Source organism: Pristiophorus japonicus, chromosome 15 (genome assembly GCF_044704955.1).
Source record: "Pristiophorus japonicus isolate sPriJap1 chromosome 15, sPriJap1.hap1, whole genome shotgun sequence".
Taxonomy (NCBI): Eukaryota; Metazoa; Chordata; class Chondrichthyes; family Pristiophoridae; genus Pristiophorus; species Pristiophorus japonicus.
This window is the reverse complement of record NC_091991.1, coordinates 181,208,864-181,351,775: the sequence shown is the minus strand read 5'-3', so window position 1 is coordinate 181,351,775 and position 142,912 is coordinate 181,208,864. Positions and strand designations below refer to the sequence as shown.

Below are 142,912 nucleotides of genomic sequence, written 5' to 3'. Positions count from 1 at the left end.
CCAAAGAGAAAGACATTCACATTGTGCGAGGTGCCTGCTTCAGTCTCATCCAAACACAACTATACACCAAACTGGACTCAGTCACAACATCCTCCTTACCATGCAAGAGCACCAACTAGCTAGGAAATATCCTGCAGCTCTTCCAACTACAGGAGCTCCACATCTCAGAAATGAACAGGGTTTCAGGTCTGTCAGAATAAGGAGCAGGAAAACAGAAAGTGGGCGAGAAAGTGGCCATGGCAACTGCTGCCCGAGAAGCAGTGGAACTCAGAATTGTAAAGTGCTGTGTGACATTTGGGCGTGAATGGAACAGCTAGAGGAGAACACCTGCACAAAGAGAGGAGTGAAAAAGCAAGTTTGATAGCACACAATGTACAGCTTACAATTTACATGATCCCATCTGCCTCAAGTCACTACACATAATGGAGACATCACGCTCCCGCTCTTCCCAACTCGATCCAAAACACACCAGATATTTCAAAATAAAGTGTTTTAATACAAAAACCGAGCTTTACAAAAGAGAGTGAATTTATTTACACAAACTTTGTCGGGCCCCCAAAAACGGAAAGAATTGGTCCAGCCTCGCCGGTGGGGCAGACACAGGTCAATCGGTCAGTCAGTCGCGCCGGTTTTCATGCTGCGGGTTTGGTGTGTGCCTCCACGGCTTTGGTGGTGAGCAGCTTCTCCACCATGGTGCGTGCGTAGCGTACACGGCTCGCCAGCTCCTTGCAGCAGCCATGCTCCTCAATCATGCTCAGCTTGAACGTGTGGAACTCCCGCTTCTCGTCGATGTAGGACACCGCGTTCATCAGCGGACACAGGATGATCTTAGTGTGGTCCTGGAATAGGGGAAAAAGATTCCTTTTACTTCTCCCCAAAAATGGCTTGGCACCAAACAAGTAAAGAAGCGGCGATTGCGAGGGCTGTTTACCTGGAAGAAGTTGATCTGGACGGTGCCGTTGCTGAGGTGCAAGACGATGGCACTGCGCGTCCTGAACCAGACCCGCAGGAACGGGAGCCTCGCCAACTCATCGCCTTCCCGGGGAGTGATGTTTGCCCCCGCCTTCAACAAGTGCTCGCTCATGTAGTTGCGGAAGTATTTCAACAGGGTTGCCTGCAGGGAGACAGATTCCATTAAAACAGTACTCTCCTTTCCCCTCCAATTCCTCCCAGTCACCGACTGTTGGGGGGTGGATATTGCCACAAAATTCGGGTCAGCTATTCCCGCCCCCCCCTCCAATACCGTGGCAACAAGACTGCGAGCCAGACAGCATTCAATTGTACTGGGAATCACAGCCAAGCCCAATCCTTTCCTCGCCCATGGCCCAGAGACCCACAATTCCAACAGGAACCAGTGAGTCAGTAACCCTGGCTGGTGCTGCAGACCCTTAACCTGTGTAATGTGATCAGTCGCAATAGTCCCAGATCTGTTGCTAACAGATTGCTGTTTCCCCTAATACAGGTCAACATACTGTTGGGCCCAGTTTCATATCTTCATACATTCCCTTGGAGAACAGTGTAGTGGTGAACAGATTCGCGAGCTGAACAACAGTCTTGACAGGCCCATGAACACTCTGTGGCCGATGGGGGTTCTGACTCAGGTGGATTTGATCCCACTAGTCCAAAGGCTTGCTCCCAGTTACTGTTTGGAGTAACAATGCCGTCTCCCAACGGGACCAAGGCTACACTTGGGCTAACCTCAACAATTGATTCAATGCCATGGCCAACAGCACAGATCGAACCCAAGTACTGTTGAATGGATACTCAGTCCCAGCAATTCCTGTGGAACTTACCTTTTTGCTTAGGCTGGGAGGGTAATTTCGGAAGTTCAGGTAAGTCTCCGTCATATTGCGCTCGATGTACTGAAGACTCTCCCCGTCGTTGTACATGATTAAACGAGTGGAGTCATTGAAGAGGACACCAACACTGTTGTCACACAACTGATAACCTGGAGGGGGATTTACAATGTTAGTGCACTGCCAGGGGACACAGTGCAATCTTGTACAGTTCCCCAATACACCCGCTGCTGCCAGACTTCCATGGGGGAAATTACTGGTCAGATATCAAATTGGCTTAAAAAAAGGCCCGGAAATTCTGGCCTCCCGGGTCCGTATGGAGTGTACAGACCCGGGAAGGCAATGCAAAAGCCGGTTTTCCCTATCGGTCAAGTTCTGGCTTCACAGATCGCATGCATCTCGGCAGCAAGGACATTGGCATGGGCAAGATTGTGGTATTTGTCCATCTCTTGCACCTGGTAAAGCCTACTTGTACCAGCATAGTTTTAAAACCAAGTTTAAAACCACATTTTTCTGTTAAAAACCCTGTCCACTAAGGCAAGTTTATTCTAAGCCCAATTAAAAAAAAAATTACAAAAAAATATTTTTCCAATTTTAACACATTTATTAACTAAGTTACCTGATTTTTTTTTTGGTGTTGGAGGTTGGGAGGGGGCGGGGGTTTCTCATTGAGAACTACTCATGGAGTTCCCATCATGAATGAGAATACTTTACCTTGATTGGCTGTCCAGTGCCACATGACTCCAGCCTCTCCCTGCACATCTGCAAGACGTGAACACGCTCCGATGCGCGAGGAGAGGAGGCTCCGACCAGGATCGCTGGAGGGTGAAGCACCAAAAAGGTAGGTGCCCATCTTTACTATTTTCTGGCAAGCGCCCGCGGGAAGCCCAGCACCAGGATTTCAGGCCCAGAGAGAATGTTAACGGTGTTCCTGAGCCGGTGTGAGAACAGATCCAAGTCTCCACTCAGGTTAGTGACCCTCCTGCTCCTGGATGGAGTCAGGTGAGCAAAGCCTGCTCAGAAGCAGAACCCACCACTTCTCCCACCAGGGGAGTTTTGCCCCCGGCACTTCCTGAATAGGCCTGAGCAAACACCAGGGTCCTGTTCAGGCAAGTTAGTCCCCTCCCAATTCCCCACAGACACCACCAGTTAAACTGGTCCACTGAACAGTCATGTTGGACCAAGATCCCTGGAAAGCCAATCCAGACATGAGGCTCCATCAGGAACCAAGAACTAGGGGGCATAGTATAAGAATAAGAGGAGGAATTTCTTCTCCCAGAGGGTCGTAAATCTGTGGAGGCTGGGTCATTGAATATATTTAGGGCGGAGATACAGATTTTTGAACGATAGGGGAGTCTGAGGGTTACGGGGAGCAGGCAGGGAAGTGGAGCTGAGCCCAAGATCAGATCAGCCATGATCTTATTAAATGGCGGAGCAGGCTCGAGGGGCCGAATGGCCAACTCCTGCTCCTATTTCTTATGTTCTTATGACGACAGATCAAGGAGACCAGGTGACCAACACGGCACAAGGTACATGGTACTAGTGCTCCAATAATCAGCCTACAGGTTGGGCACGAGTAGCTATATTCCGACAGTCCCAGCGGATTATGTTATCTGAAGACTAATACTCACCCAAGCCATATTTATCAGAATAGTCCACCCACTTGCTGACCCAGAAGATCGGTATACAGGCCGGGTCTTCAGCCTCCTCTGCCAGGAGAGAGGGGAAAACATTAGTACACATTCTGCTTCAGTAACCTGACTACTGGAGGAGAGAAACAGAAAGGACACAGACAGGCCCACCTAGCAGGAAGTTATTCCACATTTACCAAGCAGCAGTTTGCTTACTTTTGCAGCAAGACACAAACATTCAGTGGGATGTTTAAAGTGCAATTATACACCCCGGAGGGGCCGTGTGATTGGTTGACGTGATCGAGGTAATTTGCTAAACTGAGACAGGAATTTTACAATAGCACAGAAGGTTAACAGACCAACCATCACCTGATTAGCTGGACGGCCAACACCCTGCCCCATCCCATCGCCATTAAGTGGTACATCAGTATGCAGAGCACTGTCCCTCCTCCAGCACCCCAGGTCAACCCAGCCCAAATTGTATTAAGGAAAAAAAAAACCATCAGAAGCCACTACTTTTAGAATTCAGTTTCTGTACCTTGTCTGATGACGGCTTTTTCAGCTGGTCTTGCTGCTACCACGCTGTTTAACTGCTGCAACAAGTCGGAGAGGTAGAAATTGTTGCACTCTCCTACTTCCCTGTGGAAAACAGTGATTAGTTCAGTCGCAAAATGTCACAACACAATTAGGAGCAGGCGTAGGTCACACAGCCCCTCGTGCCTGCTCCGCCATTCAATAAGATAGCAGCTGATCTTCAACCTCAACTCCACATCACATCCCTTCCCTTCTTCCCCCCCCCCCCCAAAAAAAAAAACCACACTCAGCCTTGAATATACCCAACGATTCAGCCTTCTGGGGTAGAGAATTCCAAAGATTCACAACCCTTGGAGTGAAGACATTGCTACTCATTTCAGTCTTAAATGGCTGACCCTTATCCTGAGACTATGCCCCCCTAGTCCTAAACTCTCAAACCAGGGGAAATAACCAGTCAATCCCACTCAATCTTATGGATCAGATATGATCTTATTAAATGGCAGAACAGGCTCAAGAGGCCAAATGGCCGATTCCTGCTCCTATTTCTTATGTTCCAATGAGATCACCTCTCATTCTTCTAAACTCGAGAATATCGGCCCAATCAACACAATCTCAGGACAACCCTCCCATTAACTTGTACAGTAATCAGGCCTTAATCACCCAGATAGCTATGCACCATAGTTGCTATCTAATCCGTTAAAGTTTGAGAGCGCGAGAGCGAGATGTCAACATATAAATACAAGTATTCCCAGGCTCAGTCAGAAGCATTTTATAGATTTAGAGACAGCTGTAACCTACTCGAGTCCCAGAAATTTATAGGTCAGTGTTACAACTGGATAGTCTCAAGAAGCACCATCTAATATTCCTTCTTCCAGCCAACATTTGAGCAGTCTACCCAGGACACGAGTGATAAAGGACTAAGCACATTTATACAGACTGCACAGCAGGGAGAGGCCAAACCAACTGGACTTTCCAACACTCCGATCAATAAAATACAGGTCTTTAAGACAGTTGGAGACCTCAATGCACATTAGCATCATCTTAGCACAGAACCCCACCGCCTCCCAGATTCCATCCTTAGTCTCCACTCACTCAGTAGACCACAGCTGGATAGGGGGCACTATATGTGGCCTCCACATCCCTGGTTTAGAGAAGGGAAAGATCTGGAAAGCAAAACCCAACTGGAAGTTCACAAGGATTGAGCTCCACTCCCCAGAGAGACAAACAACCAGACATACTCAGTCAAGGGTTACCTATAGTCAGACACAGAGGTATTGGGAGGGTTCCACATATGGGACCACATCCAAGAGGCAAAAAACCCCCCAAGAATTGCAATAGCTGAGGCCCCTCCCCAAACAAAGTCAATAGGCTTCTTTTGATCAGCAGGGAACAAACTACCCAATGCAAGACCCCATTTCTAATGACACCAGCAGGAAGGGAGTATTTACCTGGTCACTCCATCGTCTTCAGACTTGCCCGCTTTCTCACCAGCTGGAACATCTATTGGGTTAACGGGAGAGATCAATCAATCGTTCAGAAACAAGACAGACAGTAATTACAGAATTTCAAACCATGAGGGAGCGTGAATTACCCATGGACTGTCTTGATCAGATTGGAACCACAGCATTGGGAAAAGAGCAAACTCCCTTAGACCAGAGGCGACAAACTTACAACACTAGATCCAAAAAGGTCGAGTGATTGGCAGATAACTCATGGACCTTGTGACACTTTCAAACCTCATTCTTTAAGAGCACAGTGGAGTCGTGTATGTGGTCAGTGTGCTGTTCACAGCTTGGGTTGTGGGACATGGACCCTGGCACCTTTAATGCAGCGTTGGAGTATTCCTCAATACACACAAACCTCAGAACACTCAGTAACACACCCCGCCTCTCCAATGCAACCACCTATAATCAGACAGGTCACTAGAGCCACTGTAAAGTGTCAGTGTGTAAAGTTCTGACTGAACAGCCAACAGTACAATTACAGATCCCTTTCTTCCAAACTCGTGTCTGGAGCAAGACTTCTTGTGCAACACTGGTGGTGGGGCAATTGGGATCAAGAGTTTCACACATGTGTGGTACCAATACACCAAGCGATCATTCGGACTAGGAGGGACGATGCTGTTAAGTGGCCAGTTTAGAAGTGGATTTTCTTGATCCTAGATTGTGCAACTACAGTGTGGGTGAGCACCCAGTGAACACAATGCCAGAGGAGTGAAGGGCCATCCCATTGCTGGCCAGTGTACGGTACCTTTGTTGAGTTCAGTGAGCGGCCGCCTCATACTGGAGTCAATCCCACCAGGAGCCAGGGAAAACCTGGGAGCCATAGTCAAGCAGGTGGTGGGCAGCCGGACAGGCAGGTAGCCAGACGTGAAGAATTCATCATTCAGCAGCTCATGGATGCTGGGCCGAGCGCTCGGATCCGATTGGAGCATCTTCTGGATCAGGCTGGCAGCCACATGGTTAACGTACTGGAAGAGGTGTTAGAGCAGTTAATGGAATGGGGAGAAAGGTTTACAGTACAAAAACAGGCCATTCGGCCCATCTGGTCTATGCTCCACCCTACCAGCATAACCTATTCCCTTATCCCTGCTGAACCCATTCAGCTTCCCCTTAAATGCATCTCTGCTACTTGCCTCACCTACGCCTGCGGTAGTGAGTTCCACATTCTGACCACTGAGTAAAGAAGTTTTCCACATTACAACAGTGACTACACTCCAAAAGTACTTCATTGGCTGTGTTACGCTGCGAGACGCCTGGTGGTTGTGAAAGGCGCTATATAAATGCAAGTCCTTGTTTTTGAATTCCTCATTGGATGTATTAGTGTCTATCCTGTATTCATGGCCCCTGGTTTTGGTCTCCCCCACAAGTGGAAACATCTCCATCTATCTTAATCAAACCCCTTCATAGTTTTTAAATGGCCTCGATCAGGTCACCTCTCAGCCTTCTCCTTTCTAGAGGAAGAGAGACCCAGTCTGCTCAGCCTTTCCTGATCATTGTACCCGCAGCGTTTGGATAGCATCCTGCTAAGACTGCACGTCAGCATTACAACAAGGCAATAAAAAATTATCCCCCAGTAAGACAGTCTGAAGGACACAGACCCCCCAAAGCCACTGACTACTGAAGTTTGCCCCAAATCCATGTCACACAGTAATAGAGGATTTCAACCCACCCAGAGCCAAGTGCTTACCTTGGGAATACTATATTCATTCTTCTTTATCCTCAGGTACGTCTCCTTCAGGCAGGAAGTTTCAAAGGGAGGTCTCCCCACCAGTAGTGTGTACCTGCGAGAGGGGGGGGGGGTAAAACAGTGTCAGTATATGCAATTAAAAGCCCGACTGAAATCCCTACCAAAAGCAGAGGATGGAATACTCACATAATGCAGCCTAGAGACCAGACATCAACCTCAAAACTGTGCCCTTTCTTGCCAATTACTTCAGGGGCAATGTAGTTGGGTGTCCCACACAGCGTCTTCTTGCGCTCTCCTTCATACTGAACTGTCGTGGCCAGGCCAAAGTCACCTTCAAAACCATCCACGCCACAGGTCAGTGATTATTCTCAGGTCATGTGGTACAGCCAATACAGATCCCCCCCCCCCCCCACAATAACAAGACCAAAGAGGGAAAGGCTGCATGTAGAAAGCAAGTGGGTCATTGGGGAGGTGTCCCCCAGAGTTTGCTCGGCTACGTGGGTTGGGGGTGGGGGGTGTGCCATAGGGTGAAGAATGTGGGGAATAATGGCACCGTGCAAGGGTTGGGCAGGTTATGGTCAGTTGCTTTGCCGGTGGGAATGGCCTCCATCCGAGGGGCTGGCAAGTACATGAGGACCACGACTACCACGAGGTGTCCACTCAACCCAATACCCTCATCTGAACAGAGGCCAGAATTCACTTTGCATACAGTAGTCTGCCTGCCGGAGGCTCGAACTGCAGCGATAGGTTTGTGACGGCCAGGCTAACCATTATGATGGATGGCAGTACAGAAGCACTACAATCATGTCATTGGCATGGTACTGCAAGGCAGCAGGCATGTCAGAATGGTCATTAGACCCCCAAAGCCTAATTGACCACACCCAACATGCCAACCACATATGCAGACACTTGAACCTACAGCTGGGGTGGCGAGTGCCTTCATGGGGCGAGATCAGCAGAAAGTCAGGTGCAGTGCTGCACCATGCCACCACCTAACATCAATTTTCTATCCAGCAGTTGCCCCTTACAGCCACAGCAAATTGATTGAAATGCACTCACATTTTGCCACACCCGCTGTGACATTCCCCTTTAGTTACCCCAACCACCACCAGGTTCTCCTCATGAATGGGCCGATGAATGGTGATACAGCTGGGCTAATCCAGGGAAACCCAACCCCGCCCAGAATGCGTAACCCGGCGAGATTAGCACCAGCTCAAACTTTTAGCACTCAAGAAATGACTAGCACCAGTTTTTTTTTTTTTTTTTTTTTTAAACTTGTATTTCTACAGTGCCTTTCATAAATTCAGTACGTCCCAAAATGCTTCAGAGCCAATGAAGTACTTTCTGAAGTGTGGTCACTGTTGTAATGTGGGAAACATGGCAGACAGTTTGCTCACAGCAAGCTACCGCATTTGGTCTTATCTGTTTGTGATGTTGGTTGAGGGATACCTATTGGCCAGGACATAGAATATAGGTGGAGTAGGCCATTCGGCCCTTCCAGCCTGCACCACCATTCAATATCATGGCTGATCATGCAATTTCAGTACGCCATTCCTGCTTTCTCTCCATACCCATTGATCCCTTTAGCAGCAAGGGCCACATCTAACTCCCTTTTGAATATATCTAACGAACTGGCCCCAACAACTTTGTGGTCGAGAATTCCACAGGTTCACAACTCTCTGGGTGAAGAAGTTTCTCCTCATCTCGGTCCTAAATGGCTTACCCCTTATCCTTAGACTGTGACCCCTGGTTCGGGACTTCCCCATCGGGAACATTCTTTCTGCATCTAACTTGTCCAGTCCAGTCAGAATTTTATATGTTTCTATGAGATCACCTCTCATTCTTCTAAATTCCAGTGAATATAAGCCCAGTCGATCCAGTCTTTCTTCATATGTCAGTCCTGTCATCCCAGGAATCAGTCTGGTGAACCTTCGCTGCACTCCCTCAATAGCAAGAATGTCCTTCCTCAGATTAGGAGACCAAAACTGAACACAATATTACAGGTGAGGCCTCACCAAGGCCCTATACAACTGCAGTAAGACCTCCCTGCTCCTATATGCAAATCCTCTTGCTATTAAGGCCAACATGCCATTTGCCGCCTGCTGTACCTGCATGCCAACTTTCAATGACTGATGTACCATGACACCCAGGTCTCGTTACACCTCCCCTTTTCCTAATCTGCCACCATTCACATAATATTCTGCCTTCCTGTTTTTGCCACCAAAGTTGATAACCTCACATTTATCTACATTATACTGCATCTGCCATGCATTTGCCCACTCACCTAACTTGTCCAAGTCACCCTGCAACCTCTTAGCATCCTCCTCACAGCTCACACCGCCACCCAGCTTAGTGTCATCTGCAAACTTGGAGATATTACACTCAATTCCTTCATCCAAATCACTAATGTATATTGTAAATAGCTGGGGTCCCAGCACTGAACCCTGCAATACCCCACTAGTCACTGCCTGCCATTCTGAAAAGGACCCGTTTATTCCCACTCTGCTTCCTGTCCACCAACCAGTTCTCTATCCACATCAATATATTACCCCCAATACCATGTGCTTTAATTGGCAAACTGGGGAGAACTCCCCTGCTCTTCAGTATAGCAAAATTAGCCCCAAACTCTACTGTTCCACTTCCCTCGTCAGTGTGATGTATGAGAAGGTATCCCATTTGGCAAAGTGGGTCAGTTAGCTACAGGACCGGCCATATAGTATCGACACGCAGAGAAGACACTAAAATGCTTTACCTATCTTCACTTCCATATCGTCATTGAGGAAGAGATTGCCCAGCTTGAGATCTCGGTGGATAACCTGGTTGTTGTGCAGATACTGGGTGCCTAGGATGATTTGCCTCAGGTAATACCTGGCCTCGGGCTCAGTGACCGCCTTCCGCCTCTTGTGCAATTCTAACAAAGACTGAACACAGACATTTCATTATTAACAAAGAGAGATGGTTAATGTTTCAACAACTCATACAACAGGTTAACATAATAAAACACCTCACGGTGCTTCACAAGAGTGACATCAGAAAACAAAATCTGACACCGAGCCGTCATGGGATACAAGCGGAGGTGACCAAAAGCTGGGTCAAAGAGGGAGGTTTTAAGTAGCGTCTTAAGGAGAGAGGTTTGAAAGGGAGGGAGTTCCAGAGCTTGGGGCACGGCCACCGATTGTAAATCAGGGATGCTCAAGAGGGCAGAATTAGAGGAGCGCAGACATCTCGGGGGGTGTTGCGGGGCTGGAGGAGATTACAGAGATAGGGAGGGGCGAGGCCATGGAGGGACTTGAAGTGCAGGCTTGTGTAAGAGCCAATGTAGGGCAGCAGCGCGCCCAGGGGCGATGGTGAAGTGGACTTGGTGCGAGTCAGGACTCGGACAGACCAGTCTCGGATGAGTTTAATTTCATGGAGGCCAGCCAGGAGCGCATTTAAAATAAACTAAAAAGGAGAAGAATAATTAGCGACAACACGTGTAGAGCCGCCCAGCCCACAAGGGCCCGGAGCCTGGCGGTGCAACCGGCAGCAAGTGTCCAGCGCTGGGCCGGGAGAGGGGGTGAGGATGGGGGGGGGGGGGGGGGAGGGGAGAGGATGGGGGGGGGGGGGGAAGGATAGGGGGGGGGGGGGGAAAAGAGGATGGGCCGGGGGGGGGGGGAGTAGAGGATGGGCCGGGGGGGGGGGGGGGTGAAGAGGATGGGCCGGGGGGGGGGGGGGGTGAGAGGATGGGCCGGGGGGGGGGGGGGGGGTGAGAGGATGGGCCGGGGGGAGGGGGTGAAAGGATGGGCCGGGGGGAGGGGGTGAAAGGATGGGCCGGGGGGGGGGGGGTGAAAGGATGGGCCGGGGGGGGGGGGGTGAAAGGATGGGCCGGGGGGGGGGGGGGTGAAAGGATGGGCCGGGGGGGGGGGGGTGAAAGGATGGGCCGGGGGGGGGGGGGTGAAGAAGATGGGCCGGGGGGGGGGGGGGGGCCAGCCGCTCTGTCAGTTGCTGTCCCGGAGGCCCCGCCCTCCTCCCGCCCGGGAACCAACCCGCTCCCAGCGGCCGGATTTTTAAATATCAACTCCCTTTAAACAGGCCGCCAATGGCGGGGCTCGGACCCCGGGCGGGGGGGGCCGGACAGACCCGAGCCCGGGGCTCTCAGGCCCGGCTCTGCCCTGTGTCCGGAGCCGGGTAACCCGCTACACCCGGTGCCCAGCTCAAAGGCCTTTGTTCCGCCGCCTGTCCCCGGGGCGGGCCCATCCCTCGCTCCCTCCCCGGGCCCGCTCACCCGCCGCCGGCACAGCTCCAGCACCACATAGACAAAGTCCTCGTCCTCGAAGAAGCCGTGGAAAGCCACCACGTTGTGGTGGCTGAGGCTCTTGTGGATGGAGATCTCCATGGACATCTTCTCCCGCTGGTGCGGCTTCAGCAGCAGGGTCTTGGACACCATCTTCCCGGCGAACACCTCCGCGCTCTCCGTGTCCGTGATCTCGTAGCACTTGGCGAAGCCGCCCTTGCCCAGGAAGCGGCCCCGCTGGTAGCGCCGGCCCGTCTTGGGGTGCACCAGGATGTCGGGGATGTCCTTGGGAGCGGGGGGGCCGGCCGGCGGGGCCTTGGCCGCCGCTTTCCCGGACACGGCGCTCATTGCCCGGTCGCTGAGAGGGGAGGCGGGGGGCGGGGTGAAACAAGCGCGGGGTTGGCGGGCCTGTAATTCCCGGGCGGCTGCAGCCTCGGGCTCGGGTGGTGCTCGGGCCGGGAGGCTGAGAGTTTGGGAGCGGGGGCGGCTCGGCACAGCGGCAGGACCCGGAGGCAAAGTGAGCGGCGCGTCCGTCCCTTGCACCGACTCGCGGGCTCTGATTCAAATCCCAGCGCCGGCCGTTAGCCAGCCCGGCGCCGCCTCCCATTGGCTGAGCTCATTTAAATACATTCCCGGCCGCCGCCTCCCATTGGCTGAGCTCATTTAAATACATTCCTGGCCGCCGCCTCCCATTGGCTGAGCTCATTTAAATACATTCCCGGCCGCCGCCTCCCATTGGCTGAGCTCATTTAAATACATTCCCGGCCGCCGCCTCCCATTGGCTGAGCTCATTTAAATACAGCCCAGCCACCGCCTCCCATTGGCTGAGCTCATTTAAATACATTCCTGGCCGCCGCCTCCCATTGGCTGAGCTCATTTAAATACATTCCCGGCCGCCGCCTCCCATTGGCTGAGCTCATTTAAATACAGCCCAGCCACCGCCTCCCATTGGCTGAGCTCATTTAAATACATTCCCGGCCGCCGCCTCCCATTGGCCGACTGGCGGAGCGAGCGGTTTAAATGCTCCCGGGCGGCTACGTAGCGACGGCGTGTGATTGACAGCTCAGCCGACAAATCAGAGCGCTACCCAACCTCTGCCTGGCATTTCCCGGGCAACGGAGGACAAGAAAACTGAGGGGTTTGCATAAAAAGGAAGAACTTGCATTTATATAGCGCCTTTCACCAATTATTCCCGTGCCCATGGTTTTCGGTTCCCGCCACAAACTCCATCCCTCTCCCCAACTCCTGCCTGAGGCTGGTGTTATATTTGACCCTGAAATGAGTTTCCGGCCACATATCCACGGCGTAACTAAAACCGCCTATTACCACCTCCGTCACATCGCCCGTCTCCGCCCCGCGCCTCAGCTCTTCCGCTGCTGAAGCCCTCGTCCATGCCTTTGTTACCTCCAGACTTGACTATTCCAACGCACTCCTGGCTGGCCTCCCACATTCTGCCCGGTGGAAACTAGATCCTAAACCCACTGCTCCCGTGTCCTAACTCGCACCGAGTCCCACTCACCCATCACCTCTGTGCTCGCTGCCCCGTGTCCTAACTCGCACCAAGTCCCGCTCACCCATCACCCCTGTGACCCGTGTCCTAACTCGCATCCATCACCCCCTGTGCTCACTGCCCCGTGTCCTAACTCGCACCGAGTCCCACTCACCCATCACCCCCTGGGCTCGCTGCCCCGTGTCCTAACTCGCACCGAGTCCCACTCACCCATCACCCCCTGTGCTCGCTGCCCCGTGTCCTAACTCGCACCGAGTCCCACTCACCCATCACCCCCTGTGCTCACTGCCCCGTGTCCTAACTCGCACCGAGTCCCACTCACCCATCACCCTCTGTGCTCGCTGCCCCGTGTCCGAACTCGCACCGAGTCCCACTCACCCATCAGCCCCTGGGCTCGCAGCCCCATGTCCTAACTCGCACCGAGTCCCACTCACCCATCCCCCCTGTGCTCGCTTCCCTACATTGGCTTCCGGTTAAGCAACGCCTCGATTTCAAAATTCTCATCCTTGTTTTCAAATCCCTCCATGGCCTCACCCCTCTCTATCTCTGTAATCTCCTCCAGCCCCACAACCCCCCAAGACTTCTGCGCTCCTCTAATTCTGGCCTCTTGAGCATCCCTGATTATAATCGCTCCACCATTAGTGGCTGTGCCTTCTGTTGTCTCGATCCCAAGCTAGATCCTTGGGGGACACCAGAGGTAACGATGTGGGGGTGGGAAGAGAAGCCGTTGCAGGTGATTCTCTGCCTACGATTTAGATAAGAATGGAAGACAGTAAGGATATTAGTCAACGTGTACCTATCAGAGACCTTGTACTGAGAAACTACAACCTGCCCATATCCTAACATGGATCTATCCTTGGCCCCCTCCTATTTCGCATCTACATGCTGCCCCTCGGCAACATCATCCGAACAGTTTCCAAATCTAACTGGCCAATCCCAGTTTACTGCTGCAGCCACAGGTGTAGAGTTTGAATAGAAACGGCGGGTGATTATTGCGGCAATCTCACTGAAAGTGATAAAGGAGCTGACTGACTGCTTGTCCTTTGCAGTGGGGGTAAGAGAAAGACTGGAGGAAACTCGTCAGCATCTGTGTACACACGCCAGTCTGTGTATTATCCTGTGTAACACAATCTGGCCCATTTGTTATCCTGTTTTATTAAATTTTGAATGAATGTGAATGCATCACCATTTTCTACCCTTCTCATATTTAAGGGTATAAGAGTAAAGGGGCCCAAAATTTCCCTCCGCCTGAAACGGGGTGGTCTGATTGCAGTGGTAATAAGATCGAAATTGCCCTTTTTTGTGTTATAAATGGAATAGGGTCTTAATTGCTGGTGGCAATGGCTGTTTTCAATGGTGTAGCTGCGGTGTCGTGTTTGTACTGAGAAATTGCCCTCATCCATTTCATGCAAACCATCATGCTCACCATGCACCTACTCCCTGGCCTTCGGAAAGGGCAGGTTTTGCAGCTGTGTCTTCAGTTCGTCTTGACCTTTCTTTGCACAGGATAGCTGCTGCCCTGGAAGCTCAGAATGCTCTCATGCACTCTGGACAACGGGGCACAGAGCCTCTGACTGCTTTCGTCTCTGATGGCTTCCGGAGTGTGGCTGCTGTCATGCAGTGTCAGCTGGAGGCTACGCGAGATCTGACTTCTGCCGTTGCGGCTGGGTCCGGGGGCCTAAGGGTTCCACTCCCCCCCCATCGACCTGTGGTCCAGCAGCTTGGTGGGGGAGATGGGGTGCTACCCCGGGCTCCTCAGACCAGGCTACTGATGTTGCCTCTCTGGTTCACAGCAGCCCTGAGCCGAGACCTGCCAGTGCGTAATTGCTGCCAAGCATGGCTTTCCCCCAGCCACTTCCGACTGAAGGCGCACAGGAGGATGTGGCCCAGTCTTCAGCCGGCCCTTCCAGGGCCAGAGCTGGTCGGGGCATCCAAAAAGGACATCTGCAGCTTCCTCTACAAACACATAACTGCCTTCCCAAAGCCATGAGGCAGACAAAGGAGAGACACTGCGGCGTACTGTAAGGATAGATTTGCATAAGAGGGGTAAGAAGGAGTTGGACAAGGGTGATAATGGATATTGTAAGTGTTTTTGAGACCCATTGTTTGGGTTGTAATTGATATATATGCAGACGATAGATATACTCTCTGTGTAGTCACTATATAGTTGCATAAGATGGAGACTTGTTTACCTGATGTACTATCAATAAGGTTTACACTGTGTATATACTATGCTGGCACCACTAGAGGGTGCAACTGGTGGAGGCCGGGGTTTCCTGCCCTGGTGGCAGGGGCTGTATAAAAGGGGAGCCACCATGTGGCTTGCTTACTCTGGCGTTACGAGTAAATGACCAAGGTCACTACAGTTTGAGTACAACACATTGCCGCGTGGAGTCATTCATAAATACACAACAGACATAATAGTAATAAATCTTTTTGTGTTTGAAATTTGTGATCAGATCTGTCATGACAGTGTGTGGGAATGATATGTGGGCCATGGAAATAGCTAAATGCAGGCTTAAGTGGAATCTCAGGCTGCGCAGGCACTGATCATCACTCATATCAGTGTATGCAAATTTTTGGTGGTAGACCCTTCGGTGATATGGCCTCTTGCCCCCACTTCTGTGTGGCTGTCTTGCTATGTGAGGTGGCTCACTGGCTCGCCCATTAGCTGCTGGAGGGGATTGGTGAATCTGACTTTCCTCCTTGGGGGAGGCCCTTTCTGAGCGGCTTTGTATGCCAGCTCTCTTGCTTGCCCTCTGTGGCCATCTCCCTGGCCCTCTCCATCATGCACCGCCATGATGCCTGCGGCCCTTGCCCGCTGCCTCGGCATCCTTTGCCCTGGCGCCGCCTTCCCTCCATACCTCGGTGGCACGCACAATGCACGGAGGCGTGCCCCTATCTTGAGACCCTCCACAAGTGCCGCCTCCTCCAAGTGGCCTACCGCTGGAAGACACCTCCAGCACTCGGCAAGCAGTGCGCACTGAAGCCTTGCAACGCGAGTCTAACAACGTCAAAAAGTCGCTGGCACGAAATTCTGTGAAATCAACAAGCCTTTAAGATGTAACGCCAGAGAAAAAAGCAACTCTTGGGACCGCCGAGCGGCCTTTCAAGGGGAATCTCGCTTCCTTCCTGGGACCTCGGCGATGCGTGGAGTGATGACGTACTGAATGCTGTCAATCACCGCCGTGGAACTGGGGGGGCGGGGGAAGTGCGGAGATGCCGACCGCTGCAAGACCATGTCAGGGGAATAGCAATATTGGTGGCCATTTGACGGGAGCTCGGCGGCCACTGCACTCCGCAGTATGGCCGCCGATTTGAGGTGTTAATGGGCCTTAGCAAGAGGGGCAATTTCAGCCCCAAGACGTCTTACTGTAATTATACAGGGCCCTGGTGAGACCACACCTGGAGTATTGTGGACAGTTCTGGTCTCCTTACCCAAGGAAGGATATACTTGTCATAGAGGGAGTGCAACGAAGGTTCACCAGACTGATTCCTGGGATGGGGGGATTGTCCTTTGAGGAGAGATTGAGCAGACTAGGCCGATATTCTCTACAGTTTAGAAGAATGAGAGGTGATCTCATTGAAACATGCAAAATTCTTACAGGGATTGATAGGGTAGATGCAGGGAGAGTGTTTCCCCCGGGCTGGGGAGCTAGAACCAGGGGTCACAGTCTCAGAATAAGGGGTCGACCATTTAGGACTGAGATGAGGAGAAATTTCTTCACAGAGGGTGGTGTATCTTTGGAATTCTCTACCTCAGAGGGCTATGGAGGCTCAGTCGTTGAGTATATTCAAAGCAAAGATCGATAGATTTTTGGATATTAAGGGAAAGGATATGGGGATCGGGCGGGAAAGTGGATTTGAGGTAGAAGATCAGCCATGATCTTATAAAATGGCAAGGACGGCCTGAGAGGTCAAATGGCCTGCTCCTGCTCCTATTTCTTATGTTCTTACGTTAAGCCTTCATTGAGTTGGTCTCACTCCATCACCTGCTTTGTTCCTCTGTTGGTAACAGGGGTCATGTCCAGAGGGACTGGAGTGCATTATTACCCCCGGCAACCAAATTTTAATTTGATTTTATATGTTTTAAAGTTTAATTTGTTTTAACTGCCGGGTTTTAGTGTCCCCCTCCCCTTTTATAGGGGGCACTTGTAAAATGTATGATTTTAACGCCCAAAAAAACCCCACAAAAAACAAAAACAAAAAAAAAAAGGAAAAAAGGGCCTTGAAAAATGTTTGGAGTGTCCCCCAGATTGGAGGGCATTTGACTTAACTGTTTTATTTTTATCCAACCAAAAGAGTTGTGGAGCTATTGGAGGCGTGGCCTGCTCATTTGCAGCAGAGAGCAGTGAGAGAAGGGGCTCTCTGCTTTTGCTCCTACCTGAGGCCTTGTCAACCCTGTGTGAACACCCCAGGAAGAGGAGGAAGGGGCCTACTACTTCACACCATCCTGAGGGAGAGGAGGAGAGCAGAAAATAACATCAACAGAGATCATGTTAAATGGTGGGTGGGTGTTGCCAGTGTTTCGATCCCTCGTAATCTTTACCATGACCTCCTCGTCCACCCCTTCCTAATTCTGCTCCTCTCCCTCCCTCCCTCCTCTCTCTCTCTCCCTCCCTCCCCTCCTCTCCTCTCCAGCTCTATTCAATTTGCGGATTTCCAGTTGTGCGATTGGCAGTGAGATTGCACCGGTTCAAACAGAGATTCTGATACTAACACAAGTGCATGCTCGGTGCTTTCTGTGCTAAATTACATCTTAGGAAATACCGGTGACAAGGTCCGAGACGGATAGACATTCAGCAAACACCAGCGACTCGGAGCTGACAGAATGCGTGATGACATTGAGCGGTGATCCTGCAGCGGGTGGAGCCATCAGCCTCTGCTGCTGCTTCATGTTGTGTGGGCAGGGAGATTGCTCACACTCCCCCTACCACAGAAGAGATGCCACATTAACTGGTGTTATGACTGCACGGCTCACTTGCAACATTTGGCCTTTAAAAAAATTCCCAGTCTCCGTGGTCTCCCCTCGCAGTGTTGGTTAGGGCACCAGACTTGGCCAGGTGACAGACCCCAGATCTGCATCGGCAATGCACCCATTTCAGACCCGACCTCGAAATCGGACGGTGCCTGAGCACAGCATGTCTGTTTTATGCGAGTGTGAGTGAGAGCATGTGATCGTTTGTGACTGTGTGCATGAGTGACTGTGTGTGTGTGTGTGTGTGTGTGATTGCGAGTATAAGAGTGTTGGAAAATGTAAGGTCATACACTTTGGCAGAAAAAAATCAAAGAGCAAGTTATTATTTAAATGGAGAAAAATTGCAAAGTGCTGCAGACAGCAGGACCTGGGGGTACTTGTGCATGAAACACAAAAGGATAGTATGCAGGTATAGCAAGTGATCAGGAAGGCCAATGGTATCTTGGCCTTTATTGCAAAGGGGATGGAGTATAAAAGCAGAGAAGTCTTGCTACAGTTATACAGGGTATTGGTGAGGGCAAAACTGTGTGCAGTTTTGGTTTCTATATTTACGAAAGGATATACTTGCTTTGGAGGCAGTTCAGAGAAGGTTCACTAGGTTGATTCCGGAGATGAGGAGGTTGATTTATGAGGAAAGGTTGAGTAGGTTGGGCCTCTACTCATTGGAATTCAGTAGAATAAGAGGTGATCGTATCAAAATGTATAAGATTATGAGTGGGCTTGACAAGGTGGATGCAGAGAGGATGTTTCCACTGATGGGGGAGACTAGAACTAGAGGGCATGATCTTAGAATAAGGGGCCGCCGAGTTAAAACTGAGATGAAGGAGAATTTATTCTCTTAGAGGGTTGTGGATCTGTGGAATCCGCTGCCTCAGAGAGCTGTGGAAGCTGGGACATTGAATAAATTTAAGACAGAAATAGAGAGTTTCTTAAACGATAAGGGGATAAGGGGTTATGGGGAGCGGGCGGGGAAGTGGAGCTGAGTCCATGATCGGCTCAGCCATAATCTTACTGATTGGCGGAGCAGGCTCGAGGGGCCGGATGGCCTACTCCTGCTCCTATTTCTTATATTCGAAGGTGATTTCATCTGTGATCTGATGTACCCAGAAATACACACATACCCAAACACAGCAACTCGTAGTTACACTGTGCCTTTAACATAAAGAAACAACATTTGACACGAGCTACATAAGGAAATATTAGGACAGGGTTTGCTAAAAGAGTTAGGTTTTAAGGAGCATTGTAAAGGAGGAGAGGTGGAGAGAGGGAATTCCAGAGCTTAGGGCCCAGGCAGCTGAAGGCACAGCCACCAATGACAGGGGGAGGGGCGGGTGGAGAGACGCACACACATTCACAAACACACCCGCACTCTTCGACAGTTGCACAAAACACGCTGACTGTTTTACAGTCACCCGATTTTCTTTGACTTCCACTGGCTTCAGGTGGGAGAGCGATTCTCTGTCGCCGAAGACCAACTTCACCCCCAGGACTGCCTCCGAGTCAGGAATCAAGAGTGGTGCTTTCGTACATACTGAGTGTGGGGGAGGGTATTTGGTACACACCGAGGGTCAGGCAGGGTATTTGGTGCTTACCAGGGGTGGGGGTGAGATCTTGGGGTGTACTGAGGGTGGGGCAGGGTATTTGGGGTGTACCAAGGGTCAGACAGGGTATTTGGGGTATACTGACGGTGGGGGAGGATATTCCGGGTGTACCGGGGGTGGGGGAGGGTATTTGCAATGTACCGTGGGTGGGGGAGTGCATTTGGGGTGTACCAAGGGTGGGGGAGTATATTTGCAGTGTACTGAGGGTGGGAGAGGGGGAGGGGAAGGGGGAAAGGGGGGCAGGGTATGGTTGTGCAAGCTCAACTTCAGTTCCTTTCCTGATCAACATCTCTCATGAACTCTGGTTCAGTTGTTATCCTAACCTATCTCTGACTGTGCCACCAGCCCCTGATAGGGACATTTTCCAACATACCACACACCACACCCAGATACACCCCCAGCGCAAGCTAACACACGAAGAGATACAGCAGCTTTCTAACAGCGACGTGTTTAAGTTAGAGCCTCATGGAGAGATCGGTTCATCTGTGACAGCAACGTCCTGTCAACCAGCAAACGGTTTGGGTAATAGTGGAGGAAACAATTCTTCAGCAAATCACTGAAGTTTCAGTCCGATAAAGGATGGTGCAACCTGAACCAGGAGAGAAAGGTGCATCACTACAAACACCAGCTCCCAGCAGACACATGACTGGTCTTACTGTCAAGAATCAATGTTAATATGTAGTTTCCATCCAATTGCAAATTGAGTTTACAAGCCTGTGTCAACCCACTTATCAGAATGGAGGGGTCTGTTGCTCGGTGCTTTACGAGAATCACCGCCCCCACGCAGTCTCCACAAGCTCTCCCCCAGCTAGCCATTCTTAACATGCGAGCTCGGACATCAAGTGTCAGCGGGGTATTCAACCCTGGAAGCCATCACAACTTGAGCCTGACCTCAAACACATACATCGCCAACAGGGGTCATGGGATGGTGAGGAGCAGGGGTTGTGAAAAAACCCGAGTCCAGGAGCTGTGACAGCCATTGAAGTGCCCTCACTGAGAACGAGGATAGTTCTCGTTCACAGTCTGTAGCACAGGCGAGCTGATGGGATTGATTCAGGCCAACAAAACACATGTTTATTGCCAAGGTCTGTAAAGGGCAGAATCGCACAGACTGTTACCCAGCATCTAGTCTGACAAGCACAGCTTCACAAGTGTCAGTCATGGGGAGCGCTCTCGCGCCGATTCAGAAGGTTGTGGATTGGAGGCCCACCTCAGTAACTTGAGCCGCTGACACTCCAGTGCAGTACTGAGGGAGTGCGGCACTGTCTGAGGTGCCATCTTTCGGATGAGATGGTAAACTGGGCAATGTTAACTGTCCCGTGGCACTATTTGAAGAAAAGCAGAGGTGCCCTGGCCAGCACAAGCAAGTAATAACCAGTCTGTCACCATATTGCTCTAGTTACCTACATAACAGTGACTGCACTCAAAAGCAAAGCAACTAATTGTAAGGGTGTTTGAGCGCTCATTATCCAACACTCCGCATTCCTCCAACGATGGTCGTTTGCTCATCCCGCAATTTCTTTACTCCACGATTGGTGGCCGTGCCTTCAACTGTCTCGGCCCAAGCTCCTGAAATCCCTGAACCTCTCCACCCAAGACTCGCCGTGAAGCCGACCTCTTTGACCAAGCTTTTGGTCACCTGTCCTAATGGCTCCTCCTTTGGCTCGGTGTCCATTTTGGTCCGATACGCTCCCGTGAAGCACCTTGGGACGTTCTACTGCATTAAGGTGCTATATAAATTGTTGCATCATTAATGACACAAAATCAGACCTGCTCATTCCCCTCATTCTTTGGGTGGGTGCGATGTAATTCGGCCCTGGGCTGCCCGTTCACTCAGGGAGGTGCAAGGCTACACGAGCCGGCCCAGAGGCTGTGGGCTGGGTCAGTGGCCAGACACTGGGCTTCATCCAGCCCAGACCGAGGAGGCCCTCAGTACAAAACAACCAACCATGGCACAAGTTGAAAATCTCCCTCCAGGAGCCGTCATGACAGCTGGTGTCAGAAATTCCTCTGGCAGTCAGCGAGTTATTGAGGCTGGGCAGAGCAGCTGTTGGGACACAAGAGCAGTCAAGGATGGAGAAAGGCCATTCAAACCTGGTCCTTCTAGTCCACCAACTCTCTCAACTGAGCACCCAGATACATTTTAAAAGTTTAAAATGGAAGCACAAAAATATTGGAAAGCAAAATTGTGAAAAGGCAGGGTAATGGGATAATGGATAGCTCTTTCAGAGAGCTGGTACAGACACGATGGGCTGAATGGCCTCCTGTGTTACAAAATTGAGAGATTCTAAGGTTTGCTCCTATGTCTACCCTTTTTCAGCCTCTGTTATAGACTAGATTCTGCAGGGAACACCCTCCCCTCCCCGTGCTTTATAAACTCCTCAGTGGCTGATAGCATTTTTCATTTATATTTGAAAAAGAGAATTTACAATGGACAAAAAACAGAGGTAACCATAAACATTTATTACATTTACACACAAAACTTTCTAATGCTGCTTTAATGGATGTGACTAATACAGCAGGTCCTAACTGTGCTCTGGTGTCCCCCAGTTCCCCTTGGAGTGTCCCAGCCAGGGTGCACTGCAGAGGGAACCCGGGCAAATTAAATCAGTTAAATTTGTGACCCCTGGTCCTCCCGAAGTTGTACGAGGCCAGATCCAGGTTAGATGTCAGGAAGTGGTTCTTTTCCCAGAGAATAGTGGGTCTCTGGAACAGGCTGCCGTCTCGTATGGTGGATGGTGATCCGCTGAATTCCTTCAAGCGAGAGCTGGACTGGTTTCTGGCTGGGGCGGAGATCACCATTTACAGAAGGTAGGTACTGCGGGGAATTCAGGGCTGGAGTGATTTCCTGGACTAGTTTCGATCACCTAGATGGGTCAGAGAGGAATCTCTCAGATTTTTGTCTCCAAATTGGCCTGGGTTTTTAAATCTAGTTTCCCGCCGATCACATGGTTTCAGGTGGGATGGAGAGTGTGTATATGATGATACACAAGATACCGCAATTGTGGGGGACAGACTCGATGGACCAGAGGGTCTTTACTTGTCCATATGTAAAACTGACACAGGAAAATAAGGTACGGAATCCGGTTGCCCTTCTAGAGAGCGATAGAGGCAGAATAGACAGTGCATGCAAGGTGGCGACATCATCATTATAGCTGGTCCCTCAAACGAGGATGACTTGCTTCCACGAGAGTTCACAGATGTTTCAATGAAGGACCCGATGTTCCAGTCCTGAACTCCAGTTGATGGGATGGAAGATGCCTGTGCGTGGATTTTTTTAACGTGTGGTGACCGTTGCATACCAGCGACCACAAGGCGACAGTACTGAATGCGAACTGTGCATCATGGCTAGGACTGGGCACAATACACACACACACATATGAAGCAATATCGACGGCAATTAGATCTGGCTTGTCCCTGCTACTGCTGCACCAATGATGAGTCACCGAGCGTTACACTGCAGGCTCTCGCCTCCCATTACCCACATGCTTAGGCCCAGATTGCAAACGAGTTATAACTGAAGTACCGAGAGGAAGGGAGGGCCATCCTAAAGAGGGAGAGAAAAAGGTGGGGGGGGGGGGGGAAATAGATTTGATGGACAATCTCAAGGTCAGTCCTGCTGTCCAAAGTCACGCTCAATTGTTCCAAGCAGAGAGATGAAACCCCCCCACCGAGTTATGGCACAGCTGGATGTCTCCCACAGGGACAATGTACCCGAGAGGCATTGACCAGTCCCAGCGAGTGAGGCAGATGTCGACCCCGGAGGTGGGAAGCACCAGGTGTGGGCCCCCTACCCGCGCAGTACCCAGAGAGCCTTCCCAACGCCCATCAGCCACAGGGAACCCAAGAACAACCAATGACCAGAGAGCTCCCAGCGCCCAACTCGCACCCCACTTGCTTGTCTCGGGCCTCCTAAATCTGGACTCTAATCCTTCTAACCGAGAACATTCAAGTCTACATAACTATGCAAGAACTTAACTGCAGGTATCTACAAGTTGGGTTTGATTTGTTACATAGCATGCACCCTTTAAAGACTGGAAATGTTCTCTCTGCCAATTAATAAAACAAACTAAAAATTCTGTGCTTGCTGCCCCCATGAAGCCAATTCCCTTTCAATCACACCATTTCATCAGGCAACATGCCTTACTGGAAGAGTTGGTCTTAAGTGAAATAATGCTGTCACATAAACTGGATAGTTAGTTACCTAAGAATCACCATTGGTTTGGTGGAAGGGTTGGTCCCTCATTATTAACCCACCTGCCTCCACCACCACCTACATTAGATCTCAGCGACATCCAGGAAACAGCCAAAGCGCTGAAACAATGCTGCACATCTTGATGCCCCCTCAGGATCCTGCCCCCTAGAGAGCTGTATCCTGCATTGCATCAGTGGGGATCCCCACTGGTGTTGATTAGTTAAGGAGATCAGACAATCAAGAACTGTGCAAATAGCAGGCAGTCTGAAGGGCATTTTACACAAACATCAAGTCCAGTAATGGGTGCATTCTTTTTACGAGAGAAAGCATACAATCTTTATACTCGGCTGCAATTGAAGCCATTCTCTAATTTAGAAGTGGGTTAATGCCGGTTAGAGTGTGCAGGAAGCTCGGTGATTTCACATTTCACCACAAATAATGTCTAGTATAAATACAGTATGTTCCCGGGCTCTGGGTTTTCTTTAGTGTTGAGCAGAGCCAGTTTACCATTTACAATTGGTGAAGTGAAGACTATCCACCCACACAGAGAGTCGGTCCGAGTGTGGAGAAGCAGCGAGTCTTCACCAGACCAAGGGCGAAGGCAGCGATCATTTCCCTACACTAGAGCTACCCCATCGCTTGGGAGCCCAGGCCTTCTGTACGTCCAGTCATTTGCTTTCAGTCCCCCATTGAAGTGGATTCTGCAACAAGAGAAAAAATAATTAAATACAGAATGACGGATGCCGAGGAGGAGTGGGTTCGAGGCGGAGATCTAATCGAGGAGTTCAGATTGTTTACACTGCCATGTTTTTATGCTGTAAATGATATGCATGTAAACACTTGTTCAATCAAAATCAGGAGTGGAGTGTGTGGGGGGGTTAATTGTAGGGTGTGAACACTGTGTGCTTGTGGGAGGCTGGGTATGAGAGCACCAGTTCAGTGCAGGGACGTGCATTTATAGAGCATTTTATCAGAACCATCCCCAAGCACTTCGCAGTGAATTACTAAGCACCAGTCAAAGTTATTTGCTAAATACTGCAGCTACTTTAGACACAGCATGATCGCGGGGTCACGGGATGGATAACCAGTTAATGTGCTGTTGGAGATTCTAGTTGAGGGAAGAGTGTTGGTCAGGACACCAAGAACTCCGCACACTTTTACAAATAGTGCCATGGGATAGGAGATCTTCAATATCCATTGAACAGAAAGACGGCCTTGGTTTAGTATCTAACCTGAGACGGCGTCCAAGAGCATAAGAACATAAGAATTAGGAGCAAGAGTCGGCCATTCGGCCCTGTGTGCTTGCCCCCCATTCAATAAGATCACGGCTGATCTTTGACCTCAACTCCACCTTCCCGCCCGATCCCCACATCCCTCGATTCCCCTGGGAGTCCGAAAATGTATCGATCTCAGCCTTGAATATACTCAACAACTGAGCATCCACAGCCCTCTGGGATGGAATCATAGAATGGTTACAGTACAGAAGGCGGCCATTTGGCCCATCGAGCCTGTGCCGGCTCTCTGCAAGAGCACTACAGCCAATTTTGGATCCATGCTGCCACTGTACCTTTTATTCTATAGGTTTCAACTTTGCCAGCAAGCCTATTGTGTGGCACTTTATCAAAGGTCTTTTGGAAGACCGTGTATCCCACATCAACCCTATGCCCTCATCAACACTCTGTTACCTCATCAAAAAACACGATTTGCCTTTAACAAATCCATGCTGGTTTTCCTTAATTAATCTACCCCTATCCAAGTTTCTAAAAGCTTCCCCACTACCGAGGTTAAACTGACCGGCCTGTAGTTGCTGGGTTTATCTTTACACCCTTTTTTGAACAAGCGGGTAACATTTACAACTCTCCAGTCCTCTGGCACCAGCCCCGGATCGAAGGAGGATTGGAAGATTGGAAGATTATGGCCAGTAACTCTGTGATTTAAGATCATAAGAAATAGGAGTCGTCGGCCATTCTGCCCCTCGAGCCTGCTCCGCCATTCAATAAAATCATGGCTGATCATTCACCTCAGTACCCCTTTCCTGCACTGTCCCCATATCCCTTGATTCCCTGAAAAATCTATTGATCTCTGTCTTGAATATACACAAAGACTGAGCCTTCACAGCCCTCTGGGGCAGAGAATTCCACAGGTTCACCACCCTCTGAGTAAAGAAGTTTCTCCTCATCTCAGTCCTAAATGGCTGACCCCTTATCCCGAGACTGTGACCCCTGGTTCTGGACGCCCCAGCCAAAGGAAACATCCTCCCTGCATCTACCCTGTCAAGCCCTGTAAGAATTTTGTATGTTTCAATGAGATCACCTCTCATTCTTCTAAACTCTAGAGAATACGGATTAACATCTCAACTTCCTTCCATATCCCAGGATCCCATCCGGTCCAGGTGATCTATCTGCTTTAAGTACAATCAACCTTTCTAGTATCTCCTCTCTACCAATTTTATCCCATCCAATAACTCCACTACCTCCTCCTTTACTTTGTCTAAGGCAGCATCTTCTTCCTTGGTGAAGACAGATGCAAAGTGATCATTTAATACCTCAATCGCCCTCTGTCTCCATGCGTAGGTCTCCTTTTTGGTCCATAATTGGCCCCAGCCCTCCTCTTACTACCAGTTTACTATTTATATGCCTATAGAATATTTTTGAATTCCCTTTTATGTTAGCTAGAGAATTCAAAAGATAACCTTCTGAGTGAAGAAATTCCTCATTTCAGTCTTAAATGGCCGACCCCTTATCCGGAGACTGTGCCCCCTGGTTCTCGATTCCCCAGCCGGGGAAAACAACCTCTCAGCATCTACCCTGTCAATCCCCTTAAGAATCTTGTATGTTTCAAAGAGATCTCCTCTCTTTCGTCTTTCGCTTGACAGTGTAACGCTTCCTCAGCACTGAACCGCCAGTCCCAGACTTGTGCTCAAGTCTGAGTGCCTTCTGAGCCAGTGGAGACAGTGTTACCGACACAGTAACCCGCACGCCTGCTAAATCTGGCCACTTCACGATCCAGGGGAGAGCTATTCCCAGATTGTTTTGAGGCAATTAGAGGAGACGAGAACAGATCAACACCTTCCAAAAGAGAAAGATTAAAAAATGTAGCATTTCTGCAGGAGCTGGAAGAGAGGCCGGCAAATCAGGAGGACACTGAAAGCTGCTGGATTCAGCCAGCACACCACAACACCGGGGAGCTGAAGGCATAACCAGCCACTCCTCGAATCTACCCCCGAGGCCGAGGCCACAGAGGGGGCTGAAGAAAAACAAGAGGAGCTTAAATACTGAACTCTGGTGTCGCACTCATTGTACACCCAGATGTCCCACCGAGAGCCGGAGCTTCACGAACACAGGTCCCCTCCTCGCCATTCCCCTACTCTCCACTCCCGTCCCCTGCCCTCACCATTCCCCTCCCCTCGACGTACCTGTACTCGGGAGGAAATGCCCGTCTCATATCTGAGACAGTGGCAGGAACTTTTGGTAGTAGCTCTTTGTGACGTCCATCATGAGCTCCTGCGTGCATTCTGGGAGTTCGCCAGCAAACAGGCCTGTCAGAAAATGCAACAAAACCATTTAAAGCAGGACCCTCGCGCCTTGGCCCACAATGGCCCGCGAGGAGTGGGAAAGAACTTCCATTTACATAGCGCCTTTTACATCCTCAAAACGTGCCAAAGTGCTTTACAGGCACTTTCTGAAATGTCGTCACTGTTGTAATGTGGGAAACGCGGCAGCCAATTTGCTCACAGCAAGCTCCCACACACAGCAATGTGATAATGACCGGATAATCCTGTTTTAGTGATGTTGATTGAGGGATAAATATTGATCCATGGCACCGGGGATAACTCCCCTGGCTCTTCTTCCAATAGTGCCATGGGATCTTTTACATCGATCTGAGAGAGCAGACGGGGCCTCGGTTTAACATCTCATCTGAAAGATAGCACCTCTGACAGTGCAGCAGTCCCTCAATACTGCGCTGGGAGTGTCAGCCTGGATTTTGTGCTCAGGTCTGCGGAGTGGGACTTGAACCCACAACCTACTGACTCAGATGCGAGTGAGAGTGCTGCCCACTGAGCCACTCCTGATGCCTTGAAGGGATGAGGACAATGCGCAACCTGGGGGCAACACATGTGGTTTATACCCACGAGTGAGGTGGCAAATAATTCAAAGCAAGTGGGAACCATCAAGGTGAAGGATGTGGTTGCAGATACCCAGTGTCAGCATCAAGCATTCCCAGGTCAGGGACAGAGTGGCTAAAAGCAGCGTAAAGCACTCTCTCCACTAGATCGTTTGAGAAGGGTGGGGTGTGGGGGCATTTCCTCGTACGATGGGTCCCAATATTAATATCCCCCCTTCAAAGTACAGCAGAGAAATGATAGTGGTTGAAGATTCTGGAAACCATTACATTCAGCTGCGGGTATTTAAGTATCTAATGTTGCACAGCACCGAGTCTGCCAGGAGTGCGAAAGTGTCTGCAACTATGCTTCATTTTCTCCCGGTGTCCGCCTCCTCTACTCATGCCACACTCTTACACAAAGCTGTGCAGCAGCAAGGCAGCATTGCCCAAACAATTGGTACAATCACACGACTTTACCCAGCCCATTAACTGCAGGACACACGGCTGCCTCCCTTCCCTCCCACCCCCACGGAGGCTGACCGCTGCTGCCCCTGGTGATCGGGCGCAGTCCTGGCTATCACACATGATGTGATGCTCGTGTTTCGGCGCGCTCACCTGGGCAGCCGGAGAAGACGGTGAAAGGAGGGACCACAGTTTCCGGTGGGAGGACCGTGTTGTCCAGAATTTTGCAGCAATCTTTCAGAACACATCTGCGACCCTACCGAGAGATAAACGGAAGAACATAAGAAATAGGAGTTGGCCATTCGGCCCCTTGAGCCTGGTCCGCCATTCAATAAGATCATGGCTAATCCTCTACCTCAACACTTTCCCCCCGTATTCCTTGATTCCCTTAATATACAAAAACCTATCGATCTGTGTCTTGGGGTAAAGGATTACAATGATTCACCACCCATTAGAGACAACACACTCGCGCCCTCCCAGAGAACACAACAAACTGCAACATATAACCGGGTATGGAGACAAATAGAGAAGCACGCTAGGAAAACTCCACATGCTGCAGCCGTACAACAGTAAAAGAAATACCAGAAAGCACTCTGAAAATCAACAGGACAATTGAGGCAAAAACTATTATTCATTCCCAGGATGTGGGCATCGCTGGCAAGGCCGGCATTTATTGCTCATCCCTAATTGCCCCTCGAGGAGGTGGTTGGCCGCCTTCTTGAATCGCTGCAGTCCGTGTGGTGAAGGTGCTCCCACAGTGCTGTTAGGGAGGGAGTTCCAGGATTGTGACCCAGCGACGATGAAGGAACGGCCGATATATTTCCAAGTCAGGATGGTGTGTGACTTGGAGGTGATGTTCCCATGCGCCTGCTGCCCTTGTCCTTCTAGGCGGTAGAGGTCGCGGGTTTGGGAGGTGCTGCCGAAGAAGCCTTGGCGAGTTGCTGCAGTGCATCTTGTAGATGGTACACACTGCAGCCACGGTGGAGGGAATGAATGTTGAAGGTGGAGGATGGGGTGCTGATCAAGCGGCTGCTTTTTCCTGGATGGTGTTGAGCTGCAAGTGTTGTTGGAGCTGCACTCATCCAGGCAAGTGGGGAGTATTCCATCATACTCCTGACTGCTGCGCATTGCAGATCGCTGTTACACTCCAAGCAAGGCAGGATTAAGAGAAGTCCAAACACGCAAATAGATCCCCAATCCCAGGTTCAATAAAAAAGACTTGCATTTATATAGCGCATTTCTCCACCTCAGGATGTCCCAGAGCGCTTTACAGCCAATAAAGCACTTTACCAACATCCTTTGTGGTAATCATAAGATGCCAGCAAGTCACTTAAACACCTTCTCCAAAGCTGCCTGAACAAAACGAGCACCGAAATCTAGTTCTGTTCAGGTGGGCTCACTGAAAGGGAAAAGAAACGAGGGATGAATAGGGGCCCTGACCCACGGTTTAAATCTGTTATCTGTTGGTCAATTGTTGGGCTACCAGTGTCGGGGATGGGAGATTTTGCCACCCAGCGACACCATAAAACACTCCCAGGACAGATGCAGAGTAAAGCTGTCACTACTCTGTTCCACTGGGAAGGGGGGAGTGAGGAAAAAACAAAAAGCGTGCATGAGCACAAGACACACACATCCTCATGAAGCTGGGTCAGAAGGGTTTAAGGACTCTATTCTAACTGATTACACCAGGCAGCCCAATGACATCCATTCCTTCTGTACCCGAGCTGCCTTTCCCATCTCTCGTCAAGCCCAAGAACGTTACCCAGAGACAGATCAGCAAACAAACCATTTTCAGCCTGATATCAGAATGGCAGATGGTACAAGGACTAGAGGTCACAGATTTAAGGTTTTTGGCAAAAGATACAGGGGGGGGGGAATGTGACCCGGAACTTGCTGCCAACGAGGGTGGTGGAAGCGGAGACGATCGATGATTTAAAAAGGAAATTGGATAGGCACTTGAGGGAAATAAACTTGTAGGGCCACGGGGATAGAGCGGGGAATGGGACTGACTGGATCTCTCTAGAGAGAGCCGACGTGGACTCGATGGGCCCAATGGCCTTTTTCTGTGCCATAATGACTATGACTCCAAGACCATTTTATCCATAGTTCAGTGAGCCCATGAGCCACTTATAGTCACATTAACATGGTTCTAATTACCCCAGTGGAATTGCGATGCAGGGCTGCCCCTGGGTTTGAGCAATCAAGCTGTAGACACCAGTTAAGTGTCAGCATTGGCTCAGTGAGTAGCTCTCTTGCCTTAATTATAAGGTTGTGGGTTCAAACCCCACCCAGAGATTTGAGCACAAAATCCAGGCCGACACTCCAGTGCGGTGCTGCATTATCGGAGAGGCTGTCTTTCAGATGAGATGTTAAACCTGTTGTGTATCTGTAAAGCATGCACTCCCATGTTCCGCCACCAGGGAGCTCATCCCCTGAAGTCCCAAGGGATCCCAGCATCCCTTGGGAGCACTGTATATAAGCCGGCCCCTAAGGCCTGTTTCTCATTCTGGAGTGTCTTAAAGACTGAGGTCACTGTTACTTTAACCTCCCTGTGTGCAGCCTCACCTGTGTTAGGAACACAATAACTGGCGACGGGAATACGAATCCAACGCAAAGATGCAGCAAACTGTGGGCATCCTGGAGAAGTTCTCGGAGAGTGAGGACTGGGAAACCTATGTTGAACGGCTAGACCAGTACTTCGTAGCCAACGAGCTGGACGGAGAAGGAAGCGCTGCAAAAAGGAGAGTGGTCCTCCTCACAGTCTGCGGGGCACCGACCTACAGCCACATGAAGAATCTTCTGGCTCCGGTGAAACCCACAGATAAGTCATATGAGGAGCTGTGTACACTGGTTCGGGAGCATCTTAACCCGAGGGAGAGCATGCTGATGGCGAGGTATCGGTTCTACACATGCCAGCGATCTGAAGGTCAGGAAGTGGCGAGCTACGTCGCCGAGCTAAGGCGACTTGCAGGACAATGCGAGTTTGATGGCTACCTGGAGCAAATGCTCAGAGACTTTTTTGTACCGAGCATTGGCCACGAGACCATCCTACGAAAACTTTTGACTGTAGAGACACTGACCCTCAGTAAGGCCATTGCGATAGCACAGGCGTTTATGTCCACCAGTGATAACACCAAACAAATCTCCCAGCACACAAGTGCTAGCAATGTTCATAAATTAACTGGAACTGTGTTTGCGAGCAGAAATGTACAGGGCAGAACCCACACGTCTGCAAGTGCCAGCAGGCCTCAGGTGACCCAGATGACTCAGAGTCCACAACAAAGGATGAATGCAAGGCAATTCACACCTTGTTGGCGTTGTGGAGGCTTCTATTCAGCCTATTCATGCCGCTTCAAAAGGGTATGTTTGCAAGAGCTGTGGAACAATGGGGCACCTCCAACGAGCTTGCAAACGAGCTGCAAGCTCTGCAAAACCTGCTAACCACCACGTGGCAGAGGAAGATCGGTCCATGCTGGATCAAAGCAATTTCGAGCCTGAGAGAGGAGGCAGATGCTGAAGTACACGGGCTGCACACTTATGACGAAATGTCCACCTATAATGCTAAATGTAAAATTGAATGGCTCACCTGTAACCATGGAACTGGACACTGGCGCTAGCCAATCCATCATGAGTAAAAAGATGTTTGAGAGATTGTGGTGCAACAAGGCTTTCAGACCAGCCCTGAGCCTCATCCCCACGAAACTGAGAACGTACACCAAAAAGCTCATCACTGTCCTGGGCAGCGCCATGGTCAAGGTCACCTACGAGGGCACGGTGCACGAACTGCCACTCTGGATTGTCCCGGACAATGGCCCCCACACTGCTTAGAAGGAGCTGGCTGGGCAAAATCCGTTGGAACAGGGATGACATCCGAGCACTATCACATGTCGTTGAGGCCTCATGTACCCAGGTTCTTAACAAATTTCCTTCCGTTTTTGAGCCAGGCATTGGAAACTTTTCCAGGCCGAAGGTGCGGATCCACTTGGTCCCAGAGGCACGACCCACTCACCACAAGGCGCAAGCGGTACCTCACATGATGAGGGAGAGAGTGAAAATCGAGCTGGACAGGCTGCAACGCGAGGGCATCATCTCCCCAGTGGAATTCATCGAGTGCGCCAGCCCGATTGTTCCAGTATTCAAAAGTGATGGCACAATCAGGATTTGCGGCGATTATAAAGTAACTATTAATAATTTCTCGCTACAGGATCAATACCCACTACCTAAGGCAGACGACCTATTTGCGACGCTGGCAGGAGGCAAGACGTTCACCAAGCTCGACCTGACTTCGGCCTACATGACGCAGGAGCTGGAGAAGTCTTCGAAAGGCCTCACCTGCAGCAACATGCACAAGGGACTGTTCATCTGCAACAGATGCCCGTTTGGAATTCAGTCGGCTGCAGCGATCTTCCAGAGAAACATGGAGAGCCTACTCAAGTCGGTCCACACACTGTGGTCTTTTAGGACGACATATTGGTCACAGGTCGGGACACCGCCGAGCACCTACAAAACCTGAAGGAGGTCCTCCAGCGACTGGATCGCATTGGGCTGCGGCTGAAGAGGTCAAAACGCAACTTCATGACAACAGAAGTGGAGTTTTTGGGGAGAAAGATCGCGGCAGACAGCATTCGGCCCACAGACGCCAGGACTGAGGCTATCAGGAACGCGCCTAGGCCACAGAACGTCACAGAGCTGCAGTCGTTCCTGGGACTCCTCAACTATTTTGGTAACTTCCTACCAGGGTTAAGCACCCTTTTAGAGCCCCTACATGTGTTATTGCGCAAAGGTGAGAACTGGGTATGGGAAAAAAACAAGTAATTGCTTTTGAGAAAGTCAAAAATATTTTATTCTCCAACAAGCTGCTTGTATTGTATAACCCGTGTAAAAGACTTGTGCTAGCATGTGACGCGTCGTCGTACGGAGTTGGGTGTGCATTACAACAAGCTAACGTTGTGGGGAAGTTGCAACCTGTCGCCTATGCTTCCAGGAGCTTGTCTAAGGTCGAGAGGGCCTACAGCATGATTGAGAAAGAGGCATTAATGTGTGTGTTCGGGGTAAAGAAAATGCATCAGTATCTGTTTGGCCTCAAATTTGAGCTGGAAACTGATAACAAGCCCTTCACATCCCTGTTCGCTGAAAACAAGGGGATAAATACTAATGCCTCAGCACACACACAAAGATGGGCACTTGCGCTATCAGTGTATAACAATTCCATCCGCCACAGGCCAGGCACCTAGAACTGTGCGGATGCTCTCAGTCGGCTACCATTGCCCACCACAGGGATGGAAATGGCGCAGCCTGCAAACTTGTTGATGGTCATGGAAGCATTTGAAAATGATAAATCACCTGTCACGGCCCGCCAGATTAGGACTTGGACCAGCCAAGATTCTCTGCTGTCCCTAGTAAAAAACTATGTACTGCATTGGAGCTGGGCCTGTATCCCCATTGAAATGCAAGAGCCAATCAAGCCGTTCCAGCTGCGAAAGGACGAGCTGTCCATTTAGGCAGACTGCCTGTTGTGGGGTAACCGCGTAGTGCTACCAAAAAAGGGCAGGGAAACGTTCATCTCGGATCTCCACAGCACACACCTGGGTATAGTAATGATGAAAGCGATAGCCAGATCCCACGTGTGGTGGCCTGGTATTGACTCTGACTTGGAGTCCTGTGTACAGCAATGCAGCGTGTGTGCTCAGTTGAGCAACGCGCCTAGAGAGGTACCACTAAATTTGTGGTCCTAGCCCTCCAGACCATGGTCGAGGATCCATGTCGACTATGCGGGCCCATTTCTCGGTAAAATGTTCCTGGTGGTGGTGGATGCTTTTTCAAAATGGATTGAATGTGAAATAATGTCGGGAAGCACTGCCACCGCCACCATTGAAAGCCTGAGGGCCATGTTTGCCACTCACGGCCTGCCTGACATACTGGTCAGTGACAACGGGCCATGTTTCACCAGTGCCAAATTTAAAGAATTCATGACCCGCAATGGGATCAAACATGTCATCTCGGCCCCGTTTAAACCAGCCTCCAATGGGCAGGCAGTACAAACCATCAAAGAGAGCTTTAAGGCTCACTCCAAACCTACCTGTCCCGAGTACTGCTCAGCTACTGCACGAGACCCCACTCGCTCACAGGGGTGCCCCCAGCTGAGCTACTCATGAAAAGGATACTTAAAACCAGACTCTCGCTGGTTCACCCCAACCTGCATGATCTGGTAGAGAGCAGGCAGCAGCAACAAAATGTAAACGATGGTCGCGCCACTGTGTCACGGGAAACTGATCTGAATGACCCTGTGAATGTGCTAAACTACGGACATGGTCCCAAATGGATCGCAGGCATGGTGATAGCTAAAGAAGGGAATAGGGTGTTTGTAGTCAAACTAGACAGACAATGGACAAATTTGCAGAAAGCACCTGGACCAAACGAGGCTGCGGTTCACAGACTGCCCTGAACAACCCACAGCAGACACCACCTTTTTCGAGCCCACAACACACACCCAAAGGATCAACGACACCACGCCGGACCAGGAAATTGAACCCATCACGCCCAGCAGCCCTGCAGGGCCAACACCACGCCAGCCCAGCGAGGGCACAGCCAACACACCAGAACAGACATTTGTACCGAGGCGGTCCACCAGGGAAAGAAAGGCTCCCGACCGCCTCACCTTGTAAATAGTTTTCACTTTGACTTTGGGGCAGGGGGTGGGAGTGATGTTGTGTATCTGTAAAGCATGCACTCCCATATTCCGCCACCAGGGAGCACATCCCCTGAATTCCCAAGGAATCCCAGCATCCTTTGGGAGCACTGTATATAAGTCGGCCCCCAAGGCCTGTTCCTCACTCTGGAGTGTCTTATTAAAGACTGAGGTCACTCTTACTTTAACCTCCCTGTGTGCAGCCTCACCTGTGTTAGGAACACAATAAAACCATTATCTGCTCTCTCGGGTGGACGTAAAAGATCCCACGGCACTATTTCGAAGAAGTTCACGGGATTTCTCCCCGGTGTCCTGGGGCCAATATTTATCCTTCAATCAACATCACTAAAACAGATTATCGGATCATTATCACATTGCTGTTTGTGGGAGCTTGCTGTGCACAAATTGGCTGCTAAGTTTCCTACATTACAACGGTGACTACACTCCAAAAGTACTTCATTGGTTGTAAAGGGCTTTGGTAAGTCATGAGGTTGTGAAAGGTGCTATAGAAATGAAAAGTCTTTCTTTCCTGGATAAAGTGGATAGTTTCTAACAGAACTGGTGGCCTAAAGGCGAGCTCGAGCTTTGAATTCACCTGCTGTGACAAAAGGTTGATTTCCAGACAATGCAACAGAAGCAGCACAGGACAAGAACATGCAACTGCATCCCTCACCGTGAACTCCTTCCTTGCAAGTATCGAGCTCCTCCCTCATTCCCTACCGTGTCCCTCCGACTATATACATGTCCCTCCCGCACAACCTTCTGCGTACAATCCTCAACACAACTGCGCAGGTCCAACACTCAGATGGTCTAACTCCCACCTGCAAGCTCCTACCTCGCACAGGCTCCTATATTATAAGCTAGACAAGAGAAGGGTGCAGCACAGATACAGACTGCACGCTGTATGACAGTGTACTTACAATAACACAGTTCTTCCCTATGTGAACATAGGATCCAATCTGTGCAGCGTTTACCACGCAGTCTTCCTCGATGAACACATGGTCACCAATGTGCAGTGGGAAGAAGGCAACTCTGTCGGATAAAGGAAAGGGCTCGATTCAATTATTGATCAATCGGAAGTAAACCAACAGATTATTTAGCCCAGATCCCCTCCCATGCACCGGCTCACTAACAGTCACACAATAGCACTGCCACAGATAACAGCCTTCTGTCCCCCCACCCCAGAACAGCAAACTACTGCAAGCAGATAGGCTCTCTGCACCCTCAGTGCTGAAACCAAGGCTCATCAGCGCAGCCTCTCCGATTTCAAGTCATTCTTGCTCAGGTCAGAACCGTGGAACTCCTCACCACCATCAAGAAGGTGAACTCATTTTGTGTGGGGGGGGGCAGGGGTGGGAGGAGAGAGCGTAATGGTCCAATGTGACAAATTGCCCTTTCACAAGTTAATTAGAAGGCGGATTGCATTAAGACAGCCCTGGCCCATCGATCCTACTCCAAGAAGTCCCTCTATGCGGAGATGTTGAGTGGAATCAGGCTCTTATCCAGGTACAATCTGACAAGCTGACTCTCTCCCAACCTCCAGCGGAAGGTCGCAGGTCGAGCGGTGCACGCACAGTTGGCTCACCTCAACCAGGGCAGGTCGGAGCGACAAAGAGGTGCCGCATCCCTACACCAACTGGGGAGAAAAAAAACAATCGGCAAAGGTTTCCCGCATCTGACCATTAGCCAAAGACTCTTGCTGGAGAGGTGTTTCTCCCCTCCTCGCCCCCATCTCCCGCAGACAGTCTGCCAACACTCTCAGTCTGGGCTGGCACCGAGAAAATCCACAGGCTGCTGCTCCTCATGGAGGGGAATGCAGGGAACAACAATTTATAATACAAGAAGTTGCCAAGTAGGGCGCATAAACTTAACATTTTAATATATGTATTGGTCCAGATAGATTTATCACCACATTGGAGGGAGCGATTTTCATGTATTGAAGCCATTTGGGTAGAATCACAAACATATCGTGCGCTCTGTACGGAGTTCCGCAGGCGATTGCAGAAATCCTGCCTTCATCATGTGCCTCAAACACCTCAAAGTGATTCACGTGGAATGATTTACTTGTGCTGTGCAGTGACATACAGGAAAGATGTGATTGCACTAGAGAGATTTACGAGGATGTTGCCAGGACTGGAGAATTTTAGCTATGAGGAAAGATTGGAGATGCTGGGTCTGTTTTCTTTGGAACAGAGGAGGCTGAGGGGAGACCTGATTGAGGTGTATAACATTATGAGGGGCCTAGATAGAGTGGATAGGAAGGACCTATTTCTCTTAGCAGAGAGGTAAATAACCAGGAGGCATAGATTTAAAGTATTTGGTTAAAGGATTAGAGGGGAGTTGAGGAGAACTATTTTCACTCAGAGGGTGGTGGAACTCACTGCCTGAAAGGGTGGTAGAGGCAGAAACCCTTTAAGAACACACACACACACGCAAGACTGAGTGCGCACATCAAATCGAGATGAAATTCCCCTCGGGTTCAGGTGCAAACTTATCATTTCAGTTGCTCGCAACTCATGCAGGCAAGAGATAATTGAAAGGGGAAGTAGTGGCTAACTATATTACTTGAAAGCACCGTTTCCCCCTCTCAATTTATTCAGTAAACTATTATGGAATAATAGCTGTAAGGAATCGTAATTTTTTAAATTACCACTGAACTCTGCTACCACCTTATGGCAGAGCGCACATTTACAAGTGATATCACAGGAGTTTAATCGCCGTGTTTGTATAATATATAAACCTTCTTAGTGCCAGTTAATATAACCGCAGGGTTTGTATCATAATATATAAATGGTCCCGTTATAAAACTCAGATTATTCTGATATATAAACCTTCCTATTTCCATCTCAGTGAAATCTCTTGCATGACCAATAAACTTGCCTAGTACCCGTTAGTGGGATTTCTGACTCTGTATGATGTACAAACCTTTCCCAGCCAGTCAGTGTGAATTCCAGATCTATAGGATATATAAAAACAAGCATCACACCCCACAACAGGTAATGAATGTAGGGATTATGTAGAATTATTGCTTACTGCAGTGGTGTCGATGGCCATTATAGGTTCCAGAGGGCTGTGGATGCTCAGTCGTTGAGTATATTCAAGACAGAGAGCGATAGATTTTTGGATACCAAGGGATATGGGGATCAGGCGGGAAGGTGGAGTTGAGGTCGAAGATCAGCCGTGATCTTACTGAATGGCGGAGCAGGTTCGAAGGGCCGAAGGGACTCCTCCTACTCCTTACGGTATTAGAAGCACAGCCACTGTTCAGCCCTAGCAGCAGAGGTCAATCTGAAACCTGTGCGAAACAGATAGATCATGCAACACTATCTCGGATAAAAAGACCACCTTCTGGAAGACAAGAGGGAAGGCAGACAAAGCGAGCTCTCGATCCAGGATACATGAACCCTTCCCAGTGCCATGTTACTGTAACCTCTGGGTTTGTACAATACAGGAGCCTCACCCTTTGCTGAATTTCTTGAAAGGTGGGCGGATGACACTCCGGCTCTTGATGACACAGTGACGTCCGACCCTCACATTCGCCAGGTCGCCGCGGATGATACAGTCGTTCATAACAATGGTCTGATTTAAAAAATAAAATCGTCACAACATATCCTCCGTATGCAGTCTCTACACAGGATAAGGTGCGAAACCTCTTGTTAAAGCGGCACTTTTGTCAATCCATTTACTGCGCAACAGCTTTGAATGAAACACCCCAGGAATGAGAGACAGCTAGACGTTAGTACAAACTATTCCAGGGCATTCCCAGGTTCTCGGTCGGTAAGTGCACTGCGAGGTGTGGTCCTGAGCCACAAAGACCAGAGGGGCCCAGATCTGTGCTGTGATCGATGGCAGCAGTCAGGGTGCTAGAAGTGAAGTCAACACTCCTGAGTGTGGGTGTGGGGGGGGGAAATGCAGCCAGAATCCCCGTCTGCTCTCCAATCAATACTACTGGGAGGATGTCTGCCTCTGTGTATGGCGGTGACGGCACAGCGTCCGGCACATAAAGAATGGCCCCTTGTGTGAGGTAGTGCCTGGGGAATTATACCCCAGTATCAGGTGGGGCCTTCAGGAGGAGGCCGGGCAGCACAGGTCATTGCAACTCCTATCTCTGACACCATCTCTGATAATGGACTCCCTATAGCCCTGAAACACTAGCTCATTGCCTATGGCTTCTTTGTCCAAAAGATATAAAAAGGAGACAAACGCACAATTTGCATTTGTATAGCACCTTGAACATAGGCGCTTCCTGAGTGTTTAGACAAAATTTGACACTGTGCCACATAAAGAGAAATTAGGAGAGATGACCAAAAGCTTGATCAAAGAGGTAGGTTTTAAGGAGTGTCTTAAAGCAGGAAAGAGAGGTAGAGAGCAACGTCCCCTTCAATTTTCTTTGGTTGCGTGGGCCCTTCAAAGTTCCGCGCATGTGCGTTTTTTCCGATTTAAAAGTCGGTGAGCTGGCTGTGCAGGAACTGCAGAGCGCCACGCAGCTTAACATAGAAACAAGGTGCAGGAGTAGGCCATTCGGCCCTTCGAACCTGTACCGCCATTCAATAAAATCATGGCTGATCATTCAACCTCACTACCCCTTTCCTGCTTTCTCTCCATACCCCTTGATCCCTTTGGCCGCACGGGCCATATCTAACTCCTTTTTGAATATATCTAACGAACTGGCCTCAACAACTTTCTGCTCTAGAGAATTCCACAGCTTAACCACTCTGAGTGAAGACGTTTCTCCTCATCTCGGTCCTAAATGGCTTACCCCTTATTCTTAGACTGTGACCCCTGTTCTAGAACTCCCCAGCAACGGGAACATTCTTCCTGCCTCTGACCTGTCCAATCCCGTCAGAATTTTATGTTTCTATGAGATCCCCTCTCATTCTTCTAAACTCCAGTGGATACAAGCCCAGTTGATCCAGTCTCTCCTCATATGTCAGTCCGCTATCCCAGGAATCAATCTGGTGAACCTTCGCTGTACTCCCTCAATAGCAAGAATGTCCTTCCTCAGATTAGGAGACCAAAACTGAACACAATATTCCAGGTGTGGCCTCACCAAGGCCCTGTACAACTGCAGTAAGACCTCCCTGCTCCTCTAGCTATGAAGGCCAACATGCCATTTGCCTTCTTCACCGCCTGCTGTACCTGCATGCCAAACTTCAAGGACTGATGTACCATGACACCCAGGTCTCGTTGCACCTCCTCTTTTCCTAAATCGGTCATCATTCAGATAATATTCTGCCTTCATGTTTTTGCCCCCAAAATGGATAACCTCACATTTATCCACATTATACTGCCTCTGCCATGCATTTTCCCACTCACCTAACCTGTCCAAGTCACCCTGCAGTCTCTTAGCATCCTCCTCACAGCTCACACCGCTGATGTATATTGTAAATAGCTGGGGTCCCAGCACTGAGCCCTGCGGCACCCCACTAGTCACTGCCTGCCATTCTGAAAAGGACCCGTTTATTCCGACTCTCTGCTTCCTGTCTGCCAACCAGTTCTCCATCCACGTCAATACATTACCTCCAATATCATGTGCTTTAATTTTGCACACTAATCTCTTGTGTGGGACCTTGTCAAAAGCCTTTTGAAAGTCCAAATATACGACATCCACTGGTTCTCCTTTGTAACTAGTAGAGTGAACAAGGGAGAACCAGTGGGTGTGGTATATTTGGACTTTCAAAAGGCTTCTGAAAGTCTAAATACACCACATCCATTGGCTCCCCCTTGTCCACTCTACTAGTTACATCCTCAAAAAATTCTAGAAGATTTGTCATGCATGATTTCCCTTTCATAAATCCATGCTGACTTGGACTGATCCTGTCACTGCTTTTCAAAAGCGGGCACTGGTGGAGAGGCAAAGAAGTTTAGGGAGGGAATTCTGGAGCTTAGAGCCCAAACAGCTGAAGGCACGGCCACCAATGGTGGAGCGATTTAAATGGGGGATGTGCAAGAGGCCAGAATTGGAAGAACACAGAGATCTCAGAGGGTTGTGGGGCTGGGGGATGTTACAGACATAGGGAGGGGCGAGGGCCATGGAGGGATTTGAAAACAAGGATGGGAATTTTAAAAACAAGGATGGGAATTTTAAAATCGAGGCATTGCCAGACCAGAAGCCAAGGTAGGTCAGCGAGCACAGGGGTGATGGGCGAGCGGGACTTGATGGGAGTTAGTTGTGGGAAGTCGAGTTTTGGATGCGGCCCAAATGCAGCGTTTGAAGGGGTTCTGGACGTACCCACATCAGTTCCACTTACCTTCCCATTGAGAACTATGTTCTGGCTCCCACAAAGTACCGACTGCCGGCTCACCTTGTTACCAGAGGCCTGCAGACAGAAACCATTACCTCAGATTAGCTCACAGGAAAATAGGAGGAATTAAAAAACAAAGTCAGTAGAAAATAGTTTTAACTTAGTGTCATTGTGTTACTTCAGGAAACTTGAATACACCAAATTGTGTTGTACCCTGGGAACTGAGTGGGGATACCAATCACACAATGGCCTTTCACCTGGGTTCAAAACTACCCCAGAAAGCTCCTCTACCTGAAGTCTGAAATGGCCCATTGTGAACAGAGTCTGGGTGGTCTCAATCCAGTTCCTGATGGATGTGGGCCCACAGCACTCAAGGGGGGGGGGGGGAAACATGGCACACTGGTGCAATGGAGGGGAATGCTCTTCTGAGATTGGGGCAATGTGAGGGATCTTTGCCCTGCATTTTTGAGCGATACTTGACTTGAAAATGCACTAGTTGAATAGAGGAGGATATTCATTAGTTGGTAGAGTACATTACCCTGCCCAACCCATTCTCCCCGCAGTGTATTACCCAGTAAAGAATGAACTTGCGTTAATATAGCACCTTTCATGGCCTCAGGGCATCCCAAAGTGCTTCAGATCCAAAGTGCACACAGCAAGCTCCCACAACAGAAATATGATAATGGACAGATGTTGATTGAGGGATAAATATTAGCCTTCAAAATAGTGCCATGGGAACTGTTACATCTACCTGAGAGAGCAGAAGGGGCTTCGGTTTAGCGTCTCATCCGAAAGACAGCCCCTCCGACAGTGCGGCACTCCCTCAGTACTGCCCCTCCGACAGTGCGGTGCACCCTCAGTACTGCCCCTCCAACAGTGCGGCACTCCCTCAGTACTGCCCCTCCGACAGTGCCGCACTCCCTCAGTACTGCCTCTCCGACAGTGCCGCACTCCCTCAGTACTGCCCCTCCCACAGTGCGGCACTCCCTCAGTACTGTCCCTCCCACAGTGCGGCACTCCCTCAGTACTGCCCCTCCGACAGTGCGGCGCTCCCTCAGTACTGCCCCTCCGACAGTGCCGCACTCCCTCAGTACTGCCTCTCCGACAGTGCCGCACTCCCTCAGTACTGCCCCTCCCACAGTGCGGCACTCCCTCAGTACTGTCCCTCCGACAGTGCCGCACTCCCTCAGTACTGTCCCTCCGACAGTGCCGCACTCCCTCAGTACTTCCTCTCCGACAGTGCGGCACTCCCTCAGTACTGCCCCTCCGACACTCCCTCAGTACCTCCCCTCCGACAGTACGGCACTCCCTCAGTACTGCCCCTCCGACACTCCCTCAGTACTGCCCCCCCGACAGTGCGGCGCTCCCTCAGTACAGCACTGGGAGCGTCAGCCTGGATTTTTGTGCTCGAGTCTCTGGAGTGAGGACCTGAACCCACGACCTCCTGACCCAGAGAGGGAGAGGTGCTGCCCCCTGAGCCTTTGGACAGGCCCTGGGCACCGCCCCGTGTCTGGTTTGGAGGGAGGCCGCTCCAGTGAACCCGGGCCCAGGCTCAGCTCTCGCTGTGTTTCGCTGCTGCCGCCCCCCGGTTACCCCAGAGCAGAGCAGAGCAGAGCGGGACGGGACGGGACGGGACGGGACAGCCCAGCCCACCCTGCCCCCCTCACCGTCTCGATGTACTCGGCCTTGTTGTATAGGATCTCGCACAGCTCCATCGCGCCTCCTCGCTCGGTTGTCGGGGCGACCGCTCCCCTGCTGACCTCCCACCCGGAAACATAGCACGCACTTCCGGCACAGAACCCAGAAAGATCTTAACAAAAACAAAACGCCCCGCGGTGTTCCCTTTCCTCGTCCCTCCGGCCCAGAGATTGAAAAATATAAATCTCAAAATTAATTAAAATGTGTACGAGGGGGAACTCTAATGATTGACGTGTCGGTTGACCAATGGCGTGGCGCGGTCCCGCCCACCCGCCGTTCCTCCAATGGGCTGAGGGAGGGGCCGGGGGCGGCGGTGAGCGACGGTTCTGATTGGTCGGAATTGGCGGGGCGATTGCCGGCCGCTTACTCAGGCGGCCTCGCGGTTCAGGCTTTGGCCTGGGCCTGGTGTGAGGCGCTGGTGGCCTGGCCGCCTCTTCCTCGGCTCTCGATGGAGGACAGTGCGAGAAAGCACCTGAGCTGGCAGGCGAGGGAGCAGGTAAAGCAGAGCCGACACTGGCCGCTCTCACCACAAACCACACGGGCTCAGTTCATTCCTTCTTTATTTCATCCACAGCTCAAAGAAAGGTTGGCCCTGCTGAAGAAAGAATATGCAAAGACAGTGTATAAATTACAGGTAAATGTCCCCTTGTACCACACAACGTCTCATCCAAAACACGGCCCCTCCGACAGTGCGGCGCTATCTCAAAACTGCCCCTCCGACAGTGCGGCGCTCCCTCAGCACTGACCCTCCGACAGTGCGGCGCTCCCTCAGCACTGCCCCTCCGACAGTGCGGCACTCCCTCAGCACTGCCCCTCCGACAGTGCGGCACTCCCTCAGCACTGCCCCTCCGACAGTGCGGCACTCCCTCAGTGCTGCCCCTCCGACAGTGCGGCACTCCCTCAGCACTGCCCCTCCGACAGTGCGGCACTCCCTCAGTTGTGCCCCTCCGACAGTGCAGCACTCCCTCAGTGCTGCCCCTCCGACAGTGCGGCGCTCCCTCAGTACTGCCCCTCCGACAGTGCGGCGCTATCTCAAAACTGCCCCTCCGACAGTGCGGCACTCCCTCAGTACTGCCCCTCCGACAGTGCGGCGCTCCCTCAGTACTGCCCCTCCGACAGTGCGGCACTCCCTCAGTACTGCCCCTCTGACAGTGCATCGCTCCCTCAGTACCGCCCCTCCGACAGTGCGGCGCTCCCTCAGTACCGCCCCTCCGACAGTGCGGCACTCCCTCAGTACCGCCCCTCCGACAGTGCGGCACTCCCTCAGTACCGCCCCTCCGACAGTGCGGCGCTCCCTCAGTACTGCCCCTCCGACAGTGCGGCGCTATCTCAAAACTGCCCCTCCGACAGTGCGGCACTCCCTCAGTACTGCCCCTCCGACAGTGCGGCGCTCCCTCAGTACTGCCCCTCCGACAGTGCGGCGCTCCCTCAGTACTGCCCCTCCGACAGTGCGGCGCTCCCTCAGTACTGCCCCTCCGACAGTGCGGCACTCCCTCAGTACTGCCCCTCTGACAGTGCATCGCTCCCTCAGTACAGCCCCTCCGACAGTGCGGCACTCCCTCACTACTGCCCCTCCGACAGTGCGGCACTCCCTCAGTACTGCCCCTCTGACAGTGCATCGCTCCCTCAGTACAGCCCCTCCGACAGTGCGGGGCTCCCTCAGTACTGCCCCTCCGACAGTGCGGCGCTCCTTCAGTACTGCCCCTCCGACAGTGCGGCACTCCCTCAGTACTGCCCCTCCGACAGTGCGGCGCTCCCTCAGTACCGCCCCTCCGACAGTGCGGCACTCCCTCAGTACTGCCCCTCCGACAGTGCATCGCTCCCTCAGTACAGCCCCTCCGACAGTGCGGGGCTCCCTCAGTACTGCCCCTCCGACAGTGCGGCGCTCCTTCAGTACTGCCCCTCCGACAGTGCGGCACTCCCTCAGTACTGCCCCTCCGACAGTGCGGCACTCCCTCAGTACTGCCCCTCCGACAGTGCATCGCTCCCTCAGTACCGCACTGGAGTGTCAGCCTGGATTTTTTTGCTCAAGTCTCTGGAGTGGGTCTTGAACCCACGACATCCTGACTCAGGCTAGGGTGCTGCCCACTGAGCCACAGCTGACACTGATGTTGAATTGGAAGGGCCTTGTTCTTTTTTCATCTAGCAATTCCTATGTTATCTATGTAATCGCCCAAACCCTATAATCTCGTTCTCAGTGCTCCGCCTATTCTGACATTTGAACATCCCCGATTTTAAATGCTCCATCATTGATGGCCGGACCTTGAGGCTCTAGAATTCCCTCCCTAAACCTCTCTGCCTCTCTTTCCTCCTTTAAGACACTCCGTAAAACCCACCTCTTCTTACCAAGATTTTGGTCATCTGCCTTAATATATCTCCTTGTGTGGCTGGGTGTAAATTTTTTTTATAACACTCCTGTGAAGCGCGTTGGGACGTTATATTACATTATAAGTGCTATATAAATATAAGTTGTTGGCAGAGAAGCAAGTGTTCTTTGTTAAAAAAAAAATTTATAAAAAAAGAAAGATTTATATTTCTATAGCAACATTCACAACCTCAGGATGTTCCAAAGTGTGTTACAGCCAATGAAGGGGCTTGACAAGGTAGATATAGAGAGGATCGTTCCACTCATGGGGGAAACTAAAACTAGGGGACATAGTCTCAGAATAAGGGACCGCCGATTTAAAACTGAGATGAGGAAGAATTCCTTCTCTGAGGGTTGTAAATCTATGGAATTCTCTGCCCCAGAGAGCTGTGGAGGCTGGGTCATTGAATATATTTAAGGTGGAGATAGAGACAGATTTTTGAGCAATCAGGGAGTAAAGGGTTAAGTGGAGCTGAATCCATGATCAGATCGGCCATGATCTTATTGAATGGCGGAGCGGGCTCAAGGGACCAAATGGCCTACTCCTGCTCCTGTTTCTTATGTACTTTATAATCATAATAGTGGTGATAGAAACCTGAAATAAAAATCGGAGGTGAAAATGCACAGCAGTTCAGTCAGCATTGGCATGGGCTGAGAGCTTAATGTTTCGGGTGTGTGTCCTTCCTTCTGACTGGTCCTACTCCTGTCATTTGGAGTGCAGTCACTGATTATAGGCAGGCATGGCAGCCAATTTGTGCACAGCAAGGTCGCACAAACAACGTGAGATGACTAAGTAGATAATCTGTTTTTGATGTTGGCTGGGGGAGGAATGTTTGCCAGCACAGAAGAGCTCCCCTACTCCTCTTCCATAGTGCCATGGGACCTTTTACGTCCACCCGTACAGACAGACGGGGCCTCGGTTTAATGACCCGTTGAAAAGATGGCACTTCAATGGGACAGCACTCCCTCAGTACTGCACTGAAGTATCAGCCTAGATTATACCTGCTATATATTTCTAACATTTTCTGCGATCTTTACTATTTTGGTGGTGAAATGCTTTTCTGTCAGGGTGGATGGGGAAGAGAAATCCATCCGCTGTGATGTGTTGATATTTGATTAGTATGTACTGTTCTGTATGTTAATGTATGTAATGTAACACTAGACCACTGAATGTACCTTCACACTGTATACACCATACCTGTACCACCAGAGGATGCTACTGGTGGAGACCTAAGGGTCACCTGTACACTGCAGGTAACCAAGTATAAAAGGGAGCTCACCTCTTGGTGTCCAAACTCAAGGAGCTGCAATAAACGGACTAAGGTCACTACAGTTCAAGTACTATACCCTTACCTCGTGGAGTCATTATTAGAGTGCTTGCATATACTATATATACCACTTCAGACAGTGTGACACACTCGGACATGGGTCAGGAATTCTATTGAGTTATTCTGTGTGGTTTTAGCTGGTCAAGCTCTAGCTGTATCCCTGTGCATACAGGAAGACGTTGATTGTTTTACCAAACTGCGCTTAAATATCAGCTTAGCTCGATTGATATGACACTTGCTTCTGAGTCAGAACTTGACTATAGGACTTGAACCCATAATTGAGGCTTATCTCACTGAATTTATGTTCGCTAGTGTGGTATTTATCTCTTATTTTCTGCCACTAGCGTGCACAGAAAGCTGAGCGGGTGCGGAATCATGTTAAAAAAACCATCGAACATCAGAACCAGCTGCTGGAAGAGCAGAGCATGACCCAACTGACAGCTGGTAGGTTTTCAGAAAAACGATTTCAACTTTAGCATGGATTGTGTCTTTTAGTTGACTTCTTCTCGATCACAGCGGTCTCAGTGAAGAACTTTTCTCATCATGGTGATGAGCTTTCTCATCGGGAGTGGAAACTGTAAAGGCACGTGTTACTGAGCTACCTGTGCACTCCGGGCAAGTGACAATGGGGAGTTGACCTGTTCCTCCACAGACCCCAGTGTGGTTCTGCAATCGGCACTGGCGTATGCATGAGGCGCCTTCGCTTGCCATCTCTGCCTTTAACTGGCCTCCATGCTGATTAGGAACAGGGGGAAGTCATACAGCCCCTTGATGATACAAAGATGGGTGGGAAAACAAATTGTGAGAAAACATAGAAAATAGGTGCAGGAGTAGGCCATTCGGCCCTTCGAGCCTGCACCACCATTCAATATGATCATGGCTGATCATGCAACTTCAGTGCGCCATTCCTGCTTTTTCTCCATACCCCTTGATCCCTTTAGCCGTAAGGGCCACATCTAATTCCCTTTTGAATGTATCTAACGAACTGGCCTCAACAACAATCTGCAAAGGGATAAAGACAAGCTAAGTGAGTGGGCAAAAATTTGACAGATGGAGTATAATGTGGGAAAATGTGAGGTTATCCACTTTGGCAGAAAAAATAGAAAAGCAAATTATAATTTAAATGGAGAAAAATTGCAAAGTGCTGCAATACAGAGGGACCTGGGGGTCCTTGTGTATGAAACACAAATAGTATGCAAGTACAGCAGGTGATCAGGAAGGCAAATGGAATGTTGGCCTTTATTTCAAGGGGGATAGAGTATAAAAGCGGAGAAGTCCTGCTACAACTGAGGCCACACCTGGAGTACTGCATACAGTTTTGGTCTCTGTATTTAAGGAAGGATATACTTGCATTGGAGGCTGTTCAGAGAAGGTCCACTAGGTTGATTCCGGAGGTGAGTGGGTTGACTTATGAAGACAGGTTGAGTAGGTTGGGCCTATACACATTGGAGTTCAGAAGAATGAGAAGTGATCTTATCGAAACATAAAATAATGAGGGGGCTCGACAAGGTGGATGCAGAGAGGATATTTTCACTCGTAGGGGAAACTAAAACTAGGGGACATAGTCTCAGAATAAGGGCCACCCATTTAAAACTGAAACGAGAGAAATTTCTTCTCTGAGGGTTGTAAATCTGGAATTCTCTACCCCAGAGAGCTGTGGAGGCTGGGTCATTGAATATATTTAAGGCGGAGATGGACAGATTTTTGAGTGATAAGGGAATAATGGGTTATGGGGGGCGGGCAGAGAAGTGGAGCTGAGACCATGATCAGATCAGCCGTAATCTTATTAAATGGCGGAGCAGGGGGCCAAATGGCCTACTCCTGCTCCTATTTCTTATGTTGAGCCTGTTCCATCTCCCAGCTAATTTACATTTGCTACACGAATGTTTTCAATCAATAAATACTTTTTAAGGCCACTTCCCCTTTATATTCAGATTATGTATCTGTCTCTGCTTCTTTCGCTTTCTCCTCTCCTGAGGTAAAGAAATTCGGGGCATAATGTGTGTTTCTTGAATCTCCTTTTTAAGAAGGTGAGACCTCACTAAGTTTGGATACACATCAGTCAAGCTTTTCACATCAGAGAAGCCAAGTCCCGGCAGAAGAAAGAAAGGTGAAAAAATCAGCGGTGACCTTTAATCTTGAGCCGGAAATCCTAGACGTCATCACAAAAGTGGCTTTGACCAGCACATGTGAAAGTGCTGAAGACCCTTCAGCAGAACCCTCTGCATCCCCAGCTGTGGAAACGGGCCCCGTCACACAGACAGACCGTCGAGTTCAGAGTCGTCTGAAACTGAAGAAAAAGAGGTTGTGTGAAGTACTGAGAAATGGGGTGTGTGAAACAGCCAGTGAGGTGAATGAATCTCTGGCTGGTGATGGAGAGCCCTGCGCTCGAGAAATAGGAGAACTGGATGCAGCAGTTAATGAAGAGAATGCAGCATCTTCCGTCTTTAGCAGGGACAGCAACGTCTCTGAGTCACTCGGTCAAGATGTAAAGAGGAATTTATGGCACAAAGCGTCCGATGGTTTAACTCGAGATGAAGAAGGCTTTGCGTTATTAAAGAGTGGCGCAGAGGCAGTGGAAGGTGATTGTGTGACAGCGCCCGTGGGCAGAGCTGTGAATGACGCTGCATGCTGCAGTCCCGGGGACAAGTCTTCAGCAGTGTCTGTGTGCGAAAATGAAGCTTTCATTTCAAGGGACCCAGAGGTGCTGACCGAAGGTACCTGGCCGCAGCAAGCAAAGCCAAACTGCTCCGAGGAACACACCGAGAGCAGCCTTAGAAGTGAGGCGGCAGCGTTGGAACCAGGTCAGCCACAGACGGGTACTGCTGCACGCGAAGTTTCAGAAGATAACCCGCTGAACTCTTGTACCCTTGTTGAGGGACTTATCTTCCCTGTTGAGTACTACGTGCGGACAACGCGCCGCATGACCAGCTGCCAACGACAGGTGGATCTGGACGCAGTGATTTACAGCCAATTGGGAAAGTCCAGAAATGGCGGCAGGGGAAAGTCAAGGAAGTCCACATCTAGCCAAAGCAGTCCTGTAACCGGCTCCCCCAAGGCTGAGGCCGAGGTCAGCAACACGTTACTGCTGTTTAACAGTCAGGAGGATGATGTCGCAGCCTCCTCACAGCGCGATTCACAGGACCCCAGGAATGTTGCTGTTGATTCTCAGAGTATTAAATCAAACCGAGGGAACGGTAGAAAAAGAGGCAGAGGATCGATAAAATCCCAGCTCACTGACGCTGAGGTGTTTAAAGATCAAGAGCTTGCAGAGAGGACTTTGAACGGCCACAGAATTCCTGATGATGTTCAACCTGCTGACACTTCCAATGTTCGGAGTGAGAAAGCGGGCGAGGAGAATGAGAGTAACATTTGTCAGCCAATGCCCAACACTAATGAATTGTGTGGAAATAATGTAAATAACTCGAATGCTCATGAATTTTCAAGCATTACCAACTTTAATATCAAGCGTTCCAACCCATCTCAGAATAAACTTAAACACATTGTGGAACCACTACAGAACTCTAACAAAAGCCAGACCAATGATGTGTTAGTAAGGCCTTTCAAAGAGGACACGAATGATCTGTCATCAGCACAACGGGAGTCTGTATCGAGTGTGCCGGAGCATCACTTGGGCTTAAACGGTGATGCTGACGGCCAGGAAATGGTCCCAGAGACTCAGCAAGATCCCTTTCTAGACATCTCATTGAGGAAGAGTGGTACAAGTCCGCTGTTTCCATTGTGGATTGACTCAGACAGAGAGGACACTCGGTCGCAGGTCTCTCAGCCCAGGAGGAGGGTGAGGCTCTCGAAAGGTGAGCACTGAGTATTGTTGGATTTTAATAGATTTGACTGGATCATGACTCATGATTGATTAATTCTGAGTGCTAACATAACTGTTACGGGTGGGTAAAGCACATTTGTTTTTATTTAGGATAAGGAAAGAAAAAAAACTTGCATTTTGACTGCGCCTTTCATAACCTCAGGATGCCCCAAAGCCCTTCACGGCCAATGGAAGTAATTTTTGAAGCTAAGTCACTGTTGTAATGTACGGGGCTGGGGAGTAAGATCAGAAAGAATGCAATGATCTACAATTGAGCAGCTTCATGGTGTCATTTGAGGAGTTAAACCCGTGCATTATTGTCATTTAATTACTTCCCCAAGTACTTGCCCCTTAAGTAAAGGTTGATTTTTTTTTTTGTGGTTTTACCTTCAATAAATAAGCAATAAGACAGTTTTTAAAATAAAAATCAGAAATGCCCTTCTTTAACGAACCAACGCAATAACGAAGAGAAAAGTTTGTTTCTGGTTTTTACAGAGATTGGGAGGGAAATCTAAGTGATTAGAGACTGGAGACATCCACTGTTGTGTAATTCATCTCGGCATAAGCATTGATCCCGTTGCTCTGGAGCAAGTCTATTGTAAATGGATCCTGACTCCCTCATTCACTGTGCACCATGAATGGGCATGTGTTCCATGAGCACCCCTGTAAGTGTCAGAAGAGCCGAGGGCCCAGAGGCAGCACGGGCCAGCCCACACTGCGATATGTGTGCGCACTAGGTCCATGCAGCAGAGCTGATCTCCAGTTAGTCTTGGTTAATCCTTGCCAGTGGACCAAGACCTAGCTCTGTCGAACCCGTGTGGTGGCTGGTGTGCAACGGTCACCACACGTTAAAAAAATCCACACACAGGCATCTTCCACCCTTCAACATGTAGTTCGGGATCTGGATATTAGGTCCTTCATTGAAGCACCTGTGAACTCGTCCCTTTTTAGCGTGGAAGCAAGTTATCCTCGATACGAGGGACTGCCTATGATGATGATGTAAGTGTCATTAAATATAAACTTGGGATGTAGTGCTTACCTCTAAGCTGTATATTTACTTTGCCCATTTAATGATTGCCTAATTTCTCCTGCGCCTGTGAAAGGTACATTATGGATAAACTGTGATACAGCTGTGGGGCAGGCATGATGGACCAGCTGGTCTTTTCCTGCCCGTCAATTTTGGGGTTGCTGCTGTAATGGGATTTGTGTATTCCCAATAGGTAACGGCTATCGTAGAACACGTGCTGGCTCCCGGAAGTTCACTGCGGGACTTGAAGACGGGGCACTAACGTGCTCAGAACCATTGCTCCCTGTTAAGAAGCCTGTTGTCAAAAGGCTGTTTTACAGCTTGGAGGTCTGCGATTTTGACCTCCCTGACGAGGAATACGGTCTACTTAAAGAGAAGCTAAGAGCCGAGGCATTGAGGAAATCACTCCTTCCGTCCCAGCACGATGTGGCTGACTGCACTGTGGAAACTCGGGTGGAGACTGACAATTGGAATACAGGGCACTGTGAAAATCCACATTCACAGGACATCAAACAAGCTACAGAAAACCTTGAGGAGCCCCACCCACAAAGTAAGATGGCTCAGTCATTCCTAAAGGAAGAGATCTTAATGTTCTAATCAAAATACATTGGTTATTTACAAGCCCAATATTTAGCTTTGTCTCGGAGTGCCGAGTAAGATGTCCTTAAACTAATTTACTTAGACAGAGGTAGGGCACACATAGTACAGGTTTATCGTCATGCTGTTGGGAAAGTTTAACCGGGCCAGATATGTATAAACTACCCACGCAGTACAACCGTTTGTGCACATTAAATACAAACTGTATGCATCTACGGCCTGTAATAGTGGTTAGGACGTTCTGTGCTGTGTGTGCAGGTGAGTCTGCAGCTCTCGGTAACTTGGGTCGCACCTCTGATATTGGCAGACAACGCAAGACTCCTTAAAGTTGGACTGAAACAGTCTCCAGTACTTGAGAGAGAGTAAATTTGAAGTTAACATTTAGTCTGATTCGACCCCATCTGGTAACTGCCTTCAGTTGTGGGCACCACACCATCGGAAGGATATATTGTCGTTGGAGGTGCTGCAGCGCTGATTCCCCAGCATGATATCAGAACTAAAAGGGTTATGAAGACAGGTTGTTATCGACTAGGCTTTTGTTCCTTCAAATATAGAAGATTAAGGGGTGATATAATCGAAGTGCTGGAGAAGATTAAAGGAGTTGATAGGGTAGATAGCGAAAAACTATCTCCACTGGTGGGAGGAACCAGAACAATGGGGCATAACCTTCAAATTAGAGCCAGACCATTCAGGTGTGATGTCAGGAAACACTTCTTCACACAAAGGATAGTGGGAATCTGGAACTCTCTCACCCCCCTCCCTCCCTGTCCCCTGCCCCGCCACACCATCCCAAAAAAAGCTGTTGAGGCTGAGGGTCAATTGAACTTTTCAAAACTTGGCTTAATAGATTTTTGTTAGGCAAGGGTATTCAGGGATATGGCACCAAGGTGGGAAGGTGGAGTTACAGTACAGATCAGCTGTGATCTAATTGAATAGCTCAAGGGGCTGAATGGCCTTCGCCTGTGTCTGGGATTTTACTGAATGATACGCAGCTTTGATTTTGTAATAAAGCAATTTTAAAATGTATGACAGCAGGTTGATCAACATCTGAGAAAGAAAGAGGAGGGGCGGGGGGGGTTCTGTTTCAAATGAGAGGCGGGTAGCAAGCAAAAGTATCATTTGCACACACATGCTGCACGTAGTATTACGGCAGATGAGGTAGGTTTTAAGGAGCAACTTAAAGGAGGAGAGCGAGGTGGAGAGGTTTAAGGAGGGAGTTCCAGAGCTTCAGGCCTAGGCAGCTGAAGGCACGGCCACCAATGGTGGAGCGATTAAAATCAGGGATGCGCAAAAGGCCAAAATTGGAGGGTTAAGCTCAGTAGTGGATTATTAGCATTATGTTTTTAGTGGTACCTAGAATATTAGGGATGGGCAATAAATGTTGGCCTGGAGGTTGAAGTCCTGGAAACAGCCTTTTGCCAGCAATGTCCAAACCCTGTGAATGAATAATAAACAAAATTGCACACTAGTCAGTCATTTTGAGGCTCAATAACAGTGAAAGCCTGAACCTTGTAATGGACCTAAAATGCACCCGTTCTTCCCCCAGAAAGTTCCGACTGCGAGGAATTGAGCAGGGCCCCAGAAGAGCCAGCGGCAGATGATGTCCTTTGCCCTTGCGGTCAGGAAATGCCAAAAACTACATCTGGCCATAAACTATCTTCCAGCTTTCTGCTGTCAACACCTTCCTGTACTGTGCAGGCAGGGAGCATCCACCAGCAGGACCGAGGCGCAGGTAGCCCTGCGCTCCCTTCACTTGGCTTCACGCCTGCATCCGGTTCTCCAGGACTTTCCCAAAGCACTCGTGGAAACCAGAATTCATCACCAACTGCCGCATTGTCACCTGTGTGTAAAGATGTTCGGAATATCGATGGGAAGTGTGGGCAACGGTTACAGACACCTGCTGAAGGAGTGGTGCCGCCTGATTTAAATCTGTCCAGTCCAGCAATAAGAGAAGGCACTCTGTGTGTTTCGTCTGCGAGGGAACATCTCGATAAGAAGGAGGAGAGACCTGCGCAGCACTTCCACGGCAATTGTGAGACTACGTTCAGTCAGCCAGAGGTGCTAAATGAAGAGCGTGCTGTGGGATTTTCTGAAGAGGATGTAATTGAAGAGGTAAGATTTTCCATGGCACATGCTGGTTACTGTGGTGATGAGGTTCGTTGTCACAGTGTTAGGGTGCAGGGTAATGCCCACCGAGTCCTGATCTTGAGTGCGCCGATGAGGAAGAGGTGTAAAGCAGAGGTCAAAGGCTCTCGCACAGGGGAATAGGTTATGTGGCGGCCTACTCTGCTGAGCCAGCCTGCTGTAACTTGCCTCCCCTCTGGTGAAAAGTGTGTGACTGAGGAGTGCAGAATTGAAAAGAGGACAGTTCTTTTTGGACTTCTCTGATAACGCTCCTAAACAGAAGTGCAGTTATTATATCAGTAATACAGTATGTGTTAAATCCGCCATCTCTGCTAGCTTTTCTCTTGCCTCCCTTCCCTGTTTTCAGTGATACCCTGAATGCATTAGCTGGAGACATCATTAACTGTGTGTGCTTATCTACCAACTTGCCAGTTTTTACTTTTGGTCCATTTTGAAACAGATGGGGGAGAGCACTGACTTTGTACACATGACTAGAATCCATCAATTGTACAGAGGTTGTCCATTACGTTTTTGATTTCAAAGTCTTTTAACTAACTTTGTGTAGGGATATTTTTTACAGAAGAAGGATGATGCCTTGACTCCTGATCTTCCTACCAGCCAGTTCGAGCAGACATTGCAGCTAACCTCCAAGATACAGGTTAGTAAATACTGAGCAGTGTCAGAATTAAAAAGGTAACGTTTCCTCTGCAAAGGGACTGAGATACCAACGTTATAAAAACTGATTTTAAAAACTGGGTCAGTGGTTCAGAATAATGACCAGCTCTGCACTTTGCCCCTGGGAATGAAGCTGGGAACTGGGTATGGTTGCCCCAAATCCCAGGAAATCCGCCATCACAAGAGTAGGAGGAACAATTGTTTTCTTTGAAATAGGAATTGTGAACATTTGCTCCCACAAAGGGGAAAATGTCTACGTGTTCTAGTCAAGATTCCGCTGTAGGTATCGGGGACGGTTTTGAATGTACGCTGCCAGCGTGGAGCCTTGTGATTTCACAATCTGCACGGCTTGTGGCAGAGGCTCCCCAATGAGAAAATCGGTCCTATAGAGCATCATTGTTGTGAGGCAGACTTGCTCACAACTGCAGGCAGTTCAGAGAAGGTTCACACGGTTGATGCCTGAACTGAATGGGGTTGACTTATGAAGAAAGATTGAGCAGGTTGGGCCTATACTCATTGGAGTTTAGAAGAATGAGAGGTGATCTTATTGAAAACATACAAGATTCTGAAGGGGTTCGACAAGGTAGATACAGAGAGGATGTTTCCCCTCGTGGGGGAATCTAGAACTAGGGGGCATAGTTTCAGAATAAGGGGTCGCCCAATTAAAACTGAGATGAGGAGGAATTGCTTCTCAGGGTTGTGAATCTATGGAATTCTCTGCCCCAGAGAGCTGTGGAGACTGGGTCATTGAATATATTTAAGGTGGAGTTAGACAGATTTTGAACTATAGGTGAGTCAGGGGTTATGGGGAGCGGGCAGGGAAGTGGAGTTGAGACTAGGATCAGATCAGCCATGATCTTATTGAATGGCGGAGCAGGCTCGAGGCGCCAAATGGCCAACTCCTGCTCCTATTTCTTATGTTCTTATGTTGCTCTGTAATAGCAATGGCTCATCAATGTATTAATATTTAAGAAGACTAAATGGTTTTATCGCTTGCATTTGTAGAATCCGTCCACTTCCTGCCTTACTGACTTGTGCACAGTATTCTGGGTAGTGAAAGAGGCCAGAATGTTATGTATTGCCTGCGCCTGTGAAACAGCAGTGTTTCTGTGGGCCCCACAGCAGCTCAACCAGTGGACTAATATCCACACGTGGGCCTTCGATAAGGTAAGGACGCCTGTGCTTTTCTCGATGCTGCGAATTAGCTTAATTCTGATCTGACTGTCTAGTATTCAGTGCTAAATGATTCACTTTTGACTCAAATGCTTCAAATTCTGACAGAATTGTGGATGCCTTGTTGAAATTATAAAGTTTAAATCCTTAACAGCCTGTTTTGTAATATCTACACCACCTACATAACACCAGCTTAATGAGGGTCTTCCACATACAATGGAGTCTTTGGAAAAAGTTGGAACAGTGTGTTTAATAATAAACTGTATTGGTGCTACAAGTTGGAATACAATACTATGGCATCTTTTGCCTCTTGGTTCTCCTCCCCTCATTCCCAAAAGCTCCTTCTTTGAGGTTTTGCTTTGTACACCCAGCTTCCTCTTCCTCTGGGTTCGGAGGATCCTTAACTCCATCTTCCTACAGCCTGGCCCCTCAGGATTATTATACATTGTACACCTGGATTAAAAAAGACGGTAATATTGAAAGGACGATCTGCTCTGGATCCCTGAAATATCACTGGGTGACTAACAGATATGACATTTACTGTCTGTCGAATACCTTTTAAACATTGTTTGGTGTGTTTAAAGCAAACGTAATTGTTTTAGTTTGGTATTCAACCCCCGCTTTAACTTGCATTTCATGTTCACCAGACTACTGGCGATTATAGCAGGGCAGGCCAGTAATTGTGCCCCTAGCCTGAACCAGTGCGACTGATTCATCTGCCAGAGGGCGTGTAAAAGCAGGTCAGAGATCTGTTACCTCCACTTCTGACCTCCTCCCCCACCTGTCTTTGTCTGTAGGGAGGTTGTTGGGGCTTCTTCTGGACACCTTCCTACTGTGACGAGGCTGCGATGAGAAACGCGTCTGAGTGTATCATAAGAAATAGGAGCAGGAGTCGGCCATTTGGCCCCTCGAGCCTGCTACGCCATTCAATAAGATCATGGCTGATCTGATCATGGACACAGCTCCATTTCCCCGCCCGCTCCCCATAACCCTTTACTCCCTTATTGCTCAAAGATCTGTCTATCTCCGCCTTAAATATATTCAATGACCCAGCCTCCACAGCTCTCTGGGGCAGAGAATTCCACAGATTTAAAACCCTCAGAGAGAAGCAATTCCTCCTCATCCCAATTTTAAATGGGCGACCCCTCATTCTGAAACTATGCACCCTAGTTCTAGAATCCCCCACGAAGGGAACCATCCTCTCTGCATCCTTACCTTGTCGAGACCCCTCATTATCTTCTAAGTATCTGGAATCGCAAATCAAATAGATACCTCTGCGTTGTCCCAATCTGGGTTTCGCATCACAAGTCACTGAGGCCGCACATGCCAGCCAGCATCTTATCCAATTGGGTATCTTCGCAGACCGGTTAGCAACAGTTTAATTTTAGTTGTGTATACAGCTGGTATATTGGGCTTTGGAATCGAAGCTGAGCAGGAAGTGGACTGAATATTCGCGATTGTTGTGACCAGTGCTGAGGTACAGGTGCCTTCTGAAGTTGTTACCTGATTTTGGTGTTGATTTGCTCTCCACTCCCCAACCCTTGCAGGTTCCCATAATCGAACTCATCCCCATTCCCGATGCTGTGAACATCCTGTGCGTAGCCTTTGGAAACCTGGAAATCAGGGAAGTGAAGTAAGGCAGCAAAGCGCTTTGACCAAACCATTGAAATACTGCAGAACTGATTGATTACTCGCTCACACGGATCCGCGCTAAATTTACATTTGTGGACCAACCGTTACATCCTGACTGACGTTTCTCCAATCGGGTATTTGTGGTAATTATATTTTCGCAGACCTAGTGTTCTCGCCAAAATAATCAGTTCTGCAGTATATTGTTACATTTACCAACCAAACTGTTGAAATTGACATGCCCCCACAGTTCTGGGCATGTGGTGACATGGAGTGACGGGTTTGCACACTGCTGGGCCGAGCTGTGAGCACAGAGCAGAGGCCAGGTGCTTTCCTGACATAATGCGTGGAGAAAGCATTAGGAGCGCCTTCCCCGGCCCACTTAGACACTCCTTTGGCAACTGGTTTCGGACGGGCACAGGCAAAGGCCTGCAGCGACGCTGGGTTGTCGGTACCGAGTCGCGTGGTGACACTGGGGGGAAATTATTGTCTAAAGAAAAACTATATTTGAGTACTGAAGAGAGCACATTGGCACAGGATGTTGCCGCTCTTTCTGCATTAGTACTTGGGTTACTTCCCAGTCTTTCTCGGCCATGCCATTCGAGGAGGCACTGGGTGGAGACCAGTCGGTTCCCCACTTGGACTGATCGCGCACAACTCTCGGCAGTGGTTACAGAGCAGAATTAGCAGAAGTGCAGAAACAGAATGCCTGCGCGTTCTCTGTCTGTGTGGGACTATTGAGTGTGACTTCATGAGGGCAGGTGAGACTTTATTTTTAAGTAAAGCTAAAAGAGTATGTCATAGTAGGGGTGATTCATGTTAAAGTGTGTAAATAATCAGACAGCCTTTTAAAGGGGGGGGGGGGGGGTTAACCGGAATTTTTTAAGCATATGCAACTATACCCTTTAATAAAGTGTGGCTTCACTTTAGTTAAAGTACAGTATCCAGGCACTGTAAAGAGCTTTACTCTGTATCTAACCCCGTGCTGTACCTGCCCTGGGAGTGTTTGATGGGACAGTGTAGAGGGAGCTTTACTCTGTATCTAACCCAGTGCTGTACCTGCCCTGGGAGTGTTTGATGGGACAGTGTAGAGGGAGCTTTACTCTGTATCTAACCCCGTGCTGTACCTGCCCTGGGAGTGTTTGATGGGACAGTGTAGAGGGAGCTTTACTCTGTATCTAACCTGTGCTGTACCTGCCCTGGGAGTGTTTGATGGGACAGTGTAGAGGGAGCTTTACTCTGTATCTAGCCTGTACTACACCTGAATGCTGAAACAAAGTGCTTAAAAATTATGAACTGTTCCATTCCCAGCACTGACACTCTACCCTTTGAGTGCAGATTCATCAAACTCTTTTTTATATAAAAGAAAATAAATCCATTATTTTTACCCAGAGTGCTACTGCAACCCTAACAATGCGTCCGAGAAACGCAGTACAGCAAATGGTACTGCAGCTCAGCTCATGGCTATGTTGAAGACAGACAGCACCTTTTTCTTGAAAAATGGCTGATTGATTTCTCTGCTGTTCCTGTTTGTTTTCAGAGTGTTGCACTCCACAGAGAGAGGCTGCTTGGAACACACTCTGCTGCAGACAGGAGATATAAACGCAGTGCTGGGGCTGCCTGGAAGGAGGCTGGTCTGCTCTTGTGGCACACTCCAGAGTCAACGCATAGAACTGAACACCCTCTCCAAAGAAGGAAGGTCAGAATCTGATCTGTGTATTTGTTCTTGGCGTGTTTCAGCTGAGCATGCTAGCTGTTGTGCGTTTGATGTTTGTTTGAACAATTAACTAAATGCAACATACAAGGGTTTAGAGGGTTCAAGAGCAATAGACAAAACAAGAAAAAGACTTGTATTTATATAGCGCCTTTCATGACCAAAGCGCTTTACAGCCAAAGAAGTATTTTTTGAAGTGTAGTCACTATTGTAATGTAGGAAATACGGCAGCCAATATGCACACAGCAAGCTCCCACAAACAGCAATGTGATAATGACCAGATAATCCGTTTTTGTGATGTTGATTGAGGGATAAATATTGGCCAGGACACTGGGGAGAACACCCCTGCTCTATGTCAAATAATGCCATGGGATCTTTTACATCCACCTTAGAGCAGACGGGGCCTCGGTTTAACATCTCATCTGAAATACTGCCCCTCCGACAGTGCAGCACTCCCTCAGTACTGCCCCTCTGACAGCGTGGCACTCCCTCAGTACTGACCCTCCAACCCAGATGTGATGGTGGATATTGAAGTAGTGCCACCATAGTGCAGTCAAGCAAGCTCCGGAAGACCATGGTTTCCCCACGACTCGTCACATTCACCACTTGCAACTTGGGTAGGTTCCTCATTTCCTAATCCTGACATTGGTAAAGGTCCGTGAAGAGATCCCTCCTCAGCCCTCAAACAGGAACGTGATGCCTTGACGGAGCAGGGAAAGGCCCGAGGGGAGGAGAGGAAATATTTTCTGTAGAGTTAATTGCAGTGTTGTGACTGACTGTCTGTCTGAATTCTCGTGGTTAGGAGTGAGCGATGCATGCAGCTGGTGCCACCCAATGAGATGGTTCTGGCTTTCAGTGAAGTCGAAGGGGAGGTGGAAGCTTTGATTGGATCAACTATAATGAGCAACATCGTCATCTGGTGAGTGCACAACTCCCTCTAAGTGGACGAGAGTATCGGGTGTACTGGTATTTTCTGATTCATTCCTTGACTTGTAAGAAATCATGAATTATAAAAGAAATAATGATTTCATAAAAGAAATAAGTATTCTAGCACAACAACTAGGGTGTAAGTTAATGACCCAGGAGAATGCCGGCCACATCAGCGGGTGATGTGCCTGAGGACGTTTTACTACGTTAAAGGCGCTATATAAATACAGGTTGTTGTTGTTCTAGGACCGGTATTTTGTTCCCTTTTACGGGTTGTATGTCTACTATCGCTATCCTGATTGCGTGCTGTATCTGATTATATTTAAAACTGTCGCTCCTTAATAAAACGCATTATGACTCCCAAGACCATTTGGGTAATGTATGTGTGACCTGTGATGTAAATTTTACAGACTATTCACCCTGTGTCTGAACAAGTCCTGTCATCCTCGCCTGACTGTTTGATATGATTCCAGCTCGTGCAGTGAGGCTGAAATTAGTAATATAAATATCTTGCAGTAATAAACTGCTCAAACATCACAAGTAACCTTACTAACCCTAAAATGTTAAAATACATAACTGGGGCACAATTCATAAGAACATAAGAAATAGGAGCAGGAGTAGGCCATAAGGCCCCTCGAGCCTGCTCCGCCATTCAATAAGATCATGGCTGATCTGATCATGGACTTAGCTCCACTTCCCTGTCCACTCCTTTATTCCCTTAAGAAACTGTCTATCTCTGTCTTAAATTTATTCAATGTCCCAGCTTCCACAGCTCTCTGAGGCAGCAAATTCCACAGATTTACAACCCTCAGAGAAGAAATTCCTCCTCATCTCAGTTTTAAATGGGCGGCCCCTTATTCTACTATGTCCCCTAGCTTTAGTTTCCCCGATGAGTGGAAATATCCTCTCTGCATCCACCTTGGCGAGCCCCTCATTATCTTGTACGTTTCGATAAGATCACCTCTCGTTCTTCTGAACTCCAATGAGTATAGGCCCAACCTACTCAACCTATCTTCATAAGTCAATCCCCTCATCTCCGGAATCAACCTAGTGAACCTTCTCTGAACAGCCTCCAATGCAAGTATATCCTTCCTTAAATATGGAGACCAAAACTGTACTCAGTACTCCAGGTGTGGCCTCACCAATATCCTGTACAGTTGTAGCAGGACTTCTCTGTCTTTATACTCTATCCCCCTGTTCCACCATTCAATGAGATCACGGCAAATTTAGAAAGACTGGGTTTTCATTGGGATTATATTTTTAACGCCGATATGATGGGCACTCGCCTCGAATGTTGTGACACTAGACATTTGTAGATCACGCTACCCAAGCCTTCCTTAAATCCTGTATGTATCTTCTGCCTTGTATACCAATTAACTCATCAAGGATTAATAGCAAATACTTCATAGAAACACAGAAATTTACAGCACAGAAGGAGGCCATTCGGCCCATCGTGCCCGCACTGGTCAACCAAGAGCTATCCAGCCTAGTCCCACTTTCCAGCTCTCGGTCCATAGCCCTGCAGGTTACAGCACTTAAAATGTACATCCAGGTACTTTTTTAATGTGGTGAGGGTTTCTGCCTCCACCACCCTTTCAGGCAGTGAGTTCCAGACCCCACCAACCCTACCTGTATGAGCTGCTCTGCCTAAAGTTGACTGTCTAAAATATTAAAATAAAAATGTCAGTTTTCTTCAGTGTAATCTATTGTTTAATCAGACTTTTAAAACGTATGAGTAAGTTGGCGTGTAACAAGGGGGAATGGTGTCAGCTTGGATCAGTTAATAGCCCGCTCACCAACGTGTTCCTTCTAAGCTGCGTGGCTTTGCAGCAGTCTGCCTGTCCCGTGCAGCCTGGAACCTGTGAAATTTAGAGCATGTGCAAAGCTTGGAATGGGCCACACTGTCCGTTAAAGGGGCCACGCAACCCCCCCAAAAAATTAGGGGCATCTTTACCTCTCGCCTATCGGCACGAAGGTTGTGGGGTCAAAACTCTATCCAGGACATCAGCTGACTCTCCAGTGCAGCACTTGGAGAATGCCACCTTGTGGCAGGTGCTGTCCTTGACTACTACAGATGGTTCAGATTAAAGTATCCCATTGAAGAAGAGCAAGGAGTTCTCCAAATGTCTAGGCCAATATTCCTCCCTCATCCAGCACCACTTAAAAACAGATTAATCAGCCTTTAATCTCACTGTTGTTAATGGGGTCTTGCTGTGTAGAAAATGGTTTCCGCATTTACCAACAGAGCGACAGTATACTTCAAAGGAATAAAAAGTATGTGAAGCAGTTTGGGGCATTCCTGACATAGGTGATAAATCACTATGTAAAAGTACTTTGTAAACTACTAAAGGCTTTTTAATCCCAGACTCACCACAGCCTGACTCTCTTCCATTCAACTCCGCTCCCTGTTTTCTGTCTGCATCGCCACCTTGTTTTAGTGATCCGTCATGTAATATTATTCAATGGGTGTTGGTCAGGTAGCGGAGAGGAGAGAAACTTGTCAAGATTGATTTTTGTGTGTTTACCTCTTAGGAACTTAAAGACTGGGCAGCTCCTGAAGAGGATCCATTTAAGTGAAAGCTACCCTGGCAGTGTCTGCCAGAAGGCCTATTCAGAGTCTGTAAGGAGCAGTACTTTTATCTTTATAACTACAGAAGGTGGTGATATTTCAAAGACCACTGGTTTGTGATGTTTCTGCTTCAGGGAGAGGAGAGGGCATTGGCAACAGATTAACGGGATCGGAGTTGTACAGCATTGTGGATTTAATGACCTCGAAGACCATGGAGTAAATGAAATGCAATACAGGCGCTCGATGAGAGGGAGTGCCGCGTGAGGGGGAGACCCAGTGTTCCTGCATTGTCCCCTCTCCTCTGGGACCTATGCTTTGATTCCAGTTCAGACTGATGGAAGGGAAATTGTGTTTGGTTGTAAGGGTATGAACTAAAGTGAACCGATTCCCAGCTGGTGCAAGTCCACAGCACAAAACTGGCATCATGTGGCATGTAAATGTGAACTTCAAAGAGGTCACAGAATGGCTAATGTTGGAAACAGTAAGACTGGTGCAATAGAGAGCAGCTTGTCTAACTTTAGGAGTGAGCTTTACTCTACATTTAATTCATGCAGCCCTAACCTGGGAGCAAGAAGCACAGATGTTTCATCTGAAGCCCCGATGATTTGAGAACAAAAGAATACCACAAAAAAACGGTTTTGAAATGCACCTGTATAACCCTGGACGACCTACATTTATTTAATTTTTTTTGTTATCGTTCATGGGATTTGGCTGTCGTTGGCAAAGCCAGCATTTATTGCCCATCACGGACATTCCTATTTTAACGTTTATTGCCCATCACTCACTTTGTTTGCAATGCCAACAAATGAGAACCCTACAACAGTGACCACACTCCAAAAGTACTTTATTGGCTGTAAAGCACTTTTGAGACGTTCAGTGGTCGTGAAAGGCGCTATATAAATGCAAGTCTTTTCATTCTACGAAGGCTGGAACAGCTGACTGTCCAACCACTCGATTTAAGTGACTTTCAATAGAAATTGCACATGCTGGAGATATACAACAGGATTGTCTGCATCAGTGAGGAGAAACAAAAAAGATGGGTCAATGTTTTGCCTGAAGGATCGATACCTGAAACATTACCCTGTCTTTTATTCTCCCTAGTGTGCAGGTGCTGACAGTCCTGCTGTATGTTCTTAGTGTTTGCAGTTTGGTTCTATCTCTGCAGTTGCATTTCTGTCCCAGTTATGATCAAGACCACCAGTTTGCGAATTTCACAGAAAAATGGACAGAACAGCAGAATGCAATCTGCAAAGCAGCGGTAAAATCCCATAACCCCTTATAGTAAAACAGAACGTAACTTGCCGTGAAGTTGCGGCTCTGACAATAAATCAACAGAATTGTGATCCCAGCCTCCAAAGCAGCAGCAGCAAAAAAAACAGTCTGTGAAATGAAAATGGACTGTGCCCCTTTAGAAGTGAATATTTTTAATCATAATTGTTTTATTTTTGTATTTTAGGGCATATTGTTCGTTCTCCTCAGTCACCGGTACGTTGGTGCCTGTGAAGGATCTGTCGGAGGGCGGCTCTGTGTTTTGAGAATGGTTGGTGTTAATCCCATGAATGGTAAAAGTAGACCTGTCATGTCGTACACGCTTCCTCTGGGATGCAGTGGAAGGTAAGGTGCATTCCGTATTGCATGTACATCAGTGCCGGCCATTAGAAAGATGCTCTGTGTGTTACTGGGTTATACAGACTGGAAGGTCTGGTTCCATCCTCTGTCTGCAAGTTAACTGATCTCAATCAGACTGTTGGTTTGGGACTCAACCCGAAACACACACACATTGATCCAACTCTTTCTGAAAAGGTTTCTCCAAGTGCCTTCCCTCCTGTTCAGTCAGCAGTTAACCAACTATGCCTTGACCACGTGCAAGGAAGCTAACTCCCATCAATTGCATGGATTAGAGTTGTATAAAGTGAGAGGTTAGCTATACCACCGATGTGGATCAGAAGTGAAGTAGAGGGAGAATGTGGTTCTGTGTCAGAAATTGGGCATCAACCTGGGCTTCCATTGTGCAGTCAGCTCTTTTTACACCCCAGCCATCGCTGCTGCTGCTGCTGCCACCACCTCTCCCCCTCCCCCTTCCCCTCCCCCTTCCCACCTCCCCCTTCCCCCCCTCCCCCTCTTTCCCCCCCCCCCCCATCCCTTCCCTCTCCCCCTCCCTCTCCTCCCCTCCCTCCCTCTCCCCCTCATTTTACTTTCCATTGAAGCTGAAGGAAATTAAAATCGGGGGGGGGCTGTTAAACAAACACCTGATCCAATCCTGTCAGATTCCCGGTGGGCGTGTTAGATTAAAATGACTGCCCCCACCCAAGTGTTTCCTTTTTGTGCCAAGCTCTCTCAAAGTTGAGGGAACATGTTTGAGTGTTTGGCTGTTTTATTTACTTAGCTCAATAACTGCAGTCGTGGAAAAAATAATTGTTTTTCCCTTTTTTTTTCCTTCAAATGAATTTATTTTTTAAGCAGGTACGTTGACGGAGGTGTGAAAGGCCACTCCATCGCAGCAGTTGTAACCCCTGGAATCCTGGTGCTTTGGGATGTACTGTCTGGCCACATCTCTACCATGCTACAGCACGAGCCCAATGCACACTGGTCACTTTTCCACTGGGCAGAGGCCAGCTGCTGCCTCCTGGCCAGAAAGAACGATGGGGCTGTGTATGTCTACAAATGTGCGGGAGCTAGAACAGCAGAAATATAACCTGATTGCTGCACCATGATTCATGCAAGAGCAGCAACTTTGCCATTACTTTATTTATTTGAAACCGGTTTACCTCAGTCGCGTGAAAAGCACTAAATATATTTGAAGGACGAAAGCACTTCAACGTGAAGAAGGTGACTTATGTTTCTTGTGCACAATGTAAAGGTTTTCCACAATGTTTGGATTGATGTATTGATCTGTTGTCCAGTGTCTCTTAATGCTGTAAGGGTGTGCCAGGTATTAAAATCAGTACTGGGCTATTTCGGTAAAAAGTTCCACCGGTACTTTAACTCTTCTGATTTAAGTGTGTAATATAGAAAATCCCCCTTTTTATATGTGCAGGTGGAGTATGCAAATGCCACAATTCCCTTTCCCAATGTACTGTGCAGGATGACCTGGGGTGAGCACTGTGACCTTTCTGTGTTGTGCTTTTACACTTCCTTGTGAAAAGTGAGCAGGAATTTTTCTTGGGGATAAATTTTCCTTTGTTCACTGTTGATGGAAACAGTTCCTGAGAATATAAAGTGGCAGCATCTGAGAGTTATATTTACACTGATGTTTTCATTGACAGTATAGCTAACTTGGGATTTACTTTTATATAAATGTCTGGCTTCTTTCTTTTTCCTTATTAGCTGAGATTAAGGGAGGTCAAACTATATCCCATCACTCTTGCTCCGACCATAGGGATGAGAGAGGACCACAGTGTCACAACCATATTTTATTTATTAAGATAGGCCTGTCAGTCTGTCCTGTACACACACAACCAACAATTCAGATACAAAATAGCAGAGACTGACTGATAAGCTATGGTGCAACACTGCACAGTAACATTTGTATTCTGAGTTACGCAATGCGGGATAGTGGGCTGAGGTCTGGAGCTGCTGCTCCTGTGCCAGGCAGCAAATAACTACTTGATTTTGACCCATGTCAGTTCTCTCACCCGACCACACAGCAGTTCACAAAGATGCCCTCCCCCCATGGGAACACCCTCTTTCAGTCATGTTGCTGTCCACTGTCTCGTGTCTTTGATCAAGGCAAAGCTTTGTAATTACAGTATCACTGAAGGGAACCCCATTCAATATCGTCCCAAGGAATGGTGTGTAGAGTGGCTGAAAGACACCCTTACTGCCTCTCAGTACTGGGAAACCAACCGGCCAAAGAGTTGCCACCAGGCATGACTTAGCAAGGAAACATCGGCATGTCGAGGTGGCAAATCCTCCAGCCAACCTGGTCAAATGTGGACTGGAGGGATGGTCAGTGTGGACGTGGTAACAGCAGACATGGAAACATTGCATGCAAGAATGTGAGCAGATACTTTTCCACAGTGATGAAGACCTGCTAACCTAATAGAATAGATACAGAGGATACTGACGAGAATGGCTACTGGAGCAAGTTGGCAATATGCTGTGACTGATCAAGGAGTTTTCTTGGTATTTGGATGTGTTGGCAGTTTTACTGGAGTCTGCAGCTGTGGACACTGTTTTATGACTGGAGGATGCAGGTTGTAATTCCCTACTTGGTACCTTCAAGGGGATGGAGGGACACCAACTTTCGGTCAGGCACTAAACCATTGAGAAAGAGATTAAAGGAAGAGTCACTTCTGGGACCATTCCCGGCCGCTGGGTACAGGGTGCGAGCTATGTCAGCCATGGCTTAGTGGGTAGCACTCTCATCTGTGAGTCAGAAAGACTTACATTTATATAGAGCCTTGTCCGACCACCGGAGGCCTCAAAGCGCTTTACAGCCAATTAAGTACTTTTGGAGTGTAGTCACTGTTATAATGTGGGAAACACGGCAGCCAATTTGCGCACAGCAAGCTCCCACAAACAGCAATGTGATAATGACCAGATAATCTGTTTTTTGATATGTTAATTGAGGGAATAAATATTGGCCCCAGGACACCGGGGATAATTCCCCTTCTCTTCGAAATAGTGCCATGGGATCTTTTATCTTGCAGATGGATCCTTGCCTTAACGTCTCATGTGAAAGACAGCACCACCGACAGTCAGGTTGTAGGTTCAAATCCCACTCCAGAGACTCAAAGCACAAAAATCTAGACTGACACTCCAGGGCAGTGCTGAGGGAGCGCTGCACTGTTAGAGGTGCCGTCTTTTGGACGAGATGTTAAATCGAGCCCCCATCTGCTCTCAGGTGGATGTTAAAGATCCCATGGCACTATTTCGAAGAAGAGCAGGGGAGTTCTCCCCGGTTCTCAATGATCTGATAATTTTTAGTAATTTTGATTATCACATTGCTGTTTGTGGGACCTTGCTCTGCCGTGTTTCCTACATTACACCAGTGACTACATTTCTAAAGTGCTTCATTGGCTGTAAAGTGCTTTGGAACATCCTGAGGTCATGCAAGGCATTGTATAAATGCAATTCTTTCTTAGTGCTCCAAGACTTGGCCTGCTTTGTGTTCTTGGCTGGAGAGAATGCTTAGCATGCGAAGATGACAAAATGAACAATAATGGGCCGAACACACCACCTCACTGGACAATAAAAGGAACTAATAAAGTATGTATATAAGAGAATTGCACCAAACTCCAATTGAAATAAAAAAAGAAATTGTAAACACTAGAAACTTAAAAAGAAATGCTGGAAATACACAGCTGGTCTGTCACAATCTCTAAAGAAAATGTTTCGCATTCAATCCTTAAGCTCTGGAAAATAGTTTTTTTTTATTTAAATAAAGGTTTTACCTATGAATTACCTGAGTGATTTAATATGTAAAATATTCTCCAATTTTGAGGAACATTTTCCTTCACTCCAGCAGGTCATACAAAAATTACTTCCATATCTAACAACCTCCACACACAGCATCCTCTGGTGCGGGAGCATATCGGTCTGTAGGTGGTTGAAGGACGCAGGCTTTGCCTGTGATTTCCTCACTGGCTGGTTCCCCAGCTTGGTTCGGAATTAAGAGATAGTTGTAGACAAGGAGTCGGGCAAAGGGATAAATCCATGCCAATCACACTGGCCTACCTCTTGGCAACCCAATACTTTGTTTACTTGCTTTGACTCTTAGACGAAGAATAGAAAGAGGCAAATTAAAAAGGGCTTAGCATAACGAGAAAAACTTACATTTATATAGCACCTTTAACGCAGTAAAACATCCCGAGGCGCTTCACTGGAGCGTTATCAAATAAAATTAAACACCGAGCACCTCCCAAACCCACGCGCTCTACCACCTAGAAGGACAAGGATGGGAGGAACATCATCACCAAGTTCCCCTCCAAGTCACATACCATCTTGACTTGAAAATATACTGCCATTCCTTCTGTTGTGTATGTATAATATAAGTGTACACCCGGTGCACTCAATGTACAGTTACATAATACTGAATGTATCTTCACACTATGCTTGTACCACCAGAGGGTGCAACTGGTGGAGACCTAGGGGTCACCTGTACACTACAGGTAACCAGGTATAAAAGGGAGCTCACTATGCTGTACCCTCACTCAGGAGCTGTAATAAATGGACTAAGGTCACCACAGTTCAAGTACAATACCTTGCCTCGTGGAGTCATTACTCGAGTGCTTACAGACACAATACCTTCATCATTGGTGAGTCAAAAGCCTGGAACTCCCTAACAGCACTGTGGGAGCACATTCATCACACGGACTGCAGCGGTTCACCACCACCATCTCAAGGGCAATTAGGGATGGACAATAAATGCTGGCCTTGTCAACACCCACATCTTGTGAATTAATTTTTTTTTTAAATGAGCTATTAAGGCTGATGAGGTTGGTTTTAAGGAGGAAAGCGGCATAGAGATTTACACACGGAATTCCAGAGCTTAGGGCCTTGGCAGCTGAAGGCGCAGTGGCCAATGGTGAAGTGATTAAAAATCAGGAATGCGCAAGAGGCCAGAATTGGAGGAGCACAGATATCTCGGAGGGTTAGACATAAGAAATAGCAGGAGTAGGCTATTTGGCCCCTCGAGCCTGCTCTGCCGCCATTTAATAAGATCATGGCTGATCTGATCATGGTGTCAGCTCCACTTCCCTGCCCAGTAGTGTGTTATTAACATTATGTTTTTTAGTGGTACCTAGAATAATTAGGACACTGACAAGGAGCCATATATCAGCATTTACGTAGCATCCTGTCAAAATGTCTTAAGAGTTTTCACAATGAATTACTATTGAAGTGCAGTAATTTACATTGGCAAATTTCTGCAACAGCAATGTGTTAGATGACCAGTTCTGTGGGTTTTTTTTGTAGTGTTAGTTGAGGGAGGAATGTTGGCCAGGACATTGGGAAAACTTCCTGGCCTACCAGAACCACTGGAGCACCTGAACCACTGGAGCAGTCAGACTGAACCTTGGTTAAACTTCTCATCTGAAGGAGGGCACTTCCAATAATGCACCTTTGCCTCAGTGCAGCATTGTGGTATCATAGGAATTGCAGGATGGTAAAAGGCCAAGGTTCATCTAGTTGGTTTTCTACCGTCCTGGTAAAGAAAGACTTGCATTTATCTACATAGTTGTGCAATACAACGATAATGGAGTTCTTCACTACTCACAACAATCAATCACTATCAATCAGTCTACAACAGACCCAGACTTGAGGCGAGGAAAACCCCAGTGATGGAGAACTTTGGGAAACATAGGTCAAAATTCACAAATTACATTACATGTGTCACTATACAGTACACGGAATGGGTGACGGTACATTTACATTTTTTCCTTTCAACGTGCATTACGAAACAGACCTTGCATTGTACATGGCACTACATAGGTGTTTACAAATCATGGTGCTCCATGTACACAAAAAAGAAGTTGGTGAGAGGGGAGCAGCCTATAAAAGGCCCAGCGGGAGAGAAAGCAAAATAGAAGTAGAAAGTAATCAAAAAGTGACGTCACAGCCAATGAGGTAAGTGATTGGCTGGTGATTGGTGAGTAGCTTTTCTTTTATTTTTTATATCAGTAAGTGAACTGTAACATTGTTATTACCAATTTAAGTGTATCTAAGGTTAAGGCATGGCAGGAGAGCTCGGCCATGTGATATGCTCCTCCTGTACCATGTGGGAACTCGGGGACACTTCCGGTGTCCCTGGGCGCTACGTGTGTGGGAAGTGTATCCGCCTCGAGCTCTTGACGGTCCGCGTTGCGGAATTGGAGCTGAGGGTGGATTCACTCTGGAGCATCCACGATGCTGAGAATGACGTGAGTATCACGTGTAGTGAGTTGGTCTTACCTCAGGAGAAGGGTCCACAGCCAGATAGGGAATGGAAGACCAGCAGGAAGAGCAGTGCAAGAAAAATAGTGCAGGGGTCCCCTGTGGTCATCCCCCTGCAAAACAGATACACTGCTTTGAGTACTGTTGGGGAGGATGACTCATCAGGGGAGGGCAGCAGCAGCCAAGTTCATGGCACCGTAGGTGGCTCTGCTGCAAAGGAGGGCAGGAAAAAGATTGGGAGCGCGATAGTGATAGGGGATTCGATGGTGAGGGGAATAGATAGGCGTTTCTGCGGACGCAACCGAGACTCCAGGATGGTATGTTGCCTCCCTGGTGCAAGGGTCAAGGATGTCTCGGAGCGGGTGCAGGACATTCTGAAATGGGAGGGAGAACAGCCAGTTGTCGTGGTGCACATTGGTACCAACGACATAGGTAAAAAAAGGGATGAGGTCCTACGAAAAGAATTTAAGGAGCTAGGAGCTAAATTAAAAAGTAGGACCTCAAAAGTAGTAATCTCGGGATTGCTACCAGTGCCACGTGCTAGTCAGAGTAGGAATCGCAGGATAGCGCAGATGAATACATGGCTTGAGCACTGGTGCAGCAGGGAGGGATTCAATTTCTTGGGGCATTGGAACCGGTTCTGGGGGAGGTGGGACCAGTACAAACCGGACGGTCTGCACCTGGGCAGGACCGGAACCAATGTCCTAGGGGGAGTGTTTGCTAGTGCTGTTGGGGAGGAGTTAAACTAATATTGCAGGGGGATGGGAACCTATGCAGGGAGACAGAGGGAGACAAAAATGAGGCAAAAGCAAAAGACAGAAAGGAGATGAGGAAAAGTGGAGGGCAAAGAACAAAAAGGGCCACTGTACAGCAAAATTCTAAAAGGACAAAGGGTGTTAAAAAAGCAAGCCTGAAGGCTTTGTGTCTTAATGCAAGGAGTATCCGCAATAAGGTGGATGAATTAACTGTGCAAATTGATGTTAACAAATATGATGTGATTGGGATTACGGAGACGTGGCTCCAGGATGATCAGGGCTGGGAACTCAACATCCAGGGGTATTCAACATTCAGGAAGGATAGAATAAAAGGAAAAGGAGGTGGGGTAGCATTGCTGGTTAAAGAGGAGATTAATGCAATAGTTAGGAAAGACATTAGCTTGGATGATGTGGAATCTATATGGGTAGAGCTGCAGAACACTAAAGGGCAAAAATCGTTAGTGGGAGTTGTGTACAGACCTCCAAACAGTAGTAGTGATGTTGGGGAGGGCATCAAACAGGAAATTAGGAGTGCATGCAATAAAGGTGCAGCAGTTATAATGGGTGACTTTAATATGCACATAGATTGGGCCAGCCAAACTGGAAGCAATACGATGGAGGAGGATTTCCTGGAGTGCATAAGGGATGGTTTTCTAGACCAATATGTCGAGGAACCAAATAGGGGGGAGGCCATCTTAGACTGGGTGTTGTGTAATGAGAGAGGATTAATTAGCAATCTCATTGTGCGAGGCCCCTTGGGGAAGAGTGACCATAATATGGTGGAATTCTGCATTAGGATGGAGAATGAAACAGTTAATTCAGAGACCATGGTCCAGAACTTAAAGAAGGGTAACTTTGAAGGTATGAGGCATGAATTGGCTAAGATAGATTGGCTAATGATACTTAAGGGGTTGGGCAATGGCAGACATTTAGAGACCGCATGGATGAATTACAACAATTGTACATTCCTGTCTGGCGTAAAAATAAAAAAGGGAAGGTGGCTCAACCGTGGCTATCTAGGGAAATCAGGGATAGTATTAAAGCCAAGGAAATGGAATACAAATTGGCCAGAAATAGCAGCGAACCTGGGGACTGGGAGAAATTTAGAACTCAGCAGAGGAGGACAAAGGGTTTGATTAGGGCAGGGAAAATGGAGTACGAGAAGAAGCTTGCAGGGAACATTAAGGCGGATTGCAAAAGTTTCTATAGGTATGTAAAGAGAAAAAGGTTAGTAAAGACAAACGTAGGTCCCCTGCAGTCAGAATCAGGGGAAGTCATAACGGGGAACAAAGAAATGGCAGACCAATTGAACAAGTACTTTGGTTCAGTATTCACTAAGGAGGACACAAACAACCTTCCGGATATAAAAGTGGTCAGAGGGTCTAGTAAGGAGGAGGAACTGAGGGAAATCTTTATTAGTCGGGAAATTGTGTTGGGGAAATTGATGGGATTGAAGGCCGATAAATCCCCAGGGCCTGATGGACTGCATCCCAGAGTACCGAAGGAGGTGGCCTTGGAAATAGCGGATGCATTGACAGTCATTTTCCAACATTCCATTGACTCTGGATCAGTTCCTATCGAGTGGAGGGTAGCCAATGTAACCCCACTTTTTAAAAAAGGAGGGAGAGAGAAAGCAGGGAATTATAGACCGGTCAGCCTGACCGCAGTAGTGGGTAAAATGATGGAATCAATTATTAAGGATGTCATAGCAGCGCATTTGGAAAGAGGTGACATGATAGGTCCAAGTCAGCATGGATTTGTGAAAGGGAAATCATGCTTGACAAATCTTCTGGAATTTTTTGAGGATGTTTCCAATAAAGTGGACAAAGGAGTACCAGTTGATGTGGTATATTTGGACTTTCAGAAGGCTTTCGACAAGGTCCCACACAGGAGATTAATGTGCAAAGTTAAAGCACATGGGATTGGGGGTAGTGTGCTGACGTGGATTGAGAACTGGTTGTCAGACAGGAAGCAAAGAGTAGGGGTAAATGGGGACTTTTCAGGGCAGGCAGTGACTAGTGGGGTACCGCAAGGTTCTGTGCTGGGGCCCCAGCTGTTTACACCGTACATTAATGATTTAGACGAGGGGATTAAATATAGTATCTCCAAATTTGCGGATGACACTAAGTTGGGTGGCAGTGTGAGCTGCGAGGAGGATGCTATGAGGCTGCAGAGTGACTTGGATAGGTCAAATGCATGGCAGATGAAGTATAATGTGGATAAATGTGAGGTTATCCACTTTGGTGGTAAAAACAGAGAGACAGACTATTATCTGAATGGTGACAGATTAGGAAAAGGGAAGGTGCAACGAGACCTGGGTGTCATGGTACATCAGTCATTGAAGGTTGGCATGCAGGTACAGCAGGCGGTTAAGAAAGCAAATGGCATGTTGGCCTTCATAGCGAGGGGATTTGAGTACAGGGGCAGGGAGATGTTGCTACAGTTGTACAGGGCCTTGGTGAGGCCACACCTGGAGTATTGTGTACAGTTTTGGTCTCCTAACTTGAGGAAGGACATTCTTGCTATTGAGGGAGTGCAGCGAAGATTCACCAGACTGATTCCCGGGATGGCGGGACTGACCTGTCAAGAAAGACTGGATCAACTGGGCTTGTATTCACTGGAGTTCAGAAGAGTGAGAGGGGACCTCATAGAAACGTTTAAAATTCTGACGGGTTTGGACAGGTTGGATGCAGGAAGAATGTTCCCAATGTTGGGGAAGTCCAGAACCAGAGGTCACAGTCTAAGGATAAGGGGTAAGCCATTTAGGACCGAGATGAGGAGAAACTTCTTCACCCAGAGAGTGGTGAACCTGTGGAATTCTCTACCACAGAAAGTAGTTGAGGCCAATTCACTAAATATATTCAAAAGGGAGTTAGATGAAGTCCTTACTACTCGGGGGATCAAGGGGTATGGCGTGAAAGCAGGAAGGGGGTACTGAAGTTGCATGTTCAGCCATGAACTCATTGAATGGCGGTGCAGGCTAGAAGGGCTGAATGGCCTACTCCTGCACCTATTTTCTATGTTTCTATGTTTCTACAAGTACGGCCCGAGGGGGGTTTTGTACTGATTCCTGCCCCCGGGTTTACCGTGGCAGAAGGGCTTTAAACTGTGGCCCTTCCGCACCGTGCCTTTGCGGCGACTGCACCAATTTTAAGTGCGTCCTTCAGCACGTAATCCTGGATCTTGGATTGCGCCAGTCTGCAACATGCAGACGTGGACATCTCCTTGCTCTGGAAGACCAGCAAGTTTCGGCAAGACCAAAGAGCGTCTTTGACCGAGTTGATGGCCCTCCAGCAGCAGGTGATGTCTGTCTCGGTGTGTGTCCCTGGGAACAGCCCGTAGAGCACAGAGTCCTGTGTTACGGAGCTGCTCGGGATGAACCTCGACAGCAACCACTGCATCTCTTTCCAGACCTGCCTTGCGAAGGGGCAATCCTGAAGGAGATGGGTGTGAGTCTCATCCGCCCCGCAGCCGACTCGGGGGCACCGTGCCGTGTCTCTGAAACCCCGGCTGTGCAGGAACGCTCTGACGGGTAAGGCCCTCCTCACCGCCAACCATGCTACATCTTGGTGCTTGTGTGAAAGCTCTGGCGATGAGACGTTCTGCCAAACGAGTTCGACAGTCTGCTCAGGGAACCACCCGACAGGGTCCACCCTCTCCTTTCGTAGGGCGTCCAGGACCTTACGTGCTGACCACTGTTTTATGGCCTTGTGGTCAAAGGGGTTTTTTGTGAAAAACTTTTCCACGAAGGACAGGTGGACAGGCATGGTCCAACTGGTGGGGGCGTTTCGCGGCAGCATGGCCAGACCCATCCTTCGCAACACCGGGGACAGGTAGAAACTCAGCACGTAGTGACACTTGGTGTTTGCGTACCGGGGGTCTGTGCACAGCTTCATGCAGCCGCACACAAAGGTGGCCATCAGGATGAGGGCCACGTTCGGAACGTCCTTTCCTCCACTGTCCAGAGAGTTGTACATTGTGTCTCTGCGGACACGTTCCATTTTGGACCTCCAGACGGCCCGGGTGACTGCCGCGGCACAGGAGCGAGAGATGGGCCAAACCTGTGCCATGTGCAGCAAACCCGAGAGCACCTCACTCCTGATGACCAGGTTCTTTCCTGCCATGGGAGTGCTGCACTGTCGGAGGGGGCAGTACTGAGGGAGTGCCACACTGTCGGAGGGGCAGTACTGAGGGAGCGCTGCACTATCTGAGGGGCAGTACTGAGGGAGCGCCGCACTGTCGGAGGGGCAGTACTGAGGGAATTTTTTTTTTTTGGAAATTCGTAGCCAATCGTTCCAATTCTTTGTCAAATCACAAACGCCAGAGGTCACCTTGCACACATCAAGGATCATTCTGCGCCAATGCTCTTAGCCAAAAGGCCTAGAGCCACTGCACCGTTCCTGGAAGTACTGCAATACCAGGTTCGTGCCATGGAGGTGGATGGGTCAGGCCTCCCACACACCTCCGTGGAGGTGGATGGGTCAAGCCACCCCACCCACCTGAGGGAATGCTGCACTGTCGGAGGGGCAGTACTGAGGGAGCGCTGCACTTTTGGATGACATGTTAATCGATGCTAACCCTAACCGTCTGCCCTTTCAGGTGGATGTGAAAGATCGCGTGGCACTATATCGAAGAAGAGCAGGGGAGTTCTCCCCAGTGTCCTGGGGTTAATATATATCCCTCACCAACATCACTAAAACAGATTATCTGGTCATTATCACATTGCTGTTTGTGGGAGCTTGCTGCTGCATTTCCATTACAAGTGACTACACTTCAAAAAGTACTTCATTGGCTGTAAAGCGGTTAGGGCCGTCCTGTGGTCGTGAAAGGCACTATAGAAATGCAAGTTCTTTCTTATCCAATGTGCCATTATGCTGGGTTGCAGCCTTTATTGTGGGTGTATTATGGCGAGTAGTTCAAAGGGGGCTATGGACCTTATGCAATGTGCATTGTGCTGGGCAGCGCCACCTGTGGCGGAGGGTGAGTGGTGCAGGGGGCGGAGGGCCGCGCATGCGTGCTGCTGCCCCTTTAGCGGCCGCCGCGGTGCATGCCGGAGCTCAGTCCAAGATGGCGGCGCGTGTCCTCGCTCGCTGCCTCCGCCGGGCGCCGCAACCTTGGAGCGGGCCAAGGGCAGGCCCGAGGGCCGGGGTCGGGGCCCCGAGAGCCGCCGCCAGCAACTACTCTCAGCACGGCTGCAGCCGGCCGGCTCCTGGCGCGGCGCTCCGAGCTCAGGTAATGGCGGCTGGGCCGGAGCCCGGAGCTCGGGGGCTGGGCCGGAGCTCGGAGCTCGGGGGTTGGGCCTGGGCCGGAGCTCGGGGGCTGGGCCGGAGCTCGGAGCTCGGGGGTTGGGCCTGGGCCGGAGCTCGGGGGCTGGGCCGGAGCTCGGAGCCCGGAGCTCGGGGGCTGGGCCGGAGCTCGGAGCTCGGGGGTTGGGCCTGGGCCGGAGCTCGGGGGCTGGGCCGGAGCTCGGAGCTCGGGGGCTGGGCCGGAGCTCGGAGCTCGGGGGCTGGGCCGGAGCTCGGAGCTCGGGGGCTGGGCCGGAGCTCGGAGCTCGGGGGCTGGGCCGGAGCTCGGGGGCTGGGCCGGAGCTCGGGGGCTGGGCCGGAGCTCGGAGCTCGGGGGCTGGGCCTAGGCCGGAGCTCCGGCTCGGAGCCTGGGGCTGAGGCGCTGGCCTGCCGCAGGGTGGACAGCAGCCCCGGGTCCCCCTGCGGGCTGGGGAGGAGCGGCTGCGGCAATATCTCATTATTAAGGAAAAAAAAATGCATGACTGGGGATTGATCCCAGCTGGAAAATAACATTGAATAATCCCTTCACTTTCTATCCCATATCCAGCTCCAGTCTCGGAGGAAGCTGCAGCTCACACTGATGGCTGTTTCTGCCAATTGCCAGGGTTGGATATATATATATTATATATATAAATGAATACCCTGTGAATGGGAGCACTGGAAGAGGTGTTGGGGGCATTGTTCCACTGTCAGCAATACCCCTTTCCTTTCGTTCTGACGAAAGGTCATCGACCTGAAACGTGAACTGTGTTTCCCTCTCGGCAGATACTGCCTGACTGACTGAGTATTTCCAGCATATTCTGCTTGTATCGTACCACTTTGGTGCTTCATCCGCGTGGCCCTTGTTCGTGAGCGACCTGGACGATGAGTGCCAGTGTAAATGTAGATTCTTCAACCGGTGGCGGGGTTGGAGGTGGCACTTTCTGTCCTCTAGTCTGATCACACAAAGCGAGGAGCGTTCCATGTAATGGCTCTTGTCTGCTGGCGTGGAATTGAACCGTGCCACAGGATCTTTTACATCCACCTGACAGGGCAGACGACACCTGTGCAGTTTGCGTATTAAATAAACCTCTTTCTTTCTTCCCCCCCCCCTCTTGCAGCGATGCAGTCCGTTGGTACAGTCATGTCGCCGGTACGGTGATCTGCCTCCTCTCTCGCTGGGCAGCATCCAAGATCGAGTGCTGTACGTCTTAAAACTGTATGACAAAATTAATCCGGACAAGGTACAGAAATGACTTTGCCCTCCTTTTGATGGACTTCTGTAAATAAGAACCGTGCCGCTCTTGGGGAATGTGACCAATTATAGTAAAATTAGGTCCCCTGTAATTGTTTGCCAGTTTCCCCAACAAACCGGAGCAAATTCTGCAGTAAGCAATTTCGGACTCTGCTCCCGCCGTTTCCAGCGACACATATCAGTAGGTGGTTTGAACATATTTTTTTCTCCCATAAAATGTGACGGCAACAGTTTTGTTTGAAAGCAAGAAAGGTGCTTGAACTATAAACTTAAGAGTGCCTGACGAGGAGGCGATGAGACCCAAAGCGCAGAGCAGGGTCTGGAGCAGAAAGCATGTGCAGGGAGAGGTCCGGGTGCAGCTCCAGCTAATGAGCCAATGGCAGCGCGCCATCGCATGGCCGCCTATACATGCCTTGTTGATCAAATGCAAAATATGATTGTGTGTTTTTAAGATGAAATGCATTGTAAAGTTGTCTGTAGGTAGTTGTCATTCTTTTTGTCTCTGGGTGGGTGGTGTTGCGGGGGAACAATGTTCAAACCGTTTCTCGGGATATTTCTATCGTGGGGTATTTGTTTTAACTCTCGGTAATCGGAGGCAAGGTTAACCAAGGGTCGCTACTTTTCTAACCATTGGTTTTATTAACATTAAAGCACAGCAGTTTTATAGATAAAGATGCATTAAACCTTCCCAGCACGCCGTCTCGAGCAGCCAGTTTAACGTAGGATATACGGCGCAGAGATAGGCCATTCGGCCCAACCAGCCCATGCCGGTGCAATAGTTTCTTTTAACCAAACTCTGCTCTTTTACCGAAGTTCTAGCCAATCATTTAGTTTATTCAAAATTGATATTGAGAAGTTCACTAGAGAAGGGTATCTAGGGTAGCTGGTTTTCTAGAGCAAAGTCACTATGTTCTCGACAAGAAATACTCTCCTGTCTTTGACGTGTTAAATGTCTGCAAAACTTGCAGGTGTCACTGCAGGGCGGGATGGGTGGCTTGTAGTTTGCACGACAGAACAATAAACTATATACCAGCAAAAAGCCTCCATTTCTTGCATATAAGGCAGTATGTTCAGTGATAATCTCAGTGCAATGAGAAGTATATTGTGGATCAACAAATATACGGTGCAAGAATTGGGGAAATCCAGCCCGTTGATGTTGCTTGGAATCTGGATTATACTCTCCCCTTCCTCCTTTTCCCAGTCTTATTTCCTACTCCCCACTTGAGGCACATGGACTTCGATGTCCCCAAATGGGCATATTGAGGTGCTGCCGAAGAAGCCTTGGCGAGTTGCTGCAGTGCTTCCTGTCGATGGCGCACACTGCAGCCACGGTGCGCCGGTGGTGGAGGGGGTGGGTGTTTAAGCTGGTGGGTGGGGTCCCAATCAAGTGGCTGCTTTGTCCTGGATGGTGTTGAGCTTCTGTTGTTGCAGCTGTACACATCCAGGCACGTGATGCCAGTTCTCACTGAAGTGAAGAGTTAATATTTTACAATAATATCAGCATAGCGCCTAAAGCCGGGTCTGGGGGGAGGATGACTATTTTGTCGCACCTGATTATTTTCCTTTATTCTGCTAATTCTAACCATTCAGCTGAATGTAACTAGCCGCATTACATTCATTAAACAGTCAGTTCAAAGTTTCTTATCTTTGGAATTGTTTAAAGTGTTTTATTGCTGATTAATTGATGCATTCTTTAACTTCTGTGCAATGTCCTGTAAATAAATTGGACAACTACTTTTAGCCTGGATGGTACGTGCACCATGCAGCCACGTGGGCCTCGAGTGCTCGGTGCGCTAATTGTCTGTCCAGCGCTATGCTATTCCCTCGGTCCAGCGCAGAGAGTTGTACGTTTCAGGACCTGGGATTTGCTTGTGGATGTCGCCTTTATACCGTTGAGTTAATTGTTTGGGGGGATGGGGAGCCAAAATTATACCAGCCACCAATACCCTCCCAAGCAAACAGCAACCGGACGGAAGACTGTGTTGCCCTGGGTCACGGAATAGTGAAGGATTTGGTTGTGCGCGGGGGGTGGGGGGTGGGGATGAATCGGGAACGGGAGGCACTGCAATACTGACACGGTCAGTGTTTGCGGTCAGGCGCTCGATGCAGAAATCCCGCAGGATAAGGAGCAGGTTGCGAAAGTTCTGCGCTAATTGAGCTGGCAGCACTGGCGCAGGAAACTCGATGACCCGAGGCCATTCTTCCTCTGCTCCCTTTCCCCCTGGGAGAGTTTCTGCGACTGCGGAACGAAGGAACGATGGGGCCTCTGGGTAGAATGGACTAGGCAGACAGCTCGAGTGTTTTCAGCTGGTGTGTGTTGGCACATCCTGGGCAGTGAGTGCCGGAGCAAGTGAGAGTCTGAGCACCCCCACCCACGGGATATCGATGAGGCAATGCAACACTTGGCCACTCCCGCAGCCTTCCTCCTGCCCTGGGGAAAAGCTCCCAGCATCACCCGCCCAAGACTGGGATTTGCTGGCCGGTAACGAGAAGACCAAGGTTTATCCTTTCGGTGTTTCTCGGAAGGTTAGCCCACTTGTTGGTTGGGCTGAAGGTCCCGAATAATTCATTGTGGATTGTTCCTCTTGCCCGCCTGGAACCCTCTGTATTTACAAAGCTTTCTTTCTTTTCAAAGCTTGTAGTAAGCTCGCACTTCATGAAGGATTTGGGGTTGGACAGTTTGGATCAAGTAGAGATCATTATGGCCATGGAGGACGAGTTTGGTAAGTCGTGGCACGGAGCGTGTCGTGTTGCTGCAGTCCCACCGCCTCTGAGAGTTTGTAACTGGTGTTGCTGTTCACCCTCCGCTGCCTTGATCCCTCTGAATTCTGTCCCCTTTGCCTGAAGACGCTGATTGGAGCAGGGTTCCGTGCTCACTGACAGCCCCTCCATACCGGACACACTCGGCCTATAAAACCCCCGGGGCATCACAGTCACTCTCCAGTCCTATACACGTGCTCTCCCAGTGATTGCAGTGTTCCGTTCCATTTGCAATTCCTCAGCTGTCCATGCCCGCATGCAGCAAGACCTGGAGAACATTCTGGCTTGTGATAAGTGGCAAGTAATATTCCCGCCACACAAGTGCCAGGCAATGACTATCTCCCAGAAGCGAGAGTCTAACCACCATTCAATGGCATTACCATCGCCGAATCCCCACCATCATAATCCTGGGGGTCACCATTGACCAGAAGCTTGACCAGACACACACATACTGTGGCTACAAGAGCGGGTCAGAGGCTGGGTATTCTGCGGCAAGTGTCTCACCTCTTGACTCCCCAAAGCCTTTCCACCATCTCCAAGGCACAAGTCAGGAGTGTGATGGAATACTCTCCACTTGCCTGGATGAGAGCAGCTCCAACAACACTCGAGAAGCTCGACACCATCCAGGACAAAGCAGCCGCTTGATCGGCCCCCCATCCACCACCTTCAACACTCACTCCCTCCACCACCGGCGCACCGTGGCTGCAGTGTGCACCATCTACAAGATGCACTGCGGCAACTTGCCAAGGCTTCTTCGGCAGCACCTCCCAAACCCGCGACCTCTACCACCTAGAAGGACAAGGGCAGCAGTTGCCAGGAGCCTTGCTGTAGGACAGCTGATGGATATCTGCTCGAGAGTGATCCTGAACAGGGTTGGTTCAAGCTGGTGATGAGCGATACCCGAGGGTGGGTGGTTGAAGGGCTTTATTGCTGCAGAATTGCCAAACAAAGCCCATCTTGGGCCGAAGGCCGTGGGTTAGAATGTGGAAAGGTTGCTGTGTTCAGTGTGTGTGGGGGCTACTGAGCTTCTCCTCTGTCTGCTGCAGGGTTCGAGATTCCAGATGTAGATGCTGAAAAGTTAATGACGCCCGAGGAAATTGTAACTTATATCGCAGACAAGAAGGACGTGTACGAGTAAATGATGTTTTCCCTGGAGAGAGAGAGAGAAATGAGGGTAAGAGCTTGTCAGACAGCTACTTCGAGGGGAGGGGCAGTGTGCACTCTCTCATTAACCTGCCCTGGTCACGGTCCCGTGATCGTTCTGTCCACTGACACGCCCTGTCAAGCCTCGTGTCTGAAGACCGACTGTTTGAGTTTGAGGACTGGGATGGGCAAGATTCCTGTGAATTGTGTTTTTGGGGGTGGGGGGGCGGTGGGGGCTGCACAGCCCACTTCCAGATTTCTCTGCACGCACAATTTTTTTCGTTGAAAAGCCGCTGGGCGGCCTGCGAGGGTCCTCCAGACCACTGCGCAGCTTAGCGGGAACATTGGGGGTGGGCTGACCACTGAACTGCCTGGGCTCGAGTCGATCTTCTGGGTTGGTGGGGGGGAAACCTGGGAGCTACCAATCAGGTGAGAGGAGCTCGCATGTTGCATGAATGGCTCAGCACATTCCCGCAGCAAGTGACGGCGAGGCTGTGGTGTGGACGGGCACTGGGAAGGCAGTAGCCTCTGCACACTCCACTCGGTTGGGCACTGCTGGTGCAATAAAAGGTTTCTCTTGCCTCCCCCAGCAGGAGGTGCTACATCCTGTCCGGTGAAGGGACTCTTGGCAATGTTCTCTTTCCCCTTCCCTTCCCCCCCCCCCCCCCCCCTCAACCTCCGCAGTCTGAAGCCCAGCTGCAGCACCCTGACCCGTGGGCCTCGACTGGGGTCGGAGCCCAGGACTGAAGGAAGGTTACTTACCTTTACTCATTCGCGGGATGTGGGCGTCGCTGGCGAGACCGGCATTTATTGCCCTCGAGAAGGTGTCGCTGAGCAGCCCTCTTGAACCGCTGCAGTCCGTGCTTTACCCTAAACACTCCGGTACTGACGTCACTCGTTGGTCGCGCCTTTTGATTCCCCAAAATGTTTTGGAAAAATTTGGAAAACACATATTCGAACTCTGAAAGCTGTTTCTGTCTTTGCAGGTGCTTGTTGCCGGGAGCATGTGGACGAGCCGATGTGGGGATCGTGACCACTGCTCGAAGCGCACACTGCTGCTCGCTGGTTTTCCTTGTCTGATTATGTTTGTTCCGCCACTGATGTTTCAAGTTCTTGAACACTTATTTGACTTCAAGAATGAATAAATTACTATTGGATACCTGAGCCTGGGCGTGTCTCCGATACTCTTCCGTTCTCGACTTCTGAGCAACATTGTGAATTCTTTATCAGGAACATACGGACAGGAGGAGGCAATTCAGCCCCTCTAGCCTGTTCCACCATTCATCCGTCATCATCATCACAGGCAGTCCCTCGAAATCAAGGAAGACTTGCTTCCACTCCTAAAGTGAGTTATTTGGTGGCTGGACAGTCCAATACGAGAGCCACTGACCTTGTCACGGGTGGGACAGATATTCGTCGGGGAAAGGGGCTGGTTTGCCGCGCGCTCCTTCCGCTGTCTGCGCTTGACCTCTTCACGCTTGACCTCTTCACGCTTGCAGCGTTGAGGTTCAAGGAGCTCAACGCCCTCCCGGATGCACTTTCTCTACCTAGGGCGGTCTTCGGCCAGAGTGTCTCGGGTGTCAGTGGGGATGTCGTACTTCACCAGGGAGGCTTTGAGGGTGTCCTTGTAACGTTTCTGCTGCCCACCTTTGGCTCGTTTGCCATGAAGGAGCTCCGTGTAGAGCAATTGCTTAGGGAGTCTCGTGTCTGGCATGCGAACTAAGTGGCCTGCCCAGCGAAGCTGATCGAGTGTGGTCAGTGCTTCAATGCTGGGGATGTTAGCCTGGTCGAGGACACTGATGTTGGTGCGCCTGTACTGTAGCTCAGCGACAGAGGTTGGAGTGGTTTTGGACCTGGCCTGGAGACGGCGAAGGTTGAACAGCTTCCCACTGGTTCTGAAGACAAACGTAGGTCCCCTGCAGTCAGAATCAGGGGAAGTCATAACGGGGAACAAAGAAATGGCGGATCAATTGAACAAGTACTTTGGTTCGGTATTCACTAAGGAGGATACAAACAACCTTCCGGATATAAAAGGGGTCAGAGGGTCTAGTAAGGAAGAGGAACTGAGGGAAATCTTTATTAGTCGGGAAATTGTGTTGGGGAAATTGATGGGATTGAAGGCCGATAAATCCCCAGGGCCTGATGGCCTGCATCCTAGAGTACTTAAGGAGGTGGCCTTGGAAATAGCGGATGCATTGACAGTCATTTTCCAACATTCCATTGACTCTGGATCAGTTCCTATGGAGTGGAGGGTAGCCAATGTAACCCCACTTTTTAAAAAAGGAGGGAGAGAGAAAACAGGGAATTATAGACCGGTCAGCCTGACCTCAGTAGTGGGTAAAATGATGGAATCAATTATTAAGGATGTCATAGCAGTGCATCTGGAAAATGGTGACATGATAGGTCGAAGTCAGCATGGATTTGTGAAAGGGAAATCATGCTTGACAAATCTTCTGGAATTTTTTGAGGATGTTTCCAGTAAAGTGGACAAAGGAGAACCAGTTGATGTGGTATATTTGGACTTTCAGAAGGCTTTCGACAAGGTCCCACACAAGAGATTAATGTGCAAAGTTAAAGCACATGGGATTGGGGGTAGTGTGCTGACGTGGATTGAGAACTGGTTGTCAGACAGGAAGCAAAGAGTAGGAGTAAACGGGTACTTTTCAGAATGGCAGGCAGTGACTAGTGGAGTGCCGCAAGGTTCTGTGCTGGGGCCCCAGCTGTTTACATTGTACATTAATGATTTAGACGAGGGGATTAAATGCAGTATCTCCAAATTTGCGGATGATACTAAGTTGGGTGGCAGTGTGAGCTGCGAGGAGGATGCTATTAGGCTGCAGAGTGACTTGGATAGGTTAGGTGAGTGGGCAAATGCATGGCAGATGAAGTATAATGTGGATAAATGTGAGGTTATCCACTTTGGTGGTAAAAACAGAGAGACAGACTATTATCTGAATGGTGACAGATTAGGAAAAGGGAAGGTGCAACGAGACCTGGGTGTCATGGTACATCAGTCATTGAAGGTTGGCATGCAGGTACAGCAGGCGGTTAAGAAAGCAAATGGCATGTTGGCCTTCATAGCGAGGGGATTTGAATACAGGGGCAGGGAGGTGTTGCTACAGTTGTACAGGGCCTTGGTGAGGCCACTCCTGGAGTATTGTGTACAGTTTTGGTCTCCTAACTTGAGGAAGGACATTCTTGCTATTGAGGGAGTGCAGCGAAGGTTCACCAGACTGATTCCCGGGATGGCGGGACTGACCTATCAAGAAAGATTGGATCAATTGGGCTTGTATTCACTGGAGTTCAGAAGAATGAGAGGGGACCTCATAGAAACGTTTAAAATTCTGACGGGTTTAGACAGGTTAGATGCAGAAAGAATGTTCCCAATGTTGGGGAGGTCCAGAACCAGGGGTCACAGTCTGAGGATAAGGGGTAAGCCATTTAGGACCGAGATGAGGAGAAACTTCTTCACCCAGAGAGTGGTGAACCTGTGGAATTCTCTACCACAGAAAGTAGTTGAGGCCAATTCACTAAATATATTCAAAAGGGAGTTAGATGAAGTCCTTACTACTCGGGGGATCAAGGGTTATGGCGAGAAAGCAGGAAGGGGGTACTGAAGTTTCATGTTCAGCCATGAACTCATTGAATGGCGGTGCAGGCTAGAAGGGCTGAATGGCCTGCTCCTGCACCTATTTTCTATGTTTCTATGTTTCTATGTTTTCCACTCCAGCGGGAAGCTTGTCGACAGTGAGGTGGAGCGAGGTAGCGAGGAAGATTGAGAAGAGGGTTGGGGCGATGACTCAACCCTGTTTGAACCCGGTCCGGACATGGAATGGGTCTGTAGTGGATCCGTTGGTGAGGATCACGGCCTGCATGTCATCGTGGAGCAGACGGAGTATGGTGACAAAGGGGGAGGATGCTCCATAACCCCCCATGGTCGACAGCGTCAAAAGGCCTTTGTAAGATTGAAAAAGGCCATGTGTAAGGGCTGGAGCTGCTCCCTGCATTTTCCTGCAGTTGTCGTGCTGCAAAGATCATGTCCGTTGAATCTAACCATTCAGTTAGATTGTGGCTGATCTGTGTCTGGGTCCATGTCCCTTAATACCTGTGGCCAGCAAAAACCCGTCAATCTCAGATTTAAAAATGATCACTTGAACTCGCATCTACTTTCTGTAGGAGAGTTCCACACTTTCACCACCCTTTGTGTGAAGAAGTATTTCCTAACCTCTCCTGAATAGCCTGGCTCTGATTTTAAACTTGCCTTAGACTTCCCCTATCAATTCCTTTTAAAAATCCTAAAAACCTCAATCAAAACATCCCTTAACCTTGTATATTCCAGGGAATGCAAGCCTGTTGTATTCCCTTATTAGGTAAAAAGTTACGGAATCAAGGCGTGTAGATGGAGTTAAGCCAGAGATCAGCCACCATCTAATTGAATGGTGGAATAGGTTCGAGGGGTTGAATGGCCTCCCCTATGTTCATATTCTGCACCCTCCCCCCGCCCCGGGCCTCTAACTGGCCGGGAGGGAAGAGTCGGTGATTGGAGCGTGGGCAGGTACAGCCGGAGTGGCGAGAGATCGTGAAGCAACGTGATCGGGGCCAGAAGAGGCGAGGGCCCAGGGGCAGCACGGGCCCAGCCCACACTGCGATATGTGAGCACTAGGTCTGTGCAGCAGGGCTGGTCTCCAGTTAGTCTTGGGTAACCCTTGCCACTGAACCAAGGCCTCGCTCTGTCAAGCCCGTGTGGTGGCTGGTGTGCAACGGCCACCCCACGTTAAAAAAAATCCACGCACAGGCATCTTCCACCCTTCAGGATGTTGTTCGGGATCCGGAATATTAGGTCCTTCATTGAAACACCTGTGAACTCATCCCTTTTTGGCGTGGAAGCAAGTCATCCTCGATACGAGGGACCGCCTATGATGATGAGGGAAGAGTGGAAGGTTAGACCACAGGTGAAACTCCAGCCTTTTAATTTCCTTTCCTCCCTTCTACATCATGTCGTTCCTCGAATTTAATACTCCATCATATGAATCCACTCCGCAGTACCGCTAAATGCCTGCTGGTGGCAGTATCAATGGGTATGTCTCCATCTGCGGGGGATGCGTGGTACTGCAGGCAGTTTCAGTTCATTTTGTCAATTGGATTTGATGCTTAGCTGCCCAGTGCCTGTGGCGTGGAACTGAGCCATAAACAGCAACTTGCATTCACACAAGTAACTTTAACATAGCAAAACATCCCAAGGCACTGCACAAGGGGGGGTTATCAGACAAAAACTGACACCGAGCCACAGAAGGAGATACTAAGACCAATGATCAAAAGCTTGATCAAAGATGTAGGTTTTAAGGAAAGAGCGAGGTTTGAGGAGGTAATTCCAGAGCTTGCGGTCGAGACAGCTGTAGGCACGGTGGCCGATGGTGGGGCGAAGATAGAATGTGCAGCACAGAAACAAGCCAATCGGCCCAACAGGTCTACGCTGGTGTTTATGCTCCACACGAACCTCCTCCCACCCTACTTCATCTCACCCTTTCCACATATCCTTCTATTCCCTTCTCCCCCATGTGTTTATCCAGCTTCCCCTTAAATGCATCGATACTATTCGCCTCAACCCCTCCCTGTGGCAGCGAGTTCCACATTCTCACCGCTCTCTGGGTAAAGAAGCTTCTCCTGAATTCCTCATTGGATTTATTAATGACTATCTTACATTTATGGCCCCGAGTCCTGGTCTACCCCGCAAATGGAAACATCTCCATGTCGTTGAGACACTGCAACTGGTCACAGCGCCCATGATCGAAGGAAGGAAATCACCCAGGGTTTCTGCTCCTGGTCACTGCCCAGCGACGATTCCTGAAAAAGGGGAGGCTGGAATCGAGGACCAGGGCCCAGTTTCTGTCGGGTGTTGCCCAGAATCGTGTCTGCCTGGTCAGTGTCAATAACAACAACTTGTATTTATATAGCGCCTTTAACATCGTGAAATGTCGCAAGGCGCTTCACAGGAGTATTCTGCGACACAAAGATTTGACACCAAGCCACAAAGGAGAAATTAGGGCAGGTGACCAAAAGCTTGGTCAAAGAGGTAGGTTTTAAGAAGCGTCTTGAAGGAGGAAAGAGGCTGAGAGGTTTAGGGAGGGAGTTCCAGAGCTTGGGGCCTCGGCAACTGAAGGCACGGCCACCGATGGTGGAGTGATTATAATCAGGGATGCTCAGGAGGGCAGAATTAGAGGAGCGCAGACATCTGGGGGGGAGGGGGGGTTTGAAGGAGATTACAGAGATGGGGAGGGACGAGGCTAGGGAGGCATTTGAAAACAATCCGGGTTTGTTGGGAGAGCAGTGCAACAGCAGTATAAGAATTGTGAGGTTGTGGGTGGTGAAGGGGAGTGCGTGTGTTTGGTGTTGGCAGAGTACCAGGTGGACTCCAGCCCCATGGGCAGTGCTCCTGGGGTATCCCACATAGTGCGCCATCAATTGGTGTCTGCATACACAAGTGTCAGTGCAGAGCATATGTTAAATATCCACAGGCAGTGGAGACAGTGCGTGGACCAGCTGGTGGGACATTACTGCGGGGGATTGGAGATGGGGGGAGAACGCTTGTTCAAAGCCCGGAGTCTGCATCTAATCCACTGTTAATTCAAAGTCCCTTCATTTGGAATTGTTGGATAATTTGTTTTTGAACAGAACATGCCTTTGAATCATCGGTATACTGCCCAGTGAAACACTGATGGTGCAGTGCTTAATGTACCGCCGAATAATGGCACAAACACTCATCGAGAATGATGTGGAATTTATAGCACAGAAACAGGCCATTCAGCCCAATTGGTCTACACCGGTGTTTATGCTTCACACGATCCTCCTCCCACCTTACTTCACATCTCAGGATCATCATAGGCAGTCTCGCGGAATCGAGGAAGACTTGCTTCAACCCTTAAAATGAGTCGTTAGGTGGCTGAACAGTCCAATACGAGAACCACAGTCCTGGTCACAGGTGGGACAGACAGTGGTTGAGGGAAGGGGAGGGTGGGACTGGTTTGCCGCACGCTCCTTCCGTTGCCTGCGCTTGGTTTCTGCACGCTCTCGGCGACGAGACTCGAGGTGCTCAGCGCCCTCCCGGATGCACTTCCTCCACTTAGGGCGACCTTTGGCCAGGGACTCCCAGGTGTCAGTGGGGATGTTGCACTTTAGCAGGGAGGCTTTGAGGGTGTCCTTGTAACGTTTCCTCTGCCCACCTTTGGCTTGTTTGCCGTGAAGGAGTTCCGAGTAGAGCGCTTGCTTTGGGAGTTTCCTGTCTGGCATGTGGACGATGTGGCCTGCCCAGCGGAGCTGATCGAGTGTGGTCAGTGCTTCAATGCTGGGGATGTTGGCCTGGTTGAGGACACTAACGTTGGTGCATCTGTCCTCCCAGGGGATTTGTAGGATGTTGCGGCGACATCGTTGGTGATATATCTCCAGCGACTTGAGGTGTCTACTGTACATGGTCCATGTCTCTGAGCCATACAGGAGGGCGGGTATTACTACAGCCCTGTAGACCTTGAGCTTGGTGGCAAATTTAAAGGACTGGTCTTCAAACACTCTTTTCCTCAGGCAGCCAAAGGCTGCACTGGCGCACTGGAGGCGGTTGTGAATCTCTTCATCAATGTCTGCTCTTGTTGATAGGAGGCTCCCGAGATATGGGTAATGGTCCACGGTGTCCAGGGCCACGCCGTGGATCTTGATGACTGGGGGGCAGTGCTGTGCGGCGAGGACAGGCTGGTGGAGGACCTTTGTCTTACGGATGTTTAGTGTAAGGCCCATGCTTTCGTACGCCTCAGTAAATACGTCGACTATGTCCTGGAGTTCAGCCTCTGTGTGTGCACAGACGCAGGCGTCGTCCGCGTACTGTAGCTCAACGACAGAGGTTGGGGTGGTCTTGGACCTGGCCTGGAGACAGCAAAGTTTGAAAAGGTTCCCACTGGTTCTGTAGTTTAGTTCCACTCCAGCGGGGAGCTTGTTGACTGTGAGGTGGAGCATGGCAGTGAGGAAGATTGACACAGCCCTGTTTGACCCCGGTCCAGATGTGGATTGGGTCTGTGATGGATCCGTTGGTAAGGATCACGGCCTGCATGTCATCGTGGAGCAGGCGAAGGATGTTGACGAACTTTTGGAGGCATCCGAAACAGAGGAGGACGTTCCATAGACCCTGGTGGTTGATCCTGGCTCCCTTGTGTACTTATCCAGCTTCCCCTTAAATGTATCGATGCTGTTCGCCTCAAACAAACCCTTGTGGTGGCGAGTTTCACATTCTCAGCACTCTCTGGGTAAAGAAGTGTCTCCTGAATCCCCTGTTGGATTTATTAGTGACTATCTTATATTTATGACCAAAGTCCAGAACCAGGGGACACAGTCTAAGGATAAGGGGGAAGCCATTTAGGACCGAGATGAGGAGGAATTTCTTCACCCAGAGAGTGGTGAACCTGTGGAATTCTCTACCACAGAAAGTTGTTGAGGCCAATTCACTAAATATATTCAAAAAGGAGTTAGATGAAGTCCTTACTACTAGGGGAATCAAGGGGTATGGTGAGAAAGCAGGAATGGGGTACTGAAGTTGCATGTTCAGCCATGAACTCATTGAATGGCGGTGCAGGCTAGAAGGGCCGAATGGCCTACTCCTGCACCTATTTTCTATGTTTCTATGTTTCTCTCTCACCCCCCTCTCTCTCTCACCCCCTCTCTCTCTCTCTCACCCCCTCTCTCTCTCTCTCACCCCCCCTCTCTCTCTCTCACCCCCCCTCTCTCTCTCTCACCCCCCCTCTCTCTCTCTCACCCCCCTCTCTCTCTCTCACCCCCCCTGCTCTTGCTCTCTCACCCCCCCCTCTTTCCCACCCTCTCTCTCGCACCCCCCCTCTCTCACCCCCCCCCCCACTCTCGCTCTCTCTCACCCTCCCCCCCCACCCCCCCCAAGCCAGTTAGAGAATGCATAAAGCGCGCTAGACCTAGAGGGGACTAAGCAAGACGGGATGGAGAGAAATACAAACATGTATATTTGTAGTTTACAGATCGGAGTAATTGTATTAGTTCCAGTCATTGTCATTTATTTTTGATTTGAGAGGGAGGGTGTCACAGTCACTCACACCCATGCCCACCTTACCTGGGTCCTGAGCCCGGTCCTCCTGCACTTTTTGTTTTCGCCGCGTAGTGGCAGTGGCGAGCTGCACTTTCCCTGACTCTCACTGTGTCCTTTATCAGCGACTGAGGACAAACACCAGACCCGATGAATTAGCAGCAAAGTGGCTAACAGTGAGAGTATCTGAGGGATACGAGTCAGTCAATGTCTGGGGATAACACAGCTGAGAATGCAGGCTGGGGTTGGGTTTGATAACAGTGGGCGCTGTTGTAGTTCTCCTCTGGGGAACCCAGCGCTTACAATAAAGAATGGCTCAGGGCGGCGTTAAATCAATGGATGGATCCTCACGGCACCATTCATTTTCAGGTGGGTTGTCTGAATTGCGTCTCAGCGCTCCGCCCACGGTTCGACAGCCTGCAGTCACGGGTTGGCTGGCACAGTTCCTGTGTGGGGGCGCTCCACGCTTTGTGTTACATCCCATTCATTGCAAACTGCCAGAATGACTGGAGAAGAGCCGGGATAACTCCGCTCTATAGAAACACTTGCTTCAAGCTGAACGGGCAGATGTTTATATTGTGGGATACAGGCAGGTTAAGCATTTGGGTCAATGCACTGTCATCTTCCTGAAGAGAATGTACTTCAGCACAGAATAGTTCTCAGAAGAGGTTGTTGAACTAATCTTCCTACCTCATTCTCTAAGACGATAACATATCTTCGCCACAGCTCATTTCAGATGTAATTAATAATACAATACAATTTCAAGTGTGACGGGATTGGACAGGTTAGATGCAGGAAGAATGTTCCCGATGGGGAAGTCCAGAATCAGGGGACACTGTCTAAGGATCTCGAGGCCATTTAGGACCAAGATGAGGAGAAATTTCTTCATTCAGAGTTGTTGACCTGTGGAATTCCCTGCCGCAGAGAGTTGTTGATGCCAGTTCATTGGATATATTCAAGAGGGAGTTATATGGCCCTTACGGCTAAAGGGATCAAGGGGTATGGAGAGAAAGCAGGAAAGGGGTACTGAATGATCAGCCATGATCTTATTGAATGGTGGTGCAGGCTCGAAGGGCCAAATGGCCTACTCCTGCACCTATTTTCTATGTTTTTTTGTTTCTGTGTTCCGTTCTGATGGATCCAACATATTCCCCAGACGCATTCCTCCTCCTCAGTCTCTTGTGTGGAACCTTATCGAATGCCTTCTGGAACTCCATATAAATAGCATGCATAGATATTCCTTTATCTACTACTCGAGCTACCTCCTTAATACATTCAACTAGGTCCTTTACAAATCTACACTGGCTCTCTCGGATCAGTTCATGTTTGTCTAAATGCTCTATCACCTTTCCCTAAAAACGGATTCTAATAACTTCCTCACTACAGATGTTAGGTTAATAGGCTAATAATTTTCTAGACCATTTCTCCGATGCTTTTTAAATGATGAAATGACATTGGCAATTTTACAAACCAAAAGAAAGAAAGACTTGCATTTCTATAGCGCCTTTCACAACCACCGGACGTCTCAAAGTGCATTACAGCTAATGAAGTACTTTTGGAGTGTAGTCACTGTTGTAATGTGGGAAACGTGGCAGCCAATTTGCGCACAGCAAGCTCCCACAAACAGCAACATGATAATGACCAGATAATCTGTTTCTGTTATGTTGATTAATATTGGCCCCAGAACACTGGGGATAACTCCCCTGCTCTTCTTTAAAATAGTGCTGCAGGATCTTTCACATTCCCTTGAGCGAGCAGACGGGACATCACTTTAACTTCTTTTCTGAAAGACAGCACCTCCAACAATGCAGCACTCCCTCAGCACTGCACTGGGCGTGTCAGCCTAGATTTTTGTGCTCAAGTTCCTGGAGTGGGTCTTGAACCCACAATCTTCTGACTCTGAGGCGAATGTGCTGCCCACTGAGCCACAGCTATGGGGAACATTCCTGAATCAAGCGGGTTTTGGAAGATCATGGCTATATATTTGGATATATTGTAGATATGGTTGGATATAAGAACATAAGAACATAAGAATTAGGAACAGGAGTAGGCCATCTAGCCCCTCGAGCCTGATCCGCCATTCAACAAGATCATGGCTGATCTGGCCGTGGACTCAGCTCCACTTACCCGCCCGCTCCCCATAACCCTTAATTCCCTTATTGGTTAAAAATCTATCTATCTATCTGTGACTTGAACACATTCAATGAGCTAGCCTCAACTGCTTCCTTGGGCAGAGAATTCCACAGATTCACAACCCTCTGGGAGAAGAAATTCCTTCTCAACTCGGTTTTAAATTGGCTTCCCCATATTTTGAGGCTGTGCCCCCTAGTTCTAGTCTCCCCGACCAGTGGAAACAACCTCTCCGCCTCTATCTTGTCTATCCCTTTCATTATTTTAAATGTTTCTATAAGATCACCCCTCATCCTTCTGAACTCCAAGGAGTAAAGACCCAGTCTACTCAATCTATCATCATAAGGTAACCCCCTCATCTCCGGAATCAGCCCAGTGAATCGTCTCTGTACCCCCTCCAAAACCAGTATATCCTTCCTTAAGTAAGGCGACCAAAACTGCACACAGTACTCCAGGTGCGGCCTCACCAATACCCTATACAGTTGCAGCAGGACCTCCCTGCTTTTGTACTCCATCCCTCTCGCAATGAAGGCCAACATTCCATTCGCCTTCCTGATTACCTGCTGCACCTGCAAACTAACTTTTTGGGATTCATGCACAAGGACCCCCAGGTCCCTCTGCACCGCAGCATGTTGTAATTTCTCCCCATTCAAATAGTATTTGTTTTTTTTTGTAGATTTATTGTAGAAAGTTCTGGGGCTGTGGCAGTGATGGGGAGGAGTCCTAGGAAGTGGCATAGTTTCTGGGGACATTCCGCTTGGTATAACTCAGGTCCACCGGTGTGGTACAACCACATTAGGAATAAAGAATTTAAAGGGAAAGGGATCGGACTATTGGAATTCAATACCATGGGAGTGAATAGCAAAAGATTGCTACATTGTAATTCCACACTTTCAGGAGGGATCAGGCAAAGGGCTTTTCCATTTGAAATCAGTACAATGGGAGTGAATAGGAAGGGACTTGGCCCATTGAAATTCGATGTAAGTGGAGGGAGGAGGAGTGTCAGGATTAGGTGCAGGTTGGTCTCTCTATATCGAAACTCATTTCCAAATCCTCTCGTCCAAAGTGTTTTCAGGGCAATTAGGGATGGGCAATAAATGCTGGCCTTCCAGCGACACCCACATCCCAGAAGGAATAAAACAAGTTGAACAAGTCCAGAGACTGATTGAGACCAGTGGTACACCCACACATCTGCAATTGTATATGGAATGATGCTGGACTATTGACGCTCACACAATCACTTGACCGAGTAACTTATATCATAAACTCTATTACCAGCTCTCGGACAGCATTGTATTTTTATGAACTACTAATTGCTACGTAGAGGCCCAGTGATTTAATACACTGTCAGTGTGAGCTGTGCAATATGGTATTAAGACATATATCAATGGGCTGACAGGCAGCTCAACCTTCCTCATTAATAGACACCATCTCCGCAGTTCGCATATCTCAACTGTATACAGATATATATACTGCCCAGGACACCAGGAAAAACTCCACTGTTCTTCTTCGAAATAGTGTCATGGGATCTTTTACATCCATCTGAGAGAGCAGACAGGGCCTCGGTTTAACGTCTCATCCAAACGACAACACTTTCAACAGTGCAGCACTCCCTCAGAACAGCCCTTCCAACAGTGCAGTGCTCCCTCAGTACAGTCCCTCTGACAGTGCAGTGCTCCCTCAGTGCAGCACTCCCCCATTACTGCCCCTCCGACAGTGCAGCACTCCCTCAGTACTGCATTGGAGTGTCAGATTGGATTCTACCCTCCCCCCCGTCCCCCTCTGGTCTCCCACAATAAGCAGAGGGGATAACTGCACCTTCTCATGTTGAAGTTTACCAGCTGCCGGAAAGGAGCGTGAGTCATTCAGGGAGGTCTCCTTCTCACTATCCCACGGGTTACTGACGGTAATAGACCGCAGTACCCAATATTGTGACCAAGAATGGACATTCCACAGGTTAGCAATTGCCACCAACGTTCGATTGCCCCATAATGCTGTGAGCGCGTGGCCCCCTCCCAGTGTACTGGAGTATCTTTTTGTACTTTACACAGACATTGAACGACCCACACAGCATTCACGATCCAAGCTGGGTCCGAGCAGGACGAGGCAGGTCTTATTTTTATATCTCAGCTAAATTTAGGTGAATAGAGAGGGGAGAGAGACTGAAAGGGCAATGGCAATGGTGCAAGAGGGAAGTGTGCCCTGTGCCTATCATACAATGTGCACTGGAACACTGCCCAGTGTCTATCATACAGTGTGTCACTGGGACACTCTGCCCAGTGTCTATCATACAGTGTGTCACTGGGACACTCTGCCCAGTGTCTATCATACAGTGTCACTGGGACACTCTGCCCAGTGTCTATCATACAGTGTGTCACTGGGACACTCTGCCCAGTGTCTATCATACAGTGTGTCACTGGGACACTCTGCCCAGTGTCTATCATACAGTGTGTCACTGGGACACTCTGCCCAGTGTCTATCATACAGTGTGTCACTGGGACACTCTGCCCAGTGTCTATCATACAGTGTGTCACTGGGACACTCTGCCCAGTGTCTATCATACAGTGTGTCACTGGGACACTCTGCCCAGTGTCTATCATACAGTGTGTCACTGGGACACTCTGCCCAGTGTCTATCATACAGTGTGTCACTGGGACACTCTGCCCAGTGTCTATCATACAGTGTGTCACTGGGACACTCTGCCCAGTGTCTATCATACAGTGTGTCACTGGGACACTCTGCCCAGTGTCTATCATACAGTGTGTCACTGGGACACTCTGCCCAGTGTCTATCATACAGTGTGTCACTGGGACACTCTGCCCAGTGTCTATCATACAGTGTGCACTGGGACACTGCCCTGTGTCTATCATACAGTGTGCACTGGGACACTGCCCTGTGTCTATCATACAGTGTGTCACTGGGACACTGCCCAGTGTCTATCACAAGGTTTTATTGTATATTATTGATTTCCCCCCCCACCGCCTCTCCAGAGCCCACATGCTCCGGTTGATCTCTGAGTCTCCTAGAGGCACTTTCCCCAGTCGGGAGCATTTCCACACGTGACTTTCTCCCCCCCCCTCCCCTGACAATCAATTTGTGTCATATGGAATTAATAATAACTCTGAGAATTTAAATACACGATGCTACAAATTGAAAACAAGAGCATACAATGTGGCCAAGACTAGTGGGAGGCCAGAGGTTGGGAAACTTTTAAAAGCCAGCAAAGAATGACTAAAAAAATAATAATGAGGGGGAAGATAGATTATGAAAGTAAACTAGCACGAAATATAAAAACATATAGTAAGAGTTTCTACAGGTACATAAAAAGGAAAAGAGTGCCTGAAGTAAATGTTGGTTCACTAGAGGATGAGACTGGGGAATTAATAATGGGGAACAAGGAAATGGCAGAGACGTTGAACAAATATTTTGTATCAGTTTTCACGTTGAAGTCACTAAAAACTTCCCAATAGTTGATATTCAAGGGGCTTTAGGGATCGAGGAACTAAAAGCAATCACTATCACAAAAGAAGTAGTACTCCGTAACATAATGGGACTAAAGGCGGACAAGTCCCCTGGACCTGATGGCCTGCATCCTAGGGTCTTAAAAGAAGTGGCTGCAGAGATAGTGGATGCATTGTTTGCAATCTACCAAAATTCTCTGGATTCTGGGGAGGTCCCAGTGAATTGGGAAACCGCAAATATAACGTCCCTATTTAAAAAAGGAGGCAGACAGAAAGCAGGACACTATAGACCAGTTAGTCTAGTCAAATTTGCTGGAGTTTTTTGAGGATGTAACGAGCAGGGTGGATAAGGGGGAACCAGTGGATATGGTGGATTTGGATTTCCAGAAGGCATTTGACAAGGTGTCACCTAAAAGTTACTACACAAGATAAAAGTTCACTGGGTTGGGGGTAATATATTAGCATGGATAGAGGATTGGCTAACTAACAGAAAACAGAGAGTCGGGATAAATGGCTCATTTTCCGGTTGGCAAACAGTGACTAGTGGGATGCCACAGGGATTGGTTCTGGGGCCTCAACTATTTACAATCTATATTAATGACTTGAATGAAGGGACTGAGTGTAATGGAGCCAAGTTTGCTGATGAAACAAAGATGGGTGGGAAAGCAATGTGTGAGGAGGACACAAAAAATCTGCAAAGGAATATAGACAGGCTAAGTGAGTGGGCAAAAATTTGGGAGATGGAGTATAATGTGGGAAAATGTGAGGTTATCCACATTGACAGAAAAAATAGAAAAGCAAATTATAATTTAAATGGAGAAAAATTGCAAAGTGCTGCAGTTCAGAGGGACCTGGGGGTCCTTGTGCATGAAACACAAAAAGTTAGTATGCAGGTACAGCAAGTGATCAGGAAGGCAAATGGAATGTTGGCCTTTATTGCAAGGGGGATAGAGTATAAAAGCAGAAAAGTCCTGCTACAACTGTACAGGGTATTGGTGAGGCCACACCTGGAGTACTGCGTACAGTTTTGGTCTCCGTATTTAAGGAAGGATATAATTGCATTGGAGGCTGTTGAGAGAAGGTTCACTCGGTTGATTCTGGAGATGAGGGGGTTGACTTATGAGGATAGGTTGAGTAAGTTGGGCCTATACACATTGGAGTTCAGAAGAATGAGAGGTGATCTTATTGAAACTTATAAGATAATGAGGGGGCTCGACAAGGTGGATGCAGAGAGGATATTTCCACTCATACGGGAAACTAAAACTAGGGGGCATAGTCTTAGAATAAGGAGCCACCCATTTAAAACTGAGATGAGGAGAAATTTCTTCTCTGAGGGTTGTAAATCTGTGGAATTCTCTGCCCCAGTGAGTTGTGGAGGCTGGGTCATTGAATATATTTACGGCGGAGATAGACAGATTTTTCAGCGATAAGGGAATAAGGAGTTAAGGGGAGCGGGCAGGGAAGTGGAGCTGAGTCCATGATCGGATCAGCCATGATCTTATTGAATGGCGGAGCAGGCTCGAGGGACCAAATAGTCGTCTCCTGCTCCTATTTCTTATATTCTTATGTTCTCCCCATTCACCCTCCCTCCCCACTCTCCCCGGCCCCCCTGTTCTCCCCTCCCCCCACCATTCTACCCCTCCCTCCATTCCCCCCCCCACCACTCCATCCCTTGGTTGCAGTATTTATGTTCCGGTGACAAAGAATGAATCTGTTTCTCTGTGCTCGCTGATGAATGGCTTGGCCTCTTCTATTAATAATTGAAGAGATGATTAAAACCATGATTTGTTCAGAGTAATTGTTAGTTCCATCCTGTGTAACATATTTAATTATGATTCCTAATGAATTGCTTTAAAGAGACTCGTGGTGTCAATTTGTTGTTAATTGTGTTTAAACGGCTGAATGTCACAATGAGTCTGAGAACAAGAAGCAAGTGTTGTTCAACAACATTTATTTTAATTTAATATTTAATACTCAATGACATTTATATTTAAAGGAACAGAAGATGGGAGCAGGAAGAAAGATTGTTAATTATTTACATATATTTTGTTCAAAAATTATATTAATTCTCAATTTACTTAAGCATTTCCAAGGCAGGTACAGCACGGATTAGACAGAGAGTAAAGCTCCCTTTACACTGTCCCATCAAACACTCCCAGGGCAGGTACAGCACGGGGTTAGATACAGAGTAATGCTCCCTCTACACTGTCCCATCAAACACTCCCAGGGCAGGTGCAGCACGGATTAGATACAGAGTAAAGCTCCCTCTACACTGTCCCATCAAACACTCCCAGGGCAGGTACAGGGGGTTAGATACAGAGTAAAGCTCCCTCTACACTGTCCCATCAAACACTCCCAGGGCAGGTACAGCACGGATTAGACAGAGAGTAAAGCTCCCTCTACACTGTCCCATCAAACACTCCCAGGGCAGGTACAGGAGGTTAGATACAGAGTAAAGCTCCCTTTACACTGTCCCATCAAACACTCCCAGGGCAGGTACAGCACGGGGTTAGATACAGAGTAATGCTCCCTCTACACTGTCCCATCAAACACTCCCAGGGCAGGTACAGGGGGTTAGATACAGAGTAAAGCTCCCTCTACACTGTCCCATCAAACACTCCCAGGGCAGGTACAGGGGGTTAGATACAGAGTAAAGACATACATCGTCTGCTCTACCACCACTCATGTTCCACACCTTCTCTATGTGCACTGAAGCTTCTGAACCTACGATCCACCTGTTTCGCTCCCTGCTCTGTGTATCGTGACCTTGGTGTCAGCCTTGGCTTGATTCAAGTCCAACTCCAGAGACTTGAGCACATCTGCACCGGCATGTCAGCCTGGATGATGTGCTCAAGCGACTGGAGTGGGGCCTGAAACCCCAACCTTCTGACACAGAGGCGGGAGTGCTGCCCACTGAGCCAAGGCTGACACCAATAGCATAATAATTAATCAGAACCCCCGGCAGAAACAAAGAAAATTGATTTCTGCTCCGCTCCCAGTAACTGGTAATTGAGAGAGGCCAGCTCGCTGGGTCAGTGAGTGACCAGTTCCCTGGGTCAGTGAGAGAGTGACCAGCTCCCTGGGTCAGTGAGAGAGTGACCAGCTCCCTGGGTCAGTGAGAGAGTGACCAGCTCCCTGGGTCAGTGAGAGAGTGACCAGCTCCCTGGGTCAGTGAGAGAGTGACCAGCTCCCTGGGTCAGTGAGAGAGTGACCAGCTCCCTGGGTCAGTGAGAGAGTAACCAGCTCCCTGGGTCAGTGAGAGAGTGACCAGCTCCCTGGGTCAGTGAGAGAGTGACCAGCTCCCTGGGTCAGTGAGAGAGTGACCAGCTCCCTGGGTCAGTGAGAGAGTGACCAGCTCCCTGGGTCAGTGAGTGACCAGCTCCCTGGCTCAGTGAGAGACTGACCAGCTCCCTGGGTCAGAGAGTGACCAGTTCCCTGGGTCAGTGAGAGAGTGACCAGTTCCCTGGGTCAGTGAGAGAGTGACCAGCTCCCTGGCTCAGTGAGAGAGTGACCAGCTCCCTGGCTCAGTGAGAGAGTGACCAGCTCCCTGGCTCAGTGAGAGAGTGACCAGCTCCCTGGGTCAGTGAGAGAGTGACCAGCTCCCTGGGTCAGTGAGTGACCAGCTCCCTGGGTCAGTGAGTGACCAGCTCCCTGGCTCAGTGAGAGACTGACCAGCTCCCTGGGTCAGAGAGTGACCAGCTCCCTGGGTCAGTGAGAAACTGACTAGCTCCCTGGGTCAGAGAGTGACCAGCTCCCTGGGTCAGTGAGAGAGTGACTAGCTCCCTGGGTCAGCAAGAGACTGACCAGCTCCCTGGGTCAGAGAGAGACCAGTTCCCTGGGTCAGTGAGTGACCAGCTCCCTGGGTCAGAGAGCGACCAGTTCCCTGGGTCAGTGAGTGACCAGCTCCCTGGTTCAGTGAGTGACCAGCTCCCTGGGTCAGTGAGTGACCAGCTCCCTGGGTCAGTGAGTGACCAGCTCCCTGGGTCAGTGAGTGACCAGCTCCCTGGGTCAGTGAGTGACCAGCTCCCTGGGTCAGTGAGAGACCAGCTCCCTGGGTCAGTGAGAGAGTGACCAGTTCCCTGGGTCAGTGAGTGACCAGCTCCCTGGGTCAGTCAGAGAGTGACCAGTTCCCTGGGTCAGAGAGTGACCAGTTCCCTGGGTCAGAGAGTGACTAGTTCCCTGGGTCAGTGAGAGAGTGACCAGCTCCCTGGGTCAGTGAGTGACCAGCTTCCTGGGTCAGTGAGTGACCAGCTTCCTGGGTCAGAGAGTGACCAGCTCCCTGGGTCAGTGAGAGAGTGACCAGCTCCCTGGGTCAGTGAGTGACCAGTTCCCTGGGTCAGTGAGAGAGTGACCAGCTCCCTGGGTCAGTGAGTGACCAGTTCCCTGGGTCAGTGAGAGAGTGACCAGCTTCCTGGGTCAGTGAGTGACCAGCCTCCTGGGTCAGAGAGTGACCAGCTCCCTGGGTCAGTGAGTGACCAGCCTCCTGGGTCAGAGAGTGACCAGCTCCCTGGGTCAGATAGTGACCAGCTCCCTGGGTCAGTGAGTGACCAGCTTCCTGGGTCAGTGAGAGAGTGACCAGCTCCCTGGGTCTGTGAGTGACCAGTTCCCTGGGTCAGTGAGAGAGTGACCAGCTCCCTGGGTCAGTGAGTGACCAGCTCCCTGGGTCAGTGAGTGACCAGCTCCCTGGGTCAGTGAGAGAGTGACCAGCTCCCTGGGTCAGTGAGAGAGTGACCAGCTCCCTGGCTCAGTGAGTGACCAGCTCCCTGGGTCAGTGAGTGACCAGCTCCCTGGGTCAGTGAGTGACCAGCTCCCTGGGTCAGAGAGTGACCAGTTCCCTGGGTCAGTGAGAGAGTGACCAGTTCCCTGGGTCAGTGAGAGAGTGACCAGCTCCCTGGGTCAGTGAGAGAGTGACCAGCTCCCTGGCTCAGTGGGTCAGTGAGTGACCAGCTCCCTGGGTCAGTGAGAGAGTGACCAGCTCCCTGGGTCAGTGAGAGAGTGACCAGTTCCCTGGGTCAGTGAGAGAGTGACCAGCTCCCTGGGTCAGTGAGTGACCAGCTCCCTGGGTCAGTGAGAGAGTGACCAGCTCCCTGGGTCAGTGAGAGAGTGACCAGCTCCCTGGGTCAGTGAGTGACCAGCTCCCTGGGTCAGTGAGAGAGTGACCAGCTCCCTGGGTCAGTGAGTGACCAGCTCCCTGGGTCAGTGAGAGACCAGCTCCCTGGGTCAGTGAGTGACCAGCTCCCTGGGTCAGTGAGAGACCAGCTCCCTGGGTCAGTGAGTGACCAGATCCCTGGGTCAGTGAGAGACCAGCTCCCTGGGTCAGTGAGTGACCAGCTCCCTGGGTCAGTGAGTGACCAGCTCCCTGGGTCATAAGAAACATAAGAAATAGGAGCAGGAGTCGGCCATTTGGTCCCTCAAGCCTGCTCCGCCATTTAATAAGATCGTGGCTGATCTGATCATGGACTCAGCTCCACTTCCCTGCCTACTCCCCATAACCCTTTACTCCCTTATCGCTCAAAAATCTGTCCATCTCCATCTTAATTCAATGACCCAGCCTTTACAGCTCTCTGGGGCAGAGAATTCCACAGGTTTACAACCCTCTGAGAGAAGAAATTCCTCCTCATCTCAGTTTTAAATGGGCAGCCCCTTATTTTAAGACTATGTCCCCTTGTTTTAGTTTCCCCTATGAGTGGAAATATCCTCTCTGCATCCACCTTGTCAAGCCCCCTCATTATCTTATAAGTTTCAACAAGATCACCTCTCATTCTTCTGAACTCCAATGAGTATAGGCCCAACTTACTCAACCTTTCCTCATAAATCAACCCCCTCATCTCTGGAATCAACCGAGTGAACCTTTTCTGAACTGCCTCCAGTGCAAGTATATCCTTCCTTAAATACGGAGACCAAAACTGTACGCAGTACTCCAGGTGTGGCCTCATCAATACCCTGTACAGTTGTAGCAGGACTTCTCTGCTTTTATACTCTATCCCCCTTGCAATAAAGGCCAACATTCCATTCGCCTTCCTGATTACTTGCTTTATCTGCATACTCACTTTTTGTGTTTCATACACAAGGACCCCCAGGTTCCTTGTACTGCAGCACTTTGCAATTTTTCTCCATTTAAATTATAATTTGCTTTTCTATTTTTTCTGCCAAAGTGGATAACCTCACATTTTCCCACATTATACTCCATCTGCCAAATTTTTGCCCACTCCCTTAGCCTGTCTATATCCCTTTGCAGATTTTTTGTGTCCTCCTCACAATTTGCTTTCCCACACATCTTTGTATCATCAGCAAACTTGGCTCCATTACACTCGGTCCCTTCATCCAAGTCATTCATATATATTGCATTATGTTCCTAACACAGGTGAGGCTGCACATAGGGAGGTTAAAGTAACTGTGACCTCAGTCTTTATTAAAACACTCCAGAGTGAGGAACAGGCCTGAGGGGCCGGCTGAAATACAGTGCTCGTAAGGGATGCTGGGATCCCTTGGGACTTCAGGGGATACGCTCCCTGGTGGCGGAACATGGGAGTGCATGCTTTTCAGATACACAACATATTGTAAATAGTTGAGGACACAGCCCCGATCCCTGCGGCACTAGTTACTGTTTGCCATTTATCCCGACTCTCCGTTTTCTGTTAGTTAGCCAATCCTCTATCCATGCTAATATATTAACCCCAACCCCGTGAGCTTTTATCTTGTGCAGTAACCTTTTAGGTGGCACCTTATCGAATGCCTTCTGGAAATCCAAATACACCACATCCACTGGTTCCCCCTTATCCATCCGTTACATACTCAAAGAACTCCAGCAAATTTATCAAACATGATTTCCCTTTCATAAAACCATGCTGACTCTGCTTGATTGAATCATGCTTTTCCAAATGTCCCACTACTGCTTCCTTAATAATGGACTCCAGCATTTTCCCAACGACAGATGTTAGGCTAACTGGTCTATAGTTTCCTGCTTTTTGTCTGCCTCCTTTTTTAAATAGGGCCATTACATTTGCGGTTTTCCAATCCGCTGGGAGCGCCTCAGAATCCAGGGAATGTTGGCAGATTACAACCAATGCATCCACTATCTCTGCAGCTACTTCTTTTAAGACCCTAGGATGTAAGGCATCAGGTCCAGGACTTGTCTGCCTTTAGTCCCATTATTTTACCTAGCACTAGTTCATTACTGATAGTGATTGTATTAAGTTCCTCCCTACCTATAGCCCCTTGATTATCCACTATTGGGATGTTTTTAGTGTCTTCTACCGTGAAGACCGATACAAAATATTTGTTCAATGTTTCTGCCCATTTCCCTGCTCCCCATTATTAATTCCCCGGTCTCATCCTCCAGGGGACCAACATTTACTTTAGCCACTCTTTTACTTTTTATGTACCTGGAGAAACTCTTACTATCGTTTTTATATTTCATGCTAATTTACTTTCATAATCTATCTTCTCTCTCTTAATCATTTTTTTAGTTGTTCTCTCCTGGCTTTAAAAAATTTCCCAATCCTCTGACCTCCCGCTAGCCTTGGCCACATTGTATGCCTTTATTTTCAATGTGACACCCTCCCTTATTTCCTTAGTTAGCCATGGATGGTTATCATTTCTCTTACAGTCTTTCCTTCTCATTGAGATATATTTTTGTTGCGAGTTATGAAATATCTCCTTAAATGTCTGCCACTGTTCATCAACCGTCCCATTCTTTAGTCTATTTTCCCAATCCACTTTAGCCAACTCTGCCCTCATACCTTTGTAGTCTCCTTTATTTAAGCTTAGGACCCTGGTTTGAGAACCAACTTTCTCACCTTGCAACTGAATTTGAAATTCAACCATATTATGATCACTCATTCCTAGAGGATCTTTTACTCCGAGATCGTTTATTAATCCTGCCTCATTACACAGTACTAGATCTAAGATAACCTGCTCCCTAGTTGGTCCCAGCAAACTATCCCAGATACGCTCTATGAACTCCTCCTCAAGGCTACCCTGGCCAATTTGCTTTGTCCAATCAATATGAAGGTTAAAATCACCCATGATTATTACCGTTCCTTTATTACAAGCCTCCATTATTTCTTGATTTATACTCTGTCCAACAGTGTAGCTACTGTTAGGGGGCCTATAAGACTACGCCCACCAGTGACTTCTTCCCCTTATTATTCCTTATCTCCACCCAAACTGTTTCAACATCTTGATCCTCTGAATCAATATAATTTCTCACTAACGCACTGATCCCATCCTTTATTAACAGAGCTACCTCACTTCCTTTTCCTTTCTGTCTGTCCTTCCGAATTGTCAAATACCCCTGAATATTTAGTTCCCAGTCTTGGTCACCTTGCAACCACGTCTCTGCAATGGCTATCAGATCATGCCCATTTGTATCTATTTGGACCGTCATCTCATCTATTTTGTTACGAATGCTACGTGCATTTAGACAAAAAGCTTTTAAATTTGTTTCTTTACCCTTTTTCCTGCTTGTTTCCCCTGTCCTTCAAACTCACTTTCTACATTTTTGCTTTCTATTTCCAGCTTTACTCCCCTCCCGACTGAAACTAGTCTCGGGTTCCCTCTTCCCCCCACCCCCCCCCCCCCGCCAAGCTAGTTTAAACCCTCCCCAACAGCACTAGCAAACCTGCTCGCGAGGATACTGGTCCCGGCTCTGTTGAGATGCAACCCGTCCGACTTGTACAGGTCCCACCTCCCCCAGAAACGGTCCCAATGCCTCAGGAATCTAAAGCCCTCCCGCCTGCACCATCTCTCCAGCCACGCATTCATCTGCTCTATCCTCCTGTTTCTGTACTCACTGGCTCGTGGCACCGGGAGTAATCTGGAGATTACTACCTTTTGAGATCCTGCTTTTTAATCTCTCTCCTAGCTCCCTAAACTCTGCCTGCAGGACCTCATCCCTCTTTCTACCTATGTCATTGGTCCTGATATGGACCACGACCTCTGACTGTTCACCCTTGTCCCAGAATGCCCTGCAGCCGCTCGGTGACATCCTTGACCCTGGCACCAGGGAGGCAACATACATAGAAACATAGAAATTTACAGCACAGAAGGAGGCCATTCCGGCCCATCGTGTCCGCGCCGGCCGACAAAGAGCCGCACGGCCCTCGGTCAGCAGCCCTGAAGGTTACATATAAACCTATGAACAATGACGGAAAGGCAAAGAGCACCCAGCCCAACCAGTCCGCCTCACACAACGGCGACATCCCTTATACTGAAACATTCTACACTCCAACACAACCGGAGCCATGTGATCTCCTGGGAGAGGCAAAAACCAGATAAAAACCCAGGCCAATTTAGGGAGAATAAATCTGGGAAAATTCTTCTCCGACCCATCCAGGCGATTGAAACTCGTCCAGGAGATCACCCTGGCCGTATTCGATTCCCTGCAGTACTTACCATTATATCTGCTCCGTCCAACAAAAGGTCATCCAGTCTAATCCCAATTACCAGCTCTAGGTACCAGCTGCAGGTTACGGCACTTTAAGTGCCCATCCAACCATCTCTTAAAAGTGGTGAGGGTTTCTGCATCCACCACCGTTCCAGGCAGCGAGTTCCAGATCCCCACAACCCTCTGCGTAAAGAAGCCACCCGTCAAATCCCCTCTAAACCTTCCACCAACCACCTTAAAACTATGCCCTCCTCGTAATAGACCCCTCCACCAATGGAAATAGACCCTTATTATCCACTATGTCCAGGCCCCTCAATATTTTGTACACCTCAATGAAGTCTCCTCTGAACCTCCTCTGTTCCAATGAGAACAAACCCAGCCTATCCAATCTGTCCTCATAACTAAGATTTTCCATTCCAGGCAGCATCCTAGTAAATCTCCTCTGCACCCTTCTCGTGCAATCACGTTCTTCCTATAATACGGCGACCAGAACTGCACACAGTACTCCAGCTGTGGCCTAACTAAAGTATTATACAATTTAAGCATAATCTCCCTGCTCTTATATTCTATTCCTCGGCCAATAAAGGCAAGCATTCCGTATGCCTTCTTAACCACCTTATCCACCTGGCCTGTTACTTTCAGGGATCTGTGGACAAGCACTCCAAGGTCCCTTTGTTCATCTACACTATTAAGTGGCCTATAAAGGCCAGCGGGAGTCGGGCAGTTCGAGCAGTCAGTCGAGGAGGCGGGAGCTTGGAGCAGCGCGAGTCCGGGGTCAGCGAGAGGCCTATAAAGGCCAGCGGGAGTCGAGCAGTTCGAGCAGTCAGTCGAGGAGGCGGGAGCTCGGAGCAGCGCGAGTCCGGGGTCAGCGAGAGGCCTATAAAGGCCAGCAAGAGTCAGTCAGTTCGAGGAGGTGGGAGCTCGGAGCAGCGCGAGTCCGGGGTCGGCGAGAGGCCTATAAAGACCAGCGGGTGTCAGTCAGTCGAGGAGGTGGGAGCTCGGAGCAGCGCGAGTCCGGGGTCGGTGAGAGGCGTACTGGTGCAGCTACAGGGAAAAGGCAAAAAAGAAGTAGAAAGAAACAGAAAGGTGACGTCACAGCCAAGGGGTTAAGTGATTGGCTGGTGATTGGTGAGTAGTTTTTCTTTTTTCTCTTCGAATACAGTGAGTAACTTTTAACATTGTTGTTGCCAATTTAAGTGTATCTAAGGGTTAAGTCATGGCAGGGGCGGTTGGTCACGTGATATGCTCCTCCTGTACCATGTGGGAACTCAAGGACGCTTCCGGTGTCCCTGATGACTACATTTGCGGGAAGTGCTTCCGGTGTCCCTGACGGACCGCGTTGCGGAATTGCAGCTGAGGGTGGATTCACTCTGGAGCATCCACGATGCTGAGAACGACGTGAGTAGCACATGTAGCGAGTTGCTCTTACCGCAGGAGAAGGGTCCACAGCCAGATAGGGAATGGAAGACCAGCAGGAAGAGTAGTGCAAGGAAGGTAGTGCAGGAGTCCCCTGTGGTCATCCCTCTGCAAAACAGATACACCGCTTTGAGTGCTGTTGAGGGGGATGACTCATCAGGGGAGGGCAGCAGTAGCCAAGTTCATGGCACCGTGGCTGGCTCTGTTGCACAGGAGGGCAGGAAAAAGAGTGGGAGAGCGATAGTGATAGGGGATTCAATTGTGAGGGGAATAGATAGGCGTTTCTGCGGCCGCAACCAAGACTCCAGGATGGTATGTTGCCTCCCTGGTGCAAGGGTCAAGGATGTCTCGGAGCGGGTGCAGGACATTCTAAAAAGGGAGGGAGAACTGCCAGTTGTCGTGGTGCACATTGGTACCAACGACATAGGTAAAAAAAGGGATGAGGTCCTACGAAACGAATTTAAGGAGCTAGGAGCTAAATTAAAAAGTAGGACCTCAAAAGTAGTAATCTCGGGATTGCTACCAGTGCCACATGCTAGTCAGAGTAGGAATCGCAGGATAGCGCAGATGAATACGTGGCTTGGGCAGTGGTGCAGCAGGGAGGGATTCAAATTCCTGGGGCATTGGAACAGGTTCTGGAGGAGGTGGGACCAGTACAAACCGGACAGTCTGCACCTGGGCAGGACCAGAACCAATGTCCTAGGGGGAGTGTTTGCCAGTGCTGTTGGGGAGGAGTTAAACTAATATGGCAGGGGGATGGGAACCAATGCAGGGAGACAGAGGGAAACAAAAAGGAGACAAAAGCAAAAGACCGAAAGGAGATGAGGAAAAGTGGAGGGCAGAGAAACTCAAGAAAAAGAACAAAAAGGGCCACTGTACAGCAAAATTCTAAAATGACAAAGGGTGTTAAAAAAACAAGCCTGAAGGCTTTGTGTCTTAATGCAAGGAGTATCCGCAATAAGGTGGATGAATTAACTGTGCAAATAGATGTTAACAAATATGATGTGATTGGGATTACGGAGACGTGGCTCCAGGATGATCAGGGCTGGGAACTCAACATCCAGGGGTATTCAACATTCAGGAAGGATAGAATAAAAGGAAAAGGAGGTGGGGTAGCGTTGCTGGTTAAAGAGGAGATTAATGCAATAGTTAGGAAGGACATTAGCTTGGATGATGTGGAATCTATATGGGTAGAGCTGCAGAACACCAAAGGGCAAAAAACGTTAGTGGGAGTTGTGTACAGATCTCCAAACAGCAGTAGTGATGTTGGGGAGGGCATCAAACAGGAAATTAGGGGTGCATGCAATAAAGGTGCAGCAGTTATAATGGGTGACTTTAATATGCACATAGATTGGGCTAACCAAACTGGAAGCAATACGGTGGAGGAGGATTTCCTGGAGTTCATAAGGGATGGTTTTCTAGACCAATATGTCGAGGAACCAACTAGAGGGGAGGCCATCTTAGACTGGGTGTTGTGTAATGAGAGAGGATTAATTAGCAATCTCGTTGTGCGAGGCCCCTTGGGGAAGAGTGACCATAATATGGTGGAATTCTGCATTAGGATGGAGAATGAAACAGTTAATTCAGAGACCATGGTCCAGAACTTAAAGAAGGGTAACTTTGAAGGGATGAGGCGTGAATTGGCTAGGATAGATTGGCGAATGATACTGAAGGGGTTGACTGTGGATGGGCAATGGCAGACATTTAGAGACCGCATGGATGAACTACAACAATTGTACATTCCTGTCGGGCGTAAAAATAAAAAAGGGAAGGTGGCTCAACCGTGGCTATCAAGGGAAATCAGGGATAGTATTAAAGCCAAGGAAGTGGCATACAAATTGGCCAGAAATAGCAGCGAACCCGGGGACTGGGAGAAATTTAGAACTCAGCAGAGGAGGACAAAGGGTTTGATTAGGGCAGGGAAAATGGAGTACGAGAAGAAGCTTGCAGGGAACATTAAGACAGATTGCAAAAGTTTCTATAGATATGTAAAGAGAAAAAGGTTAGTAAAGACAAACGTAGGTCCCCTGCAGTCAGAATCAGGGAAAGTCATAACGGGGAACAAAGAAATGGCAGACCAATTGAACAAGTACTTTGGTTCGGTATTCACTAAGGAGGACACAAACAACCTTCCGGATATAAAAGGGGTCAGAGGGTCTAGAAAGGAGGAGGAACTGAGGGAAATCCTTATTAGTCGGGAAATTGTGTTGGGGAAATTGATGGGATTGAAGGCCGATAAATCCCCAGGGCCTGATGGACTGCATCCCAGAGTACTTAAGGAGGTGGCCTTGGAAATAGCGGATGCATTGACAGTCATTTTCCAACATTCCATTGACTCTGGATCAGTTCCTATCGAGTGGAGGGTAGCCAATGTAACCCCACTTTTTAAAAAAGGAGGGAGAGAGAAAACAGGGAATTATAGACCGGTCAGCCTGACTTCAGTAGTGGGTAAAATGATGGAATCAATTATTAAGGATGTCATAGCAGCGCATTTGGAAAGAGGTGACATGATAGGTCCAAGTCAGCATGGATTTGTGAAAGGGAAATCATGCTTGACAAATCTTCTGGAATTTTTTGAGGATGTTTCCAGTAGAGTGGACAAGGGAGAACCAGTTGATGTGGTATATTTGGACTTTCAGAAGGCTTTCGACAAGGTCCCACACAAGATTAATGTGCAAAGTTAAAGCACATGGGATTGGGGATAGTGTGCTGACGTGGATTGAGAACTGGTTGTCAGACAGGAAGCAAAGAGTAGGGGTAAATGGGGACTTTTCAGGGCAGGCAGTGACTAGTGGGGTACCGCAAGGTTCTGTGCTGGGGCCCCAGCTGTTTACACCGTACATTAATGATTTAGACGAGGGGATTAAATATAGTATCTCCAAATTTGCGGATGACACTAAGTTGGGTGGCAGTGTGAGCTGCGAGGAGGATGCTATGAGGCTGCAGAGTGACTTGGATAGGTTAGGTGAGTGGGCAAATGCATGGCAGATGAAGTATAATGTGGATAAATGTGAGGTTATCCACTTTGGTGGTAAAAACAGAGAGACAGACTATTATCTGAATGGTGACAGATTAGGAAAAGGGGAGGTGCAACGAGACCTGGGTGTCATGGTACATCAGTCATTGAAGGTTGGCATGCAGGTGCAGCAGGCGGTTAAGAAAGCAAATGGCATGTTGGCCTTCATGGCGAGGGGATTTGAGTACAGGGGCAGGGAGGTGTTGCTACAGTTGTACAGGGCCTTGGTGAGGCCACACCTGGAGTATTGTGTACAGTTTTGGTCTCCTAACTTGAGGAAGGACATTCTTGCTATTGAGGGAGTGCAGCGAAGGTTCACCAGACTGATTCCCGGGATGGTGGGACTGACATATCAAGAAAGACTGGATCAACTGGGGTTCACTGGAGTTCAGAAGAATGAGAGAGGACCTCATAGAAACGTTTAAAATTCTGACGGGTTTCGACAGGTTAGATGCAGGAAGAATGTTCCCAATGTTGGGGAAGTCCAGAACCAGAGGTCACAGTCTAAGGATAAGGGGTAAGCCATTTCGGACCGAGATGAGGAGAAACTTCTTCACCCAGAGAGTGGTGAACCTGTGGAATTCTCTACCACAGAAAGTTGTTGAGGCCAATTCACTAAATATATTCAAAAGGGAGTTAGATGTAGTCCTTACTACTCGGGGGATCAAGGGGTATGGTGAGAAAGCAGGAAGCGGGTACTGAAGTTGCATGTTCAGCCATGAACTCATTGAATGGCGGTGCAGGCTAGAAGGGCCGAATGGCCTACTCCTGCACCTATTTTCTATGTTTCTATGTATACCCTTTCCTTATTAGCCCTCCCAAAGTGCATCACCTCACACTTCTCTGAATTAAATTCCATTTGCCACTGCTCTGCCCACCTGACCAGTAGATTGATATCCTCCTGCAGCCCATGACTTTCCTCTTCATTATCAACCACACAGACAATTTTAGTGTCGTCTGCAAACTTCTTAATCATACCCCCTATATTCTGTCTCGGAGTGGGTGCAGGACATTTTGGAAGGGGAGGGTGAACAGCCATTTGCCGTGGTGCATATAGGTACCAACGATATCGGTAAAAAACAGGATGATGTCCTACAAGCTGAATTTAGGGAGCTAGGAGTTAAATTAAAAAGTAGGACCTCAAAGATAGTAATCTCAGGATTGCTACCAGTGTCACATGCTAGTCAGAGTAGGAATCGCAGGATAGCGAAGATGAATACATGGCTTGAGCAGTGGTGCACAAGGGAGTGATTAAAATTCCTGGGACATTGGAACCGGTTCTGGAGGAGGTGGGACCAGTACAAACCGGACGGTCTGCACCTGGGCAGGACCGGAACCAATGTCCTAGAGGGAGTGTTTGCTAGTGCTGTTGGGGAAGGGTTAAACTAATATGGCAGGGGGATGGGAACCTATGCAGGGAGACAAAGGGAAGTTGAATGGGGGCAGAAGCAAAAGATAGAAAGGAGAAAAGTAAAGTGGAGGGCAGAGAAACCCAAGGCAAAAATCAAAAAGGGCCACATTATAGCAAAATTCTAAAGGGGCAAAGTGTGTTAAAAAGACAAGCCTGAAGGCTCTGTGCCTCAATGCAAGGAGTATTCATAATAAGGTGGACGAATTAACTGCGCAGGCAGCTATTAACAAATATGATATAATTGGCATTACGGAGACATGGCTCCAGGGTGACCAAGGCTGGGAACTCAACATCCAGGGGTATTCAACATTCCGGAAGGACAGACAGAAACGAAAAGGAGGTGGGGCAGTGTTGCTGGTTAAAGATGAAATTAACGCAATAGTAAGGAAGAACATTAGCTTGGATAATGTGGAATCTGTATGGGTAGAGCTATGGAATACCAAAGGGCAGAAAACGCTCGTGGGAGTTGTGTACTGACCACCAAACAGTAGTAGTGAGGTTGGGGACAGCATCAAACAAGAAATTAGGGATGCGTGCAATAAAGGTACAGCAATTATCATGGGCGACTTTAATCTACATATAGATTGGGCTAACCAATCTGTCCTCATAACTAAGATTCTCCATTCCAGGCAGCATCCTAGTAAATCTCTGCACCCTCTCTAGTACAATCACGTCCTTCCTATAATACGGCGACCAGAACTGCACGCAGTACTCCAGCTGTGGCCTAACCAAAGTATTATACAATTTAAGCATAACCTCTCTGCTCTTATATTCTATGCCTCGGCCAATAAAGGCAAGCATTCTGTAGGCCTTCTTAACCACCTTATCCACCTGGCCTGCTACTTTCAGGAATCTGTGGACAAGCACTCCAAGGTCCTTTTGTTCATCTACACTATTAAATGGCCTACCGCTTAATGTTTATACCCTTTCCTTATTAGCCTTCCCAAAGTGCATCACCTCACACTTCTCTGAATTAAATTCCATTTGCCACTGCTCTGCTCACCTGACCAGTAGATTGATATCCTCCTGCAGCCCATGACTTTCCTCTTCATTATTAACCACACAGCCAATTTTTGTGTCGTCTGCAAACTTCTTAATCATACTCCCTATATTCAAATCTAGATCATTGATATATACCACAAAAAGCAAGGGACCCAATACTGAGCCCTGCGGAATCCCACTGGAAACATCCTTCCAGACACAAAAACATGTATCAACCATTACCCTTTGCTTCCTACCTCCAAGCCAATTTTAGATCCAACTTTATCCTGGATCCCATGGGCTTTAACCTTCATGACCTGTCTACCATGTAGGACCTTATCAAAAGCTTTGCTAAAGTCCACATACACTACATCGTACGCACTACCCTCATCGACCCTCTTGGTTATCTCCTCAAAAAATTCAATCAGGTTAGTCAAACACGATCTTCCCTTAACAAATCCATGCTGACTGTCCCTAATTAATCCTTGCCTTTCCAAATGTAGATTTATCCTGTCTTCCAGGATTTTTCCCAATAATTTTCCCACCACTGAGGTTAGGCTGACAGGCCTGTAATTACTCGGCCGATCCCTTTCTCCCTTCTTAAACAAGGGTACCACATTAGCAGTCCTCCAATCCTCCGGCACCATCCCCAAATCCAAAGAGGACTGGAAAATGATGGTCAAGGCCTCTGCTATTTCCTCTTTTACTTCGCTCAACAGCCTGGGATGTATTTCATTCAGGCCTGGGGACCTATCTACTTTCAAAGCTGATAAACCCCTTAATACTTCCCCTCTCACTATATTTATTTCATCCAGAATATCACACTCCTCCTCGATAGCAGTGTCTGCATTGCCCCTTTACTTTGTGAAAACAGATGCAAAGTATTCGTTAAGAACCTGACCAACATCTTCTGCCTCCACACACAGATTACCCTCATGGTCTCAAATAGGCCCTACCCTTTCTTTAGTTACCCTCTTACTCTTAATATATTTATAGAATATCTTAGGGTTTTCCTTAATTCTACTGGCCAAGAATTTCTCATGCTCTCTCTTAGCATTCCTAATATCCTTTTTAATTTTGCCTTTTAACTTTCTATATTCCTCCAAAGATTCTAAAGTATTTAGACATTGGTATATGACATAAGCGTCCCTTTTATTCTTAATCCTCCCCTGTAAGTCCCTAGACATCCAGGGGGCTCTAGAATTATTTTTCCCAGCCTTTTTCTTTAAGGGCACATGTTTGGCCTGAGCCTTCCGGATCTCCTCCTTGAATGCCTCCCACTGTTCCAACACTTGTTTACCCACAAGTAGCTGTTTCCAGTCCACTGTGGCCAAATCACTCCTTAACTTAGCAAAATTAGCTTTTCCCCAATTTGGAACTTTTATTCCAGGCCTATCCTTGTCCTTATCCATAACCAACTTGAATCTGACTGAATTATGGTCACTGGCACCCAAGTGCTCTCCCACTAATGCCCCTTCAAACTGCCCAGCTTCATTCTCCAAAACTAAATCCAAGACCGCCCCCTCTCGTGTTGGGCTTGTTACATACTGACTAAAAAAGTTCTCTTGAATGCATTTCAAGAATTCCGCACCCTCTATACCCTTCACACTAAATTTGTCCCAGTCAATATTAGGATAGTTAAAATCCCCTGCTATTACTACCCTATGGTTTTTGGACTTCACAGCAATTTGCCGACATATTTGCTCCTCTATCTCCCTCTCACTGTCTGGGGGTCTATAATACACGCCCAGCAGTGTGATCACCCCTTTTTTATTTTTCAATTTGACCCATGGCCTCATTTGATGATCCCTCTAACATATCATCCCCCCTCACCGCTGTAATCAGTACCGCAACCCAGCCCCCCCCCCTTTTTACCCTCCTCTCTGTCTTGTCTAAAAATCCTGTAGCCAGGAATATTGATCTGCCAAACCTGCCCTCTTTCAGCCATGTTTCTGTAATGACTATAATGTCATACTCCCAAGTGCCTACCTGTGCTCTGAGCTCATCCGCCTTATTCGCTGTACGCCTTGCATTAAACTATATACCATTCAGCACAGGAAGACCTCCTTGATTACTACTTACTAAGTCCTGTTTCCTCTGTCTTACATCCTGGAGTCACATCTGCGGCCGCAGAAACTCCTGTCTGCTCCCCTGACTGGCGAATCCCCTACCATATAGCTCTTCCATTCTCCTTCCTGCAGCTGAGCTTCCCGTGGTGCCGTGGTCTGGGCTCTGGCTGCACTCCCCAGAGCCCTCAGAACAGAGAGCCGGCTGGAGAGCGAGATGGACTCGGGGGACTCCTGCACTACCTGCCTAGTCCCCCTCTTCTGTCTGGCAGTCACCCACTCCCTCTCTGCCTGTGCACTGTTAAGCTGTGGAGCGACCACCTCTAGAAACGTGCTATCCCCGTGGCTCTCAGTCTCACCGATGCACCGCAGTGACTCCAGCCGCCGCTCAAGCTCCAAAACGCGGAGCTGGAGTTGGTGCAGCTGGAGACCCCTCCTGCACACAGGGTCGTCCCGGCTGTGCGAAGCTTCCAGGATTTCCCACATGCCGCAGGATGTACACTCCACGGGACTGAGCTGTCCCGCCATCCCTCTAGTTACACTCGCAACTATCAAACAAAAATAAACTCTGAACCTTAGCAAAACACACCCAGAAACTACTCAACAATCAGTTGATTTAACTAACCTTTATTTAAAGACTAAGTACTAACTTAACAGAGAAAAAAAAACATTCACCAAACAGCTACTTCCCTTGTGCTGACGACACTTTTAAACTCTGACGTCCCTGTCGAATGTTGCCTGTTGAGCCCCCGCCTCAGCTCCCGCTGCTGCTCCCACGCAGGTCCACTGCCTCTGTGAAATATCACTTACCTATTTTTAATTTTTCAATTAATCTTCTCTTCTTCTTCGAACTCCCACTCTTTCCAAATTCCCGAATAAACCACTCGATTTAACTCCACTCCATTTAAGACCGCTCATTGCAGATCACCTTCTGACCACTTGACCTGGCCTTCTGACCTCTCGACCCTGGCCTTACATTAGAACATAAGAAATAAGAACAGGAGTAGGCCATACGGCCCCTCGAGCCTGCTCCACCATTCAATAAGATCAAGGCTGATCCGATCATGGACTCAGCTCCACTTCCCCGCCCATTCCCCATAATCCCTTATCCCCTTATCGTTTAAGAAACTGTCTATTACTGTCTTAAATTTATTCAATGACCCAGCCTCCACTGCTCTCTGAGGCAGCGAATTCCACAGATTTACAACCCTCTGAGAGAAGAAATTTCTCCTCATCTCAGTTTTAAATGGGCAGCCCCTTATTCTAAGATCATGCCCTCTAGTTCTAGTCTCCCCCATCAGTGGAAACATCCTCTCTGCATCCACCTTGTCAAGCCCCCTCATAATCTTATACATTTCGATAAGATCACCTCTCATTCTTCTGAATTCGAACCTACTCAACCTTTCCTCATAAGTCAACCCCCTCATCCCCGGAATCAATCTCGTGAGCCTTCTCTGAACTGCCTCCAAAGCAAGTATATCCTTTCGGAAATATGGAAACCAAAACTGCACGCAGTATTCCAGGTGTGGCCTCAACAATACCTTGTATAGCTGTAGCAAGACTTCCCTGCTTTTATACTCCATCCCCTTTGCAATAAAGGCCAAAATTCCATTGGCCTTCCTGATCACTTGCTGTAGCTGCATACTAACCTTTTGTGTTTCATGCACAAGTACCCCCAGGTCCCGCTGTACTGCAGCACTTTGCAATCTTTCTCCATTTAAATAATAACTTGCTCTTTGATTTTTTTCTACCAAAGTGCATGACCTCACACTTTCCAACATTATACTCCATCTGCCAAATTTTTGCCCACTCACTGAGCCTGTCTATGTCCTTTTGCAGATTTTTTGTGTCCTCCTCACACATTGCTTTCCCTCCCATCTTTGTATTGTCTGCAAACTTGGCTACGTTACACTCAGTCCCTTCTTCCAAGTCGTTAACATAGATTGTAAATAGTTGGGGTCCCAGCACTGATCCCTGCGGCACCACACTAGTTGACTTCTCGACCGGGCCTTCTGACCTCTCGACCCGGGCCTTGTGACCTCTCGACCCGGGCCTTCTGACCTCTCGACCCGGGCCTTGTGACCTCTCGACCTGGGCCTTGTGACCTCTCGACCCGGGCCTTGTGACCTCTCGACCCGGGCCTTGTGACCTCTCGACCCGGGCCTTGTGACACTCAGTGATGTGGACACCTTGAGCTGGATTTTCAGCTTTTAGGATTTCGGGGCGTTAATGACAGCGGGGCCGTCCTGATACCGCCTGGAAAAAGTTTGCGCCTCAGTCAGCAATATTCGGCAGCTGGGCCCTGAGTGTGGGGCGGAGCGCGAAGGGAAGCATTGCACACCTCTCTTGGGGCGCAAGCGAAAATCCCAAGCTGAACAGCCGGCCTCGGAGCGCTCTGAGAGAGGCCTGGGGAGAAACAAAACCTGAAAACACCCACCAAAAACATTCCCAGCACACAGCCCACACCACCACAACATAAATTGCAAAAAAAATAAAATAACAGAACACTGACACTGACCTGAGGCGGACATTACTTAGCTCACTCCGACCGCTACAGCTCAGACCGCCCACTTTCACAGGCGCTCCCAGCAGGGGGCGCTGCGGGGCGTCCGGGTCGGGCCAGTGTAGCAGCCCAGGGTGTTGCACACCGGCTCACCTCCTCCGGGCGGTAATGCTTCGCGCCCTGCACCCTGCGCCCACCCACAGGAGCTTACCGCTGCCATTGCCACCCCTCCGGGACAAAAACCAAGAGGCAACCAGGAGCTGAAAATCCCGCCCAATATTGATAGTGAGCGGCTCTGCCAGACACTGAGCACGGGGAATGCTTGGGCCCTGCCACCAGTCACTTGTCTGGAATTAGCTGCTGCTGTCAGTGATGAAAGGCATCTGTAATCAGTGTCGGAGCAGCAGCAAAGGCCAGACCTGCTGCTTTAATCTCTTCTCAATTACTTTAATATGAAAACCCTCTTGAAAATGACAAATGACTGACATTAAGTTAATTTTTCAGATGAAGTGCAGGAGCCTCTTAAAGAACAGGTATGGCCTGAGGCTGTGATAGGACCATTATTACAGAGAGATAAAAGTACATCTCCCTGTAACATCAGCCTCGACACATTGTCAAAATGCTGAGGGGTATTAAGGCCCAGCTCCCTGAACACCGCTGCTCTCCCGCAGGTGCCGGCTTTCATGGAGTGTGCTTCCGCAGAGTACTCGTCACGCGTTGACCGAAACAGCGGCGGTCGGCAGCTATTCGCCCACGAGGGGCGTCGCAGTCGAGCCCAGCTCCTGCCCTCGCTGCTGTAATTCTCGGCCAGGGGTCACTCACTGAATTGTTACTCGCCGCCTCTTGCGTTGAGCCTGAATGTGACCAGTCCATCGTGCCTGGTTTACTTTGTCTCAGTCCAGGGCCCTCCTTCCCCTCGGGGTCCTGCTAGTGCGGAAGCCTGGGTTTAGTGGAATCGCCCTGTGCTGCAGGTTGTCGCTCGAGCTGGTCTTTGGCCGGACACTGTTGGCTGACGGCTACCCTCTTGAGTTTTCTTGTGCAGGAGCACGAGTAGGGCCTGATGGGCCTGGGGCAAACTGATCCAAACCGGCCGATCGTTATCTTTGTCGATGTTCCTTACATCACGTATATGATTCTGATTCTGAGTATGAAAGCATAGGTCGTTATATTCAACAATGAAAGCATATATTCTGTATCAAGTAGGTATATATTCTGGTTCTGGTAACATTGCAATTCCTATACATGTATACAAATTTCTCTCAATAACATGTGAAATAAAACAGGCTAGTACATATTATCATGGTACATCAGTCATTGAAAGTAGACATGCAGGTACAGCAGGCAGTTAAGAAAGCAAATGGCATATTGGCCTTCATAGCGAGAGGATTTGAGTATAGGAGCAGGGAGGTGTTGCTACAGTTGTACAGGGCCTTGGTGAGGCCACACCTGGAGTATTGTGTTCAGTTTTGGTCTCCTAATCTGAGGAAGGACGTTCTTGCTATTGAGGGAGTGCAGCGAAGGTTCACCAGACTGATTCCTGGGATGGCAGGACTGACATATGAAGAAAGACTGGATCGACTAGGCCTGTATTCACTGGAATTTAGAAGAATGAGAGGAGATCTCATAGAAGCATGTTAAAATTCTGACTGGATTGGACAGGTTAGATGCAGGAAGAATGTTCCCGATGTTGGGGAAGTCCAGAACCAGGGGTCACAGTCTAAGGATAAGGGGTAAGCCATTTAGGACCGAGATGAGGAGAAACTTCTTCACTCAGAGAATTGTGAACCTGTGGAATTCTCTACCACAGAAAGTTGTTGAGGCCAGTTCGTTGGATATATTCAAAAGGGAGTTAGATGTGGCCCTTACGACTAAAGGGATCAGGGGATATGGAGAGAAAGCAGGAGTGGGGTACTGAAGTTGCACGATCAGCCATGATCATATTGAATGGTGGTGCAGGCTCGAAGGGCCGAATGGCCTACTCCACCTATTTTCTGTATGTTTCTATGTTCTGTATATCGGCACAGTAGTGTATATAGGTACTTCTGTATATAGGTTCATCAGTGTATATAAGTACATTCGTGTATATAGGTGCATTAGTGTATATAGGTGCATTAGTGTATATATCATCATCATCAGCACAGGCAGTCCCTCGGAATCGAGGAAGACTTGCTTCCATTCCTGAAGTGAATTCTTTGGTGGCTGAACAGTCCAATATGAAAGCCACAGACTCTGTCACAGGTGGGACAGAGAGTCGTTGAGGGAAAGGGAGGGTGGGGAGTCTGGTTTGCCGCACGCTCCTTCCGCTGTCTGCGCTTGGTTTCTGCATGCTCTCGGCGATGAGACTCAAGGTGCTCAGCACCCTCCTGGATGCACTTCCTCCACTTGGGGCGGTTTTTGGCCAGGGACTCCCAGGTGTCAGTGGGGATGTTGCACTTTATCAGGGAGGCTTTGAGGGTGTCCGTGTAATGTTTCCTCTGCCCACCTTTGGCTCGTTTGCCGTGAAGGAGTTCTGAGTAGAGCGCTTGCTTTGGGAGTCTTGTGTCTGGCATGTGGACAATGTGGCCTGCCCAGCGGAGCTGATCCCTCTTCTCATCGCGCCCCAACCCTCTTCTCAATCTTCCTCGCCGCCATGCTCCACCACACAGTCAACAAGCTCCCCGCTGGAGTGGAACTAAACTACAGAACCAGTGGGAAGCTGTTTAACCTACGCCGCCTCCAGGCCAGGTCCAAGATCACTCCAACCTCTTGTCGTCGAGCTACAGTACGCGGACGACCCCTGCGTCTGTGCACACACAGAGGCTGAACGCCAGGACATAGTCAACGTATTTACCGAGGCGTATGAAAGCATGGGCCTTACGTTAAACATCAGTAAGACAAAGGTCCTCCACCAGCCTGTCCTCGCCGCACAGCACTGCCCCCCAGTCATCAAGATCCACGGCGTGGCCCTGGACAACGTGGACCAATTCCCATACCTCGGGAGCCTCTTATCAACAAGAGCAGGCATTGATGACGAGATTCACAACCGCCTCCAGTGCGTCAGTGCAGCCTTCGGCCGCCTGATGAAAAAAGTGTTTGAAGACCAGGCCCTCAAAACTGCCACCAAGCTCATGGTCTACAGGGCTGTAGTGATACCCGCCCTCCTGTATGGCTCAGAGACATGGACCATGTACAGTAGACACCTCAAGTTGCTGGAGAAATACCACCAACGATGTCTCCGCAAGATCCTGCAAATCCCCTGGGAGGACAGACGCACCAACATCAGTGTCCTCGACCAGGCTAACATCCCCAGCATTGAAGCACTTCTATATATAGGTACATCAGTGTATATAGGGACATCGGTGTATATGGTGCATTAGTGTATATAGGGACATCGGTGTATATAGGTACTTCTGTATGTAGGTACATTAGTGTATATAGGTACATTGTGTATACAGGTACATTAATGTATATAGGTACATTAGTGTACCTAACCCGTACTGTACCTGCCCTGGGAGTGTTTATCCTGCTGCTCGGATATATTTGCAGTTGAATAAAGCATTTTGACATCAGCAGCTTAGCCGAGGGAAAGGCCCATTACTGAATTATCAATTCAGCAACAGGCCTAACATCAGAGCAGCTTGTTTCATTGTGTAATTACAGAAGCTCTGTGGTAATCCCAGCAGCCCACAGACAGTAACCTGCCTCCCAGTAGCTCTCAGACGGTGTGAGAATGACTGATGTGCTCGGCAGGTCAGAAAATAAATGTTTCAGCAAGACTGGACTCGTCGGAGCTCTGTGCATTGTCAGCGATTCCTGATCATAGTCCCCTCCTGCCTGATCCCACTGCCCCATCTCGCATCGCAACCCCCCCGTCTCACCATCCCCCCCCCCCCGTCTCTCACCCCCCCGTCTCACCCGTCTCTCACCCCCCCCCCCATCTCACCCCCCCCCGTCTCACACCCCACCCCCCGTCTCACCACCCCCCCGTCTCACCCCCCCCCCGTCTCCCACCCCACCCCCCCGTCTCACCACCCCCCCGTCTCACCCCCCCCCCCGTCTCACCCCCCCCCCCCGTCTCACACCCCACCCCCCGTCTCACCACCCCCCGTCTCACCACCCCCCCGTCTCACCCCACCCCCCGTTTCACCACACCACCCCCCGTCTCACCCCCCCCGTCTCACCCCCCCCGTCTCACCCCCCCCCGTCTCACCACCCCCCCGTCTCACACCCCCCCGTCTCACCAACCCCCGTCTCTCACCCCCCCGTCTCACCACCCCCCCGTCTCACCCCACCCCCCCGTCTCACCACCCCCCCGTCTCACCACGCCCCCGTCTCTCACCCCCCCCGTCTCTCACCCCCCCGTCTCACACCCCCCCGTCTCTCACCCCCCCCGTCTCACCCCCCCGTCTCTCACCCCCCCGTCTCTCACCCCCCCGTCTCTCACCCCCCCCGTCTCTCACCCCCCCCGTCTCTCACCCCCCCGTCTCTCACCCCCCCCGTCTCTCACCCCCCCGTCTCTCACCCCCCCCGTCTCTCACCCCCCGTCTCACCCCCCCCGTCTCACCACCCCCCCGTCTCTCACCCCCCCGTCTCTCACCCCCCCCGTCTCTCACCCCCCGTCTCACCCCCCCCGTCTCTCACCCCCCCGTCTCTCCCCCCCGTCTCTCCCCCCCGTCTCTCCCCCCCGTCTCTCCCCCCCCCAGTCTCTTCCCCCCCCAGTCTCTTCCCCCCCCCCGTCTCTCACCCCCCCCCGTCTCACCCCCCCGTCTCTCACCCCCCCCGTCTCTCACCCCCCCCCCGTCTCTCACCCCCCCCGTCTCTCACCCTCCCCCCCGTCTCTTCCCCCCCCAGTCTCTTCCCCCCCCGTCTCTCACCCCCCCGTCTCTCACCCCCCCCCGTCTCTCACCCCCCCCCGTCTCACCACCCCCCCCTCACCCCCCCGTCTCTCACCCCCCGTCTCTCACCCCCCGTCTCTCACCCCCCCCCCGTCTCACCACCCCCCCTCACCCCCCCGTCTCTCACCCCCCCCCGTCTCTCACCCCCCCCGTCTCTCACCCCCCCCCGTCTCTCACCCCCCCCGTCTCTCACCCCCCCCCGTCTCACCACCCCCCCCTCACCCCCCCGTCTCACCCCCCCCCCGTCTCTCACCCCCCCCGTCTCTCACCCCCCCCCCGTCTCTCACCCCCCCCCGTCTCTCACCCCCCCCGTCTCTCACCCCCCCGTCTCTCACCCCCCCGTCTCTCACCCCCCCGTCTCTCACCCCCCCGTCTCTCACCCCCCCCGTCTCTCACCCCCCCCGTCTCTCACCCCCCCCCGTCTCTCACCCCCCCCGTCTCTCACCCCCCCCCGTCTCTCACCCCCCCCGTCTCTCACCCCCCCCGTCTCTCACCCCCCCCGTCTCTCACCCCCCCCGTCTCTCACCCCCCCCCCGTCTCTCACCCCCCCCCCGTCTCTCACCCCCCCCGTCTCTCACCCCCCCCAGTCTCTCACCCCCCCCAGTCTCTCACCCCCCCCCGTCTCTCACCCCCCCCGTCTCTCACCCCCCCCGTCTCTCACCCCCCCCGTCTCTCACCCCCCCCAGTCTCTCACCCCCCCCCAGTCTCTCACCCCCCCCAGTCTCTCACCCCCCCCCAGTCTCTCACCCCCCCCCAGTCTCTCACCCCCCCCCAGTCTCTCACCCCCCCCCAGTCTCTCACCCCCCCCCAGTCTCTCACCCCCCCCCCCAGTCTCTCACCCCCCCCCCAGTCTCTCACCCCCCCCCCAGTCTCTCACCCCCCCCCAGTCTCTCACCCCCCCCCAGTCTCTCACCGCCCCCCCAGTCTCTCACCCCCCCCCAGTCTCTTCCCCCCCAGTCTCTTCCCCCCCCAGTCTCTTCCCCCCCCAGTCTCTTCCCCCCCAGTCTCTTCCCCCCCCAGTCTCTTCCCCCCCCAGTCTCTTCCCCCCCCAGTCTCTTCCCCCCCCAGTCTCTTCCCCCCCCAGTCTCTTCCCCCCAGTCTCTTCCCCCCAGTCTCTTCCCCCCCCAGTCTCTTCCCCCCCCGTCTTTCACCCCCCCGTCTCTCACCACCTCCCCGTCTCTCACCCCCCCCCGTCTCTCACCCCCCCCCGTCTCTCACCTCCCCCGTCTCTCACCCCCCGTCTCTCACCCCCCCCCGTCTCTCACCCCCCCCCGTCTCTCACCCCCCCCCCGTCTCTCACCCCCCCCCGTCTCTCACCCCCCCCCGTCTCTCTCACCCCCCCGTCTCTCACCCCCCCCCGTCTCTCACCCCCCCCGTCTCTCACCCCCCCCCGTCTCTCACCCCCCCCCGTCTCTCACTCCCCCCCCGTCTCTCACTCCCCCCCCCGTCTCTCACTCCCCCCCCCCCCCCGTCTCTCACCCCCCCCCCGTCTCTCACCCCTCACCCCCCACCCTTGTCTCTCACCCCCCCCCCCCAGTCTCACACCCCACCCCCGGCCCCCATCTTACACATCCCCATCTCACACGCAGCCCTCCCCGTCTCGTACACACCTCCCCTCCCTATCTTGTACACCCCCCCCTCCCCTCCCTGTCTTGTACACACACCCCCGTCTCGTACACCACCCCCCGCCCTGTATCACACACACACCCCCCCGTCTCGCCCCCCCCCGCCCCCTTTCACGTCTGAAACATGCCCCGCACCCCCTCTCTGTCTCGCACAGTGAATTCCACAGATTTACAACCCTCTGAGAGAAGAAATTTCTCCTCATCTCAGTTTTAAATGGGTGGCCCCTTATTCTAAGATCATGCCCCCTAGTTCTAGTCTCTCCCATCAGTGGAAACATCTTCTCTGCATCCACCTTGTCAAGCCCCCTCATAATCTTATGTTTCGATAAGATCACCTCTCATTCTTTTGAACTCCAATGAGTAGAGGCCCAACCTACTCAACCTTTCCTCATAAGTCAACCCCCTCATCTCCAGAATCAACCGAGTGAACCTTCTCTGAACAGCCTCCAAAGCAAGTATATCCTTCCTTAAATATGGAGACCAAAACTGTACGCAGTACTCCAGGTGTGGCCTCACCTGTACAGTTGTAGCAGGACTTTTCTGCTTTTATACTCCTCAACCGTCTTCTCCCTGTGGCTGAGGAGCTCCTCCCGGAGTCACAGTGCAGATTCCGTCCACTACGGGGTACAACGGACATGATCTTTACGGCACGACAACTACAAGAGAAATGCAGGGAACAGCACCAACCCTTGTACATGGCCTTCTTTGAGCTCACAAAGGCCTCTGACACTGTAAACCACGAGGGACTATGGAGCGTCCTACTCCGTTTCGGCTGCCCCCAAAAGTTTGTCACCATCCCCCGCCTGCTCCACGACGACATGCAGGCCGTGATCCTGAGCAACGGATCCACCACAGACCCAATCAATGTCCGGACCGGGGTCAAGTGGGGCTGCGTCATCGCGCCCACCCTCTTCTCAATCTTCCTCACTGCAGTGCTCCACCTCACACTCAACAAGCTCCCCGCTGCAGTGGAACTAAACTACAGAACCAGTGGGAACCTGTTCAACCTTCACCTCCTCCAGTCCAGATCCAAGATCGTCCCATCCTCTGTCGTCGAACTACAGTACGCGGACGGTGCCTGCGTCTGCGCACATTCAGAGACCGAACTCCAAGTCACCGTCAACACCTTCACTGAGGTGTACGAAAGCAAGGGCCTTACACTAAACATCCGTAAGACAAAGGTCCTCCACCAACCTGACCCCGCCTCACAGCACTGCCCCCCAGTCATCAAGATCCACGGCGCAGCCCTGGACAACGTGGACCACATTCCATACCTTGGGAGCCTATTATCAGCAAGGGCAGACATTGACAACGAGGTCCAACACCGCCTCTAGTGCGCCAGTGCAGCCTTCGGCCGCCTGAGGAAAAGAGTGTTTGAAGATCAGGCCCTCAAATCTGGCACCAAGCTCATGGTCTACAGGACTGTAGTGATACCCGCCCTCCTGTATGGCTCAGAGACATGGACCATGTACAGTAGACACCTCAAGTCGCTGGAGAAATATCACCAATGATGTCTCCGCAAGATCCTGCAAATCCCCTGGGAAGACAGACGCACCAACGTTAGCGTCCTCGTCCAGGCCAACATCCCCAGCATTGAAGCACTGACCACACTCGACCAGCTCCGCTGGGCGGGGCCACATTGTCCACATGCCCGACACAAGACTCCCAAAGCAAACGCTTGACTCGGAACTCCTACACGGCAAGCGAGCCCCAGGTGGGCAGAGGAAACGTTACAAGGACACCCTCAAAGCCTCCTTCATAAAGTGCAACATCCCCACCAACACCTGGGAGTCCCTGGCCAAAGACCGCCCTAAGTGGAGGAAGAGCATCCGGGAGGACGCTGAGCACCTCGAGTCTCAATGCCGAGAGCATGCAGAAACCAAGCGCAGGCAGCGGAAGGAGCTTGCGGCAAACCAGACTCCCCACCCTCCCTTTCCTCCAACCACTGTCTGTCCCATCTGTGACAGAGACTGTAATTCCAGAATTGGACTGTTCAGTCACCTAAGAACTCACTTTTAGAGTGGAAGCAAGTCTTCCTCGATTTTGAGGGACGACCTATGATGATGATGACTCCCTCAGTACTGCCCCTCCGACAGTGCGTCGCTCCCTCAGTACTGCCCCTCCGACAGTGCGGCGCTCCCTCAGTCCTGCCCCTCCGACAGTGCGGCACTCCCTCAGTACTGCCCCTCCGACAGTGCGGCACTCCCTCAGTACTGCCCCTCCGACAGTGCGACACTCCCTCAGTACTGCCCCTCCAACAGTGCAGTGCTCCCCCAGTACTGCCCCTCCGACAGTGCGGCACTCCCTCAGAACTGCCCCTCTGACAGTGCGGCACTCCCTCAGTACTGCCCCTCCGACAGTGCGACACTCCCTCAGTACTGCCCCTCCAACAGTGCAGTGCTCCCCCAGTACTGCCCCTCCGACAGTGCGACACTCCCTCAGTACTGCCCCTCCAACAGTGCAGTGCTCCCCCAGTACTGCCCCTCCGACAGTGCGGCGCTCCCTCAGTACTGCACTGGCGTGTCAGCCTGGATTATGTGCTTAAGTCTCTGGATGGGGCTTAAACCCACAACCTTCTGAGTCTGAGCTGAGAGAGAAGGTGCTGCCCACTGAGCCACGGCTGACACACTGCATTGTTCAAGCACCTTCACCACACGGACTGCAACGGTTCAAGAAGGCGGTTCACCACCAGCGATGGACAATACTTGCCAGCCTTGCCAGCGCGCCCACATCCCAAAGAATAAATAAGCTGGTGATTGGAGGGGCTGTCGGGACCCTCGCGATGGATGAGTGGGGTGGGTGGAACGGCCTTGCTCACTTGCAACCTTGTGAATGAAGAAACATAGAAAATAGGTGCAGGAGTAGGCCATTTGGCCCTTCGAGCCTGCACCACCATTCAATAAGATCATGGCTGATCATTCACCTCAGTGCCCCATTCCTGCTTTCTCTCCATACCCCTTGATCCCCTTAGCCGTAAGGGCCATATCGAACTCCCTCTTGAATATATCCAACGAACTTGATACGTCCTTACTATACAGTATAACTGCACACGAGTCCCATGCTTGAGAGAAGGTCAGTCTGTGACCTGTCCTTTATTCCTTAGCACTCAAGTGATGGAAGTGGGTGGAGCTTCCACTTTTATACCTGAAGGTCCAGGTTAGGAATGTCTCCCACAAGTTCACCACCTAGTGGTCATTGTTCTCACAGTGCACAACTTAAGTCAGATTATACATGGGTTACAATGCTGGTTGAATACAAGACATCACCTCCCCACCAAAGTTTTATTGGGATCACAGGTTGAGTCTCTCTGGTGGTTTACGCTCCCTTGTAGAGCGCCTGAGTTGGGGCTCCGGTTGTTGGGCGCTGGCCTGAGTGTCTGCTGTTTGCGGTGCCTCAGGCCTGTCCGGACTGCCCACAGTGACTGGGCTCTCCTCCCTTTGGTTCCGGTTTTCGGTCACCTGTGGTGGAGTGAACTCTATATCGTGTTTTTCCTCTGCTTCTATGGGGTTGCTGAACCTCCTTTTTGTTTGATCCACATGTTTGCGGCAGATTTGTCCATTGGTAAGTTTAACTACCAGAATCCTATTTCCCTCTGGCAATCACAGTGCCTGCGAGCCATTTGGGCCCTGCAGCGTAGTTGAGGACAAAAGCAGGGTCATTTACATCAATACATTGAGCCCTCGCATTCCTGGCATGGTAGTCATATTGTGACTGGTGCCTGCTCTCGACAATTTCTTTCATGGTGGGGTGTATAAGGGATAACCGGGTTTTGAGCGTCCTTTTTATTAGTAGCTCTGCGGGTGGAACCCCTGTGAGCGAGTGTGGTCGGGATCTATAGGCCAACAGGAGGCGTGATAAGTGGCTTTGAAGGGAACCCCCTTATATTCTGAGCATCCCCTGTTTGATTATCTGCACTGCTCGTTCTGCCTGGCCATTTGAGGCCGGCTTGAACGATGCCGTTCTGACATGGTTAATTCCATTACCTGCCATGAAGTCCTGGAATTCAGTGCTTGTGCCATTGTCGCTGACCAAGATGTCCGGTAGACTGTAGGCGGCAAACATTGCCCATAGACTTTCTACCGTGGCAGAGGATGTGCTTGAATTTAAAATGTCACACTCGATCCATTTGGAGTAGGCGTCTACTACAACCAAAAACATTTTTCCCATGAAAGGACCTGCGTAGTCCACATGGGTGCGTGACCAAGGCTTGGCGGGCCATGGCCAGGGGCTAAGGGGGGCTTCCCTGGGCACATTGCCGAGCTGGGCACACGTGTTGCACCTGCGAACACAAAGTTCCAGATCTGCGTCTATCCCTGGCCACCAAACGTGTGACCTGACAATTGCCTTCATCATGACAATGCCCGGGTGCTCATTGTGGAGTTCTCTGATGAACACCTCTCTGCCCATCTGGGGCATGACTACGCGGTTTCCCCACAGTAGACAATCGGCCTGAATCGAGAGTTCATCCCTGCACCTGTGAAATGGTTTAAATTCCTCAGGGAATGCCCTGTACCTGGCTGCCCAGTCCCCATTCAGGACACATTTCTTGACTAGAGACAATAGCGGGGCTCTAATTGTCCAGACTTTAATCTGACGGGCTGTCACTGGCGGCCAAAAGGGACGTTAGGGGTTTGTGATCTGTCTCCAGCTCAAATTTCCTGCCAAACAGGTACTGGTGCATTTTCTTTACCGCATATACACATGCGAGCACCTCCTTTTCTACCATCCCGTAGCCCCTTTCTGCCTGGGACAGACTTCTGGAGGCATAAGCTACCGGCTGTAACTGACCCTTGGCATTGACATGCTGCAACACACACCCGACACCATAGGACGACGCATCGCACGTTAACACAAGTTTCTTACATGGGTCATATAGTGTTAACAGATTGTTGGAACATAACAAATTGCGTGCTCTATTAAAAGCCCTTTTCTGGCTGTCCCCCCAGACCCATTCGCGACCTTTGCGTAGGAGCACGAGTAGCAGCTCTAGCAGAGTGCTCAACTTGGGAAGAAAGTTACCCAGGAACGAACGCAGCTCCGTCGTGTTACGGGGTCTGGGTGCTCTCTGGATCGCTTCAGTCTTGGACGCAGTAGGGCTGATCCCGTCTGCTGCTACCCTCATCCCCAGGAATTCTACCTCTGGAGCTAGGAAGATGCACTTCGCCTTTTTCAGTCGCAGACCTACCCGGTCCAGTCTGCGTAGCACCTCCTCCAGGTTGTGGAGATGTTCTTCAGTATCGTAACCCGTGATGAGGATGTCGTCCTGAAAAACCACCGTCCATGGAATCGACTTGAGGAGGCTTTCCATATTCCGTTGGAAGATCGCGGCGGCCGAGCGAATCCCGAACGGACATCTGTTGTACTCAAACAACCCCTTGTGTGTCGTGATGGTAGTCAGCTTCTTCGACTCACTCGCCAGCTCCTGGGTCATGTAAGCTGAGGTCAGGTCCAATTTTGAAAAATGTTTGCCACCGGATAACGTCGCAAAGAGGTCCTCCGCTCTCGGTAGCGGGTACTGGTCTTGGAGTGACACCCGATTGATGGTGGCCTTGTAATCGCCACATATCCTGACCGACCCATCCGCCTTGAGCACCGGCACAATCGGGCTCGCCCAGTCACTGAGTTCGACTGGCGAGATGATGTCTTCCCTCAGCAGGTGGTCCAATTCGCCTTCTATCTTTTCCCGCATCACGTACGGCACCGCTCTGGCCTTGTGGTGTACTGGCCTGGCGTCCGGGTTTGTAAATCACTACCTTGGCCCCCATGAAAGTGCCGATGCCGGGTTGAAATAATGAGTCAAGTTTGTCCAGGATCTGTGAGCATGATACTCGCTCCACAGAGGAAATTGCATTGACATCGCCCCATTTCCAGTTCATGACAGCAAGCCAACTCCTCCCCAGTAGTGCGGGACCGTCCCCCGGGACAACCCAGAGTGGCAACCTGTTCTCCGAATCTTTGTGAGTCACGACTACCGTGACGCTGCCTAGCACCGGAATAACCTCCTTTGTGTATGTCCGTAGCTGTGCGTCAATCAGCGATAATTTTGGCCTCCTGGCCTTGGACGCCCACAACTTTTCAAACTGTTTAATACCCATCAGGGACTGGCTGGCCCCCGTGTCTAGGTCCATTGATACTGGGATGCCATTGAGGAGCACTTTCATCATTATCGGTGGCGTCCTGGTGTATGAACTGTATACATGCTCCACATGAACTCGCTGAACTTCAGCTTCCAGCGATTTCTCCCAGCGTTCATTTCTGCAATTTCTGCAGGTATTTTGCTCATCTCTGCAAACTCCGGCTGAGTGTGTGCCTCCACGCCTCCAACATGAGCTGTTGTTGGAAACAAAAGGTCCCTTGCCAGTCGATTGTCCCTGACTTCCGCTGTGACTGTCCTTGAATGCACCATTAACAGGTGTTGATGGCCCCATTACTGGCCGCATTGTCCCTTGCAATGGCATGAATCGCTGTTCAGCTTGCCATTGTCTCTGTCAAACTCCCCCTCTGGGTTCGATTACATGTTGGGGCATGCCTGACTGCCCTTGTCTGCCTGGAGAACTGTGTGCTGCTTTAACAATGTTGAATCTCTGTCCCAACCATTCCTTAACAAAGTACCTCTCGTCTGTTCTGCTAGTGGCCATGCTCGCGTGGTTTAAATCCCAGTTTCTTGTCGCCATTGATACGTCCTTACTATACAGTATAAATGCACACGAGGCCCATGCTTGAGAGAAGGTCAGTCTGTGACCTGTCCTTTATTCCTTAGCACTCAAGTGATCGAAGTGGGTGGAGTTTCCCCTTTTATACCTGAAGCTCCAGGTTAGGAGTGACTCCCACAAGTTCACCACCTAGTGGTCATTGTTCTCACAGTGTACAACTTAGGTCAGATTATACATGGGTTACAATGCTGGTTGAATACAAGACAGAACTGGCATCAACAACTCTCTGAGGCAGGAAATTCCACAGGTTAACAACTCTCTGAGTGAAGAAGTTTCTCCTCATCTCAGTCCTAAATAGCTTACCCCTTATCTTAAGACTGTGTCCCCTGGTTCTGGACTTCCCCAACATCGGGAACATTCTACCCGCATCTAACCTGTCCCGTTCCGTTAGAATCTTATATGTTTATATGAGATCCCCGCTCATCCTTCGAAATTCCAATGTATAAAGGCCCAGTTGATCCAGTCTCTCCTCATATGTCAGTCCAGCCATCCCGGGAATCAGTCTGGTGAACCTTCGCTGCACTCCTTCAATAGTAAGAACGTCCTTCCTCAGATTAGGAGACCAAAACTGAACACAATATTCCAGGTGAAGCCTCACCAAGGCCCTGTACAACTGTGGTAAGACCAACCTGCTCCTATACTCAAATCCCCTAGCTATGAAGGCCAACATACCATTTGCCTTCTTCACCGCCTGCTGTACCTGCATGCCAACTTTCAATGACTGATGAACCATGACACCCAGGTCTTGTTGCACCTCCCCTTTTCCTAATCTGCCACCATTCAGATAATATTCTGTCTTCGTGTTTTTGCCCCCAAAGTGGATAACCTCACATTTATCCACATTATACTGCATCTGCCATGCATTTGCCCACTCACCTAACCTGTCCAAGTCACCCTGCAGCTTCCTAGCATCCCCCTCACAGCTCACACCGCCACCCAGTTTAGTGCCATCTGCAAACTTGGAGATATTACACTCAATTCCCTCATCCAAATCATTGATGTTTATTGTAAAGAGCTGGGGTCCCAGCACTGAGTCCTGCGGCGCTCCACTAGTCACTGCCTGCCATTCTGAAAAGGACCCGTTTATCCCGACTCTCTGCTTCCTGTCTGCCAACCAGTTCTCTATTCATGTCAGTATATTACCCCTAATACCATGTGCTTTGATTTTGCACACCAATCTCTTGTGTGGGATCTTGTCAAAAGCCTTTAAAAGTCCAAATACACCACATCCACTGGTTCTCCCTTGTCCACTCTACTAGTTACATTCTCAAAAAATTCCAGAAGATTTGTCAAGCATGATTTCCCCTTCATAAATCCATGCTGACTTGGACCGATCCTGTCACTGCTTTCCAAATGCGCTGCTATTTCATCCTTAATAATTGATTCCAACATTTTCCCCACTACTAATGTCAGGCTAACCGGTCTATAATTACCCGCTTTCTCTCTTCCTCGCTTTTTAAAAAGTGGTGTTACATTAGCTACCCTCTAGTCCATAGGAACTGATCCAGAGTCGATAGACTTATGGAAAATGATCACCAATGCATCCACTATTTCTAGGGCCACTTCCTTAAGTACTCTGGGATGCAGACTATCAAACCCCGGGGATTTATCGGCCTTCAATCCCATCAATTTCCCTAACACAATTTCCCGCCTAATAAGGATATCCTTCAGTTCCTCCTTCTCACTACACCCTCGGTCCCCTCGTACTTCCGGGAGGTTATTTGTGTCTTTTCCTTCGTGAAAACAGAACCAAAGTATTTGTTGAATTGGTCTGCCATTTCTTTGTTCCCCATTATAAATTCACCTGAATCAGACAGCAAGGGACCTACGTTTGTCTTCACTAATCTTTTTCTCTTCACATATCTATAGAAGCTTTTGCAGTCAGTTTTTATGTTCCCAGCAAGCTTCCTCTCATACTCTATTTCCACCCCTTTTAATTAAACCCTTTGTCCTCCTCTGCTGAATTCCAAATGTCTCCCAGTCCTCAGGTTTGTTGCTTTTTCTGACCAATTTATATGCTTCTTCCTTGGATTTAACACGATCCTTAATTTCCCTCGTTAGCCACGGTTGATCCACTTTCCCAGTTTTATTTTTATTCCAGACAGGGATGTACAATTGTTGAAGTTCATCCATGTGATCTTTGGATGTTTGCCATTGCCTATCCACCGTCAACACTTTAAGTATCCTCTGCCAGTCTATTCTAACCAATTCACGCCTCAAACCATCGAAGTTACTTTTTCTTAAGTTCAGGGCCCTAGTTTCTGAATTAACTGTGTCACTCTCCATCTTAATAAAGAATTCTACCATATTATGGTCACTCTTCCCCAAGGGGCCTCGCACAACAAGATTGCTAATTAATCCTTTCTCATTACACATCACCCAGTCTAGGATGGCCAGCTCCCTAGTTGGTTCCTCGACATCTTGGTCTAAAAACCATCCCTAATACACTCCAGGAAATCCTCCTCCAGCGCATAGCTAGCAGTTTGGTTAGCCCAATCTATATGTAGATTAAAGTCGCCCATGATAACTGCTGTACCTTTATTGCATGCATCCCTAATTTCTTGTTTGATGCTGTCCCCAACCTCACTACTACTGTTTGATGGTCTGTACACAACTCCCACTAGCGTTTTCTGCCCTTTGGTATTCCGTAGCTCCACCCATACCGATTCCACATCATCCAAGCTAATGCCCTTTCTTACTATTGCATTAATTTCCTCTTTAACCAGCAATGCCACCCCGCCTTCTTTTCCTTTCTGTCTATCCTTCCTAAATGTTGAATACCCCTGGATGTTGAGTTCCCAGCCTTGGTCACCCTGGAGCCATGTCTCCGTGATGCCAATTACATCAAACCCGTTAACTGCTATCTGCGCAGTTAATTCGTCCACCTTATTCCGAATACTCCTCGCATTGAGGCACAGAGCCTTCAGGCTTGTCTTTCTAACACACGCTGCCCTTTTAGAATTTTGCTGTAATGTGGCCCTTTTTGCTTTTTGCCTTACGTTTCTCTGCCCTCCACTTTTACTTTTCTTCTTTCTATCTTTTGCTTCTGCCCCCATTCTACTTCCCTCTGTCTCCCTGAATAGGTTCCCAACCCGTGCCATATTAGTTTAACTCCTTTCTAACAGGACTAGCAAACACTCCCTCTCGGACATTGGTTCCGGTCCTGCCCAGGTGCAGACCGTCCGGTTTGTACTGGTCCCACCTCCCCCAGAACCGGTTCCAATGTCCCAGGAATTTGAATCCCTCCCTGCTGCACCACTCCTCAAGCCACGTATTCATCTGAGCTATCCTGCGATTCCTACTCTGACTAGCACGTGGCACTGGTAGCAATCCTGAAATTACTACTTTTGAGGTCCTACTTTTTAATTTAGCTCCTAGCTCCTAGAAGGGCGTGTGAGAGGGAGGGGAGACCGAGGGAGGGGAGGGGAGACCGAGAGAGGGAGGGGAGGGGAGACTGGGCGAGGGAGAGGAGACAGAGAGGGAGGCGAGGATGGGCGAGGGAGAGGAGACAGAGAGAGAGGGAGGTGAGGAGAGACGGAGAGAGAGAGGGGAGGCTGAGAGAGGAGAGACTGAGGGAGGGAGAGAGGGAGGGGAGGCTGAGGGATGGAGGGAAGACTGGGAGAGGGAGGGGAGGCTGAGAGAGGGGAGGCTGAGAGAGGAGAGACTGAGGGAGGGAAGGGAGACAGAGAGAGGGTGAAGGCTCTGTACAGTCTCAGTCTGTGCCACTGAGTTCTGGTTAATAACCTCTTGTCTGATTACTTAAACATGAGGTCCTGGTTTAAACACTCAAAAGCCGGGAGAGAGTCATGCCTCACTGCCGTGTCACTGAAGTACAAAGGGAAGACAATGGAATATTGGATGATGCTTGTTCCCCGAGCTGGAACAGTATAATCAGGCGCTCTGACTGCTGACTGTGAGTGTTTTTTGTCTGACGTGTTTAATCACACTCGTTCCTACACTGGTAATTTTACTGCAATTAATGATTTGAATTTGAATAGTGATGGAGGGTTACACTGAGTGAGCAATCAGTGAGAATCAAAGCTGGGAGGAGTGCGCTAATCAGCTGCGAGCGCTGACACAAGAAGGCGTTTTACAGGGAAGGGATGGAGCTGGGCAGAAGGAATGTTTTTTATTCATTTCTGGGATGTCGCTGGCAGTGCCAGCATTTATTGCCCATCCCTTGGGCCCTTGAGAAGGTGGTGGTGAGCCGCCTTGTTGAACGGCTGCAGTCCGTGTGGTGAAGGTGCTCCCACAGTGCTGTTAGGGAGGGAGTTCCAGGATTGTGACCCAGCGACGAGGAAGAAAAGGACAATATATTTCCCAGTCAGGATGGTGTGTGACTCGACTGAATCTGGAGTATGTCCAGTCTCCGGATGTGCTGCTCACTCCCCCCACTCCCTCCCACCCCCGCACCTCCCCTTACTCCACACCCCGCACCTTCCCCCCCCCCCCGCCCCTGTACTCACCCCCTCCCCTCAACATCTCCCCCCACTCTGTGCCTCCTCCTGCACCCCCCCTCCCGCCACTGTTACTAAATTATCAGGGGGGGAAGAAGGGAAATAAGTTGGAAAGAACCGAAAGGCTACGGAGGAGGCACTCTGCTGCCAGTGTGATCAAGGGATATGGAGCAAAGGCAGGTAAATGGAGTTGATCAGCCAGGATCTGATTGAAAGGCAGAAGAGGCTCGAGGGACTGAATGGCCTCCTCCATTTCTTATGAACTCTTTGATTTCCTGACCCTCGGTCCAGCATCACCTGGTGTCACAGCCAGGTCCCAGAAATCTGCATCCAGCCATCATCTGCTGATCCTGCAGGCTCGGGGAAATCAATATTTGGTGAAATAATTACTTCTTAATTGGTTTCCAAAGATAACCTTGATTTTCAACCGTCCCCACCAGTCAGAGCCAGTGATTAATCACGTAATGCCAGAGTTTGTTGCGGTTAATTATTTAACAATAGCAGGGTCTCCAGGGGCCAGGGGATCACAGACTTGGTTGCTGCTCCCTCCTCCACACAACATGTGGCAGCACAAATGTAAATGTTTCCTTTTATCATTTTGGGCGATGGAGGGAATGATGTCCGATTAAGAAAGGGTCGGACAGATGCCAGGTGGAGAGAGAGGGTTGGTCTCCATTCAGTGACCATCAGTGGTCAGTGTAGTGACCATCTCTCTCTCTCTCTCTCTCTCTCTCTCTCTCCCCCTCTCTGGTGACCATCTCTCTCTTTGTACTCATCATCGTCAGAGACAGTCCCTCGGAATCGAGGAAGACCTGCTTCCACTCTCAAAGTGAGTTCTCAGGTGACTGAACAGTCCAATACGGGAATTACAGTCTCTGTCACAGGTGGGACAGACAGCGGTTGAGGGAAAGGGTGGGTGGGACTGGTTTGCCGCACGCTCCTTCCGCTGCCTGCGCTTGGTTTCTGCATGCTCTCAGCGACGAGACTCGAGGTGCTCAGCGCCCTCCTGGATGCACCTCCTCCACTTAGGGTGGTCTTTGGCCAGGGACTTCCAGGTGTCGGTGGGGATGTTGCATTTTATCAGGGAGGCTTTGAGGGTGTCCTTGAAACGTTTCCTCTGCCCACCTGGGGCTCACTTGCTGTGTAGGAATTCCGAATAGAGCGCTTGCTTTGGGAGTCTTGTGTCGGGCATGCGGACAATGTAGCCCTTCCAACGGAGCTGGTCGAGTGTTGTCAGTGTTTCGTTGATGGGGATGTTGGCCTGACCAAGAACACTGATGTTGGTGCATCTGTCCTCCCAAGATCTTGCGGAGACATCGTTGGTGGTATTTCTCCAGCAATTTGAGGTATCTACTGTATATGGTCCACGTCTCTGAGCCATACAGGAGGGCGGGTATCACTACAGCCCTGTAAACCATGAGCTTGGTGCCAGATTTGAGGACCTGATCTTCGAACACTCTTTTCCTCAGGCGACCGAAGGCTGCACTGGTGCACTGGAGGCGGTGTTGAATCTCGTCATCGATGTCTACCCTTGCTGACAATAGACTCCCGAGGTATGGAAAGTGGTTCACGTTGTCCAGGGCCGCGCTGTGGATCTTGATGACTGGGGGGCAGTGCTGTGCGGCGAGGTCAGGTTGGTGGAGGACCTTTGTCTTACGGATGTTTAGTGTAAGGCCCATGCTTTCATACGCCTCAGTGAAGATGTTGACGATGACTTGATTTCGGCCTCTGAATGTGCACAGACGCAGGCACCGTCCGTGTACTGTAGATCGACATCCTCACTATGTGTGGTAACTGTAACAGATAACAGATCTATCATGTTTAAAATCATAAGAATCTCCATATTATTTGTTTTATGTTGAAGGATTTATGGCTGTGCTGGTACTGGGGTCATCCTGATTGGTTAGTGCTGGCTGGGAACAGGCTTACTAACCAATCAGGATGACCATGTTGCCTGTCACAGGACATCCCATTGGGATCACGTATCTAAAGAAATAGAAAGAAAGACTTGCATTTTACAGCGCCTTTCACAACCTCTGGACTTCCCAAAGCGCTTTCCAGCCAATGAAGTACTTTTGGAGTGTAATCACTGTTGTAATGTTGGAAACGTGACAACCAATTTGCGCACAGCAAGCTCCCACAAACAGCAATGTGACCAAATCGGTATTGCACCTCCGACAGTGCGGCGCTCCCTCAGTACCACCCCTCCGACAGTGTGGCACTCCCTCAGTACTGCCCCTCTGACAGTGCGGCACTCCCTCAGTACCGCCCCTCCGACAGTGCGGCACTCCCTCAGTACTGCCCCTCCGACAGTGCGGCACTCCCTCAGTACTGCCCCTCCGACTGTGCGGCGCTCCCTCAGTACTGCCCCTCCGACTGTGCGGCACTCCATCAGTACTGCCCCTCCGACAGTGCGGCACTCCCTCAGTACTGCCCCTCCGACAGTGCGGCACTCCCTCAGTACTGCCACTCCGACAGTGCGGCACTCCCTCAGTACTGCCCCTCCGACAGTGCGGCACTCCCTCAGTACTGCCCCTCCGACAGTGCGGCACTCCCTCAGTACTGCCCCTCCGACAGTGCGGCGCTCCCTCAGCACTACACTGGAGCGTCAGCCTGGATTGTTGTGCTCAAGTCTCTGGAGCGGGATTTAAACCCACGACCTCCTGACTCAGAGGCGAGAGTGTTCCCCACTGAGCTATGGCCAGCACATAGTCTCTTCGAACTTGTATGTCTGTCCATCAAACCCTCTGTGTGAACTAATCTCCGAGCACGACTCCCACCTGAACCGCGAGTACCCACCGATCACTTGTGTTCGCGGGTCTCTCCACACTGCCTCCAGATTCTCAGCAGGGAGCAAAGGCATTTTTCTGGTCTTTTAATTGCAATTTTTCCAGTGTTTTTTCTTACAGACCAGCTCTTTATTTTCTGTTTCTTTGAAAAAATTTTTATGGCATCAGTATAAATCATGTTAAAGATTGAAAAACTTCCCCGATGGTCAGTTCTTAAACACGTTGTGTCTGTTGTACATGAATGATGGTTAAATGGGCCGGAGTCAGTGTGGAGTGATCCTGGAGTTAATGTGGAGTGAGGCGGTGTGTGTGCAGCTCCTTCACTGACACAAGCTGAGCCCTGAGCAAATGAAACATTCATGGCGTCTGTGTGTGTTTAAGGTGTTAGTCGGCTCTTGTGTCTGTGCATAAATCTCAATGTGAGGAAACTGGATTACTGCACAAGCACTCTCCCGCTCAGCCAACCTCTGACTGCCTTTGTCTCGATGCTTTTCATTCACTGCAGTGAAATTAGCATTTGCTGCATCGACACACAGCACAGTCTGTGTCTCGTCCCGTGGTCCGAGCGAGTCTTCAAATCAGATCCTCCCCCAGCCCCAGACAGAGGTACCATTGCCGTGTTTTGGACATGGGTGTCTCCGAGACCACAACTCCACAAGCAGGAACCTCATCAAAAATCAGAGGCTGCGAAGCCTGTCTCCCTGCCCACACCATCACAGCACAGCTGGGGGAGGGGGGGGGAGGGGGGGGGAGGGAGGGGGGGGGGGGGAGGGAGGGGGGGGGGAGGAGGGAGGGGGTGGGGAGGAGGGAGGGGGGGGGGAGGAGGGGGGGGGGGGAGGAGGGGGGGGGGGAGGAGGGAGGGGAGGGGGGGGGGGGGGGGGAGGAGGGGGGGGGGAGGAGGGAGGGGGGGGGGGGAGGGGGGGGGGAGGGAGGGAGGGAGGGGAGGGGGGGGGGAGGGAGGGAGGGGAGGGGGGGGGGAGGAGGGAGGGGAGGGGGGGGGGGGGGAGGAGGGGGGGGGGGAGGAGGGAGGGGGGGGGGGGAGGGGGGGGGGAGGGAGGGAGGGAGGGGAGGGGGGGGGGAGGGAGGGAGGGGAGGGGGGGGGGAGGGAGGGAGGGGGGGGGGAGGGAGGGAGGGAGGGGGGGGGGGGAGGGAGGGAGGGAGGGGAGGGGGGGGGGGAGGGAGGGGGGGGGAGGAGGAGGGGGGGGGGCCCCCGGGAAGGGAGATGCTCGGGGAGGGGGGGCTCGACAAGGGAGGCTCGGGGAGTGGGGTGGGGGCGTCTGTGCTGAATCCCAGCTCACTTAAAGCACTGTCACATTGTGAATATTGAGACTGGATCAGCAGGCTCAGACCCAGCACGGCAGGTACCCATCAGTCAATGACATTATACAGATACAATTGTAAGGGGTTCTCGGGGAGTGTTGTTGTCTCTGGGCTTCTGCCCTCACAGCTTATGCCTGGCCTGTGAGGTACCCTGAGTGCTGCAAGAGCACCCCTGGAGAGACTGTGTCCACAGCTTATGAAGGGGGTTTTGAGACTCGTGCGTCCCCACAGCTTATGCCCAGCCTGTGAGGCACCTGTGAGTGTCAAACACTCCTAACCCCCTCTTCCCTAGCCTGTGACACACAGTTGAGCGTTTTCGAGGCGCTCCGAGCTTCCCTTACACGGTTCTGACATAAGACTCATGACCAGGAGATGTAATACAATAGAACTGAGACAAAGTGGTTCCAAGAGGAACTTAGGCTTCCAATTTATTTGACAGGGTGTATCTCAACAAGCAGCAATACACCAACAAAATAATCCCCCTAAATCCCACTAAACGGACACAACGAAAATCTTTACACAAGTTTAGCAGTACAATGCCCAACCTCCCACCTTTCCTGGCCTAACTGAGTTGGGAGTTCCGGGGACCAGAGGCTATACTCACTACTGTGCCTTCCGCAGTCTGGTGGTTTGTTTCTTCTATCTTCGGTGTCTTCGGACACTGGTTTTCCTTCAGTGTCGAGAAGCTTGCTGGTTGTTGGATCACGATAACAGGGAACCACACACACTGCGTCAGGAACCCCTTTTTATAGCCAGATTATCCAGTCCGCCTCTCGTGCTGAAATCGATCCTTCCCATTGGTGGGCTTTGTGATTTTGAAAAATGCAGCAGTTTTAGATTATTGCGGGTTTTTTCCACTGATAACCTACTCAAGGTTTGAGTGGGTGTTGATTGCTTTGGCCTCCTGCAGCCATTGTGTAGGCCCTTGGTTTGTTTTGTGTTCCCTAGTTTTCTGAAGGTCTGCATAATTTCCCTCCATAGTGTAAACATGGGGAAGACAATAGCCCGATAATGGCGATGAGTCAGCCCCACAGTTTTCGAGCAAGTGCTCTCCCATTGGCTTGACTCTGTCCCACCATTGCTTTGGGCTGACTCTGTCCCACCATTGGCTCTCCGCTGTCCTCCCCCGTCCAATTACTGCTCAGCCAAGGTCAACCCATCTCGGTTTCAATTTCACATTGCAGCACAGACAGATCCCACAGCCCTGTTCATTCTGGGTAAAATGAGGGGGTTTTCGTCCTCCCCTATACAATGAACAATTCCACAGTTCTCTCTGAATTTCTTTTCATATTGGAAGCATTCAGCGGATTTCTTTGAAGAATGACCTGGCTACCAGTCCCCTGAGTCTGTGCCATTCCATAGTGACATGGTCTTGCTCCCACTGACAGTCCCACCCAACCACCAGGCAGTGCAGCACATCCCACTTTCCTCCAACACTCCCCGATAACCAGCACCTTCTCTGTAAATGAAAAGGAACCAACTTGCATTCCTATAGCACTTTCACCACCTCAGGATGTCCCATAGCTTTTTAAGGTCCATGAAGCACTTTAGAAGTGTAGTCACTGTTGTAATGTAGGAAATGTTTGCGTCCGCGCATATTCAGAGGCCGAACTCCAAGCCATCGTCAACATCTTCACCGAGGCGTACGAAAGCATGGGCTTTACATTAACCTGACCCCACCACACAGCACTGCCCCCCCCCACCCAGTCATCACAATCCACAGCACGGCCCTGGACAACGTGGAGCATTTCCCATACCTCGGGAGCCTACTATTAGCAAGGGTAGACATCGACGATGAGGTCCAACACCGCCTCCAGTGCGCCAGTGCAGCCTTCGGTCGCCTGAGGAAGAGAGTTTTCGAAGATCAGGCCCTCAAATCTGGCACCAAGCTTATGGTCTACAGGGCTGTAGTAATACCCGCCCTCCTGTATGGCTCAGAGATGTGGACCATATACAGTAGACACCTCAAGTCGCTGGAGAAATACTATCGAAGCATTGACCACACTCGACCAGCTCTGTTGTGCGGGGCACATTGTCCGCATATCTGAATCAAGACTCCCAAAGCAGGCGCTCTACTCGGAACTCCTACACAGCAGGTGGGCAGAGGAAACGTTACAAGGACACCCTCAAAGCCTCCCTGATAAAGTGCAGCATCCCCACCGATACCTAGGAGTCCCTGGCCAAAGACCGCCCAAAGTGGAGGAAGAGCATCCGGGAGGGCGCTGAGCACCTCGAGTCTCGTCGCTGAGAGCATGCAGAAACCAAGCGCAGGCAGCGGAAGGAGCGTGCGGCAAACCAGACTCCCCACCCACCCTTTCCCTCAACCACTGTCTGTCCCACCTGTGACAGAGACTGTGATTCCCGTATCGGACTGTTCAGTCACCTGAGAACTTTTAGAGTGGAAGCAAGTCTTCCTCGATTTCGAGGGACTGCCGATGATGAAGGTCTAGAATTCTCTCCCTAAACCTCGCCGCCTCGCGATCTCTCTTTCCTCCATCAAGACGCTCCTTAAAAACGAATTCTTTGACCAAGTGTTTGGTCACCTGCCCTAATTTCTCCTTATGTGGCCCAGTGTCAAATGTTTTGTCTTGTAATACTCCTGTGAAGCGCCTTGGGACCTTTTACTATGTTAAGGTGCTATATAATACAAATTGTTGTTGTCGGTCATAATCCTGGAACTCCCTCCCTGCCAGCACTGTGGGAGCACCTTCACCACACGGACTGCAGCGGTTCAAGAAGGCGGCTCACCACCACCTTCTCAAGGGGCAATTAGGGACTGGCAAATCAAGTTGTATTTAGTATAATTGTTTAGTACAATGTGAGGGCCCCAAACTGAACCTTTAGCACAAGCCCCCACAGTCCAAACGCTACCTTTTTGTACCTGTGCCATTTACATTGTGCGAACTGTATTTAAATCACTCACAGTTGCCTTTTCCCTGCGCGCAGGTTGTACAAATGCCTCCATAAGATTGTGAACTCATTCACAGGCACTGCAGCCCACTCAGAGTCTGTACATCCTGCAGTAAAGGCGCTACTTGGAGCTCAAGCTCACGCCACACATTCATTAACCCGGAGAGTCAGCAACTCACTTGCTTGAGGCTACTCACAATGGCTTTCTTCCTGTGATCACTCCCACCCCTGTAAGTCTGCCACACACCAATCCTCGGCCGAGGAAGTGGACAAGGCTGCCTGTCTCTGGGTGCCTGCTATTGCTGGTCTTCCTTCAGAAGGAAGTGAATGAGAGCAATTCTGTGGTGCCTTGCAGGCCCAATGGCCCTCCTTGTGTGGAAGGTGCGTTGGGGGGGGGGGAGGAGCAGCGGGGGGGAGCAGTTCATGACTGCGGTGTCTCCTGCAGCCCACTGACTACTAGGAGTGTAGGAGGGGGAGGGGGGCAGAGAATCGGTGGGGCGCCCAAGCCACTCCGTCATCCCATGAGCTGATACGCCAGCACCGGAAAACAAAACACTAGCAACGAATCTGCACCCATGGAGCAGCCAGGGGTTGAAATGGGTCTGTACAGTATCAGTCACACATCGCAGGACTACAGGTCAAGACGGAGCAGCTCCTGTGGCAGAGTCTGTGACGTCCATCAGCGGTTGAATTAATTATTGAATGAATTGATTAGTCCCTTTCCAAACCGTGCCACTGTCTCTCTCTCTCTCTGAGTGCCTGTGATCAACTCAATGCTCTGATTCCCAGCTCGTGTGAAAATATCTGTGAACAGAAGTCAGTACGTTTGTACACAAAGGCCTTCTTAATCACCA

General features: G+C 49.8%; 4 protein-coding genes across 10 annotated transcripts in view; 2 read left to right on the top strand and 2 right to left on the bottom strand.

Annotated features, from left to right (window-relative positions):
• The window catches only part of plk1 (polo-like kinase 1 (Drosophila)), a 12,219-nt gene extending 174 nt beyond the window's left edge, over positions 1–12,045 (bottom strand). Inside the window, 13 exon segments of the mRNA XM_070901445.1 lie at positions 1–839; positions 932–1,114; positions 1,794–1,948; positions 3,428–3,505; positions 3,966–4,066; positions 5,410–5,461; positions 6,212–6,431; positions 7,151–7,244; positions 7,337–7,481; positions 9,903–10,071; positions 11,415–11,968; positions 11,971–11,994; positions 11,997–12,045. The exon segment at positions 1–839 is cut by the window's left edge and continues 174 nt beyond it. Of these exon segments, the coding sequence (XP_070757546.1) occupies positions 633–839; positions 932–1,114; positions 1,794–1,948; positions 3,428–3,505; positions 3,966–4,066; positions 5,410–5,461; positions 6,212–6,431; positions 7,151–7,244; positions 7,337–7,481; positions 9,903–10,071; positions 11,415–11,968; positions 11,971–11,994; positions 11,997–12,030 (2,016 nt within the window). The 5' untranslated portion in view covers positions 12,031–12,045 and the 3' untranslated portion in view covers positions 1–632.
• A 9,907-nt stretch (positions 12,046–21,952) lies between these two features.
• dctn5 (dynactin 5) lies at positions 21,953–42,964 on the bottom strand. Its single transcript, XM_070901444.1, has 7 exons — positions 42,874–42,964; positions 41,213–41,281; positions 38,422–38,540; positions 35,882–35,993; positions 28,427–28,529; positions 27,123–27,245; positions 21,953–24,408 (listed from the first exon to the last, which is right to left on the bottom strand). The coding sequence occupies exons 1-6, from the start codon at positions 42,919–42,921 to the stop codon at positions 27,148–27,150; spliced, it is 549 nt and encodes a 182-aa protein (XP_070757545.1). The 5' UTR covers positions 42,922–42,964; the 3' UTR covers positions 21,953–24,408; positions 27,123–27,147.
• Positions 42,965–43,243: 279 nt separating this feature from the next.
• On the top strand, positions 43,244–69,138 carry palb2 (partner and localizer of BRCA2). Of its 7 annotated transcripts, none has more exons than XM_070901443.1 (14): positions 43,244–43,400; positions 43,479–43,538; positions 46,942–47,041; positions 48,628–50,412; positions 51,641–51,997; positions 53,591–54,156; positions 54,734–54,826; positions 55,849–56,010; positions 57,564–57,649; positions 59,186–59,344; positions 60,162–60,278; positions 62,819–62,906; positions 64,312–64,469; positions 65,319–69,137. In XM_070901443.1, the coding sequence occupies exons 1-14, from the start codon at positions 43,353–43,355 to the stop codon at positions 65,548–65,550; spliced, it is 4,011 nt and encodes a 1,336-aa protein (XP_070757544.1). In that variant the 5' UTR covers positions 43,244–43,352; the 3' UTR covers positions 65,551–69,137. The 7 variants fall into 7 exon arrangements, with proteins under 7 accessions (XP_070757544.1, XP_070757543.1, XP_070757542.1 ...); XM_070901442.1 differs by having other exon boundaries at positions 65,316–69,137; XM_070901441.1 differs by having other exon boundaries at positions 48,625–50,412; positions 65,316–69,137.
• A 7,390-nt stretch (positions 69,139–76,528) lies between these two features.
• Positions 76,529–83,071, top strand: ndufab1b (NADH:ubiquinone oxidoreductase subunit AB1b). Its single transcript, XM_070900025.1, has 5 exons — positions 76,529–76,717; positions 77,871–77,993; positions 80,640–80,727; positions 81,811–81,938; positions 82,894–83,071. Exons 1-4 carry the CDS (start codon positions 76,553–76,555, stop codon positions 81,900–81,902), a joined length of 468 nt encoding a protein of 155 aa, XP_070756126.1. The 5' UTR covers positions 76,529–76,552; the 3' UTR covers positions 81,903–81,938; positions 82,894–83,071.
• Positions 83,072–142,912: the final 59,841 nt, after the last annotated feature.

Excerpts from the sequence above, each read along its gene's own strand:
- dctn5 (XM_070901444.1), bottom strand. The coding sequence starts at position 42,921 with ATGGAGCTGTGCGAGATCCTATACAACAAGGCCGAGTACATCGAGACG. Across the intron at positions 35,994-38,421 it reads TTCAAGAAATTCAGCAAAGG|AGTTGCCTTCTTCCCACTGC; the intron begins GTGAGGCTCCTG and ends TTTATCCGACAG. Across the intron at positions 27,246-28,426 it reads CGTCTTCTCCGGCTGCCCAG|GCCTGTTTGCTGGCGAACTC; the intron begins GTGAGCGCGCCG and ends ATTTTCTGACAG.
- palb2 (XM_070901437.1), top strand. The coding sequence starts at position 43,353 with ATGGAGGACAGTGCGAGAAAGCACCTGAGCTGGCAGGCGAGGGAGCAG. Across the intron at positions 50,413-51,640 it reads GAGGGTGAGGCTCTCGAAAG|GTAACGGCTATCGTAGAACA; the intron begins GTGAGCACTGAG and ends TATTCCCAATAG. Across the intron at positions 62,907-64,311 it reads AGAAGGCCTATTCAGAGTCT|GGCATATTGTTCGTTCTCCT; the intron begins GTAAGGAGCAGT and ends TTTGTATTTTAG.
- ndufab1b (XM_070900025.1), top strand. The coding sequence starts at position 76,553 with ATGGCGGCGCGTGTCCTCGCTCGCTGCCTCCGCCGGGCGCCGCAACCT. Across the intron at positions 77,994-80,639 it reads ACAAAATTAATCCGGACAAG|CTTGTAGTAAGCTCGCACTT; the intron begins GTACAGAAATGA and ends TTCTTTTCAAAG. Across the intron at positions 80,728-81,810 it reads GGCCATGGAGGACGAGTTTG|GGTTCGAGATTCCAGATGTA; the intron begins GTAAGTCGTGGC and ends TGTCTGCTGCAG.